General features: G+C 54.8%; 5 protein-coding genes across 6 annotated transcripts in view; 1 reads left to right on the top strand and 4 right to left on the bottom strand.

Annotated features, from left to right (window-relative positions):
- Positions 1 to 15,527, top strand: part of ONECUT3 (one cut homeobox 3) — a 23,589-nt gene extending 8,062 nt beyond the window's left edge. The window contains exon 2 of the mRNA XM_050910656.1: positions 15,235 to 15,527. Within this exon, the coding sequence (XP_050766613.1) occupies positions 15,235 to 15,527 (293 nt within the window). The remainder of the gene's footprint in view (positions 1 to 15,234) is intronic.
- Positions 15,528 to 25,360: 9,833 nt separating this feature from the next.
- On the bottom strand, positions 25,361 to 42,856 carry ATP8B3 (ATPase phospholipid transporting 8B3). The gene is made up of 26 exons (XM_050910797.1): positions 42,802 to 42,856; positions 42,092 to 42,183; positions 41,416 to 41,529; positions 40,249 to 40,347; positions 39,725 to 39,786; positions 39,032 to 39,104; positions 38,858 to 38,928; positions 38,205 to 38,287; positions 37,441 to 37,599; positions 36,822 to 36,910; positions 35,769 to 35,962; positions 34,837 to 35,065; positions 32,870 to 33,026; positions 32,247 to 32,435; positions 31,701 to 31,813; positions 31,134 to 31,298; positions 30,733 to 30,844; positions 30,331 to 30,406; positions 29,736 to 29,874; positions 29,014 to 29,278; positions 28,272 to 28,495; positions 27,579 to 27,662; positions 27,035 to 27,274; positions 26,687 to 26,825; positions 26,281 to 26,534; positions 25,361 to 25,597 (listed from the first exon to the last, which is right to left on the bottom strand). Exons 1-26 carry the CDS (start codon positions 42,854 to 42,856, stop codon positions 25,361 to 25,363), a joined length of 3,714 nt encoding a protein of 1,237 aa, XP_050766754.1.
- Positions 42,857 to 52,931: 10,075 nt separating this feature from the next.
- On the bottom strand, positions 52,932 to 95,842 carry REXO1 (RNA exonuclease 1 homolog). Of its 2 annotated transcripts, XM_050910405.1 has the most exons (16): positions 95,618 to 95,842; positions 79,983 to 81,763; positions 75,901 to 76,002; positions 73,273 to 73,474; positions 72,438 to 72,601; positions 70,442 to 70,579; positions 69,310 to 69,433; positions 68,110 to 68,223; positions 66,786 to 66,923; positions 64,735 to 64,848; positions 64,010 to 64,083; positions 60,388 to 60,498; positions 59,889 to 60,004; positions 59,574 to 59,712; positions 56,865 to 56,985; positions 52,964 to 55,976 (listed from the first exon to the last, which is right to left on the bottom strand). In XM_050910405.1, exons 1-16 carry the CDS (start codon positions 95,811 to 95,813, stop codon positions 55,888 to 55,890), a joined length of 3,723 nt encoding a protein of 1,240 aa, XP_050766362.1. In that variant the 5' UTR covers positions 95,814 to 95,842; the 3' UTR covers positions 52,964 to 55,887. The 2 variants fall into 2 exon arrangements, with proteins under 2 accessions (XP_050766363.1, XP_050766362.1); XM_050910406.1 differs by lacking the exon at positions 56,865 to 56,985 and having other exon boundaries at positions 52,932 to 52,976.
- Positions 95,843 to 104,375: 8,533 nt separating this feature from the next.
- On the bottom strand, positions 104,376 to 111,261 carry ABHD17A (abhydrolase domain containing 17A, depalmitoylase). The gene is made up of 5 exons (XM_050910407.1): positions 111,224 to 111,261; positions 108,541 to 109,057; positions 106,412 to 106,606; positions 105,543 to 105,722; positions 104,376 to 104,603 (listed from the first exon to the last, which is right to left on the bottom strand). The coding sequence occupies exons 2-5, from the start codon at positions 108,852 to 108,854 to the stop codon at positions 104,378 to 104,380; spliced, it is 915 nt and encodes a 304-aa protein (XP_050766364.1). The 5' UTR covers positions 108,855 to 109,057; positions 111,224 to 111,261; the 3' UTR covers positions 104,376 to 104,377.
- A 2,268-nt stretch (positions 111,262 to 113,529) lies between these two features.
- LOC127025433 (AN1-type zinc finger protein 5-like) lies at positions 113,530 to 122,836 on the bottom strand. The gene is made up of 7 exons (XM_050910408.1): positions 122,813 to 122,836; positions 122,030 to 122,318; positions 120,706 to 120,879; positions 119,159 to 119,252; positions 118,302 to 118,420; positions 116,505 to 116,615; positions 113,530 to 114,654 (listed from the first exon to the last, which is right to left on the bottom strand). The coding sequence occupies exons 3-7, from the start codon at positions 120,854 to 120,856 to the stop codon at positions 114,506 to 114,508; spliced, it is 624 nt and encodes a 207-aa protein (XP_050766365.1). The 5' UTR covers positions 120,857 to 120,879; positions 122,030 to 122,318; positions 122,813 to 122,836; the 3' UTR covers positions 113,530 to 114,505.
- Positions 122,837 to 137,854: the final 15,018 nt, after the last annotated feature.

Raw genomic sequence — 137,854 nt, 5'->3', positions numbered from 1 at the left:
CTCCCGTTTTGGAGCTGAGCTGAGATGCACAAATCCCATGGCTCAGCATCGAGCTGAGGCTTCAATCAACCCGGGATGTGTCCCGTCAACCCGGGATGTGTCCCATCAACCCGGGATGGATGTGTCCGATCAACCCGGGATGTGCTCTTGGCCATTGCCCTACTCCTGCACAGCACCAACGGCAGTGCAGAGGGGCTGGAGTCAGCCCCTGGCTTTGAAAACTGGCCAAAAAGGGAAGTTGGAGCCAAAAATTTTCTCCTCCAGCCCATCCGTCCTCAGCCAAAAGCGATGCTGGGTGGGTGCAACGGGAGCGGTGCAAGTACGGGCCGGGGCGGTGAGGGGCTGGGGAGCAACCGGCAGCAGGTTTTGGCAGCCGAGTGCATTTATTACCGGCTCCGTGCAGGACCGTGGCCATCGAGTGGCAAGATTTTGCTGATTAAACGGAAATTCGAAAATCTCGTTAATACCTCGAATGATATACAGCATCTCCAGCAAGATTTAAACCAAGGCGGGCTTGGACAGGCAAAACGGATGATGGATTTTTAAAACACTTGGGGTTGTTAAAAAATGGTGAAACAAAAAGGCAACCTGGATTCTCTGGTGCTGGAAGGAGGGGCCAGGACATTTAAAAAATAAAGACCCAATATTAAAATCGAGACGCACGTGCGTGGACATGGGCAGGATTTCAAGAATGACCTTAATAACTCTATCTTAACAGATATATATTCTGTTAGAGATATGCACCATCGCTTTAAGTACTGGTGGCTTCTGCAGTGCAAGGCGAGGAGATCCAGAAATTATTTAAAAGGGATTCAATGGGATTCAAGGTGTTGCACAGGTGGCGGAGTTAAGGCACGGAGAAGGTAATGCTTTGCCGGAGCAAAAGTGGGGCCGGAGGTGCCGCATGGTGAGAGGAGGTGCACCCACGTACACCCACATACACCCACATACACCCACGTACACCCACGACGGGTGGGATGCGGGCAGAGGTGGTGGGCTGAGATGGGCAGGGCTGCAGCGAGGATGCTCGTATTCCCCGGCCCCAGCCCGCTGTGGGTACCAACTTTTTGCCACCTCATTTGGGATCAGTGACGGTCCTTTCCTTCGCCTTCTCATCCCCGGGGTTTTGCCTCCAAGCTCTGCACCGCAGGACCTTGTCGCTCCGACCGAACCGTGCCCTGGTTTCCTCCGTGCAGGAGGACTCGGTGTTGCCGTGAGCTGAGTTTGGGGAGCTGGGGGGTGGAATTTGCCGCCTGGCCTTTAACCTGAGGAATGGCAGATGCCACCGCCGCTGCCCTGCGTTGGACAATGTCCCCGTCGGGAGACCCAGACCCGCCGTCCTGCCTCGGTTCTGTATCTCTGTGATTGTCCCTCTTCTTTTTCTGTTCCCAAACCCGAGGTATAGAAATCACCAAGCAGGAGTGACCCCTTTGGGGTCCGGGAAACCTCCTCACCCCTGGCAGGCTGGGGGTGGCTCGGCTTTGCCCAGCTTGGGAGAAGGAGCCAGAAAATCCCCGTGTGGGAGCCTGTCGGGGGGAAAGCAGGGGGTCGTTGTGGGAAGGCACTCGCTGGGACTGGCCATCATCTCCTCGCTTGCATAGCAGCGAGGAAAAACCCGACATCTTGACAAAAAAAATACGAAGGAAAAGCAAGTTGCAGCTTTTTCTGCTGCTGCTGGCACAGGCGGCGGTAACCGACCCAGCTCTGCTGAGCCCAGGGCTCGGCAGGAGGAGGCAGCGAGGGGAGCAGGGGGCTGCTGGTCTCCCACCCAGGTCGGAGGAGAACCGAGGTCTCCTGCTGTTGGCATGAATCCAGGGAACCCTCGATATTGGGGGCTGGCGGGCTTTGGGGCGCGCTGGGAGGGCTTGGTGTGTTGGCACGGCTCTGCAGGGCACAGCCGGGAACCCAATGCCTCAGGTTTGGCCGTCAGGGACGCTATAAAAACCCAAAGCGGCCCAAAATCAGGGGGAAAACCTTGTGCCAAAGCAGTCTTCAAGGGGTTGCAAAGGTGATGGTCTCCCCAAGGAGCCCCCGCAGCGGTGCCCGGCACGGGGAGGGCACAGTGCAGGGAAGCCAAGAGCCACGGCAAGGCTGGCTCTGGCCACTGGGAAATGTCCCAAAGCCTCGTCTCCCCTCCCCACGCCAAGTGCCACCACGCGGCTGAAGGGACACGAGCTGGGACTTGGCAGTGGGTTGACAGGTTGAGCATCCACAAATCCCTCCGTGCCTCAGTTTCCCCACACGTAAGAGTGGGGATGACAGTGCTTTTACAGAGTATATGAAGGCACCAGCACCGGGTTATTAAAGCCGAGGAACTCAGTGATGCCACGTAAAAGGCCAAACCTTTAAGCTGGAAGATGAGCTCCAGAGAGCGATGCCCCTTTGTGGGAGTCATGCTCCCCTCAGCCGATAAGGAGCAGGTAATGAGCAAACTCTCTCCATTAGGGATAAAATTGCAAATGTATTGGGAGCTGCTGACGGGCGATAGTATCAGGGGCTGACAGAGATATCAACGGCTCTGCTCTGCCGCCGGCAAAGGCTGCTCCCACTACAGAGCATCGGAGACCCTGGTGCTCGGCGCCTGTCGCAGGGCGGGGGAGCGCAGCAGCAGGCGGCAATGACACCGGTGCCTGCAAGCAGCATCCCATCCCTCGCAATTTCTCCGGAGATCTGGCCCTACTCTTTATTTTTTGCCATCTCCCGAGGTTCCCTCACTTGCCCTGAACCGGGCGTCCCCCCAGATAAATTACAACCCGGGATGGGGGATGGATCTCCGTTGGGTTTTGCTCAGTGGTTGCTCGGTGGATGGACCAGCGTCTGGCCCAGTTTGGCTCAAATGTGTCGCTCGAAAAAATGATGGGGTCGATGCCGTGGTGGTTTGCGCTTCCAAAGCCCCTCCAGGATGGGGGGGTCCCTTCCCCATCTGCCTCCCAACTTGCAGGCGGTGAGGAGGAGGAGGGAGGGTGGGATGGTGGCACCGCACTGCCGGGCTTCGGAGTCACCCAGAGGGCTTTAACAAGAGGCCTCTGAAAACGGATCTGTGGATCAACGCCCACCTTTAGTTCTCTTTTTGTGGCCAGACTTCAGGATTCTGATGACATTTCTCATGTGGAAGGCAGTGAACCCCTACCCTGATATTCCCAGGGAAGCGCCTCTATTGGGGGCTCCTGCCGGACCCCCCCCAAAGCCACTCGCCCGCCTGCCCACACACACAGGCAGCCAGAAGCGGGACCGCGCTGGATTTAGGGCATTTAATTTGCTTTCCGTCGCGTGTTTGTGGTGAGGTGGGTGTTCGCACAGGCGTCGGCGTTGCAGCTGGTTTCAGTTCGGGTGGGTCAGAAAGGAGGCGAAAGGAGGTGAGTCAAAGACACGGCGAAGGGTGCGGGTATCATCGGATGCTTTGCACGCCAAGAGAAAAAAAGAAATTGAAAAAGAAGTCATCCAAATCAGGGCATTTATTCAAAATAATGCTGATTTCAAACCAGCTTGCTTTTCCCAGAGAAAATTTGAAAGCCTCTCCTCAAAACCGAAACAGCCTTTTCCGCCCCAATTTGATGATTCCCAGCCATTCCTCTGCCTTCAACACCTCCAAGAAAAACCCCAAATTATTGATTTGCTTTGAGTTTTGGCACTGTCGCGAGGCGGTTGCCCCGCCGGTGGGTGCCCCGGGGGTGGAGGAGGATCGGCCCTGCTCTCTGCACGAGAAGATGCTGCTTAATCGATACAGGCAGAGCCGGGATCTTCAGCCCCGGGAGTGCCATTACAGCACCGTCATCTTCCCTGCAAAAGGGACCTCGGGGGGACATTTGGTGAATTGGGGGGGGGGCTCAGACGTCCCCCTCGGCCTCCTGCTCGGGAGCTTTTCTAGTGGTGTCTATGGAGGGTTTATACTTTCTCTGGATGATAATTTCATTCCAGCCGCCTCCTCTCACCCCTCGCTCTGATGCTCCTGAAGGTGCCGGAGCCCAGCCCGGGTACCCGGGGGGTGCTGGCGGTGGGAGGGGGCAGCCCCCCAGGCAGCGTCCCCGTCACCTGGCAGAGACCCCCCCCTTGGCTGTCTCCTGTTCTGCAAAACCGGGAGAAAAGAGACAGGAAGGGAAAAGGGGACGGGAATGTGGGGAAAACAAAGGGGCTGCTGGGCGTTGGGCTTGGATAGAGCTGTGACACCCGGCTGGGATCCCCTCGCTCCTCTCCTTTCCGTTCCTTTTCTCTTTCTTCTCCTTGTTTTCTTTTTCTCTTTTTCTTTTTTCTTTTTTTTTCTTTTTTCTTTTTCCTTTTTTCTCTTTTCTTTTCTTTTCTTTTCTTTTCTTTTCTTTTCTTTTCTTTTCTTTTCTTTTCTTTCTTTTCTTTTCTTTTCTTTTCTTTCTTTTTTCTCTTTTCTTTTCTCTTCTTTTCTTTTCTCTTCTTTTCTTTTCTTTTCTCTTCTCTTCTTTTCTTTTCTTTTCTCTTCTTTTCTTTTCTTTTCTTTTCTCTTTCTTTTCTTTTTCTTTTCTTTTCTTTTTTTTTTTTCTTTTTTTCTTTTCTTTTCTTTTCTTTTCTTTTTTTTTCTTTTCCCTTTCCTTTCCTTTCCTTTCCTTTCCTTTCCTTTCCTTTCCTTTCCTTTCCTTTCCTTTCCTTTCCTTTCCTTTCCTTTCCTTTCCTTTCCTTTCCTTTCCTTTCCTTTCCTTTCCTTTCCTTTCCTTTCCTTTCCTTTCCCTTCCCTTCCCTTCCCTTCCCTTCCCTTCCCTTCCCTTCCCTTCCCTTCCCTTCCCTTCCCTTCCCTTTCCCTTCTTCTTTTTCTTTCCCTTCTTCTTTTTCTCTTTTTCTTTTTCTTTTTCTTTTTATTTTTATTTTTTTCTTTTTCTTTTCCTTTCTCCTTCTCCTTCTTCTTCTTCTCCTCCTGCTCCTTTTCCTTTTCCTCTTCCTTTTCTCTTTTCTTACTTTTTTCTCCCCCCCCCTTTCCTTCTCGGCCCATTTTGCCCCCCACAGCCCCTTTCCCAGCCAGCAACGAAATCCAGCCAAGAGAAACCATTCCCCTTAACCAGCCCCCAAACACACCCCCTGCCCCCAGCCATGGCGTTACATTTCACTCCCCCACCTTCGGGGAGAAGTCCCGGGGATGGGCAGCTCCCACTCAGGGAACAACCCAGGGAATAACCCAGGGAATAACCCAGCTCCATCGGGATTAATCCCCCCCTCCCGCAGCCCCTTCCCCTTCCCCTCCCTCCCTGCAAACCTGCCTGCGAGCTCCCCGCCGGTCACGTAGCCATCAAACTGATGTGCCAGCAATATCCAACACGCAGTTAAAGCCACTCGTGGGAGTTTCAATAAAATCGACCGGGCAGGATCAATGGGCTGCGCTGGCCCCATCCCCATCCCCACACGGAGCAGGGGGGGGCAGGAAAAATACCCAGGGCTGTGAAATGGGGGCGGTGGGAGCTGGGGAGCTGATTACAAATCCATCCCATACTTGCCGTGATTAATTGCTGCTTTACCAGAAGGAACAGCTCTGCGTGGGGGTCATTTTTAAAGGTAACGTTGTGGGGGAAGTTTCTCTGCTGTGTTCGGATGGGAGGGAGCAAAAGCCCTTTTCCCCCGGGAGTTTCCCTCCCAGCAGGACAGGGTCGGAGAGGGGCAGGGAGCAGGACCCAGAGGGCAGTGACAGCGGACACAGCCTGGGCTGGTCGTTCGGCCCCCCCCAGCAGTGATTTGGGAGTTGGGAAGGGCCCTCCCCAGCCGCTCAGGAGCATCTTCAGCTGCTTTGCAGCCACAGGGGGATGCTGAACCCCAGCCAGCCGGGATCGCTGGTGTCCTGGTGATGGGAGCCTGTCATGGAGCTGGCTGAGCTCCCAGCCAAGGAATCGCTTGACGTTCGGTCACCCAGCGGGGTCCAGGTTTCTGGTTGCTCCTCACCCTAAAACCCCTCCCAAGCGCTGCTGCCTGCACCCGGGCAGCCCCTTCGTCCCATGCCAGCAGTGAGGGCGTCCAGCCGGGCTCGTGCGTCCTCTCCCAGTGCTCGGGGATTTCGGTCCCTGCCCTCTCCGGAGGTGCCTGGCTCGAATTAAAACATCATCCATCGTTAACAGCAGCAGCGCGTAATCCCTGGCAGATCAGTGCAATTACTGCGGGAAATACCTTGGGAGCTGAACTAATAACGCCGGAGCGGTGTATTAAGAGTCACTGGCTTAGCGCCGGCCGCAGCCACGCCAGCCCCACGCGTGTGGGGGGCTGGGTTGAGCCGCCCCGGGGGGCAGCGGGTTCCCGGGGGGTGGTTGTGTGGCTGCAGAGGGGGTGATGGAGAGGGGGTGATGGCCTGTGGGGCGGCCGTGGGGTTGTTTGTGGGGCGGTGATGGGGCAGCATGTGGAGTGGTGATGGGGCAGCGATGGGGCAGCAATGGGGCTGCGATGGGGCACCGTGTGAGGCAGCAATGGGGCAGTCGTCGGGCAGTGATGGGCCACTATAGGGGGTGGCAATGGGGCAGCCGTGGGGCAGTGATGGAGCAGTGATGGGGCAGCCGTGGGGCAGGCGCAGGTTCCCTGCCCCGCAGCCGGGCCGGGAGGTGCCATTCCCGCGGCTCCCTGGGCTGCCTGCCCCCCCCCCGCCAGGATGCGGGTGGACCGCTCCATCCCGGCGCGCCCCGCGTGTGCGGGGCGGCTGGAACGGCCCATCGCGCTGAGCAGGGGGGGGGTCGGGAATGGCCCATCTCCCTCGTGGCGGGGGGCGGCCGCAACGCGCCATTGGGCAGCCGGGGGGGGGGGGGAGAGGGCGGGGCGAGCTGTACCACTGCCACCGCCCCCCCGAGGGGGGGAAATGCGCCCGTCCATCCGCAGGGGGGCGCCAGCGCGGCGGGGACTGCCCATCGTGTCTGCGGGGAGGGGGGGGCGGAACAAACCATTCCCCGCCGTGCGGGGGGGCACGGGGCGGGACCAGCGCTCCAAAATGGCGGCGGGGCGGTGGAGTGGGGTGGGCCTGGCCGGCTGCCGGGGCCTTGGGGCCGGGCGTCCTCCTCACTCCACCTCGGCCCCGCCGCCCTCACGGCCCAGCCTGGAGGCAGGTGTGGCCGAGGGCCCTTTGCCCAGGCCAGGGGTGAGGGGGTGCCTGGCGTCACCCCGGCCCAAGGCAGGCCCGGTGGGGGGACGCACCCTGAGGGACCAGGCAGGGTCCCCCCATGGGGTCCGAGCGGGTGCCCTGTGTCACCCCCCCAGCCCCCGAGCAGCCCTCAGCTCCCTCGGAGCGGCAAAATGGGGCGCCGGGCTCCGCCGTTGTCCCCAGACCCTTCGTCAAGCGTGCGGTGACCAGCCTGGGCACATGCCACCCGCGCTGGCTGCTGCCTCGCGATGCGGACGGCTTTGTGCTGGGTGTGAATAGCCGGGAATTGGGTTACACTTGGAGCCGGGCTGTGGCACCCGTTGAGGTTGGGCTGGAAGCCACCTTGAGAGCACCAGGGCCTTCTGGAGCAGGGCCTGGCGGCAGGGAAGGGCTCAAATCTGGAAGCTCCCTCCTGCGATGCGCTGCTGGAGCTAAGGGATAACCTGAGAGCAACCGGTGTCCCTGCGCAGGCCCTCCCCCCTGCCTTCGGAGGGTCCCAAACCCTGGCGAAGCAAATCTCGAACGCCCCAACCCGGAGGATTACAGATTTTCCTGTTCTTCACAGCACTGCAGAGCAAGAAAGCCAGCAGCCATCCGAGAATTGACTCGGCCAAACCCTAAGGGAGCTTCCCATCTCACACCCGATAAATCCACCTGAGACCAGATTTAATCAGGAAATGCAGAAAACTGTTGTTTTTTTCCCCCCACTGCTTTTCCACTCTCTCCAGCAAACGTTCCTTGGCTGATAACGGCTCTGGGCCCTCTCTGGACACCATCTCTTCACCGAGAGCAGCTCGGGAGCAACATGCGCTCTGATGAAATTCGTTTCATTGATTGCTGAATTTGTTTATCATCCCCGCTCAGAGAGCCAGATCTGGGAGCTGCTGAAGGCAGCAGGAGTTTGGCAGGAGGAGCCCGACAGGAACGGGCTGATGAGAGTCACTTAGCAGTAGCCCGTGCTGATGCCAAAGGGAGATGCTTGCTGCTCCGTTCCTGCGCGAAGGAGCGAGGACAGAGGTGGGCTGTGCAGGACCCACAGCCGCGTGGGTCACAGGGATGTCACTTGCCCCAGATTCCCAGGGCAGGCTCCTTGTCTGGCGTTACTTGATTCTCGTTATGGCATGAATCGAACCCCAAACTCCCTTTTCCCCCCCCGGATTCTGCAGCTGGGGCTCTTGCGCCAAAGCTGAGCACGAGCAAGTGTCGCTGACTCCCAGGAAAACTTATTTCAGGGTTTGGAGGGTTTCCAGCCCCCCCCCCCCCCCCATCCCCGCATCCTCCCTCTCTCCCAGAAGGCAACGACCTTCCCCTGCTGCTGCCATCCCTCGCGGCGCTGCCGGCTTCTGCCTGCCGCGCTGCCTGACTCCAGTACTTCATTAGCACCAATTTGCTCTCGTCACGCTAAGTGGCAATGACTCGGGAGAAGAGTAAGGAGAACGGAGCAGCCGGGAGGACTCCCAGGGCACCTCTGCCTGGCCCTGCCTCACACCAGGCAGCTGGTGCGGTCCCAGGCTGTGCTGGCAGCATGAGCACTGAGCAGCTCGTGATGGCAGTGGTCTCCACTGGGACAATAAGAAGCAGCCGACCCTGGTCGAAAAAAAGGCCTGGAAAGGGAGGAAACGGGACAAATGGGGGAAGCGACTTTGCCAGTAGATGTGATGGCAGAGCCGGGGCTTGAGCCCAGTTCGCCTGGCTCCAGGGGAGAGCGGAGCGGGGCATCGGGTCTCCCTTTATGAAAGTCTCCAGAAAAGCGAGTGAAAAATCAAACCTCTGCAGAAAGGAAATGCTTTTAACAACAAACCCACATTTTTAAGTCATCTGAAACTGTTTATTGCTGTGTCCATGAGAGGGGTCTGATGCAGCCGGCTCAGCCCAGGGCTGTCTCTGGCGGGGCTGGTAGCAGCTTACCTGGAAATGACAAGAATAAAAATAGGGCAAACGTGGAGGGATGGAGCCAAGCACACCTGGAGCCGCCACAGCTTCTTTGTGTCCCTTCACCTGCCCTCAGACCAGACAAACTCATCTGCTTCAGCGCTGGAAAAGCTGAAAATGCCAAAGCTTGAGAAGTGCAGGAGAGGCAAAACGAGGCGTCCCGTGGGGCTGGTGTCGCCGCTCTGCTGCACGTTTGGGTGGCTCTGCTGGTCTCCTCCAGCCTCCGCCGCTCCCAGCTGAACCCCCCTCTCGCGAGGGACCATCGTCACCCGAGCAGAGGACCAAGGACTCGTGCTTTCATTTCCAGTCCCTTCCCTCCGCCTGCCAACCTGCGCTGCTCTGAAAGCCTCTGGGCTGTTGGGGAATGGGCCGGGGACGTCGGTACAGGCGGCTGGTGATGCCTCGCAGCCCCGTACAGGTCGATGGGAGCTGCTTGCTGGAACGAGTCACCAAAACCCTTCGGAAGGGAAGGAAAATGCACCCAGCAATGCAGAGGCGAGCGCTTTGTCTCATCTCATCTCCTCATTTGCAGCGTTCAGAGGAAGATTTAATTTGCTGCGCTTGGGGAAGCGGCTCACCCTGCAGCGCGCTGGCTGCATACCAATGACCAGGGGCTCTCCCCGGGCCTCGGGACTCATCCTCTGGCAGCTCCCAGGGACACCAGCGGGGAAACCTGTCCCCACTGAGGCAGGGCCACGTGGCACAGAGACACGCACGGGGCCGGGAGCTCTGGCCAGACTGTGTCATTCCTACCCAGCAGGACCATGAGGCTGCAGGCAAGTCGCAGCTCCTAACCACATCTCTTGGGCTCTGGATGGCCTCTGACGCATGGTTTTCCCAACCTGGAGGTTTCTAGAGCGGGGCAGTTTTTACTATGGCATGGTTGAAAGCTGTCGAATGCTGTGGGACCACAGCAGTCAAAATCCCCACAGGTTTTGGAGCCCAGAAGGTTTTTTTTTTAATCGTGTGCTGCTGAAGTCTGAGGGATCGCAGGGTTGCAGCATTGCAGGGTGGCATTTGCAGGGGTGTGCGGCATGGGGCAGGCTCTGCCCCGGCGGTTCTGTGGTTGACACTGCATCCCCTTTGCCTGTGTGTTTGTTAGTTTTTGGAATCAAATGGGGTTTCAGAAAAAAAAAAAGGCAAAAAGAAAGTTGGGGTTTGGTTTTTGAGCACGCTTTCTTCCTGCGTTGTACACTGCTGACTCTCCCATCAGCACTGAGTCTTCCCAGCTAGAGAAGACCCGAATTTCCCCTGGAGAAGCCTATTTGTGACAAAACTCTTTGGGCTCTTTTCCTACAATGTAAAGTCAAACAAACCTCTTGCAGTTACTACGTTGCCCCAGCTCTGAGCATCCCGGCCGGCCCAGCTGTGGATCAAAGGATTTCTGTTTTGCGGATGAAGCCCCCTGATCTCTGGTCCAGACTCTGCTCCAGCTTTGGGCGAGCAGATGCCATGAGGTTAATTCAACTCGGGATCAGACACTGCTCTGCTGTGGGAGGCTCTGGGCTCATCCCAGTTTGCTCAGAGCTGCAGCTCTCAAAACCTTCCAGAATATCAGGGCAGGCTCTGAACTAGTAACACCCATTGCACAACCCTGCACCTAGCACCCCCCCCCTTCTCTGTGAAAGAGGTTGAGATCCCTCTGCCCCTTCAAGGAGAGGGGGAAACTGAGGCAGCCCAGGGGCTAGACCCATCTCGAAGGCATGGAGAGAAGCCGGCTTTGCTCAGGGCCATTTCCCACCTGGTGCCCACCAGTGAAAGAGCCCACCCCACCTCTGCACTGAAGAAGCCTGTCCCGACCTGGCTGACCCCCACGTCCAGGTACCCCCTCTCCATCCCTTCCTCCACCTCCCTTTGAGCCCCTAAATGCTCCTCAGTCCCCTTGCACCACTGCGAGCCGATTTGACAGGGAGAAAAAGAGAAAAGCTGGTGGTTTGGTTTTTTTTTTTTTTCCCCCTAACCTCCCTTACAGCCAGCATGCTGGCTCTGAAAGCCCCTGGCTGTCTTTTGTGATTTCAACAAATCACCAGCACTTAAGCAAAGTGGGCAGAAAATTACAGGTTGTATTGCAAGTGAATGGAGAGGGAGAGCACGCTGGGGCTGAGAAAACAGAGGTTTGCGGGTATAATAGAGAAACCAGTGTCTGGCAGGCTGCGGAAGCCTGCAAAGCCATCAGGTATTAGTTAAATGCTTCTCGGAGTTCATGCTGCGAGGCATAATCGCAGCTTCTGAACAGCAGCCATTTGATTGTCTCTATTATGTCCCTTTAGAAATGATTTGGGAGATATTTTGCTTTGAGCTGTCAAGGTTAAGTCAAGGAAAACGCGCTCCCTCTGACATAAGTCTCCAAAGAGGCAGAAACCCTCAGCAGAAATCCTCCGGGAGAAGCGGGCGGGATGCCTCTGCTTTCAGAGGTCTTTCCTCCTGCTTTTCTCCCCGAGGTTCCTCCTTGCCTTTGCTCCCTGTGTTTTTTCCGCAGCCAGGTCAGCTACCTTAGGGATGAAATACCGTCGGGGTTGCGTGCCTGGTGTCCAGGAGGAAGGGGCTCTGGACAATCACCCCGTCCCACTGCGCCTGGCGTTCCCTCCTTGTCGCTCTTGCACTTGTTGGCCGGTTTCAGCCAAGCCTGGCTGAGCTGTGGAGGTCTCGGAGGTGCAGGCATTGTGAAATGAGCTGGGGAGAGATGGAGAGAGGAAAGAAAGACCTCCATTGTGGATAAGCTCAAGCCTTACTGGCCGTCAGAGGAGCAGGGAGCAGGACAAGCCAGGGAATAAACCCTGTGCTTTGGGCATTTGCTGGGGAGCTAACGCAGAGGCAGGGGTGGAAGCGCCCTGAAGCGTGTCCCCATCCCTACGGCCTGCGGCCAGGCCCAGAAACCTCCGAGGGATGTGACTGAAGAACAGCAGTAAGCCAAGGAGGAGTGGTTTGGAGCTTGGGACTTGGAAAAAAGGGATTTTGAAGCACAGAGAAAAACCCTCACCCTGTGCTGACGTAGGTGGGAGTCGGAGCCGTGCCCCCGGCTGCCCCAGGTCCCTGGCTCCCACTGCCTGCGGGGACACGGGGACGACCACCGCCAGCCTGCCTGGGAAAGCAACGCCCGGGGGATGTGGAATAGGAAAAAGATCCTCTGTTGGGGGGTTGATGGCCGCCGTAAATAGATCTGACCAGCGTCACTATTGATTTCTGTTGTGTGGAGCTGTAATTAGATTGAACTGGGGAAGAGGGGTATTGGGCTGCGTCAGCAGAAAAAGAAATTAATAAATAAACAAACGAGCACAGGAAATGTGGGATGCATCCACCGCCGGTGTCGCAGGCCAAAAATAAGAGGGGTACCAAGGGGTGTGGGGCAGGGTGTCACCTCTGTCTAAGCAATACTCGGCACTGGTTTAAATGCTTTTTTACCAGTTTTACCAGCAAGACCCTGATGGTTAGTGTTTGCCTCGGAGCTTTGAGTTATTAATGGGCAACTGGTTTGTAATAATTACTCCTAAAAACTGAATCGGGGGGTGGGAATGTGAGGTTGAAAAGCTGAAACGCTGGGTCTCAGGCTGGCTGTCCAGCACTGCTGGTGGGAATGGGTGCCAGCAGGCAGGAGAGCAAGAGGACAACCTGGATCCCGGTGGCTTTGCTAGGGTTACAGCTGGGTCAGCACATCACCCTGCATGTCCCGTGGGGGTATGGATGTATTTACACATACCTACACATATTTGTATGTACCTGGTAGAGAGATGTAGTATAAGTGCCATCCGCACAGAGCAAAAGCCGTGCTCACAGGGTGCGTGCGAGGTGCCCACCATCGACATGAGGTCCTGCCCGCGCCACCAGCATGGGGCCGGAGCCGAGCATGCCGGGGGGACGCCGGGAGGGTGCGCGGCGGGCGGGCGAGGGGTCCGGCAGGGCGAAGACGCCCTGCTCCAAATGTGCACGTACGGTGTGGGGGGGGACTTTTTCTGTTTTGTTGTTTGGTTTGGGGGGAGTTTGGGGGGGGGTGTCTTTTTTTTTAAATTTTTAATTCATGTCTGGAAAAAAGTCAAATTTTCTATAAAGGCTTTTTTTGTTTGTTCTTTTTGCAAGCATCTGATGGTCATAGGGTAGGTTTCCACTAAACCATTCTCTGCTGGCTGTTTGAGTAAGGTACCCCTGGGACAGGGTCCCCCGGCACCACCAGGGCTCAGACTGTCCCTTGTCCCTAAGGACGGTGGTTTGCAGCCAAACCTGCCCGGGGGGGAGAAGGGGAGGGGAAGGCTCCCCACTAACCATCTTTACCAGGGACGGCTGATTTTGACTGAGTGTGGTTGGTTGTGCCAAGCTTGGTGCCTCCTGTCCCCTGCCCCAGCAGGAGCAGAACCGATGGCTCCCACCACCCGCGTGGGGACGGGGCAAGGACCGAGCCCAGCAACTGGGGAAGCAAGGCTAAATTTGTTGGATAAATTATCTGCTTCACTGAGCTCTAGATTTCCCCAGCTTTGGGTGGAAGGGGTGGATATCATCCTTCTCTGTTAGTTCAAGGTGATGTAAAGAGGACTCATAGTGCAGGCCAGCTGAAGAAAACCAGAGGAAGACCTTGCTTGTTCTCTAGTGAGGAAGAAGTGACTTCAAACACCCTCCCGTTACTCCTAGGCTACACAGCTGCCTACCTTTTACTCAGCCTGGCCGTAGAGGTGCGTTTGTATAGCAGGCAGGTGGTTAGCCTGAGGGGAATACCTGTCCCGTGGACCCAAGATGCTGTCCCATTGCTGTGGCAGTGGCTTTCAGCCTTGGCCTCTGGCCCCTCCAAGGTCTGGGCACCAGGTTGAAGAGGCTCCTGGAAGTGCCTGAGAGAAGCAAGTTGAAATCTGTCATCCAGCAACGTTCCGACAGCGAATGTCTTGGAAGGACCTGTGCCCTCCCTGCAAAATCCTTTGGAAGATCCGAACCAAGAAACACCAAAGGCTGAAAACTGCTGCTGTTTGGGGCAAGAGTGGGACTTTCCTCAGAAAGTCTTTAGGCCATGGTTTCCTGACTCTTTTCTGAGCTTTCCAGGAGGAAACAGTGTGTCCCCAGCCTTGGAGGGCCAGATCTGTGCCCTGCCTTGCCCATGGGCATCTCGCGCTCCCGCAGTGCCCACACATATCTGGCCAAGTCCTGACCCAGCGAAGTCCCTGAGCACCCTGATCTAACCTCCACAGCTTCCAGGTTGTCCCTGCTTTGAGCAGGAACTGGACCAGCAACCTCCACCAAACTCAGTTATTCTATAATTTTCTAGAAAAATATCATAGCAAAGGGCTCCTTTTCTCACCCCTTCCACCAACAGCATGCTTAATATTCCTGCAATTAAAATTCATATATTTACCAAAAGATGCGTACTTGCCTCCCTCCCTCCCTTGCACGCAGCGTGGCGGTGTCGGGGGGGCTTTCCTGGCTCCCGGCAGCCCGTCCCTGTGTGACAGCACCTCTGTCCTGACCTACTGCTCAAGCCAAATCTGTAGGAGAGGCTTTTAATTTGGTGCTGGCTCAACCTGACACAGGTGCCAAAGGATCCGGTAGCAAAGGCATGCAGGAGAGACTGAATTTCCTGGAGCTTCAGGTGGCTCAGGCTGTTCTCCAGCCTCTGGAGGCAGGAAAACCTCTTCCCAGAGCAGGTGGAACCACAAACAGTCCTTCCAGGCTGTCTGTCGTGGGACCTGGTGGCTGCAGACTGGCCTTTTCACAACGTCCCTATCCCTGGCTCTTCCCTGTGTTTTGGAAGTGGCAGCTGAACATGACAGCCAAGAGACCCTGGTTCCCTGAGTCCTCCAGTGAGAACCACAGAGGTGATGAGGAGGCGAGGGAGACCACGCCAGAGTGCAGCAAGGGAGGGAGGCTGACGGATGACCCCCAAAATTTAGGGATGGAGCAGGTCCCAATAGCCAGGCTGTGGGAGCAGAGTCAGCCCGGGAGTTTCCTCGGTCTCTGGTCCTAGGGTCAGCTGGAGATGCTGAGACTTGGACTTTTCCTGGGCATCTGAAGAGGTGATGGGCTTCACCCAGGTTTTTCTCATACTGATGCCGTAAGAGGCTGTCGTCCCATCTCAGCAGACGCTCAGGAGGCACAGGGAGGAAGAGGAGGGAGGTAGCCTAGAGAGTGGTGGGCAACAAGCCAGCAGGTTTACTGGAGGGAAGGGCCTGGTTTTTGGGAGGCAGCCAAGCAACCTGCAAGTGGGCCAGGGTGGTGAGCACCAATTAATGGCCCTGTTCTCTCTTTTGAACATCTAGCTTGCAAACGCAAAGAGCAAGAGCAGCAGAAAGACAGGAGCCTGCAGCCCAAGAAGCAGCGGCTGGTCTTCACGGACCTCCAGCGCCGCACCCTGATCGCCATCTTCAAGGAGAACAAGCGCCCATCCAAGGAGATGCAGATGACCATCTCGCAGCAGCTGGGCTTGGAGCTCAACACCGTCAGCAACTTCTTCATGAATGCCCGCCGGCGGTGTATGAACCGCTGGCAGGAGGAGCCAGGCACCAACCCTGGAGTCCCCTCTTCTTCTACAAGCACTTTCTCCAAAGCATGATGTCTCCCAGCCCTCCCTGCCCCTTCCCAGACATCCTCCTCATGACAAAGCCAACCCCAGACTCACACTCATGCCCCAAGCCAGCTGGGGTGGGTGCTTTCGGATGCTGTGGGTCCATCAGCCTCCCAAACCCTCAGCCGGGCATCACCCCTGGATGTGGGCCTCGTGCCACATCCTGCTGCCACGTCCTCCCAGCTCGTGGAGCAGGGAAAGGGTTTGCAACCAGGTCAACCCTGTCCCCAGGAGGGCTCGGAGGAAACCCCTGTGGAGTGAGGGATGACGTGGGATAGAGAGAGAGGGTGAGGTGCTGTTTGGAAGCATCCCTGGTCCTCGGGGACCACAGAACCTTGTCTTCACGTGCCCACCAGGGTCTTTGGGGAAAGGGGCACCCCCTGACCCCCCCGCCAACCTTGATCTCTGCCACAGCCACCCTTACGGCTCCCACGGTGGAGGGGTAAAGGTGGGGGAGATACAAGAGGTGGAGTGATGGGGCCGGGCTCTGGCACAACACCACCGAACCAGGGCCAACCCCCCCGTGGTTCAACGCGGGATGAGCAGGGAAAATGCTCGCCGTGTGCCTGGAGGGTGACCGGGCTCCTGCCAGCTCTCTGGCTGCTGAAGGTTTTTCCCCCCCTGAGGTGCAGCGGGGTTCCCCAAGGCAGCCAGACCCTCTCTGCCATTGACACACGGGTGTTTCTCTCCCTTGAAGGTTTTGAAAACCTGGTCGAGGGCATTCCTGTAGCCCCTCTCTCCTCCACAGGCATCTTCCTCCGAACCCCTCCCCGGACACCCCCAAGAGCACCCACACCCCCCAGCCCCCCATGCACACATGCACCCCGACCCACGAGAGCACCCATCCCTGGATCCCTCCCAGAGAAACTCCATGGCAAAGGAGACGCCTCGCCGTGGCTGCCCGCCTCCGTGCACCCGAGCATCCCCCAGCGCCACGGCCGGAGGGGGACCGCGGCTGCACCGCGTCGCCTGGCGCCCAAGCAGGTCAAAGAAGCACATTTTAGCTACAGAAATCGGGTATTTAAAAATAATAATTGTTTGAAAGGAGACGGGAGGAGAGACTTGGAGTGAAGGATCTGATCTTTCCTGGTGACTGGCTCCACCATTCACTGCTGGATTTCTGGTTCACTTTTCAGTTGAGGAATGGACACAGACAAAGCAGATTTGTTGGCTTTGTGTCTCGCCCCATCCACCCCTCGACACACACTATTGCCCCCTCCCGTATCCCCTCTTCATCTCTGTTACCAAAGAAATTACAAAACCAAAAACCCAACAACAAAAAAATTCCCTCCTGGGAACCAACGTCGGTGTACGGTGGGAAAAAGAAAAATCCGAGGGATCTGGTGGCGAAATCCAGCCCTGGGTGTGAGAAGGGGGAAAACTCCCCGACGAGATTGAAAGGGAAAAAAACGACCCAAAAAAAGGAATAACAACAGAAACCACAACCAAACAAGCTCAACGCAAAGACCGGCAACTTACCAAAAAGACGCCAGATTTTTTTTTTTTGTGCCAATTAACAACCTGCCTTAAAACGCGAATTTCTGGAGCAATGGTACTAGCTTCAAAACGATCATTTCCTCTGAGCTCTCGATGGTGACTTGTGCCATATAAAAAAGCAATCACGAGGCCAAACCCTTACAATCAGCCCTCGTCCCAGCTGCCCCGTGGGCTCCTTGCCAGCCCGGGATGTCCTCGGGAGGAGCAGGAGGTGCCGCCGGGGACAGGGAAGGGCTGGGAGAGGCTTGGGGATGGAGGGGGAGGCAAGGTTCCCTCCTTCCCCCACCACTTGGGGAAAAAACAAAATAATCCTCCAAAACCAACCATCAACCAAAAAAAAAAAAAGGGACACTATTGAATTTATGCGGGTAAAATAGTACCATCTGTGTTCTAGCGCTATGGTTTCTTCGATTCACTTTACTTTGAGAGCGATCTGTTGTGTAACAGGAAGGCACCTTGTTGAAAAGAAGGAAAAAAGGAAAAAAAAAAAAAGTGTATGTGTTCACCAAAAAAACCCAAAAAAAGCACCCCAAAAAAAGAGGAAAGAAAGGACAAAAGAATGAAAGAGAGAAAGAAAAAAACCCCTGCACACGAAGCCCTGACTGGCCGCCGTCACCAGCGGGGTTAGAGGATGTCTTTAACCAAAGAGCTCCTGGGGTAGGTGGGCGGTGGAGGGGTTGGGGGTGTCAGACTGGACACGGTCACACCAAACTAAACCAATTTATTGCTGGAAAGAGAGGGCGGGAGATGGAGGGGATGGAGAGAGGGAAGGAGCGGGAAGGGGCAGGTGCCGCAGCGTATTTTGCCAACCACAACCCAAAAACTAACGGCAAAGCGAATCTCATCCCCCCCAGGACCCCGCTCCCCGCCACTGATTTTTTCCCCTAACGTTGTTTCTTCTTGTCTTGTCGTGACGTGGTGATGATGGTGGTGGATTCCTGAACCCCATCGAGTAGTATTCAAGGGCTGAAAAGCCAGGAAGGGGGCCTTGGTTTGGGAAGTGAAAAACACACAGGAAAAAAAAAAAAAGGGAAAAAAAGGAAAAGGAAGAAAAAGAAAAAAAAAAAAGAAAAGAAAAAAAAAAGAGTAAATGCCACAGGCCCTCAAGGATGCAAAGACATTTCTAGTGAGAACCCGAGAATAAAGGCTACCTCACTTGAGTTTTCAATTTTTGTGATTTGAAAATCACGTCTGATACCAAAGATTTTGTTGCCTTGTCTGGTCTGTGCTGGAAACGCCACTTTCCCTGCTCCCCGCGGACAGGCCGGCCGAGAGCCCCCCACCCCGGCCAAGAGCCCCTCACCGCCCCCAGACCACCCCACCCCCCCACCCCCCCCACCCCCCACCCCGTCTAGTCCCCAGAGAGCGAGGGAGAAGGCAAGCGAGCGACTCTGGGATGGCAGCGTGGTAGATGAGTGCCTTTTTCTTGTACCAAAGGTGTGTGGCCATTTCTTTGCTCCTCTGCTTTGATCCTAAAGATTCACTATTACCTCAGCTCTCCAAAGGGACGGATTCTGGCAACTCTTGTAGTCTTTGGGTGTTGGGATGAAGGAATGAAACCCAACCCTTGTCCTAATTGAAGAGAAAGCATCCCCCTTGCCGCCTGCTGCGGGAAAGGTGCTGGTTCCCTGGTGTGTCCCCCCTCTCAGATGTCCCTGTGTCCCCCAACCTGGCGTGGTCCCCAGGGTCCCTCCGTCCAGCCCCCCCTTGCCCCAGGGGCACTGACCTGGTGTCCGGGTCCCTTCTCGCGGGGCATTGCTCCCGGCGAAAGGCTTTGCTCCATGTCCTTTGCCAGCCCAGCTCAGTGCTGGGACCCTACAGAAGCCCACAAGATGAAGACGTGGGTTTCATCATGGGGCGTTTCTTCCTCGCTCAGCTCAGACCTGGGCTCCAGTTTCCCTTTTTGGTAGTGCAGGGAGGGTTCATGGCATTTCTGTCTGGAAAGACGAAGGCAGGAGCGGTGGAAAGCCTCACGCTGGGCTTTCTCCAAACCCCTCCTTTAGGGAACGGTTTGGAGCTGTGAAACCTTTCAGCAGGAACCATTTCCAGGTCCCCAAAGGGGCATTTTTGCCTCATTGGGGGAGATGGGCGCAGCCGGGTCCGCTCCACTCCACCGCTCGGCTTTAGCAAAAGGCAACGGGAGGACCCGCCGGAGAAGATGCTCTTCCACAGCAATCTCCAGAATGTCTAGTTTAGGGAAATCTTGAGTTGAATTGTACCTACTTGGTTCAGGCTCCGGCCAAGGCGGCTCCTTTTGAGTTGGACCAAACTTGCCCAAGGCCGATCCCACCGGCGACAGCGAGCCCGGCCGGGACCCGCCGCGGGGTCCTCCATCCCGCTGGGCAACCTGACAGAGCAGGTCAGAGCATCCCCGACGCCATCGCCTCCCCGTCCCCTCCTTCCCCCTCCACACTATTGCCTTGGCCAGATCTTGCCCAACCCCGTGGCCGCGCCACCCCGCTTCTACCTGATACCCACATGGCTTGTGATACCAAAGACGTTCTCTATGCAGGAGAAAGCCTTCTTTTCCACCCAGCACAGACCTTACAAGCCTTTGACAATGTTCTCTGAAATACCTCAAAATATTTAATGTATAGTTTATGTGATAAAAAAAAAAAAAATTACTTAGCTAGTTTTTGGAATTTGTGACTTGAAGCTTTATACTGTTAAATTATAATTTTGCAGAAGACGGCATGTTCTTATTTCTTTGACGCGTTCAATGGGAGACATATTGAATGTTAAGGAAATGAAAGCTGGATAGTTTCACGATTAAAAAAAAGAGAGAGAGAAAGAGAGAGAGAAAGAGAGAGAGAAAGATTAAAAAAAGGACCCTTGGAGTTTACAGATTTCATATTTAAACAAGTCCTTTTAAAAAAAAAAAAGAAAAAAAAGAAAAACTAATAATGATGATGATACCTTTGCGTTCAGATGTGTTACTTTTCTCTGAGTCATGTCGTACAAGAGTATTTATTATATGTGTTCTGTGTTCAAATGTAATTTAAAGAAGACAAAAAAAAGACAAAAAAAAAGACAAGATGAGAATTTGATTTATGCATGAAAAAAATATACTCTTTCTTGAAGTAATGTAATAATTATGCGGGGAGGGGTGGTCGGGTGGGAGCGGGAGGGGACAAACTGTGCTTTTTTTGTCCACGAGTTTTCGGCTGATGAGGACTTCTCTGCATGGATCACGTTTTTTTCCAACTCACGCAACCACAGGAGAGTCGTCGTTTATCCCCTCGGTTTCTTCCTTTACCTCTTTTCTTCCTTTCCTCACCCTGAAAATTGCCTGGCAGCGATGCGGGGAGGCAGGGGGCTGCTCGCAGGACCCCCGGGGAGGACGAGGCGCACAGTGTGGCCCTGTGCCCGGCAAACAGGGTAAGGGTATCTGGGGCACGGGACCCCGGCGTGCGCGCCCAGCCCCGTCCCACCCGCCGCCGTGAGGTCTGGCTCCTCGCCGTGCTTTGGGTTGGTTTTTTTGGTTTTTGGGGATTTTTTTTTTTGCTTTATCCAGCTCTGTGGGTCAAATCCCAAGTACAGACGAGAGAAGGAGAGACAATCAGCCGCCACGACCTGAGCCGGCAAAGCCGCGGGGCTCCTCCTGTGCTCTGAGACAAGGGAAACAGCCCCCGGCACCCCAAACCTCCCCCCGGGGCTGAGACCTTTCCAGGTGACGCTCCCAAGTCCCCGTCCCTTGGGGTGACCTCACAGACCTGCCTCTGCCCTTGCCCTGCGTGGAAAGAGGCGCTGAAGGTGGTGCTGCATCAATGTCCAACCGGACCCAGGGATGGACTGGAGCGACCCGTTTCTGAGGTTTTTCTCCCCAAGGATGTGGTTTGGGTCAGAGGCACCACCCAGCACACAGCGTCTGCCCCTGCCCGGCTTTCCTGTGCCACCCAGCCCGGCTCTCGCCCTGCACGGAGGCACCCGCTCTGGTTGAAGGGGTAAGAAGAAGAAGAGTCCAGCCAGTGGAAGAGGTCCTGGAGGACCCCAGCGCACCAGCAGGTCTCAGGGGACTTTGGAAGGTCTCCCTGCCTGCCCTAGACAGCCAGGGAGCTTTCTGCAAATGTCCGGAGAGCCCCCTCTGAACAGGGCTTCATCCCCTACTCCTTCCTCCCCCTGCTCCTCCTCCTCTCCTTGCTTAAAGATGAGAGGAGAGTAGCAGTAAGGAGTCACGTCTTTGGAGGTCAGGAAGGTGATGGGGGATCAAAGGAGGCAGTGGTACCTACTTCTTTCCGCTTCCCCACCATTACCAGAGCATTTACCTTAAAATGCTGATTCCTCAGCCCTCTCCAGCCTCTTCACCACTCCATCCTTCGCCTCCATCACTAGAGATGGCCCCAAAGCTCAGCCCACTGCGGGGAAAGAGATCTCAGCTTCTTCGGGCCCCACCAAAGTGGCCCCTAAAAGCAACGTAGGTTTCTTTTTAAATCTGCATCTCTTGTCTAACGCGGTGTCCCTGCAGCCTTCGCCTTCTTCATGGCCAGCACTGAGATGCTGAGCACCAGGTGGTGGTGGGAGACATGGGACCCACTGACCAAGGACCTGGGTTTTAGGATGAGATGATGTTTATTCCAGCAGCACCATTCATCTACTAACCAACCCTCCTGTCCTCCGGGGAGCTCTGCATCCCCCCTGTGTTTTCCTCCTACGAGACCTTTTCCAGCATGAGAAGCTTTGGTGCTTGGAGGCCAAGACCTCGTTTCCAACTGCAAGAAGGTCTCACCAGGCTTGGATGCAACCCACAGTCACAGGTCCTTGGACCTTACAGAGACCAGCTGGTTTCCATCACGGGGCATGAACCGAGTGGCTTGGGAAGCCCTGGAGAAGCCAAGAGCTGAGCGCTCTCCCCTGTCCTTTAGCCACCAGGACTCGCTGGATCAACCACAGGCAGGCTGAGCCCTGCCCCACGCCGGATCTGGCCCTGCCTGCTGCCCACATCAACCAAAATGCCTTGAGGAGCAACTTGCCACGATACCAAAGATTTTTTTTTCCCCTGCAGGTAATGACAATCCGAGCTCTGTCCTAAAGACAATTCTCTCGACCAGGGTTGCCCCTGAAGGGTGTTTTTGTGCTGTGGAGAGCAGGAGCAAAACCGGGGCCCCAGGGGCACCTCCGAGGGCGATGGAGAGCAGACGGTCAGAGGTTGAGGAAGAGGAGGGGAGCCGGGATGTCCCAGAGACCTGCTGGTTCAGCCTGCCCACCGTGTCCTACTTCAGTTGCGGAAGTTTTCAGGGATTTGGGTCATTTCATTACCTGGGACGCCCCCCAGGCATTCCTTGGGCGAAAGTTTTCCACCGATGGCTTTTGTGCTTTGAAACCCCACCGTCGGCAGCGGGGCAGTGCTGTCCCCGTCCCGCCGGGAGAGCAGGAGGAGCACGGGCTCCCAGGGATGCCCGGCTGCGTTTTAGCCATTGTCACCCCGCTATGGCACAGCCAGAGCCGAGCTTTTCCTGCTCTAACGACGGCTCCGCTGACGAGACACTGGCACAGAGTGGGCCCGGGGCTGGCATTTCTCCGTGCTGAGAAATGGCTTTGCAAAAAAAAAAATCACCAGTTGTCCCTTTTCCTGAGCATCCGAAGCCTGGGTGGGGAAGACGATCGGCTCCTCGTTACCTCTCTCCCCAACCCGCTTTGGGCACCGTGAAGATGCCGCTGGGCTGGGTTGGCTGCCGGCACCGCGCCGGCCGGCTGCCCTCATCACTGCCGTGCGTCCCCAGCATTAAATCGGCTCCTTTTCCCTTGTCTCAGAGGACACCCGCAGCTGAGGCGGCGCTGGCAGCCGGCGATGGGGCTGGACCTGCAGACGCTGCTGCGCAGAATCTGGTTCCTCTTGCGTCTTTCTTTGTTTGGGGTTTTTAAAGAGAGGAAATTAAAAATGCAAAGAACAAAATTCAGGTTTTTGTTGTTTTTTTTTTTTTTTCTTTTTCCCCTTAAATTTCTAAAGGAAAAAAAGAAGTCAGACAGAATTAATCCCGGCCAGGAAGAACCCACAGCCTCGGGTTTGCCAGTCCAGCCACCTCCAGAAAACATTGCTCATTTTCTGCATAGCAATAGGCGACGCTCGCCCTTGTCCCACACGGTCCGAGGGCCGCATCTCTGAGTTTTTAAATGACTTTTTCCTTCTAATTAAATTGAATTTTTTTTTTTTTTTTTTTTTTTTTGCTGCTGCTTCATTGTTACTCTTATGGGATAGGTTTTACTCTACAGCGAAATGCAATTGTTACTCCTCTGTGTCTTGCAACTATATTTGTTTAAGCTATTTACAAACGTTAAAAAAGAAAAAAAAATAAAAAAAGAGTCTTATGTGTCAGGCACTTTATCCAAACTGTGCTGTGTGCTCTGGAGTTTGTTCCTTGTTCTTTGCAATGACTCATGCAGGGGAAGTTACCAGGAAACTTAACTCCAGCCTGTCAACAGGTTTTAAAAGAGAAAAAAAAAAATAATTAATCTCTATTTGTTCATCCTCTACTGGTCATGACTGTGTTGTATTTCTGCAGCTTTCTGTTTCTTCAATAAATTATTTTCTAGTCATTCACCCTGACGTGTGTGTGTCCCCCGCGGTGACGCTCGTGGGCCAGTTCCCTCCTGTCGCAGCTCCGCTGCCCCACGAGCTGCTCGGGCAGGAGGGCAGCTTTGGAGGAGCAGCCCCATTTTAACCATCCCAACTCCTCTCCCTACACCCGGCCCGAGAGCATCAGATGGTGGATTTGGGGATCATGCCCAGGCAGCTGGGAAAGGTTTCCCCCCTCCCTCAGTTTTCCACCTTGTAGTTGCAGGGGTGAGAGCTTTCCCGGGGGAAGCCTCAGATGATACTTTTATTTCTTGGCACCACCCAGCACCCTTCTGGCCAGAGCCCAAAGAAAACCCTTTAATTCTCACAAACTCGGTGCAGATGAGGCCAAAGCACTTGTTAAACAAACCCATCAAGTCGTGTGTGCTGCAGGCAGGTCCAAGACCCTATGGCTGATTTAAATATTTATCTTTTTACCCGAATACCTTGTCCTACCATGCATTTTGTCATGGCACAAGTGCTGGCAGGTGGCACAGAGCTGGTGGCACACACCGAGGGACCACGGGACCGTTCTGTGCAGCTTTCTCCCTTGGTGGCGTAGCAGAGATTTACAGGAGAGGAGAGAAAAGCTAAAGTCCTTTTAATTAAAAAACAAAAACAATAAAAAGGGTGATCCGGTCACCAGTCAGTTGCTCACGCACAACTTCTCCAGCAGCCGCTGCTGATATCCCCAAAGCGCAGCTCTGCAGGACGGGTGCTCCCATGCCCGCTGGGCAGAGCTGATGCACGTCACCCCGATGCTTTGCCTTCCCCCCAAAAGTATTTTTCAGGGCTTTGCAGCAAACGGCCTGTGGCCCCAAGCTGTCCCCAAAGATGGGGCCGTCAGTCCTGGGGGAGCGGGACGTGGCTGCTGTGGAGATGGGGCACGGCACATAGCGGACACCACGGCCGTGCGCACCTCACGCAGGGATGGCAAAGACAAGGAGGTGGAGATGGTGGGGAGTGCCGAGGAGAGGCTGCAAGAAGCCGGGCTGGTTTGGCTGGAGAAGAAAAACCTGCAGGTAATCAATCATACATAGGTCCTCCTCCAGAAAATAGCGGGCATTTTAAAATTACGCCGCTCGAGTCTGGTCTGTTGGGTTGATGCATGTGAAAGCCACGGGCGCTGGGTCCAGCCCTGTGTGGGGAAGGCAGCTGGCTCTCTGCGCTCCTTGCAGCCGTGGGGAAACAAGACGAGGGTCTTCGTGCAGCCGCTGCAGCTCGGCCCCCCGGCGCGGGAGGGAGTGAGCAGGGGTGAGGGGCTGCACCCGCCACCCAGCCTCACCGCTGGTCTTGCATCAGGGCATTTTATTAATTCAGAGGTGGAATAATGAGCCTGGGACAGCAGAGTTGCTGTTTGTGGGTCCAGCCTGGAGCAGAATCAGCCTTGGGCAGGAGGAAGCCCCGGCTCCGAGGGGGCTCAGCAGAGGGAAGGGGGCTGGGGTGCCAGCCAGGGAGTCGCGGGGTGATGGGCCGAGCGTGGCGGCAGAGATTGATGGTTTTCATGGCTTTACAGGCTCCTGCAAAGCCCATGCACACACTGCATGGGGGAGATGGAGCGCTGGTGGGACATGTCCCAGGGCTCAGCACCCGGAGCAGCAGCCCCCCAGGCCGGGCCAGCCCCTCTGCAGCCACGGGGACTGCCCACGCTTCAGAACCATCCAAATAAGATTAAAAAAATGCCCATAAAAGGAGAGAGCCAGCCAGTTCTGTGCCTTGACGGCACCTCCCCTGTCCCAGTATGGTGGGAGGTTGATGGCGGCCAGGGCAGCTATGCTGAGGGGCTGGGGAAGGAGGACAAAGCCGGGGTTGTCTCTGGGTGCAGGAGACCTGGGGCGGTGTGGCGGGTGGCCCCGGCGCGCAGGCTGTCCCCGCGGGTGATGAGGCCGGCGTAGCCCTCCTGGTGGGAGAAGGCGTAGCTGGAGCGGCGGTGGAAGGAGCCGCGAGGGACGTGGGCGCGCAGCTCCACCGAGGGCTCCGGCTCCCGCTTGGCCTTCAAGCGGATCTTCTGCAAGGAGATGGGGAGATCAGGGCTGTGGCCGCCTCCCAGGCAAGCCCTCACCCCAAGGGGGGACACGCAGGGAGCGCAGGAACACCCTCCACTGAGACACGGTTTGGCTCCCAGCTCCACCATGACCTGAGTTGCCATGATGGGATGCATAACGTGGGGACGCTCCTGGGGATCGTCAAAGCTCCTGGAGCTCTGGAGCGCAATCTCAATGCCTGCTTTTATCTGGGACCTCTCTGTACCACCAGGAAGGTATAACCCACAGCCCAGATGGGGATGAGCTCTACCAAGGCTGGGGGTGGTACCAAGACCTGCACCAGACCCCAGTGCCTCCTAAGTGGCAGGTCCAGGGAGTCCTGGAGGCCAATTCCTTACTGCAGCCAAAAGCAGACCCTCTCGAAGAGCTGGAGCATGTCTCTTGCCCCAGGGCCTCCTGTTGGGCCATGAACCAATTTGGGGAGAGGGCCGTGGAGCCAGACTTGGGCACCAGCGTCATGAGAGACCACCATCAGCTGAGTGGTGCCACCAAGGAGAGGTGACGTGTCCCACCACTACAGTCCAGGCAGTGGCTTCCCTGGGGAACCTCACCCTTCCCATCACCAGCAGCACCCTGGCCAGCCCCGGACACCGATGCTGGCAGGAGGCAGGACCCCTCCCCGTGCCAGCCCCCGTGCAGCCCTCACCTGCTGGATGGTGGTTTTGCCCGCGATGGTGCGGTACAAGTGGACGGTGAGCGAGGGGATGGTGTTCACCACCAGGGACAGCAGGACCACGAGAGGACGTAGGGGTCGGTCAGGGCATTCCGGCTGGCATCTGTCAACGCAAGAAGTCGGTGGGTGATGTTTAAGCAGGGAAGGTGGAGAGGACAGAGGGAACAACTGTCGGGGGACAGCCCCCACCCATGAAGGTGTTGAGGGGTCTAAAGAGGAGATGGCGCCTAAATTGGAGTCAAAAATCAAGGCAGCAAGATCGAGAATTGGCAATGAAGAGATGATCTACAAGGTGGGAAACAGCTCATAGCACCAAGCCCAGGCTGGGCTCCCCTGGCTGGGGAAGGGAAGGACCATGGGGATCCCCGGGGCATCTCACCTGGGAAGTGGAAGACGGCAGGGGCTATCCTGAAGGCATCGATGCTTTGGGTCAGGAACGAGAAGAGGCAGAAGAGCAGCAGGCTGGCTGTGACCATCAGGAAGGACAACGCTGTCCAGAACTTGGTGTCCAGGATGATCTGCAGGGACAAGGGCAGAGCACACAGCGTCTCATGGAGGCTGCGGGGCCCCTCTTCCATTCAGCCACTTGTCCCAAATTCCTCCCCTGCCCCAAGGGAGATCATCCCCCAGCCAGGAAGCTGCTGGGGATGGTGTCAGGGAGCCCAGGGCTGCAGTCCCTAGACATCTGCCATGGGGCCAGGATGGAGAAAGGCAGATCAGCGCTCACCTCCACAAGGACTGACAGCAACCCCGACGTGGCCACCGTGACGGCAAAGGACTCGTAGTCGCCGACAGCCTTGCTGCCGACGCGGTCCTCGAAGGCCCAGAGCGCGATGTAGAAGCTGGCGAGTGAGGTGCTGACCCCGTGCAGGAGGGTGGCACCGAAAACGCGGTAGTTGAAGAGCTCGTCTTTCTGCCCGATCACGTAGAGCTCAGGGAACTCCAGGCTCTTCTTGGCACTCACGTCCTGCCGGGAGAGCACCAAGCATCACCCTCCCCACCCACAGTGGGGAGCAGGATTGGGCCACCCCACCCAGCGCACCCTTTGGGAGAGCTGTGGTGAGTCCCTCCTCCTGCTTGCTCTGGGATGATGGGGAACAGAGGCACCCCAGGACTGGTGGTGAGCTCCAAATGCCCATTGAGCTGCTTGGTACCATGTCCCAGCACAAAGAGCCATGCAGACAGGGTGCAACGACTGCTGGGCTGATTCACACCCGCCGAGGATGCAGCCTCCGGGCACAGGGGCTGGACACAGCCCGGTGAACCCATACCTGCTCCAGAATGCCCATGGACAGCACAGGGTAGGCAGTGTAGAAAATGTTGTAGAGCGCAAGGAACCAGCCCTCATACAGAGGCTAGAAGGGAGAAGAAAGGAGCTGTGAGCTCAGTGGTGCTTTGGAAAGACTCCGAAAGGATGCCAACACACCAGGGGTGAGTCCAAGAGACTCACATCCAAACTGTGGGGAAAGCCCCATGGACTTGCCCCAGGCTCTGCATCAGCCCCACGTTGTCTGCAGCGATCGGTGGGCTGTGGGCTCGTGCTGCAGATGGAGATGGGGGGCTGGAGCCACACAGTGGGTGGTCAAGTCACGCTGATGGCCCTTGAGATAAAAGCTTCCATTTTGGAGGAAACCAGCTTAATGCGCGTGGGATCTTTCCCTGCATCTGTCCGAGACTGAGCTGCAGCTCACAAGGACATCCCAAATCTCCCCAGGGTGCTTTTCACCATCCAGCCAGGTAAAAAGCAGACAACCAGTTGCATTTCAGCCAGGCAGCCCCAAAAAACTGGACAGCCCAATACCAGGGCAAGGAAGAAAGGAGACCAGGGTGGTGACGTGGACACGTGCCCAGCAGGCAGTACCAGGCACGAGACCTGCATGGGATCCTCAGCAGCGGGGCTGAAACACCGGTGTGCAGACCTCCATGGGATGGATGCGACCCCTACTAATGGCTGCATCCCTCACCTGAGCCGTGAATCCGCTGTGGAAAGCGAACCAGATCTGGGCCATGAGGCCAGCGAAGGTCTTGTAGAAGAAGTAGGAGAGGAACTTGCAGATGCGGAGATAGGCCCAGCGGCCGTGGACGAGCAGGAGGCGCTGGAGGTAGGAGAACTGTGCCAGGGCGTAGTCGCTGCACTGCACGGCTTGCATGCCCTCCAGCCCGCTGATGCCCACCCCAATGTCAGCGGCTGCAGAGGACAGGAGGGTGTGAAATGCAGGTGGGGAGGTTTTTGGGGAGCTGGGTGCTTGATTTCCCTGTGAATTGCTCCCGGGCTGATGGGCAGAGGGTGAATCCAGGAGTGATGGGCAAAGGGAAGAAGCCCCCTCTATCACATGCCATGGCTGCAGGAGTGACATGCCAGGCATGGCTGGGCGTGCGAAGAGCACAGCCTCATGTCAGGACTGCTGGAGAGGGGCAGGGACGTCTGCCAGCTGCCCAGGTTGGGGCTTGAAGTTTCATCAGGGTTCATCCCCACTGCCAAAGCAAGTGGTCCACCCTGCTCTTGTCCCAGGCTGGTCCTGGTCCTGTGCCTCTCGCTCCCCTCCCAGCACAGCAAAGTGGGGAACTGGTTTGGGGGTTTCCCCTCCCAGCTCCTCACCTCAAAGGAGAGGGTGAGGTGGTGGAGATGGCAGATGGGGCACCACCACTCCCCACCAGTGGGACGCACCAGCCGAAACCCACCCTCCCCCCTGCCCCGAACCTCACTTTTGATCATGTTGACATCGTTGGCCCCGTCCCCAATGGCCAGCGTGATGGCCTTCTTGTGCTTCTTCACCAGCTGCACGATGAGGGCTTTCTGCTTGGGGGTCACCCTGCAGCAGATCACCGCCTGGCAGCTGGTGGCCAAGTCCACGAAGGCTTTCTCCACCAGACTGCCCTGTTCCTGCGAGCCTATAGCCCTGCAGCAAGCCAGCCGCCGCCACAGCCGCCCCTTCTCCTTCAGCACCTCTCCCGTGTGGAGGATTTTGTCCTTAGGGGAGAGCACACGCGGTTGGGACCTCACCCATAGCCTTCATAGCATGAGGGCCCCCAGCTCCTCAACGATGCTCTTAAATCTTGTAGGTGCTACAAAAAAGTGACCCCAGTTTTCTCCAAGTTCATCACGCAGCAGGTACTGTGACCATGAGACCAGTTTGTCTCAGTATGACCAGAAGAGCATGTGATTACCCACCAGCCTGCATCATCCCAGAAGACCAGCTGGGCAGGTGTGGTCGAAGCCCCCCAACACCAAATGATCGGTGCAAGGTTGTCCCCCTCTTCACTCTTCATTCCCCAGCCCAAAATGGGCTTTCCCCACCCCTTGGGCAGGAGGGACATCACCTCCTCCACGTGCTGGTGCCACCCAGGACTTTGATAGCACCAGGGCAGAAACAGCAATCTGCCAGCGCAGGCAGGGAGCAGAGAAGAGCATCCAAGTGCCACCTTACCAGGAAGTCCCCGCTGATGATGAGAGCTCTCTTCTTGTGGTGCGAAGCCTCCGGGCGCTGCTGGGAGAGGTGGCCGCTGCACAGGGCTTCCCCGCTGCCGCTAAGGTTGTTGCTCACCCAGTAAGCCTTGAGGATCTCGCTGGGTGAGGAAGGGGTGGTTGGAGCTGAGCTGGGGACACTGAGCATGCTGCCCGGCTTCAACTGAGACCTAGAGTTGGCCTTTGCCGTCTCAAAGACAGTGCCAGGGAGATGGGGCTGGTACCCAGTGGTGGGAACTGGGGGGACAGAGAGGGGGCCCCAAGGGCTCACTGATATCAGAAATCAGCCTCTGTCCCTGTGGTTTAGAGGCTGGAGAGACAGCTTAAGCACGTTCTGCTCAAAGCCTGCCAAGGAAGAGAATGCTGCAGGGGCAGAAACAGATGGGAGGCCTGGAAAAGCATCAGCAGATGAGGGCCGTGGACATCCAGGCTGGGACAGGGAAGGAGAAGCATCTCTGGCAGAGTCGAGCTCTGCCCACCCCGCACAGGTTCCTATGCCCTCGGGTGTCTTCAGCGGGGACAACAATGTCCTGAACCAGGAGGTCACGGTTCCTCACCTGATCTCCTTCTCCTCCAGGATCTCCATGTCATCCGTGAGCAGCTTGCACGCGTAGCCAATGTTCATTGCAGTCTCTGCAACACACAACTGTCAACGGCTGGTGGCCACACGGTGCTGCCGTCCCCCATCCCGGGGCAGACCCCAGTCCTGGGTCCAACAGCCCTCGGTGGGCAGCAGCTGCTGGGGGCTCTGCTCCAGCTCTGTGCCATTGCACAGATGGCTTCCCCTGCCTCAGTTTCCCCATGGGTGACATGATCTGTGGGACGTACTATTACTTTATATTAAAGGGAACAGCAGAACCCGGTTATTGCCCAGTCCCAGGGTCTCATATCTCTTCTCTGGTACTGGTTAGGGGAGAAGCTGAAATATGTTGGTGGGGTCTGGGGTTGCCTCCACTGACCTTGTTTGTCTCCCGTCAGCACCCACACTTTAATGTTGCCCAGTTTCAGCAGCTGGATGGTCTCAGGGACGCCATCTTGCAACTTGTCCTCAATGGCCGTGGCCCCAAGCAGCTGGAAGGAGGGTAAGTGCGTGTCATGACATTGGGCAGGGCAAGATGTGGAGGTGGGAATTGCACCTGGATCCAACCAGGGGTCCACCCTGGTCCCATGGGTGGACACGACCTGACAGATCTCTAACCCAGTGTCTACTGTTTAGGGGGAACTCCACCTGCCCTCCCACCCAAGGGATGGGTGTTGGGTTGGACACTTCACCCCCTCATCCCAGAGAGCCAAACCCCACGCTCCTGCTCTCCATGGGACCAGCGCAGCCAGTTCCTCCTAAACCCCAGCCTCATCCCACCTGCAGGTTCTGCTCCATCTCCTCGTACAGCTTGTCCAGCTCCTGCACGCGGTCCTGCAGCAGGACGCTGGCCTCGTGGTGCCTTCTGCTCCACACGCTGTACTCGACCTCGCTCACCTCCTTGCTGGCCAGGCATAAAGTCCTCAGTGTCTCCTCTGCAAAGCGCTACAGAGATGAGACATCAGGTCTCCCTTCCCTCAGCCAGGATGACTCTCACGGTGGACCAGGGCATCATGCCAGCCAGCCATGATGCTCCCATGGGCAGAGCCAGAGACCCTCCAGGACCTGAGGGTCTCCCTCTGGGCTCTGACTCCCTCCCCCATCCTACAGCATCCCCATGAGCATCCTTGCAATGCAACTGGTCTATGCAGAACACCGAAGGTGGATTTGATGCCCTCTTAGCCCCTGTCCCATATGCAGGTGAGGCTCCTAGAGCAGAAGGAAGACAGAAGGACGAAAATCCTGAAGCCAGAAGGAGAAAGAGCAGGAGGGGACTCCAGGACACCCAGCTCAAAGCCAGCAGCAGGGAGACCAGCCCTTTCCACCCCAGGCTGGCGTGGGACTCACATCCAGCGCCATCTCGGTGAAGGTCTCATTGGGCCCTCGCCTCTGCAGTCTCTCCAGGATGACCGTGTCAGCCCCCTTGGTGTAGAGCCGGATCGTGCCCTGGGGATCTCGCACTGGGAGGGAGGGGAAGGACAGCTTAGGTACCCAGAGAGATGGCTCCCACTCATCGCTGTCCCCGTGCAATGGCCATGCTGCAGAAGGCACCTCAGGGGATGCTAGTGCTTTTCTGCTCGCGGTCATAGGAAGCACAGGAATGTCCCCAGATCTGCACCACCGTGAGGCAGGATCAGGCCTCGAGGACTGTCAGTTCCTCACACACCTCCTCTGAGCCCCTGATTTACTCGCCCTCTCTTGGCTGCTCAAACCCTTCACCAAGGTATCAGGGCGAGCAAAACCGCAGGGATGACCAGGACGATCCTTAGGAGTCCCTGTGCCAGTTGTGGTCAATCACAGCCATCCCGGTGCCATCTGTTGTAGGGCTGGGTATGGAAGGGACCCTCCGTGTTCCTGGAGGGCCCCCTCCCTGAGACACCCCGTCCCGCTCACCCAGAACAGACATCCTCTTGCGATCGCTGTTGAAGTCCAGCATGGCCAGTACTTTGTACGTCCTCTTCACCCCCAGCTCACTGATGGTGATGGTGTCTTGTGTTCGGGCCAGAAAGACGTACCCCAAGTTCCTGGCTGCCAACACCAGCGCTTCTTCGTCCGGTGAAGCTGCCTGATAAACCAGCTGGTCTGCAGAAGAGGAGTAGGGGTTAGACAAGGAGACTCCCAGCCAAGCAACTCTTGGACATCTGAAACACCCTGTTCCTGCCCAGCACCAACATTATCTATGGAGACCCTAAAGTCCCAGCCATCAGGCTAGGGAAAGGAAACTCAGTCCTATTTGTCTCATCTCTTCCGCTCATTGCCCCAGGCAGGACAAGTGCTCAGACAGGGATGGATTATCCTCCCTGTGCTTCTGTTCCAACTAATTAGCTTTCAAACAAACTCAAATGTACACAGCCGCGATGCTAGGACAGTGGCCCAAAGCATTCCCGGGCTCTCACGCCACCTGCACCCCCCCCAGCAGAGCTTTGCTGGGTGATAGGAAAAGCCATCACGGCCTCAATGCCTTGAACAGCAGCTCGACTCCGCTCCGAACACGTCAACCACTGCGGCCAACCCACCGCCCTTCTCCTCCACCATGACAGTGTGGCAGAGGGCCAGCAGCCTCAGGAACTCCCTCAGCACGGGGTCACTGTCCCGCCGGGCGGCTTCCAGCAGCGTCACATCGCAGAAGTCCAACTTTTTCTCCCCATGGTGGCTCCAGGTCAACCCCGACCCCTGCAAGAGGCACGGGCAGGCTGCAGGCACCCGAGAGAGAGACCGAGCACGGGGCTTTGCACCGGGGATGCTGCTGGATTGTAATACAGCAACCCTGTGCTGGCACGGTCTGATCCAGATCAGAGTCCGTAAGCCGAGCTCTGCATTCCCTACACCAAGGGGGTGAGTATAAAAAGGTTGGGAACAAAAAAAAAAAAAAAAAAAGCAGAACTGCATTATTTTATAAACCCAGTTCCCCTGTCCTTAACTGGCAGGTGAGAACTGGCAAACTCGCCAGCCCGAGGAAGCACATGCCTCTTTGTTACAGCATGGGACCCCACTGGAAGCAAGCTGTGCTCCAAAACAAAAGGCTGGTCCTGCTGCCGGTGTAATCAATAACTGCTACGGCTTTGGCCCCGACGAGGAGCAGCATCCAGCCCCACGCTACATGGGAGAAGGGAGTTACGCACCGATGGCTGCTTGTTCTCACGGCCTGTGCCTCTGCCTGCACCTGCCAAAACAGAAATAATTCAATTAATAGAGAGCTGGCAGGGGGCTTCACTAGCGGGGGCTTCGAGTGGTTTCTCTAGAAGGGACTGCTGGTTTTGCCGGCCAAAAGACTGGCTAAAAGGGGACAGGGTTCCAGCATCTGCTCGGTGTCGGTCATGAGCCAGGCTCTCTTAGGATGTCCAGGTTTGACTTATTTGGCTCTTGGGCTGTTCAGACTTTCTACACGTTTTTAATGTTAAAAATTCAGGTCTAGCCTTTATCCGCGTTTCCTGGGAGACTCTGCAGCTGGCCAGAGACTGGCGGGATTATGGCGATGCTGCTGTCACAGAGGTGCAACATGATATATCAGGCAGGGGAAAATTGGTTTTATTCCTGCTTAAAAACTTCACTAGATTGTTTGTTTTCCTCCTCTTCGCTTTTATCACTGTCCATTTGTCTCAAGTGCCTGATGCTTATCTCAGGAAAAAGGAGCTCCATGCTAAAGCTCTGGCCTGCCCCACTTGCTAAATTTCACTAATTAAGCACTGAGCTCCCAAAAGCCAGCCGAGAGCTCGAGTAAGTATGGCAATAAGAAAAGGAAGGGCTTGGCAATTCTCGGGTTTCTAAGGGGAAAAACAAGTAGAATCATAAAAAAAAGCAAAGAGCAATTACATGCATTCACTGTAAAGAAACAACATACGGGAAATTATAGTTTCTTTGCCTCCTCCGTAGGTCGCCTGAAAGCCTCCAAGCGCCCAGATTTGGAAACCAAGCTGGAGATTCACCAGAAAACGATGCAAAGAAGAAAAGCAAACCCTCCTTTTTCTCTCCAAGACCTTCATAAAAAATAAAAATCCATGGGCTTCACCGGCCCATCACCCCGTGGCTCCTCTGCCTGCCCTGTCCTGGACGCCTGGGTCAGCATCAGCTAGTTATTCCAGGTGGGATCCACCTCACTCAGACTACGTGTTTGCCGTGTAGCTGTGCTGAGCTCCTAACCCCAGGCTCCCTTTTGTATCAGGGGAGACCTAGCTGATCTCAGCTGAGTTTGGGGCATGATACATCTCCTGAAAGGTAGGCACCCATTTTAGGAGGGCAGAACTGTGCCCTGACTCCATGCACTGGGAGCACGAGACAAATGTGACTGCAGGCGCGGTGGCCCCTGCGAAGCACCGGTAACATGGGAGATGAGAACAAGCTGAATTCCTACAGCTTCTGCCTACACGCTGGACCACCAAGATCAATCCACATGCCCCAAGCTTCCTAGCAAGCCAGGAGGAATGGAAAGAACCAAAAAGTAGCCTAAATTCAAGGTCTACCTCACTCATGAGTCTCTACAAACTTGCGTCCACCAAAAGTTACCATAGATGGTCCCATTGATGCAGCATTTCTTGAAGCTCATAACGTTTTGTGTCAAGGTGCCAGTCTTGTCCGAGAAGATGTATTCAATCTGGCCGAGCTGATCATTGAGGCTGGTGCTTCTGGCTTTTGCTGGAATGTCCTTGACAGCGTAATACATTTCCAGATCCCAGTTGATAAAAAAGCTGTTCACCAGATAGATGAATTCAAACCTAGGGCATCAGATAGAAGAAAACTTACGCTGGGGAAGGAGATCGCATTACTCGCATCCCAGGGGCAGTTGGGGATCTGACACAGGAAGAAAGGGCAGAGCAGAACTCCCCACCTGGATCGTATTGCTCTGAGCTTGGGAGAAGCAAGAGGGTTTTCATTGTTCGTGGCCAGTTTTCCAGAAGGCTCATCACACCAGACTGAAAGCCCACTGGGTCCCAGGCAACTGGGCTCCCCTCTGGAAATCTGGCCCTTGGTGACAAAATTAATAGATCTGGAGATTCAGTGAAGGGCCAAAAAGTTTGGAAACTGCTCTTCCAGCACAAATTGTGATCATTGCCTGCTCACAATGGCTGTGCCCTTCTCTTCCCCACCCTGCTGCTGCTCAGTGGGGAAATACCACCTTCATCAGTCTCATCCTCAGCCTGCCCACAATTTCCAACATCAGTACGTGTCTTTGCATCTCTTTTCTGGCTTTCCTCTAAGAAGATCTCATAGCACATCATCAACGTTTGTAAGATACACACCCCATCCATCCTTACCCTCTTACGGCTAAGGGAACACATGGGAATGACTTCCTCAGGGTCACAGCTGGATCTTTTGTGCAGCCCCCTTTTGTGGCTGTAAACCAAGGTGCCAGATGATGGCCAAGGACGGGGAGTAGGGTACTGATCTCTGATCACTTCCAAGCTCTGTGGTTCTTACGTTATATACATGGACATGGGTATGATGACGCTCAGGAGGATGGTGAAGCCCCAGAAGTTGAAGAAGGCCTGCTGGGCAGGAGTTGTGTGCTTGTAGAGAGCAGAGAGGTAGCTGTGCTTCTCCTGGAACATCCTGGCCCAGAACCCAGAGGCAACGGCGAGGCACAGCGACGTGACCAACAGCACCAGGAAGATCTGAGATGGGAAGCCAGGATGAGAATGTCCCATCACACAGAGCCCATCAGACTCTTTTCTAGGACCAACCGTTGCCCCTTCCAGACTGTTTGTCTCATTTAGCTGTAAACCTGTGGGAAGGTGTCCTTGTGCCTGAAGCTGGTTCTCAGAGCTCATCCCGGGCCAAGATGAAGGATCGCAGCACGTATTTCAGTTTGACGTATCGGCAACACACGCAGAGCAAAACTCAACTTTCCCACCCTCCTAATTGCCTCAGACACCGTCTCCCTGGACAAGGGGTGTCCTGCAGCCTTCCTGCTGAAGTTACCAGCAAACAAAGGAATGCTAGCGGCCAATCTGAGAAGTGATGACACCCAACCACCAGGAACAGGAGTAAGAGCCGTCCAATTCCTCGTTATGACCACGCTGCTTTGCTTCACGCGGAGGAAAGGCTCCTCCTTCCCCCGTCCTCCATCTACTCTGTGCTGAGCCGCAGCCTGCAGGTCCCTCAGCACAAGCCGCCTCCTTGGAACCTGCACAGTTACGGGTTAGTAAAGCAGGTCAGGAGAGGTTGGAGATCCTGAATACTCCAGCTCCCTGGTCCAAGGGGCTGCTCTACAGCCAAGGACTCAGAGCTGCCAGGGTCAGGGTTTAAGCAACACAACCACCGTGCAGACTGCTCCAGACCCAGTAACTGCCACTTCCTGGGAACATTGCTTGGTATTTGCCCATAACATGTTAAATCCAAGATATTTTGAGGAAAATATTGCAAGCTTAAGAAAATCAGCATCACCCAAGCAAGCAGCCTCTCATGAGAAGACTTGTGAGCAACCCCAGGACGCCGGTGGACCAGGGCAGGAGGTGTTTGCACCACACTCACTATGATCACCAGCCGGTCCATCATGCGGTCCAGCTTGGTTTTCTTCCGCTTGATCTTTCCACAGTTCCTCATAATTTTGGAATCAAATCCTGGACGAGAAACATTTTAGAAGTAAAAACACAAGTTCGTAGCTCCCAGAAGGTTGACTTGCAGCTAAGTGATGCTGGTTTCCTCCATAACGTCTCCCCACCTCTGAAGACTTCAGAGGACCACATCCCTTGATCAGTGGTTAACCAAGCCGTGGCTGCACACTCAAAGTGCTGCTTACACCAGATCTTACCCCTCCCCTCTACCCACAGCTACTCATGGCCAAGCTCTCAGCTGCACTGAGCCACAAAGTGCAAGAGGCCACAAAGCGGAGTGGATCCAGGACATGATGCAGGTGAAATATAACCTGGGATGAGTAGAGGTTTGGCACCACCACATCATCTCCCCGCCAGCGAGCCCAACACAGGCAAAGCTTAGGACAAACTTCTGGGGTCTTGGTTACAGCGGCAGGTCCTCCCACTTTGTATCAGCTGAGAATGGGACCTGCTGATGCCAGAAGCGCTTGGGCAGCTTAAAATCCCCAGGGACCTGGGTGTTTTCTGCCCTTCCTGATCTGGGCCCGGGCACTCACCTGCGTAGATAACCAAGCCGTAGCAAACGTCAGTGTTGCGAAGCTTGCAGCCTCGCAGCAAGATCCTTTCGCTGTCAAGTGAGTAGGTCTCGCCCCTCCACTCCAGCGTGCCGGTGAAGCTGTGCATGCGGCTGTTGGGCTCCTCGCAGATCACTCTCCCTTGAGTAGAGGGCACGATTCAGGTGATGGCTTTGGGAGAAACAAGAGGACCTTCCTCTCCCCTCACCCCCCACGCCTGCCTCCTCCAAAGAGGGGTGCTGGGGGCTTCTCAGGGAGATTCAGGTTTTGTCAGGGCATCTCCAGATGCAGTTGGGATATGGATGGCTCAAATTAAGGCTAAGCTGGAGGGCCACCCTGCAGTGCTGGGAGGGGGCTCAGTCCAGGAACCACACTGGGCTATAAAACTGGAGAAGGTACAAACACAACCCCCTTCACCCCCAGAGCCTCTGAGAGGGGAGTCTGCATCCTGTGGAGGTCCAAAGGGGAAAAAATGCAGGGTCTGAACTCGGGTTTGGGAGCCAAGCACTTGATCCCAGTGGGAAAACCAAGATCCAGGGCAAGGGGAAGGTGCACAACCCCGATGGACCATCACAGAGCCACTCTGCTGGGGAAGGGCCTCCATGCAAGGTCTTTGTCTCCTTGCAGGCAGGAGCAAGTGCAGCCTCCTGTTGGCACTTGGTGCCTGAGGGGACAGAGACTTCCTGAGGCTGAAGCCATCCCATCCCGGCGGGATGGCCGCATCCTCGCCCATCCGGGAGACTCACCATCGAAGGCAGCCATGCTCTCCTCGCTCACCAGCTCCTGGTGGGTGACCAGAAGGGCTTGTCTGAACTTCAGGTTTGTTTCCCTGTGAACAAGAGCCAGGGAGCGAAAAATAAAACAACCCTGTGAGGTGACAGAGCTCTTAATTCTGCTGTCGGACCCATGGGACAGAGACGGCCATTAATTATTGGGTGATTAAATCAGTGATGGCAATGAAAAGCAAGATAGGGACCTATCATGCCAGACATCGAGCACTCATGCAGGGAGAGAGACCTGGCCTGGAGACCCTGCCATTAAATCATCCTGCAGATGGAGGCGGGAGGGACGGGCAGCCGCTGTCCTCCGGCTGGCTGGGAGGGAGCCAAGAGATTGAGAGAGATTCCCGAGGTCACAAGCTGCTCTGTGGAAGCCTCAAAAGTGTTTTTGGACTCCCATTTTCAAAATTTGGGGCTCAAATCCCATTTCTGGGGTGTCTGTAGGTTTAGCTTTTGGAGGATCCCCCACATCCCATGGTTTCTGCTGGACTTGCAACCCTCCCAGCGTGCCTGACCCCCCAGTGCCGGGGGTCCCCAAGACTGGAGGCTTCAGCCGTTGGCTGGGATGTCTCTGCCCCTCTTCCCCCATAGCAATAGCGGTCCCCTGCTCCTCTCCTCACCCATCGATGTCAGCAGTCTCCACGTAGCACAGGCTGCTGGGCTCCGAGCTGCACAGCAAGAGCATGTCGGCCTTGAAGAGCAAAAAGGCGGGGAGAGCACCTGGCTGAGCCCCTCCTCGCTCAAACTCCCTCCCACTGCCCCTGGTGCGCAGCCAGCTCCGGGGCACCACTCACCGGGACGAAGCTCTCCTTACGCAGGCGGACAATATCCCCGACGCAGATGTCACGCCATTTCTGCCAGCGGAAGCTGCAGGAGAATTAGGGGGGAAATTTTTATCCTTGCAGAGCAGCGGGAATGGGGGCTGTGGCTGTTTCTGTCCTCTGGACCAGCCCGTGTCTGTCCCAGCTTCTTGCATGATTGGGGTCTCCAGATTGTTGGTTCTTCTGCCACCGTGGTGGCCTCCCATCTGCATGACCGAAGGACAGCTGAGCACCGAGGACGGCACAGGACCCATTTGTCACATCCATATCCCCCGTACCTACGGGTAGCAGGGATTTTCAGCCCCCTGGCCACAGGTGGGAAATGTTGGTCCTTCCCCACACCCATGTTTAGCAGTGATATGACTCCATAGATTAGATATGAAGACCTGGAGGAACTTCTGTGGCCAAGGAAACCCTCCTCCCAGCATATCACAGCAAATGAGGGCTTTTTTAGACCTCTTGTCTGTGACTGGAATACGATCATCCCTATAGGGGAACAGCTGGACCTGCAGCAGATTTTGGGAGGTGATGGGAGTTTGCAGAGTCAGGGACAGTCCCACCAAAACCCTTCTCAGCTGCTGTCCTCAAGGATGCTTAGCACTTCAGATGATCCATTGTTCCACACAGGCCTGGAAAACATGGGTACAGCTTCCCAAAGCCCCTCACCTCTTCCCAGACAGGATTTCACATGGCCTGCTGTTGATGTTTCTGTCACTTTGGTGACGGCCCTGCACAGAGGAGAGAAAAAAAGAGGCCAAAAGAAAGGGATGGGCCATGCCAGACTTCCTTGTCCCGTGAAAACAACCCTCTTAATGCCACAATCTGCCTCCTCAGCTCCAGGGCATCTGCTTTCTGAAGCAATCGGAAGATGTATGCTGATGAATAAAGAGGCTAAATTCCCCCAGAGTATTTCTGGGGACCAACCTGGGAATATAGCCATTGGTTAAGATATTAAAGATCACAGAGATGGGTGTCTAGACCCCAAGGAAAGCAACCGCCCGGTCACATCCTTCCCAAGGGAAAATATAAAGCGTTTTGGACATGGTAGAGTTGATGGTACCTCAGGAACGATGAAGGACAGCAACTCCCAAGCTTTTCAGTTCACCCCACAGCAAAGGGGCCCTTTCTGCTGACCGTCCCCCCAGGACCTACGCCCACACTCACAGCCTTTCACTCCAACCCATACTCACAATGTCATCGATCAGGTCTCGTAGACCCCGGATGGTGAGAAGGCAGCTCAGGGGGAACAGCAGAGTGTACCAGGGCAGCGTGGAGATCTCAGGGAAGGTCTAGAGAAGGAGAATTTTACACCACTGACACAACTTTCATCCCACCTTGGGACACTTGAGGTGACTGAGTAACTCCCCCTCACTCCCAGCTCCCCTCCCCAGCCAGCGCCTGAGGACGGCAGGAACCTGTCTAAGAAAAATCAAATCAACGTCTCTGTCTACAGAGAACTGTTTTGTTGAATTTCCACCTCTTTTTAAAGTGGATGTGTGAAATGCTGTCCTGGTTTCGGCTAGGACAGAGTTAATTTTCTTCCTAGTAGCTGGTACAGTGCTGTGTTTTGGATTTAGTAGGAAAAGAATGTTGATAACACACTGATGTTTTTAGTTGTTGCTAAGTAGTGTTTATACTAAGTCAAGGATTTTTCAGCTTCTCGTGCCCAGCCAGCAAGAAGGCTGGAGGGGCACAAGAAGCTGGGAGGGGACACAGCCAGGACAGCTGACCCAAACTGGCCAAAGAGCTATTCCATACCATATGACATCATGCCCAGTATATAAACTGGGGGAGCTGGCTGGGAGGGGGGATCGCGGCTCGGGAACTAACTGGGCATTGGTCAACGAGTGGTGAGCAATTGCATTGTGCACCACTTCCTTTGTATAGTTTAATTCTTTTAGTATTACTATTGTCATATTATTATTATCATTATCATTGTTTTTCATTCCTTTCTGTCCTATTAAACTGTCTTTATCTCAACTCACGAGGTTTTTTTTTCCTGATTCTCTCCCCATCCCAGGGGTGGGGGGGGGGCAGTGAGCGAGCGGCTGCGTGGTGCTTAGCTGCCGGCTGGGGTTAAACCACGACAAATGCGTGTGGGTCCCAGAATTTGGAGGGTAGGATTTCCATTTAGGTGTGGCCTGCATGAGCTTCGCTTACATCCAAACCCAATCAGTTTAAAGTAACCAAACTTAACGTAGGTTAAACCCCTCAGAGTTAATGAAAGACAATGAACACCACTGAAAAGCAGCATCCTTGACACCATTTTAGACCAAAGTCCCCTACTCTAAACACCAGACAACCCTCCTTTGCTAGACAGTCTCACACACTTGCTCTTACCTTGGTGTCCATCTCACCTGTAAGAGGATGACAAAGACGAAGTAGACGTTGGCCATTCGGTGGAACTGCTCATAGAGGTTCAGCGGCAGGAAGGTAAAGATGTTGTACTTGGCTGTCTTAATGGCGTTGCCCTGCAGAAGAAAGGCAGGTCAAAGCCACGGTGGGAGTTCAGCCGCATGAAATCAAGGATGTGTTTTGAGAATGCCCAAAACATTCTGGTGGTTTTAGGACTTCTCAACTTTTCATGGCATAAGAGATGCCTTTAAAAATTTACCAAAGCCATAAGGAAAAAAAGGGATTTATTAGAGCAAAGGGCCATATAAAATTGAAACAAAATAATTTGTTTCTGATCATCTGAAGCATACCTAACTGATCCCCAACTAGATGGTCATTATTTAGCTGGGAAAAAAAAATCTGGTTTTGTTCCATCAAAACTTTTTCAAAAATCTTTCTTTTGATTTGACCATCAGACTAAAAAGTATCCTTCATACGGTTCTACTCCTTGTCTGACAGCTTCAGAGGGCGTCTGGGGCACCAGGCAGGGAGCAGCCCTTCCTCTTCATTGAGGATTACGTATGTGACTCTCCATCCTACACTCTGCAGCATCTCTGTCATGTCACCCCCAACCACCACCAGCTCAGGAACGAGGGGCTGGGTAAAGAAATGGCCCAGGACTGGCCCAGGCTGACTCACCGCATACTTCTTCTTGGTCAGACAGAAAGCAAATTTCTTCTTGAATTGCATGTGGTAGTTTCGGTCGTTGGCCCTCACCTCCCAGGTGAAAGCTGGAAAAGCAAGTGGCCATCCACCAGCTCTCATCAGAGCCAGGCCCTGGCCGTCAGCCTCTGGCCTCCAAGGACACAAGGACCAGTGACGGTGCCACTGGGCTCGTGGTGACCCACTGCTGGTGAGATGGGCTTTCCATAGTGCACCTACACCTTGAGAGCAGCTGGAGGTACAAGTAGGACAGAGCTGGATCTTTGGGGTCAGCTGGGTTACAGAGTGGACAGAGGGGGCAGGAGGCCAGAAGCTTCCAGAGATGTAGGACTGCTGCGCACACTTCCCCTCTGAGCCTCAGGTTAACCATTTGGGCTCAGGTTTTGGTTTAACAGTATAATCAGGCCAGGTGAAGGACGACTCCTCCAAGCACAGTCTGTTATTCTGAAGACTGGTCGTTCCTCTCCTGATTTCATTTTTGCTATCCCAGTGCAGATCCTGCCAAGCAAGGGACATCCCACCTATGTTCCCCAACTCCTGCACCCCAGCTGACAGTCCATCCTTCCAGAGACCATTTCACCCCAAAACTGCTCCTTCCTCATCTCACAACCCTGTCCCACATTCAACTTTCTCATTAACTGTCTAAAAAACCCCAAAACCCCCAAACACACTCGTTGCACACTGACCTGGCAGCTGCTTCTTTCCATGCAGGCAGCCTGAGGCTGGGTCCTGCTCAGCCATGCTGGCACCGCTCCCAAGATCTAGGAACAAGGACAACCACAGATATTTGCAACGCTGAGCAATGACAGCATGATCCCATTGGAATGCTCCAACATCCCAAAGCTGGGCCCTCCACCTCTCCAGGGCAGGACATCATGCAGAAGGGACACTCTTCGGAGCTCAGCTGGGCGTGAGTGTCTTCCCCGGAGCCGCAAACTAACTTAGACCTTTTTACTACCCCGGAGATGTAAAACCCCACATTGACACACAGTCCTCTGTAGCCATCTGAACGTCACAGATCAGTGACGTCAGGCTGAATATTTGTTATCCAAAAACATCTTTCTCACTTTAACACCTGATGTTCTTTGCCCTGCCTTTTGCAGGACCAGCCACAGCTCAGATCTGAATTGAAATCCACTTCACCCTGGCGTTTTTTTCCAACAGTCACGGATTTGCCCTTCACGGGTGCCTTATGCTTTCTCAAACCTTGTGTGGGCATTGGCACTGGGGGTTGCCTGGATAGACCCCTGCCTTCTCAGTGTCCTCAAGGATGCTCAACGGCTTTGGCGTGGGTCATCTTTCAGACCCACCTTTACCCAGTCCCAGCTGCCCACAACAACTCAAAGACATTTTTCCTCTCTGAGGAAGTTATGGGAAATCATTTGAAGTCATCAGCGAGGAACAGAAACTCTCCCCATCCTGCCATCACACCCGAGCATCCGTCATGCCTAGAGACCAGCCACCTTCATCAATGACAAGATTTCCCTTACGCTCAGTAGCTCAGTGACCTTCCCTGCAGGGATGTTAGGGAAGATTAATTAATGCTTGTGAAGCGCTTTGTGATCTTTACATGAAAGGAGTCAGTGAGGTATAAAGCATTAATTACCTTATTATTAAATAATCGCACACAGAAGTCTGTCCCTGCCATTATTTTTTATCTCACTCCTTTGATCACTTCTTTTTTCCATCTTTCACCGAAGTATCTACTTCCCTCCCTATTGCTCCTCGTGGTACAAGGCAAACTTGATCCTGGTTTGCCCCAACACATGACGCTGCCCTGAGATGCTTGCGGATGCCACCAGCTAGGCCAGAGCTGTCACCTCATCCCAGGTCAAAGAGACCCTGAACAGCAACATGGGCAGCAGCTTGGCCCCTGAGTCCAAAAGCTTGCCCAAAAAAACCCTTTGATCCACAACATCATCCTTCTTTAGCACTAAGGACTCGGCATTTGTCACTGTACTTGGATCCTAAATGACACCCGTGAACTCAGCACATTGGGGGCCCATCTTTATTTTCACAGCATGGCTGAGAAGGAAGGAAGGGTTGCAGGGAGCTGTTGTGTGTGGTGGGACACTCGTGTTACATCCCACGGCTCCAACTACCATTTGTCCCACAGATAAGAGGGAGCAGGAAAAGCAGGGATACCTGGAGGGACGAGGCGTCTTCCATACCCAGCTACACAGAAGCCCCTTGGTGCCCAGACTGGCTGCTCCCACTTTGCTTGGGCAAAATAAGGTGGCAAAGGATTTGACACAGAGAAATGCAAATCTCCCATCTTCCTCCCTGCTGTCACCCCCCTCGTGTCCTTGGCCCAGTGAAGCTGTCAGCTTGGGACATCTTTCCCTGCAGACAGCCAATTATGGGCTGCATCTGGTTGCAGAGAGACAAAGAGGGGGACACCAAACTGCCCTCCATCTCCTGCTCCTGGCAGGCACGTTTCCCTGCCTCCTCCTAACAGAGGGATGGGCTCCCCCGACCACACTCCTCCTCAGGGACCATAAACGGGCGAAGGGATACAGGCTCAATGGAGGCACCTGCACCGTAGGGAACATCCAACAGGAGACAAGATGAACCTCAGGCTATCCAGTACGGAGAAAACTGAGCCACCTGCTCACACCCCTCTAAGCGAGCCAGTGGCCCTTGGTTCGTACTGGTGGAGGTAACCATCCCTGCCCTGACCCCATCCCCAACACTGGGCCAGGGCACAGCAAGGTTCTCACCAGCCCTGGTCCATCCTGCCGTCCCCAGCCATGGGCAAGCAGGGCAGAGCCAGGGATGGCAGCCAGGGTCAACCCTGAGCCCAGATCTCCAGTCAAGCTTGTGCTGATGAAGTAGGTCCAGATTCAAGCGAGGAAGTCAACACGCAGGTTGGGATCAGGTCTGGTGACAGAGGCCAAGGCGAGATACAGCCCGGTGATTTGCTGGGCACGTCCATCGGGACAAGACAGCTCCAAGGCCAAGCCAGAAAGTCAGTCCATGGGACCATGGCCAGGCACAGGCATGTGGCCAAGCTGGAGACAGACCCACCTACAACAAAGCTTGGTCCAGGACTCAGCCCCAGGGCTGAGCTTAACTAGAGCTCATGGGCGGGTGTGGGAGAGGTCCCAAGTGAGGCTGCTCAGGGCCATTAATGCCTGTTAGTGCCCTTGGGGCCCTGACCCGTTGCTCAAAGCATCTTCTGACCTTGCTGCTTGCTCCAGGACGTCAATATTAAAGCTGAGGCTGACAGTGATGAGCGCCAAGATGTTTGCCTGGGCTCACTGCTTCCAAAGCAGCAAATGCTGTGATCGCTTTAATCACAGGGGCTAACCCTGCCCTGCCCTGAGTCTCACCGAGATGCACTGCAAGACCTCAGTTTTGTCTGTGCTCATCCTTTCAGAAGGTCCCTCTTGCGCTCAGGATCAGGCCTGAAGGGGGACTATCCATCATGTCCCCACCGCGTTTGGCATCTCTGAGCCCCATTGTACCCAGTAACGATCGCCATTACCCGCTCCGTGCACCGCTCCTCGGCTCCAAAGCTCTCCGGTTCCCCTGCGATGCCAAACGAAAGTACGGCTAATTAAGCACCTGCAGTTGGCAGATGCGGGATGCTCTGTGGAGCTGAGTGCCGCGCAAGGGCAGCCGGGAAAACAGCCTCTTGCCAGAGCCCAGGAGCAGGGGGAAAAGGGGAAAAAAAGGAAAAAAAGTAGAGTGATTCAAAGCACTGGAGAATTACTTCCAAGGAGGTATCCAAGAAACCTCGGTTCCAAGAAAACTCTCGACAAACCTCACTCATCACCTCAATAATTAGAAATAAAAATTGCACTTTGGGTAGGCGGGAACAGGCTGGAAGCGGGTGCCAGGGCGCCCTGCCAGCCCCAGCCGTGCGGGCAGACAGCCAAACCCTGCACCAGCCCCAGCCCGGAGCTTCCCGGGGCCAGAAAGGGCCAGCGATGGCCAAAGGCACAAGACATCCTCTGGCCACTGCTCCACACCTCCTCTAGACCAACGGAGATTTATTAACCCACGGCATGTTCCTCCAACTCAATGCCTGGGATGAACCGGCTGGTCCACCCGGCAGGGAACGTCCCATCCCGCTGGTCCCTGAGGTCTCCAGCTGTGAAGCAGCCACGCGGTGCTGCTGGGTGGCTTTGGGAAAGACCCAAAGCGGGGCTTTCTCACCCAAAAAGGGTAGTTTTAGGCTAGGGGAAGTTTGCGTGGCTGAATACAAATAAACCAGTTTTAAGCAGGAACGGGCACCACGCCACGAGGGTTTGGCCTGGGTTAGCGAAACACGCGGAGATTTATGTCGTTCGCTGATCCGACCCGCTGCTACAGGGTTTCTGTGACGGTTTTGTTTCTGAAATCTCCAGATAAATGCTGAGTTGTTGCTCAGTACAGGAATTAGTATGAGACGTGTTGGGTTCCCTGGGAGCACCCAGCAGACCCAGCACAGCCAGCATCCACGGCTGGGGGGTTCTGGTCGCCTTTCTGCCCCTCCTGCTCCCTCCCAGACAAAAAAAAAGGGGAGAATGGGACCAGCCTGACCCCCCTCCTCCCCTGCCCGGGGCTGGCAGGCGCTGCCATAAGCAGCCTTGTGAGTGCTGCTGTCGTTTACCTGATTGCAGCAACCCTGTGGGACCGCAGTCGGTGCCCTACCACCCCGGGGACCCCCTGCCACCAACCCCCTGTTGCCGCAGCTCCGGCATCACCCCAGGCTCGACTCCATCGTGACAGCCGTCAGTGACACCGGCCCGAGGACGGGCGATGAGCGGGTGGGTGGGTGCGTGCGGCAGCAGCCGGCTCATGCCTCCTCCTGCCCTCGTCATGCCGGAAACGCCCCCGTGCTCCGGCCGGGTGGATCATGGCTCATCAAAGCCTCTCGGGGTTTTTTTCCCCAGCTCCGAGGACATGCCTGGGCCATGAGTTTTCCTCCGCTCGCCCTATTTTTCCACCTGCTTTGATGCGACTCCAGGTGAAAAGGCAGCTCCCCCGTCCTGAAACGTTCCTCCGTGCCCAGCATCCAAGCGCAGCATTGTTAGAGGGGTGCTGCCCTGGGCTCCCCGCTTCTCCCCGGGGTCCACAGGGAGAGATGCAGCTCCCAGGAGAGCCCCAAAGGACTCGCCAGCAATGAGCCCCCCACCGCACCCACTGCCCACTCGGGTCCCAGTCAGCACCCATGGGTGCCCCGAAGCAAGCAGGAGGAGGAGGATGGCAGCTCTTGGGACCTGCTGCCCTGAAGGGGGGATGCCGCCATGCCACACTCCCCCCTGGGTCCCCGTACCTGCACCGATCCTGCCCGCAGCCCTGCCGACAGCCCTGGGCACCCGCTGAGCTCCTGCCACCACAGCGCCGAGCGGGACTGCTGCCACCCGTCCTGCCCCACGCAGGGACTGTGGGGACAGCCCATGCCACACCTCCAGCCCTGGCCTCCGCAGGGACCTGCCTGCCCTGCCCGCCTCCCATCCTGGCTGCCTGCTTCTCCCTGCCTGCTGCTAGGGCACCCTCGCTGGGCACCCCCCGGGGCTCCCCCTCCTTGCTGGCAGCCGGGCACAGCTCAAAACCTGCCCTGATTTATCGTCTCGGCGCGGCTTGGTTCGAAACAACCCGGAGCTGCTGCTGCAGGAGCTGTCCCCGTGGGATCTGCCAGGGTACGGGGACACGGTGGCATGGTCAGGGTGTCCCCGCCACCATCCCAGTGGAGAGGCAGGTGGTCCCAAACTGGGTCTGAGGGCAACGGGTGGGCACGAGCATCTCCGGGGCAGTGTTTAGGCAGAGAGCCGGCAGATTTGGGCAGCAGGGGCGTTGGGCTGCACCAGGGCTGAACTGGTTTCACTGGGGAGCGCTCAGTCCCCCCCCCAGAGCCCCCAGGGTCTGGCAGCAGCTCGGTGGGGCTCGGGCCGTGCCTTGAAGACCGAGGAAGGTGGGAGCAGGGGCCAGCTGAGGAAGAGGAGGCCGAAGGCACAAATGAACAGTGCCACCTCCGAGCAGCCCCGAGGTGACAGCAGCAGGACTGCAACCCCAGCCTGGGGACAGAGGCCGCCTCGTTAGTGACGGCAGCTAACGAGACAAGAGCAAACCCAGTGTCTCGCCGCTCTCCCATCCCGCACGCACTCATCCCGCACTCCTGCAGAGAGGCCCCACCGTAGTGGTCCTGCGTTAGCCATCATTAGATTAATTGCTCGCTGCAATTAACCACAGAAACCCGGAGGCAATTAACCAAGCGCTGGCCCGACAGTCCATAAAGCATTTACTGCGCGGTCATGAATAACTCATTCGAGGTCCATAAACAACTTAGCTGTGCCGTGTCCCCATACCCCCATGTCCCCGTGTCCCCACGTCCCCACGGGGCGCTGGGTGATGCTGGCCAGCACCCGACCTGCGGCAGTGGGGGGCAGATTTGGGTGCACCCCCATCCCGGGGCTGCTCCTCACCTCCTGAAAAGGGAGGGGAAAACCTCACCCAAACCCTTGCCCAAGGGGCTGGTGCTGTGAGATAAGCCAAATTAAGGAGTTATTGTTAATTCTCATGCAAAGTTGGTGAATGGCGGCGCGTGTCATTTTGAAATGAAACGTGGCGGCCGCGGAGAGGGGTTCAGCTCAAAGGGAGAGGTCTGGGTCACAGCGGGCAGGACGGGACGTTTTGGTTAGGCGGTCTGAGCAAATGCCAGTGGTAAGAGCAGGCAGATGCTGGAGCGGGGCCGGGGCCGGCGCTGGGGAGTCTCCATCCTCGCCCGCAGCGGGGTCTGGCTGGCCCCGCTGGGAGCGATTTTTCACATTTTCATAGCCCCGGATCATGACCATTAACATTAACCCAACCCCTCTCTCCGAATACAAGTGGAGTTTCTCCCTTCCCACTCCCCGAGCCCATCACCTGCCTTTCGCGCCTGCTCTTCCCCGGCAGCTCCTCTGCCGCTGTGGTGATCCCCGGCAGCTCCCGCGGGGCTGACGCCTGGCCCTGGAGCAGCATCCGCCAGGAAATTCGGCGTTTTTGCCCTCATCTGTCGTCTCCTGCCTGCCTCCTCATCTGCCCCCTCCCTGCCGCTCCCTCTGCACCAGCGGCACATGCAGCACCGGAGCCCCGCGAAGACCCTCGGATGAAGGTGGCACCGGCACCGCTGGGAAGGGCCAGCGGCCACTTGGGCATGGCGGGGACAGGCCCTGGCCCCAAACCTCTTGCGTCCCCCTGGCTTTTGCAGCCGTTTGCTGCTTCCAGCAGCAGCGGGCCAGATCCGGAGGAAGAAAAGGGATTTCAACATCCCACCCCGGTGTCCCCCCGGCAGGGACACATGGCGGGTGGCTTTGGGCACCCGGGAACCGATAACGTCGGCGGAGAACGGCCGAGGTCACCCTGGCAACTGCGGCCAGCGAAGATGACATTTTTACCAATCAATCACCCCCTGCAGATAGCTGAACCGCCCCCCCCCCAGCTCCGGTGCAATTAAGTGAGCGCCGGGAGGCCACGCAGAGCCCAACGCTGGGGCAGAGGATGCTCCTCTGGGCGCCGCGATGACCGTCCCAGCGCGTCCCCCTCTCCGGGCGCAGAAGACCCTGGTGGGGGGCTGCCCCACGGCAGCGACCGCCAGATCCTGTGTGCAGCCTCCTGCGCTTGCAGGGAAGAGTTAAACCTTCGAGCCTGGTTTTTTACCTTTGCTTGTGGCCCGAGTAGCTCCAGGTGCCCCGTTCCAACCGGCTGAGCAGCTACAAAGCCCTGTTTGTTCAGAGAAAATAATAATAATAATAATTTAGAAACGTTTCCCTGTGGGACAGGGGTGGTTTCTCAGCCTGGGAGCAGCCCCACGTGCAGCCCCCGGCCTCAAACCAGCACCTCCCCGGGCTCCCATTAATACCCCAAACTTTGGTCCAGGCTCGGCCCCCAGCAGACGCGACGGCGGGGGCCATCACAGCGTGATGGATGGGCAGCGCTGCCTCCGGGCATGGCTGCTGCCTCCCGTGAGCCCCCAGATCAGAGCTGCCCCACGCGGAGGCAGTGGCAGGAGTGAGCGATGCCCTCGGCACCCAGCACCCACCTCCCAACACCCAAAAACTCACCCCCTCGCCCCAAAACCTGCACAACCAGTTGGCTGCTGCCCTCCTTCCTGCTCAGTACCCACACCCTCCTCTTCCTCCTCCTCTGCTCCCAGCCACCCTGCAGCCACCTCCGGCCAGGGGACAGTGCTGGGAAGGGGACAGGGCTGGTCACTGGTGGTGATTGTTTCTCGCCCACCGCCAGCCCCTGCTCCCCAGTCTGGCCAGTTCCCCTCTCTCGCCGGTGGCTAGAGGGTGCAGGAGGACTCCGGTCCCTGCGGTGACACCGGTGTCACCCACCTCACCCTGCTGCAGGTTGAGGGCTGGGAACAGGGACCCCCATATCTGGGGAGCCCCGCAGCCCCCCCCTGCACTGCAGGGCACTTTGGGGGTCCAGGGCCATGGCAGAGGCACAGGCATCCCCCGCTGTCACCCCGGGGGAAACCGAGGCACGGAGCAGAGCGGCCGAGGTGCCCGGGCTCGGGGCACCGACCTCGGGTCTGGCCAAGCAAAAGGCTGGAGCGAGGAGTGTGGAGGGAGCGGATGTGCGGGGACTGCCACGAGGTCCCTGTCCCTGTCCCCATCGACCGTGGCAGAAAGGGCCTCGCTGCACTGATGTCACCGCATAAGGAGCTTTCCTGCCTGCACACACAAGCCGCGGGACCCCCGACGCACGATGGATACTCGTCCCCCTGCCTCGGCCCCAGCCCTCGTCCTCCTGGAGGTTCCGGACAAACTGTGGTAAAAAGCTTTTTAAAGAGAGGATTGATGACCGCGGTCACCTCTGACCCGTGCCACGTGGCTCGGTGGCAGGGGGTGACATGCAGATGCCCCGTGGATGCCCCTCGACAGCGGACGATGCTGCAGGATGAGACGGGCCCTGGTGCAAACCCTGGTAGCATCTGCAAACACAGGGTTGCATGTGATGAGCTGCCTGGTCTCAGCTGCAGAAGAGGGACACGTAATGACCCCATGTGCCCAACCAGCCCCCTGGGCTGCCCAAAACCTCTCCCCCCCCCTTGCAAGGGGGCAGGAGGCTGCTTTGATTTGGGTTTTGAAATTCTCTCCCTGCTTGGGAAAGCGCAGCCATGGGCAGGGAGGGGAGCAGGCGTGCAAAGCTGAGCTGCAACCAGCGCAGCAGAGGCAGGAGCAGGGCAGGGACCCTCCTCCCGGGGCTGAAACAAGCTCTGACAGCGCCGTCAGGGACCCAGCAGGTCACTGTATCCGTGACAGCTCCAAGGACACAGCCAGCCCAGTGACACCAATTCGCTGGTAAAGAGCTTAGACTGGGACAGGGGCCAGAGGCTGTTTCCGCAGATCGATACGGGCACAGCGTGCGGGGACAGGGGCCGGACCCCTGGCAAGGGGGACAAAGCGGGGGGGTTTGTTACACCTCGGCACCTCTGAGCTGGGGTGGAAATGGAGCCTTTTTTTCCAGCAAGCTACTTCACGTCACCTCTCCAAATGTCAGCTGGCCCTGAGGGAGCTGGCTGTGCCAGTCCGGCCTCCCCGAGGGGCTTTCGGGCGGCGAGGGAGCAGGGTTACGGCTCAGGGGGTCTCTCTGCTCGTTTGCTTCCCCGAATTCAGCTCCAGCGTCTGAAAGCCGAGCCGGTGGCAGGGGGACAGGCAGCACCAAGCCCAGGGGCTACGCTTCGAGTCAGAGGCGAAGGACCCCAAAGGGGAAAAGGTTTCAGAGAGCAAGAAAGGCCCTTGCTGCGGTTTCTGTTGGCAATGCCCCAGCTCCGGCAGCGACCACAGGAGACAAGGTTTTCCAGGGAAAAGAGGGTCTCAGACCTCCGAGACAGATATTGAACACACACCTGCAGCACTTGGTGTCTGTCTGTCCATCCGTGTGTCCATCGGCACACCCGAGGCTGGGTGAGCGATGCTCACCTGGGACCAGGGCTCTCGCAACCCTAAAACCCCTGCCTGCCTCACGGCGGGTGACCTGCAAGAGGGGGACGTTGAGGGAGGAGACAGGCCAACCAGCCCACCGGGGAGGGGATGGCACCCCGGGAGGTTAATGCCGGAGCTCAGCACACCCAGCACCTCAAAGGCCCGTAAAGGTGGCTGAGAACACAGGTCAGCCGTGACTTTTATAGCATCCTAAGTAACCGCTGCCATCGCCAAGCCATCACCAGCACGTTAAATAAAACACATTGCCAGTGAGGTCATCTAATAGCCCATTATTTTTTTATTTGAACTTTTTACCTTCACCTCTTCCTCCGTGCTGAATCAGCTCCTTCGCTTGGCACTTTAATTCCTGCCCCATTTGCGAGATTGATACGAGGTCTCCTGGGGAGCCCAGTCAGGCGGTGGGAGGATGCCAAGGCGGGCGCCGGTGCCCCTGGGCTTTCACTCCAGCTCTGGGACGGAGGCAAGAGGAGCCGGGACCTTTCCCGCTGCTGCCCAGCGGCTCGGGGCACCGCGTGGGGGGCAAGAAGGGTTTGCACAGAGCAGGGATATGGCCCACGCTGCCCCAGGCACCGCGGGCATCGCCTCGTCTCGCAGTCCCAGGGGCTTGGGCTGGACTTCTGCACCCACCGAGTGGCACCGGTTTTGTCCCCATTTCCTCCAGCTCCTCGGCTCGCCCCGGCAGGCTGATGTGCCGCGGAGAGGCACAGACCACTGAGAGCTGCGAAGCCGGTGACAAGTGCTGGGGGAAGGCTGGGCTCTGCTGCAGAGCCGCTTTGTGAGGACGCGGAGGAAACAGCAGCGGCTGCAAGTTGAAGGGATGCTCCAGGGAAGCCTGCCCAGGCCCTCCCCGCCTCCGGGATGGCTCCAGCACCCATTCTCCCCGATCTGGCCACAGGCAGAGCAGACCCAGACTCCGGAGCACGCATCTAGTCAACACTCTTTTATTAAAAACAATTACAAAAAGTTACAGGTTACAATAGTTATGTACAACCCAAAAACCTCTTACCAACCACAAACCTCTGGTTTTACAGTGTTACGGCGCCCGGGGGTGGAGGTGACGGCAGCCCGTGGGTCCGACGCTTGCTCTGACCCACAGTGACAGCACGGGTGGAAGTGGTCCGCTTTCCCCCTAACATCCCACAAGACAGGCAACCTCCCCACCCCACTCCAGAAGCCTCATTTTAGGGTGTCCTAGCTGAACCGTGGGGAAAGGAAGGGGAAATGACTGAGGTCCCCTGGCCTGGCAGGACTCGTGCCTGGAGGAACGCACCCTGCGGCAACGTTCTGCCTTCCCCAAGCCCAGGTGGTGGGATGAAGCCAAGCAACCAGCTCCCCAAGCAGGAAACCAACGCACCGGGTCCATGTTAGAAAAACGTGGACCTGTTTTCCAGGGAAGGCAGCTGCTGTGGGAGAGGGCCGGGGAGCTGGGACTGCCTGTCAAGTAACGGGGGAACCTTGAGGCAAGAGCCTCGTTGAAATCCAACGTGGCTGCACGATAGATCAGCGGGCTGCTCCAGGTACGCTCCGTCACTGCAGCCAGGGGTGAAGATAAACGGGGGGATAAACAAGGGGAAGAGGCAGAAGTGGGAACAAACCTTCCCTCCCTGGTTAGGAAGCACTGAACTTTCTCTCTGTCTCTCCCACGGCCTGGGCAGGAACAGCGTCGTTCCCTGCAGGCGATGGGAGAGGGGGACAAGACAAGGTATCCAGAGGCTGCTTCAGGTGGAAGACCCACGGCAGGGAAGGAGGCGGCTGCAATGCTTGGCAAAGGCGGGCTGCAAGGAGAGCCAGATGCGACGTGCCCTGCGGAGCGCTGGGGGAGCGGCAGGGAGCTGCACAGCCCGAAATTTGGGGTAACGAACAGGCTGGGAGCCTGTGCCACTGCCTGCCAGAGGAACCACGGAAGGGCTCAGCAATAACAGGAGCCTTTACAGTCCCCGCTTCTCCTGGTGGCTTCAGGAGAGCCTGGCAGAGGTCAGGCGCTGGAAGCCACATCCTCGTCTCCGAGGACAGCAGTGGGACAGCAAGAGCCTCCCAGGGCTTGCGCACATACCAGCACCCTCCGGCCCACACAGAGGGGCCCGAGCAGGACACCCCTGCCCGTGGCACACAGCCCAGCCCCACGCTCCTCCCCACCGCCACGCTGGGCACAGAGGTGGGACTGGTCAGGAGGACGTGCCGGGCGACAGGCAGCATGTCCCCAAACTCTGAGCCCAGCACCAGCAGCCGGGGTACAAAGGAGCGAGCCGGACCCGGCTCCGACAGGAACCGAAGCCCAGTAGCTCCCCTGCCCCACTGCCACCGGAGCAACACAGCCAGCCCGTGCCAGGGAGGCGGGGGCCAGCACCACACCAGCCACCACTGGGAAGCAATGCCAGTCCCTCCTGGGAGGGACGAGGCGATCGCTGCTCTATTAATGGGGCTAAGCTGCCGCCTGGACCTCACCTAAAAGACCTCATCTATCAGGGACCGCTTCAATCAGCTCTGTTGTTCCGCCAACGGCAACGGAGCCTGGGCGGAGAGAGACCACCAGAGCCGTCCAGTCTGCCCGTGCCCCTGCCCCAGTCGCCACAAGTGCGACAGAGACACTCTTGACGGTTGCTTTTGTCCAAGGGGCCTGGCAGACAGTAACTGGGTCTTTTGCTCTTCTTAAAACACCCAACATGTAAACTAGCTTAAAAGAATAATTTTTACCTATTGCTTTTGCTCTTGCCTGCATCAAGTCCCTGCTATCAGGGACAGACTGGTGGGGAGTGCTGCAGACTGCCAGGGGCCACCCTAGCTAGGGGTGCAATCTTAGCTGCACCTAGTTCCCCCCAAAAACCTTGATCCCTACATACAAGCTCGCTGGAGACATGCTGGAAGCTCAGGGTCAGGGGAAGGACAGCTTGTCCTAACCTGCAAAGACATGATGCCTGCTCTTACCACTGTCCTCCCCAGCACGGCTCCTCCCCGGGAAGGCTGCAAGTTGCTGCTTGGCTCTAGGAGCCACGTTTGTCCCAGCCCCGCGGTCCCTTGCCTCGCTACTACACGCACGGCTCCCTGAGGTCTGGGCAAGGTCTGACACTTGTGCTTTCCCCCTTTTCCAGCAACTGCAGAACCAGGATGCCAGCCCTCGCTGAAGAGATCACCTGGGTCGCAGCAGGCGGTAATTCCCCTGACCCCATCTCATTCCTCTCCGACCTGCTGCTCCCACCACACGCTCTCAGAGACGGCCTCCCTCTTTTGCAGCTCTGGCTTTCTCCTCCACAGTGGGACCGCACTAGGATCTCCTCCCAGATGGCTTGATCCTCGGCTCTCACCACCCCTTGCTTGCCATTCACACACCAGCTACGCAATCCACTCACTTTACAGCTTCCTGCCCAACTTTCTTCCATCTCCCCCCGTTTCCAAACACTGCAGGAATCTACCAGCTTTGGAGTACAGAGGCAGTTTAAGTTACATTTGAAAAAAAAAGAAAAAGATCTACCTTTAACTGAACCAGAAAGATCCTTCTGCACGTATCCAACCTACCTCTAAAAGCTTCTCCTAGGAACCAAGAAGTTCTCTCTGGTTGTGCTACTCAAAACCACCTTGCCATGCCTACAAGGCAATTGTTGTACCACAGAGTATCCCTCAGGTGGAGTAAAGAGGATCTGAGAGCCACTATCTGGACACAGGGACCTGCAAGCAGTGAGCTGGTGCCGTTCAGCTGCGCCAGCAGCAGTCCTTAAGTCCCATAGATACCTGCGAGTGCATGGGGAGTCTGGGGTAGCATGCTGCTGCGTACAGGTGGACAGTGTTACTCTGAGCATTTATTGCACTGCTTCAAAGAGGTGGAGGAGGAACGGGAGAGAGAGAAAGCGCAAGTCATCGTTTCACTTTAGCATCTTCTTTGATCTTCCAGACCATCAGCTCCATGCAAGCTCTGGCATCCTCGCTGGAGTCGTGCCCTTCCACTGGGGACAGAAAGAGAAGGACGGCAGTTACCTCCTCGGCCCAGGCAGCCCCTCTGCTGCACAAGGGCTGCCTGCTCACAGCACGAAGCACAGAGGAAGGCTTCCCAAGACGAGGTCCTGCCTGACGCTGCTGGCCCAGCTGCTCGCTGCCCCCTGCCCCAGCAACCACACGGGCATCTGTCATCACCGTGAACCACGGTGACGGATTCAAAGTAGAAGAATTGCCACTGAACGTGTTTTTTGCTGGACTTCAGCCTGACACTGTTCCCTTGTTTAAATTAAGGGCTGAAGTCCTGGTAGTCTGTAGGCCCTCAGGCTATGGAGTAGCTGGGCAGAGAGGCCTCGATTTCCCCAGCAGTATGTTTACAGTGTGCTCAAGGAAGACAGAAAGGAACACACCGTGCTCCAAACAGAAAGGTCGATCTCAGTTTGCCAGAGAGAGAAGGGTGGGCATGACATGAGGCCAGGCTGGATGGGGCTTTGAGCAACCTGGTCTAGTGGAAGGTGTCCCTGTCCATGGCAGGGGGGTTGGAACGAGATGATCTTTAAGGTCCCTTCCATCCCAAACCATTCTATGATTCTATGACATGGCCTTGACAGAGCTACCTCTGGCCTTCTCACACCACTTCTCTGGTCCCCCCCTTAGCACAGAGAGGGAAGAAGCAAGTGCTGCTGGCCCTCAGAACAGGGTTCAAACTGAAACTGTCTGTGGCAGAGACTTCATATGCTGGCCCATTCACAGCTACTGCCAGACACTATGCAGGAAAAAAAAAGATTAGGAGCAAGAGGATGGGGCTTGGGGAGAGCAGAGGAAGGCAGGTCCAAGGAGCCCACATCCAGGTGGGACGGGACATGAGACCCTCACTCTCAGCTCCTCCTTGGTCTCACCATTGTCCTGGATGATGCGCTTGAGGTAGTCTGCCATCAGCGTCCGGAGAGCCCGTTTGTAAGGCAAACCCAGCCGGTGGGGAAAGACAATTGCAGTATCCACCACTGTGCCATGGATAAGCTGGAGGGAGGGAGCAGGAAAGAAACATGCTTATTTTCCCTCTCCCACAGGGAAAGACACTCCTTAGGATTAACCATGCTAAAGCAATCTTCCGGTCAGCCTCTCAGGCTCTATGTAATGCCGTCACCAAGCTCCAACCCAACCAGTCTTGCAAGAGGCTCTGGCTGAATCAAAGATGACTCCCCCTTGAAGGGTGCGTGTACACAGGCTTCCCAATGCTCTGCCAGCCAACATACCTGCCCTCAAAGCCCTGCCTAACTCCACATTCAAATCAGCAGAAATTCAGGGCTGATTCAGTTCATGTAACTCAAACGACAGGACAAGTCAATCCTTAATACCCTGGCCTGGAGAAGCTGGCATACCTCAGAGTGTGTTTCACAATGAAAAACTAAGCCGAGGAACCAGTTGAGCCCACAAAGCTTGTAACAGCTTTTCAACTGCTTCTCAGGATGTGGACAGAAGTGGGAAGGACGTGCAAGTCAAAACTGTACCTAACCCATTGTACATCACACTGGTTCTACAGAAAAGGCCTAACCTTCAAGGTGCAAACCAACCTGAAAACCTCCAGTCCGTCAGCAATGAGTCAACAGGAAGTTTTTAACCAGCATCGGCTTAGCAAGAATGAAATGGGAACAAGGAGAACTTGTACTTCTGGGCATAAGGAAGTACACAGCAGATGGGGGGGAGGCCCTGGCTGGTCCCACGTCCAAGTCAAAGTGCCTGGGCACACAGGAAAGGCAAGAGGTTTGCTGTCCTCTAGGTATGAAGTGTCATCATGCTGGAGGAACTGAGGATGCTGAGCAGGTCAACATGCTAGCTACGCTGCACCAAGGGGCCCCGCTGGAGGACCAAAGGCCACATCTGAGAGAGTCCATAAACAAAGGGTAAGCTGGCTTTTTTTTAACTCCTAATTTCTTACTCTCAGGCTAAGACAAGATTAATTCTCTGTTGCCAAGAATACATGTTCAGTGAGAGCTAAAGGAACGTGGATGAAGGCAGTCCCACATCCTGAGTACAGGAGTAAAATGCAAGGTTTAAGAGATAAACCTGTATGCCTGACGAAAAGACGGCTCTGCAAGTCTTGACACAGGATGACTCAGACAGGACCCTGATAATCCAGTCTCCTCATCTGCCTCGACTCTTCCTAGGCACCAGCTAACGTTGCGCGACAACCCGTAACTTCGTCATTAATAGTTTCATAGCCCAGCTCCGTAAATGCCCGAGAACAGCTGCAGTTTAACAGAAACAACCTGCTACGCTCTTTGGAGTATAAAACTGCCAACATTATGGATCATCTCTCCTAGACTGCAGCCAAGTTTGGCACCCACCCAGGCACAATGATAATTACTTATGTAGATCAGGAAGACTGAGGAAACAGGATAATATAGCTTTAAATAAAAATTGAAATGCTATCACCATTTGGAGCTTGCCATGGCCATTAGCGAGATGTCAACTTTACTGCCACAGCCTTCAGACATTACGACTTGACATGCCACTGCCTGTCACGCTCTGCTATATTGCTCTCGGGTTCATTCTCTTGGCAGCGTCTGCGATGCTAAGAGAAAATCATGCCTCTAAGAGGCCAACGCAGTCATCTTGTGCTGATAAAACTGTAAATAATTTTTTTATGATGATGATGAACTCTCTGAGAGGCTGGGATAAAGGGTGCCATGGAGAGGTAAAGTGCTTTGCAGGCATTAAAACCTCCTGCTTCCAAACCATCGCCATGAGTTGGCAGCCACAGCTTCTTCATCAAAGAAGCTGCACGATGAAGAATGGCTGGAGGAAGTTCTGGCTTGTGAGCACAGACTAAAGACTCAGCTCCTGCCTGCCGCATCCTTTCTTGGTGACCCTGGACAAGCCCCTGGGGATCTATGTTCAGAGTGCAAGGGGAGAGGACAGCCCTCCCTTGCAGGACAGCAGAGATGGCTGAGAGACATCCAGGCTAGACTGACGAGGGCCAGGCAGGATACAAGACAGATAAAAGGTCAAAATAGATTGATCAAAGTAACACCACAAATCACAGCAAAGCAGACAGAGAACCTCAGAGAGAATAGACATTTTAACATTAGAAGAGAAGCCATGAGAATTATCTCCAGCGGCAGAGACAACGAAGAGGCTTGTCCTGTTTCTAAAATAGTTAGTGTGGGCACCCAGAGGGCACAGGGGACTCCTGAGCCTCCCCTGTTCATGCCCTGACCCTGGCTGAGCACGTCTTCAAGCCAGTCAAAGAATGCTGACACCAACAGAGGATTCTTGACTATACGGCAGGGGTAAAAGGCAAATGATTTGAGATCAGTCCTTCCAACGAGCCCTGCTCTATTCACCCTCCCCAGTCACCTCTAGAGAGGGCTGTCATCCTGGGCAGCACCAGTCACTAAAAGCTGGGGTGACACGAGTGACACACATGACCCACTCCCTTGCTCTTCCACCACAGACAGCTTCCCACTGGCTCAGAGACAAGACAGATCTACTGTGTCCTCCTGGTTCTTGGAAATCAACAGTTCCTAAATTTAAAGGAGACGTATAACACACACCAGGGTGGGAAAGAACCAGAGGGAGATGTAAACGCAAGGCATGCAAGTTACCTTTAGTGCAAATAAGTCGCTTTCCAAGCTGTGCCCTATCAATATGGTATCTGCACTGAACATGTTCAGTAGGACGGCTTGGACATCCCGCAGGGTGATACTAGTGTTCTCCAGGTCCTCTTCTGTCACACCTGAGAATCTACAGAGCAAAAGCAGAAAGGAGGGCTTCCTTCACTAAAGGAAGGCCTCAAGGCCCAAAGCGTCTCAGCCATTAGGAAGCGGTGGTCAGTGGAGTTTCAACAAGTGCTCCCAGCCATTGCCCCGAAGCTCCTGATTCTGAGTGCAGACCTCTGACCCCAGGAAGACCGTCCTTACCTGGTGTTATAGTCCACCACCTTGGTGTCTGGTTTGACGAAGGTGTCGTACACCACTTTCAGGTCAGAGTTGATCACAGTTACTCTTGTCAGCTCCAGTCCTTGCTTAGTGTAGCACTGCAAGCAACAGAGCAGACATGAAGACAAGTGCATGCCAACCACAGCATGGTATCCATGGAGCCATTCACCGAAGTACTGCACCTCCCAAAATGCAGCACATCTAGTGTAGCAAGGCCAGCCAGCAAACACTGCTCAGTATCGGCCAGCTAGCTACAGCTTTTCAAGGGTGCACGCAGTCCCCAAACGAAACACACATTGCTAAAACTAATTAATAAGAGCTAATTTAGATGTACAGGATCAATATGATTTAGAGTCCACAGCAGAAAGGAAAGAAGATGGTAAGGAAACAGAGCTTTCCTTCAGCCACTTGTATCACATCCTTGGCCTTCCCCAAAAACCTTTATTTTTCTTGCGCATTGCCCCTATCGTTAGGAACCCACCATTTCACAGTCTAACGCGTAGATGCCAGGGTAGCCATCAGTCGTAGGCAACTTCTCAAAAGTCTTCACAAAGCCATCGAGGCTCTCCTTTCGCCCATCGTGGACATGTTGCTTAAAGAAGAAAAAAAAGAAAAGGGACAATTGTTGATGGTAGGAACAAGAATCCAAAAAGTCTACTTCAACAGAACCTCCCACTTAAACAAAAAGATTTTTTTTATCATTTCTTAAGGTTAATGAGGAATAACTTTTGCCTACCAGTCAGACTGAGAAGTTCACCGCAATAGCAAACATAGCCATGTGCAACCCCGATTCCAAAGCCAGATCATCATATTGATGGCATCATACTGACAGCTCATGTAGGAGCAGGACTTCACACATCTAGGGACAAGTAGCTTTCAACTTTCAATTCGGAGTAGAATTACTCAGAAAGGGTCACACTGAGGTCTCACGCTGATCTAACTCCAGCTGCTGGTTCCTGGTTTAGCTTGTGGCTGAGACATGCCCAGGTGCAGGATCCTAATCCCAGACATCCCTGTTCGAGCATTAGCATCAGGTGTATCATAGCCCATAGACGGCACGAGAAACTGGTGTAATGAAGTACCAGAAAATGTCAATGTGTGCACACAAATAAAAGCCACTGTATTCCAAAGCCAGACAGTTCGCAGACAAACAGGAGCTACTGCCTACCAGCACTTGAGGCAATAAATAGAGAGTATTTCCAACCACTCTTCATTATGCCCAGCTAAAGCTCGAGGGTCAACAAGATCCAGCACAGAAGAGCTCCCCGAGCTAGCAGGAAAACTCAGAATGAGTTCACGAGTGGCTTAAGCCAATACGAGACTAAGCCACTGTTGCAACAGGCACTCTCACTCTCGTCTCCTCCGCAGCCACAGATCCCACCCTACTTGGTCAGCCTGAAAGCCTTCTTTGCAGGGGGAGTTTTAAACAGGATGATTGCACTGATCCAGTTACCTGCACCACTGCACCAGCGGGGAAGCAGGAACACGTAATCGAGGGCAAGGCAGAGGTTGCGACAGCCCTTTTGCCCACTGACATGGTTTTAGGTCAAATTAAACTGCTACACCACACTCAGAGGTGACGCGCTCTCTCTCCCTTATTCCCCAGTGGGGTTTTTTGTTTTGTTTAAGTTTTGTCTATCCCTACATCTCAGCGTATTTGCACACAATCACAGCAGCCTGCGTACTGCCTCCTTCATCGTGCTTCTCACAGATCTCGCCCTACAAGGAATCAAACTGTACTTGTTCGTCTCAGGATAGAAAGCCTGGAGAGATGAGGAACAGAGGCACTTGTAAAGCTGAAACCTGAAGGCAGAGGGATAACCAAAGCAAGGATTTGCCTATTTTCCTGCACAGGTTATTACTGCAGGTACAGCCAGAGTGCAGAGAACTGCATCATTTGAAGTTAACAAGGTAGCTGGGCCAACACTGAGTCCAATCTCTCCCTGTATCCAAAGCCAGCACTGCTCAAAGGCTGCATGGTTCATTGCTTCCCAGGAGCAAGAGGCCACACTTGTCCATTCTGCATCTATGCCCATGAATCTGACTGTTTTGTTAAAGAAATGGGTAGAGCAGATTACCAGGCCAATAGATAGTAAACATTTCTCTCCCGTGCAGCCTGATCCCTTCCCTCCCCCTGTAATACAATATAACTGGACAGTGCAGGAAAGGAAAAAAACAGTTAGGTGTTTTTCTACACTAGTTGATGTTCTGCAACTGTCCAATTCTTCCTTGCTGAGAGGAGGGCAGAAAAGTTGCTGCTGTTTTTCAGACCAGAGAAAGAAGCAGACTCAGTTATCACAAAGACCAGCAGCTCCAGACTCCTTCGCTCCTGGGGAGCAGTAGGTACGAGCACAGCTCCATCCTGCCATCTCCTGCCGCACTAGCTAACTGCAGCATAATCCAGACAGGCACATCTCAAATGTGTTTGGAAGGAAAAGACGCAGACATGCTTTTCTGACCAGCTACAGATCTAGTTACTTAGAACAGTGTCTTATTACAAATATTGGCTGTTTTCAATGCCCTCCTTCAAAGCTGACAGATACTGTGCTCCCCAGTAGCCCAAACATCCCCATATCTCAGTGCATACTCTCATCCTGAGCAGGCTGTGAACTCCAACCTTAAATCTACCAAAGGATGCTGTAAAACTCGCTCATTTGGATGAGAAAACCAAGAAAGCCAGAACATAGCAATCTGTAGCAGCACAACAACTAGGAGGCAGATGCGAAAGGATGCCTGAGCCCTGGAGCACTGGCGGCATGCTTCATTGAGTAAGAGACTATTAGCGAGACTGTATGTTTCTTAAAAGGCCATGAGGTTTTATGGTCTACAACAGCCATGCAAAAACATGCGGAGAAGTCGTGTTTTTATAGCCCCATCAATTTCTCCTGACTTCCCTGCTGGATGTTTTTTGGAACACTGATTAAAAAGAGATCCTAATTTCACATGAAAAAGAAACAGGAGAAGCAGCAGCCTGCCTGATCCCATCCATGCTTCAGACTGGGCAGGGCAGGCTTTTAGGGTGCCCAGACAGACAATTCTTGCTATTTTAACAACCCTTGAATTTTGCCCCAGAATTCACTTCCTAGCTCTAGCTTTTGGCCAGAACAAGAAGGGCACACACCTCTCCAGAACCTACAGCCAGCCTTGCTGGCCCTGTATCGCTCGAGGTCTTTCAAACAGTGGGACAAGAAGATGCCTTATAACAGATACGCTCTGGGAGCCCCTTCCACTGGACATGACCCTTTTAGATCCCCTCTCACTTGGTTCTGCATCATGCTCCTCTCCCCTGTGTGGCAGCTGCCAAATACAAAAATGTCACTGAAACAAGTGACGAGGAACATCCCCAGAGACCTGAGGGAGAGGCAAAAGATGGATTGCTCCCTTCAGTCAATGGTTTGAGAGGACCAGTGATGCCAGGCTGGGAAGCCAACTCTCCTTTGCCTAAGGAAGAAAAAAAAAAAAGGCACCTGCGCAAAGGTGTCCCAAACAGTGTTCAGCTCTATCAAAGCGCCAAAACTCCATTCCTGAGCAGGTTGTTCATTCTGCTTTCTAGTGCTGGGATCCCTTCCCTCTCTCCCTCCTCAAGAGAAGTAATATTTATAAGTTACAACAGGCTTCTTGGGAAGGTTGCTCCCCTTAATACAAAGGGCATGCAGTAAACAGAAAACTAAGAAAAGATTTGGCCTACAGCAGAAAGTTACCTTAGCATGGGCACCTGAGAAAGGAAAAAATGGGAAAAAGGTTTTGGCACACTGTTCTCAAGGCCCCAAGACTGCTCCTTAAAAAGAATCCCTTATTTCTCACTTCTTCAGTGTTTCCCTAACGAGGTCTGTATATGAGCTTTTGCTGGGCAGCTTAATCCACTGGCATTTGCTTAGAACAAATGAAACCACCTCACTCCAGACAGCTGAGTCTCCTCCTTCCTGCCAAGCATTGAATTTTCCTACCTTTGCATAGCAAAAGATATTTAAAAGTACTTGGTTTCCCCCCTTAAGGGAAGCCACCATTCTTCTAAAGGCTTAAGCAACAATTACACAGCCATCACCACTGTAAGCAGAGGACAAACGTCATTGAGAATAAAAAGGTGTTGCTCAAGAACTTACTTTAGCAACCTGGCAGCCTGGTGAACCCACAGCTCCCGAGCAGCAGCTGTAATGAGTTTCCCATCCACCTGGCACTGAAAGAGCAAGAGATAGGAGTCAGAGAGAAGAGACCCGTTAACAAGAGACCTAAACTTTAGCTCTTACATGCAGAGATACCCTGGATGAGCACAGCAACAATAATGTGTCAAACAAAGGGGAAAAATAAGTATGGATTCACATGCAGCAATCTAGAGTTTAAGTCTCATACTCAGCCAGACAAACTCCAGAAGCCACCTGGATGCTCTGATGGAAAACCACAGCAGAGCTCAAACTAGGTTAGCATCTTGCTGCAAATGAATTCAACCAAGACCAGTAAACTCTGCTGAGCAGTGACAGACGTCTAGTGGTCCCAAGTCAGCCTCCTAAAAAGACTGATTTTTTCAAAAGGCACAGGAAGGTTTGTTTTTTCCTTTTACTTTTTTTAAACTGAAAGATGAACAACCTCTGCTCCAGCCCCAGCGTCACATTTTCGGGACCGTACCACTACTTCCCAGCAGCTCTTTGCAAGGCTATTTCAGCAGCAGCAGGGCCACCCAGTGACAAAACTAGGAACTGTCACAACCTGTGAGCGTGACAAGCCCCAAAAGCCACAAAATGTTCCACAGCAACTCGAACCCGAGGCAGACTCTGTGTTCGGAGCTAGAGCACGGCTAGCATGTGACTAAGCCCTCTTTGAAGAGATATACCTCTCTGCTTGCGTAGCCTTCCCCAGTGATGGACACACTCCTCTTTGCGAATGCAGTTTCCAGAGGCTGAGACCATGTACTCGGTGCCACAGCGACAACAAATCCTGCAGGAGGCTTTAAGAGAAGAGAGAAGCAAGAGTCAGGTCACTAGAAATCCTTCACCTGTTAAGCTTGGCCAAAGCACAAGTAAATCGGAATCATTCAAGCCCCAAACACTGCTAAAACAACTTTTCCTGTTAAAAAGGATTCCAAATGTTGTTTCCAACTCCCATAAAAGACAGAGCAATCCCTCTGAAAATGCAGTCCTGTAGCATTTGCCCCCCAAACACTTCTCAGAGGCAAACATAAGATTCCCTGGTGGTTTTGGTGCGCAACATCAGCTTCAACGCAGTTCACATCAACATTTGCTGCATTGTTTCTCCATCCACAGCAAATTACGTTGTACTCTAACACAGTTATTTTAAGAAACAGGATAAATAAGTCATTCTTTGGACATCAGAGCTAATGAAGCCTGGTTTCCAGGGGATCTGTGCCTTATCACTTCCAAATGACATTCGAGTTCTTCCTGGGCACAGCTTTTCTGTAAGGATTCTGCAGCATCTAAAAACGGAAACGCTTACAGCACAGCCTGGCGCACTGAGAGAGCAGTTACGGACTTCTCCCTCCTGTCATCTGTGCTTGTACTGCCCACAATTCAGAGAACAGAGATGCAAAAAGCCACAGTGAAGGAGCTGGATGTCATGCTTCTGATCTCCATGCAATTCCTTGAGTTCTAGTCTGAGCATTTAAACTGCTAGCACATTCCCAGCTCTGCATAACACTAGTCTAGACCATTTTTGTCCACTGACCATGGTCGCAGCATTAACAGACCAGCAATAGCTTTAGTTAAGTTAAGAACAAATTCAAAGATCCTGCCACATCTGCAGGAAACTACAGAAACAGAACCAGGAACATGATCTCAGAATCGTATAAAGGAGCTGGCTGGTTAACTGGAGAAAAGGGCTCTAACAAATACAGTACTTGACAGTGTTAATGCAAGAGAGCTTTCGTCCAGGTTGCTTCAGCAACCACAGGACAAATGTAGACACAAGGTGTTAACATGGATGAGCACTTAACACACTTTAACAAGGTCTCTCCAAAGAGATGGTCAGAGGAGTGTGGCAAGGCACCGCAAAATATATCCTAAGTATGTGTTGTATCCCTGCTGCACCACAGCCTGCTCTAATCAGCGTCTGAGAAGCATAAATCAGATTTCAGGAAATTCAGACAGAGGAGGACCTCATCCTGTCCATCAGGAAACCTGAGGGATCATTTTGTCCAGGTGCAAAAAGGGCTTTTGGGAACTACTTGGCCCAGGGCTGTCAAGAGATCAAGCAGAAAACTGTGCAATCCAAACCAGTAAGGCACGACCCACTGCTTTGCAGCGGACCAGCCTGGCCCAATGTCAGTCCATATTCCACCGTAACAGCAGTTCATATGCACAGAGAGACAAAAAAAAAAAATCCTTCCCCTGGAAGAGGGGAGCATCATCAGATGCTGAACAGGAGCCTCTCGCCAACCATTTCCCTTGCAACAGCAGCAGGCAGCCTCCAAGTTAGTGCAACGAACTCGGAGTCAAAACCTGCACTGAGTGAGCAAGCGCAAAGCACGTGCCCTCACAGGGGGTGGCCGAAGGCAGCTCGGCCAGGGAGGCAACCTGACCAATTCATATTCTTTGGCAGCAATTAGCAACCTCACTCAGCCTCACAGCCCCACATGCCACAAACTATAAACCTTGTGTCAAAAATAACATTCTCGTGACGTGCAAGCTGAAGAAACTCGTTCTCTAGAAACGCAGCAGACTGCTGCGGCCACAGTCCTCTCCTCCGCGACCGGCTAGCCTGCAGAGACAGAGGTCACAGCCAAGGAGACCCATCACAGCAGGAGCAAATGGCTCAATGCTGAGACCAAGAACATCTTTATGCAAAAAGACCAGTTACAAGCAGGACAGGCGTCTCCAGTTGTAATGTATCTAGCAAACCTTGCAGAATGAAAGAGCCAGCAGAGCTTACAGTCAATTGTTTTCTTCTCCTCTGCAGTGAAGAGGACAGCACGGCCGGGCTTCTCTGGGTGAGGCATTGGGTAACCATTTTCTTTTAGTTGCTCCTCAGTCATGAGATATTCCTTTAGTCGCCGGTACAAGGCAGCTCCTGCACACAAAGACAATGGTGAAGCCAGATCACTTAAGTACGGGCTGTTTCTCTTAGGGTTTTTTGCTTTATCAAGCCTCCTGGCAGGGACTCCCACTATTTTGAACTTGCTTCCACTGCCTTTGTTCAGGATTGACAGGGAAATAGGTGTCGGGGCAGTATTTTTTTAAATCTGGTCATTGGTGCACAAGCTGATTTTTAACCTCTTCAACAACCAGCATTAAGTCTGGAAAACACAGCTGAAGCAGAATTCCTCCAAAGGGCCCATCTTCAGGCCTTTTTGTTACCGATGTGAGACTTCTCCCATTTTAATGTTTTAAATGCTCTAACTGATCATTTGTAACACAGCCCAAAGAACACCCCTCAAAGGCCACCCACAGCTAGCTAAAAAATTCATTATCAGAAGCTTTCTTCCTGCTGTTGATTTCAGGCTGCTCGTTTCATTTCACAGAATAATTATAACTTCTTGCACCCTGCTCAATATCTGTTCTTTCGCTGCTAGGTTAAACCCTTCCAATATTGCTGTGTACCCTTTGATGTTGCTTAGCTGAGCTATACAGGCCCTTTTAAGCCTTCTCCATGTCAATTCCTTCTGCTCTGTGGCCTCCCTGTCTCTTCTCTGATCTCCTCAACAATTTGCCTACATCTCTTGGCAACCAAAATACCCATAACCGATTTAAGCCAACATGAATAATGCTTGTGGCACAACCCTTTGGCTACGATATGACCTTACTATGACATTCATAAACGTGAAATTGAGCCCTGCAGATCAGATGGAGATATTTGTAAGTTTGCCTTTTAATCTGACAGGCACATTGTAAAGTACTGCTTCAGGGCAAGAAAGTTAAAGTAAAATCCAGACAGAAATAAAAGCCCAAAAGTCAGTAATACCCAAAACACAAGAGGCAGCTCTGAACAGTTACTGATGCTACATCAAAGCCACACGGACTACATCAGTGAACTCGCAGCCCAAAGCGGAGAAGCAAGGAAGGCGCTGATCAGAGTGGTGTACCATTCTCCGAGCGACTCTGCAGCACTGTACTGCAGTTAGGTAATAACTCATAACACTGGCCCGCAGATAAATCACAGCGCTTCACGCATCAGCCAGATCCTGCTCTCCCCAGTCACAGCATTATACCTCCAGTTAAAATTTACAGGTTACAGCCTTGCAGGAGCAGGGTCTTACCTGTTAAATCCTCTGCTCTCAAGCTCCCTGACCGGTTTAGAGTAAAGCTTGTCTTAGCAGCAAGCTTCCCTCCCAGCACAGCTTCATGGGACACCACTTTCTTGTTACTTGTCTCTGCAGCGAGAAGAAGGAAGAAGCAAAACAGCACAGAGGTCAGGTACCCAGCTGAGTAAGAGTAAGTGACTTCAGTCCTAGAGTTTGGGGCACTACGCATTGGCAAAAGGACTGCATTTATCCTCTTGAATTCTTGCTCTGCTCCAGAAATTGGCACGTGTAAGGTGGTGGCCTAGCATTTTCATTCCAGCACTATGGGGAGCTTTCTGTTTGCACTGTCAGCCCACAGCAACTTTTTTTAAGGGCAAGGACATTTTTACAGTTTCCCTGGAAACTCTCCTAGATCTACCTGCTTACTCTGCATAGCAAGCCCTCCTACTGACCAAAAGCAAGAGAGGACTAAGCACAGAAGCAACTGGACCCAGTCATGTGCTGCATGGTGGCATCACCCACCCACAGTGAGCAGCTTTGTTGTTAGGTCCCTGCAGACCAGACTCCCACGCTGAATCTTTCAACTTCTTTTAGAAAGGAGCTTCAGAGCTCTAGAATATGCTCAGCACATCAGATAATGGCAGAGAGGTGCTTTTTACTAATCATTAACTGGCAGCCCCCTCCTAAAGGCCAGCCTCCCAAGTTCAGCCGCTCTGACTAATGGCCATGAAGGTAATGAAGACAGAGGGGAGAAAAGGGAAGAGACCAGGAAAAAAAAATTCACAAGAACAGCACAAATTGATTGTTTAATGTACCCTCTCGAGAGCCAATAATGAAATGTCTTAACCCTCTTCGTTTCTCTCTTGAAGCTTAATGTGTGTAACAGATTTCTGCAGTGATGGACGAGTCTATCACTTTGAAGGCATCATGTGAAAGTTACTCCATTAGCGGGGCTTTTCATTTTAAAGAACTTGTGCTAAAAAAAAAAATCCATGTGGCATTATCTCCATTTAGGTTCAGACAGCCAACAAAGCATTGCAGAACTTGCCTCTTGAAGGCCCATTAAAGCTTGCCAGACTATAAAAAGCTAACTGGAGTTGTTTGCCTTTCAGCATAATGCTTCTGAGAAATGGGTCTGTCTTTTCAACAAGTTTCTTTCCGTGGCTTCTAATCCACGCAGGGCTCCGATTATTAAACCACAAACGTGGTACGTACTGTTCGTACTGGACGGGGAATTGGGCACTAGGCTTCGGAGCTTCTTTAAGGTGTTCACTGCCACATTCAGGTAGATGTTGCGACTGGTGCTACGTTCATAAGCCACCTTCTCTTCTGACAGAGCCTGCAAACAATGCAATTCATTACTACATACTCTCTTTTCACTACTGCTTTTGGAGAAAAGAAATGTTTGGCTCTTAAAATACAGAATCCAAGTATCAAAGCAAAAAAAATTGCCTGTCAAGGAATCAAGTAATAAAGTGGAATATGGCACAAATATATACTGGTTCTGGGGCCTGCTTAGGCAAGCAAGAGAAAAAAAAAAATTGTATTTTAAACAAAGTGCTGGAAGAAGCATTTTCATGTGAAACCTTCCCTGACAGATTAACAAAGCAGTTCTGGAACTGCCTGGGAAAGGCTGTTTTCCCCACTTTGGTGGCAGTGCAAGATCTCAACTGGCAAGAAAAGGAAGTCTGGCAAACGGTCACACCTTGGATGAAACAGGAACATTCCCCCTAGGGAGCTGTGAAGGTGAAATCCCACAAAAGAAATCCTCGTGGCATCTGCTTTGGTTACAAAACACACCACACAATGTCCCGTATTTACCCAACTAACATTAAATGCCAAAGTTTTCCAATAAAACGCATTACTTTCTCAACTCTGCTTTTGGAAATCCTACTATACTATTCCCTACTGCTAGAAGGCTCCTGAAAAGCCTCCTTAAAAGCCTTCATAGGCAGCAAGTTTTACCAATTACATCTAGCTCAAACACTTACCTCTGCTGAACACTTAGATTCCAGGAGGTGTTTGCTGCTGTACCAGAGCAAAAGGCCTTTTTGTCCAGCTTGACCATAATGCACATTCCCCTACATCCCTCTTCTGGCGTTACTAAAAAGATCACGCATGCTTTCCGAATGAAGGGAAAGATGGGATTTCCTACTGGAAAGCCCCACTGGAATTACACTTTCTGTTGTCCAGTCTCGAATTATTTAATGCCAGTCTCCTCTACAGAATTGTATGTGGATAGGAGAGTTTTCTGGGTTTGCTGCAATTTTAGAAGGTCTTAGCCAAGGCAGAGGATGTTATTCTCTGCTGCAGACTTTATTCATAAGAAGCAAGCATCAGCACAGACCTTGTCAAACGCTTCCTGGGAGGAGGAGCAGAATTTCAGGCACTCATCAATGAAGAGATTGAGATATCTTTGACGAATGTTTGTTGGGACTTTAGCACCAAATTCTGTGGGAATAACAGGCCTCTGTAAGCTGGCGCTCTAGAGATGAGACAGAGAGAGAAAGAGGCTATTCAGGGTTTTAGAAGTATGGTGCTTTGAGACTCTCACATTTCCTGCTATGTTATTAATAGTGGCATGACTTCCTTTCTGAAAATCTGCCCACAGCTAAACATAACACGCATCATTTTTGGTACTAAAAACGCCACTTGAAGCTTTTGTGCCACCTTCAGTATTTGAACTACTTCAAAAAACAACGCTGTTTCATTATGCAACTCATCCAGCAGCCAAGGACTCCCAGTAGCATTAGTCACAACACTGTATTTACACATACAAGCATTCCAGACCATGAAAATGATGACATTTACATTAAGAGATTCAAGATTAGGATGGTAGCAAGCACCATGCTTTGAATTGGAGACATGAACACATGACACCAGTTATGCGCACGACAGACACGGTTTTCTTTTGGGTACTCTGGCTGTGAAGAGAGAATGGGAGGCCCACTCCTGCCAGGCTGGCAGCCAGCTAAATCATCACACTTCCTGTGGGATTCCTGTAACTCTACTGCATTGGGTTTTTTCTTCCTTTTTTAATGCCAATCATGATGCTTCTGAAAGGATTTCCCCTTTAAACTGAATGACATGTTCTTCAGGCATAAAAACCGCATGTTAGACTGAGTTACAACCTACCACTGCAGTTTTCCATTGAACACCAGTTTATCCCCCAAATCACACAATTTGCCTCTTTTTCAGAGAAGAAACTGTACGTTCACCTCTAAAGCACCCAATTGTTTTGTCAGTCTTTCTCCACCCCACCCAAGAGATACCCATAAACCAAACCATCTGCTGCAATCTGTAATAAAAACAGCTCTACGGAAGGTATGAGCACATTCAAAGGGGAGTAACTGGTCCTATCTCAATGGGAAGAGTGCTCATTTTCCTCATGAGACTTCCACTTTGGATTTGGTCCTTTTCATTACATGTATGTATTTTCTCAACCTCTAATATGATACCCTTAAGCACCTCTGTAACACTGGTAAATATTTTATCCTTTCAGTTGTTTCTTTTATTTTTAATCAGCTTCAAGTTATATGTTACTATGGTGGCTTTTTGGGTGGGGAAGGAAGAAAATGACTTTTCACTCCTACAGAAATAATCAGAGTATGTTATGACATATCTTGACACAAGAGATCATCAATAAAGATATCTTTAATCAAGTCCTGGCACTAACCACATTGCTTGCCATCCACTCCAGCAAACAGCTTCTTATGCCATCCACACGCTGCTACATGAGGAACTCTATTCTGACTTGTCTTAGCGAGTAATATGTTCCCCAGTGCTCATGGGGAAAGGAGGGACTTCTTTGCTAAGGAACTCATTGCAACAGTACCCAAAGGCTGGGCAGGTATCCCAGGGGGCGGGGGGAAGAGAGAGTCTTTTCCCCAAATATTAACAGCAGCATGAAGTTTAAATGATCACATTTTAACTATATAGGTCACTGTGGGACATTATTCATAACCACCTTCCTCAGTATGGCCCACAAAGCTCAGGAAGGCCATTAATCCAGCCATGCCTTTTGAACACGAGAGGCTCCAAGCCCCTGACAAACAGCTACGCACCTAGCCAGAGAGCACAACAGAAGACTCAAACTGAAGATGAGTGATCAATATTCAAAGAGATCAGAGCAGCACTTAAGTATTGCTATCTTTTTAAGCTCCTACCCCTCAAGTGTTTAATTTTTTATACAATGCTATCAAGGCAAACCACAGGAAGAAACAAACCCATTTAATCAACCTAATCAAAACACCGCTCTTCAGAGTGTGCTAAGTTTGGAGCATCACGGTCAAACGTACCACTCTCAATGGGGAGTGACCAGAAAGATTTCAAATTTCTCTTACCTGTAAGGAGGGAACATGTGCTATCCTTTTCGGCACAATGGTACTGGTGGTCTTTGAAGCCATCCCAGCTAAGGTGCAAGCCTTCAGAGAAGGGGTGGGTGCTTCAGAGTCATTGGAAGGTGTGACACTCCTGCCAGCAACAGTTGTCTTACTACTCATGAGGCCTGCAAGAAACAGAAAACATATTTAGGTAGAAATCCTACCACTGGGCTTCAAGTTGCCAGAATGAACTTACTATAAAAGGCCCATGCTGCAAGCTGTGATTTTTTTCGAATGGAAGCCTCCAAAGGGATACAAATTGGGTAATTTTACCACCTTCCAGGCAAGGATGAAGGAATCTTCTGCCAGGAAACGTGCCTCATTTCTGTTTGTTTTGGGGTAACTGAGTCAGCAGAGTTTAAAGAGGTAACCCTGTCAGCTACAATGCACTAACTGCCCATCACGTCAGCTCTGAGTCCTTCCAACTACAAAGGAATACATTAATTAGTACTTCCCTCCTGTTCGTGCCACCTCTGAAGGCTTAAATGGAAGAGCAAATGGGGGCAAACATGCTCCAAGGAAGAAACAGAAAAAGAACAGGCTGAAGTGAGGGAGGCTGGGCGAGACAGACAGGGGAAGAGGGCTGTATGTCTAGTCTGTTGCTTTTCAGAACAGGATGGAATTTCTGAGGGGAAAGACCTTCCACTGGTCACTATCAGCAAAGATTCACGTCATGGCCGATGCTACACATCTCCTGATAGTTTCATATCTGCTCGGGAGAAATTTAAACAGAAGGCAGTGTCTTTTAACAGGGGGGAGGACGGGACAGCGATCACAAATAACGCTGCTGGCTTACTTTGTTTGGCTGCTGCAGAAAGGGCTACATTTGGCACGTGAGCAATCCTCTTCTTTTCTCCTGGCAAAGAAAGAGAGGCCTTTTGAACGGCCACAGCCAGCTGTGCCGCCTGCTGCTGAGCCAGCTGGATCCTCTGGTAACAGACCTCCTGAGCCGTGGGCGGACGGTACGGCCGGATTACGGGCTTGCTCGGGACCTCTGCCTGCACAGACAAAAAGGTTTTAGAGCCAGCACGCTCACCTGCTCAATCCCCCCCCTCTGGCTCCCATTCACCCAAGAAAGGTCTCTTTTCCTCAACCGCTCTCTGTTAGCAAATACAGGTTTTTGAGAGGAGAAGATCCCAACCGTCTTCCAGAACAAAATACTTGAGTCACCCACCAAAAAACATGACATTAATGATTCGCCCTCTGGCAAGGCCTCCCAGCACTCTAGCATGTTCCTAATTGGTAGGTGGTATTTGAACTGCTTGTTTAATGGCATGATGTTCCCCATCACTGTGCCTAACCCACTTCTGGACTCTGTCAATACTCTCAGCTCTACAATCTTGCACTAGAAAATGAACCTAGCCCCGTGCTGCCTACTGCATGCTTCTTTAGTTTATACTGCAATGAAAAAGTGACCAACTATTCTCCATTCCCCTTTGCTACACAATGCCGAGTTTTACAGCTCTCTGCCTCTCTGTCTTTCCCATGCTGAAGAACCAGTGTCATCTACCCTTGCATTACAGCAGCTCCCCACGTCTCAGCAGCCTTGTTTCAGGTCTCTAGTTCCTGTAACTACTTAAAAGTCTCACATATATGTATTTATGGGATGAGAGCATTACATAAACTGAGCTCTGAATTTTAAACAGGCTCTGCCCCTGCCTACTTCTGGAGGCATTTCACTGCTTCAGCCATTACTAGCACAAACAAGTTACACATGCATTTTCTTTGATGTCCAAATTTAGGTTGCAGGAAAGGTGCCAGAAATTATGTCAGCAAAGAGAGGAGTTTTCTAGCAGCAGAAGTACAAGAGAAGCAGCAGTAGTACAAACTTCTCCATACTACTTTAATAACCTTTGGCATCTGAGAAACAGGCCTTCCCTCCTGAAATTTCTTCAGAGAAGGGTGCGCTCGCACAGCCCATGTGTAACATGGCGTTTCTGAGACCGCAAATTGGGGGCAAGCTGGCACCTCCTGCATTCCTGGTCTCTGATGCTGACACCAGCTTCTGGATACCAAACTGAGTGCAGTCAGCCATTAAATTATAATTACAGACTTCCGAGCAGGACAGGACATTCATTTTCTGCCTCACCTTCCATTCCTTTGGCCCACCATGTTCCCCGGCAACTAAACTAGAACTCAGCTCCCTCCCCTTCTGCTTGCTTAGTCCTTGAGCTATAAATCACAAGCAAGACTGAGCAAATATTCAACCTGGAGGGACATGGCAAAGCACGAGCCTCAACTCTGCGTGTAAAAGCAGCAGTTCAGGTCTTACGGCACCTCCTGAACAGACTTGGCAGCAGCACCGAGCTGAGATACTCCAGGGAACGCACGTCCCGGTGCGTGCTCACGGCAGCTGCTGCTGAGCACACCAGATCGGCTCTGTTTGCCCATGCAATGGCTGTGCTGGGGCTCACATCTTTGGAAAGCATTTTGGGATCAGCTGTCACATTAAAAAAATGTATTTAAAGATTTGTACATGTCTAAAAGGCGCCTATTTACAATAAATATTTGAGTTAATGAATTTCCAACCCATTTGCTTCAGTCTCTTATCTCTTCACTTTGGAAGAAAGGGCCCTTATCAAAACACATGAACTGGCTGAAGATATGTAGTTAAATAAAACACGTTGTATTGACCTCAGGGCTTCAAATTATTAAAAGCAAAGAAACCTTTTCTAGGCAGAGAGGAAAGGAAGAATAATTCATTTGGACTACCCAGCTCAAATCAGTGCTTAAGTCTCCACTCTTATCCTGCTGGAACATAAAACTGACTAATCTGTGCTCAGCACCTGGAGGGAAACACATTAAACCCTCAGAGAAAACATGAATTAAAATGCCAGTGAGAAAGAAATAAAAAAATCAGAATGACTTCCTTGCCTTTTTTTTTATTCCTCTCCTCTGTATTTAAAGTATTTTCACAATTGTGAACGAAGTGTATCAAACAAGATACTGTTGATATCTTGGCTCATTCAGAACAGATATAAAGTAATGGTTTTAAACATCTGGCAAAATTCCTACAGCTATCTTTTAGGTCCACAAGACAAAGAAAAGTACCATCAGACACAGACTGACCTTGTGCCCAGCTAATTTTTATCTAGGTAATGGAATGAAGCTATACTGTAGAAAAATGAACATCTCAGTCTATCCCAATGAGTTACAAGGTGCAGAATCCATTTACTCTTCCACAGCTTACCCTTGGTTTTATGAAAGTTTATTAGAGTTTTGCTGCCATTTGTAACAGACGCCTGACCACGTTTTTCAGAAATCAGAAAGGGGAGGAAAGAAAACTGACATAGACAGATTCCAGTGCAAACAACTCATACGCTACTGCCTGAACCTGGGACTGCGTCATTTCCCAGTGTCATAACAGGACAGAAAATCCTCACTTTAAAGAATCTAAACTTTTGCTTCTAAAAGCTGCACTTACATTTCCTTGTTTGACAAGATGAGAGATCCTTCTTTTTTGGCCAGGAAACAAGGTAGTTAAATTATCTTCTGTCTTTTCTTCATTTCCTTCCTCTTTGGATAGCTGGAAAACAAAAGAACAAGCTTCCAAAACTGAATAGACTTGAAGATCCCTCTCAATGAGGAGATCTGAAAAGTCTCCTTTTGGGTTAACAGAAAGTCCTTGCAGGTGGCAGGTGAGAACAACATGTGGTCAGCTGCTGAACTACTAAAACAAACCTTGTTTTGAACCCAAGAGCCACCAACGAAGCCAACGAACAGCAGCATTACAGTTCCCACCCAAGCAGTCACTCCACGAGCGGTGCACTAGGCAGCACTGGCATGATTCAGGACAGCCCCTATGGGCCACGAGGGACTTGAACGCCTTTCTCCTGCCAACCACTCACACACCTCACCTTTCGTGGCATTCTTAAAATCCAAGGGGTTTGGGTTTTTTTGGTAAGAACTTGGGAGCTGACTCATTTCTGCCCTTGTATAACGTGCTGCCAGAGCAGGTCCTGAAAACCTGCTCGACACCAAACCACAGTGCTCCCACTCCACATTTAGGGAAACGTTTCTCTGCAGTTTTATCCACAGTCATATCTGCAGAAAGACTGCAGTGACAAATCCCCAGGTCACACACTTGTACGGCCAGAAACCCAGGAGGAAGTAACAGCACCCCTCCAGCTAAAGCTACTTCTGAGCTAACATCTCAGACTTGCTCCCGGGGTGGGGAGGGAAACCACTTGAAAATCTTCTTTGAATTTGACTTGGCTGTTCATTTATACAAAACACACTTCACAAGTTTATTTTTCAAAATTCTAGCTGCTCTCCACTCAATCTTGCTTTCAGTTTTCCGACACAACTGCTGGCAAAGCTCTGAGCAGAGACAAGCCTGACAATCTTAGAAATTCAGCGACAGAGCTGAAGGCTGGATTTGGGGATGAGCTCAGACTCCACTTAGGCTGAACTTGTGTTCATCACCACAAGGGCATTCTGGATGAGCACTTCACACTGAATCACTTCGCTCTCTAGGAACTCAGTAAGTCTGATAATTCAGTTACATCCCTAATGAACTCTCTCACAAAGCGATTCTTCCCAGTGGAAAAGCACTGCACTGCCCACATGTACCTTCCCTCCGGACCAGCACATTACTGAAACCAAACGACACGGTCTCAAATCTACAAAATTATTCCATAAACAAAAAAATTCCCCATGACCAATCCCACCCACCAGAAACACAGCGGGGAAGCAGGTACCTACTTACAAACACCCACCTCTCAAAGAAGGACCCCTCCGCCGCAATGCTCGTTCCTCCCTTTCCAAAACAGGGGGAAATTAAATTTCAGTCCAGGGATATAAGGTAAAGCATGTGCAAAGGAAACACACGTGGCTGCTGACAGCTGAACATTGCCACTCCATGCCAGAATTAACTGTTTGCAGCGAGTGGCAGTCCCTGGTTCAGCACTTTCTGAATTCAGCCCATTTTGAATCACCCCGTATTTGGAAAGCTCTAAATGGATTAGTATTTCCCACTATAGATTTGTGTGCCCTTAAACTATTTTCACTTAAACTGGGCAATTTGGAGAAACAAAGCCAAAAATAAAGTGCTCTTTCCTAGCTGGGAATTATACTAAACACTGAAGAAAGAACAGCTGAATTTTAAACAAGCAAAATCAAGTAATGCTTAATAGTTCAGAAGAAAATCATTACACTGAACTGCTTTATATAGTTTCTTCTACCAAGGCATTTCGTATGAGTGTAAAAAAGGTCTTTACTTGTCAGCAACACAGACTTCTCTCCGAACAGATCAGGGACATTATTGCAACAGAAAGTTCAGCAAAAAGCTTTAATAGTCCAGCTATTCTTTTCAAAAGATGAGCTCTCCTCCCCACGCTGCAGATCCTGGCTCACTTTGTCCTCCACATACAGATGGTCATGAATGGAAGAATTTTGTTCACGGCCACTTCACCCACCCAACTAACAAAGCCTGAAAACCAGCACCAATTTCTGATGCCGTTTTTAGAACAGAAGTCAACAATCCATCATACCAGGAGAAATTGCCTTTCCACCATGCAGTTGCATGGTTCCTGCTGCACTCACCCTGCCCCTCCTTCAGATCAATAATCCCAAAGGGAGTCTGCTGTGTTTGAAGGGGTCTGAACTGGAACACACTGGAAGCCCTGATGGCATCCCAGTACCTCCCATTATCTTTTGGATGCAGGATAGCTGCAGCTGAAGCCACTCAGTAATTCCTTGGATAGACACACTTGTCCTTCAGTACCCCCTCTCCCCCAGCACACAGAGGGCACCTGATTTTGTCACCGTGCCTCACTAAGCCTCCCAAATAATACAGCTGACTCGGCAACCCCAATACCTCCGCACTGCAGTCAGATGTGCCAGGTGGATAACGCTAGATACAAGTTTGGGATGTTTCCTCAACGTTGCCAAATTTGTCACCTTCTTCTTTTTAAAGCTCTTTCCAATCCAATTCCCTGAACACTTGCTCTGTATGCAAGTGTCCTGGTTTCGGCTGGGATAGAGTTAATTTTCTTCCCAGTAGCTGGTAGAGAGCTGTGGTTTGGATTTAGTCTGAAAATGATGTTGATAACACACCGATGTTTTAGTTGTTGCTAAGTAGCGCTTATCCTAAGTTAAGGATTTTTTCAGTTTCCCATGCTCTGCCAGCAAGCAGGCGTACCAGAAGCTGGAGGGAGCACGGCCAGGACAGTTGGCCCGAACTAGCCAAAGGGATATTCCATACCATAGAACATCATGCCCAGTATGTAAACTGGGGGTAGATGGCCAGGAGGCACGGATCACTGCTCGGGCATCAGTCAGCGGGTGGTGAGCAACTGCACTGTGCATCACTTGTCTTTTCTTGGGTTTTATTGCTCTTTTTGTTATATTCCTTTTCATTACAATTATTATATTTTTTATTATTATTGTTATTATTGCTTTTTAGTTTAGTTTAGTTATTAAACCATTCTTATCTCAACCCACAAGTTTTAGGGGGTTTTTTTGATTCTCCTCCCCATCCCACTGGGAGCAGGGAGGAGTGAGCGAGCGGCCGCGTGGTGTTTAGTTGCTGGCTGGGGTTAAACCACGACAGCAAGCAAAATCATCCCAATCAGAAAACCTGGGCATGCTGGGTTTGACAGCAAGTCAAACAATCCTGCCCATGCACAGGCAGCCGCTCCCGGGATCGAGGGTTTGCTCTTGCTGCGCAGACCAACTCGGGTGTCAGAAGATGAAGGATGAGTTTTGTCTGCTCCTGCTTCCCTGCCTCAGATGCTGTTAGAGGGTCACTGCCAGCAGCTGCTTTCTAGACTTTTACACTTGCTCCATTTTGTTTTAATCTTCGAAAACAAGGGTCTTGCATCCTCTCAGGACCACCTCACAGTCACTGGCAGAAGCCTTTTTACATAAATGCTGTCTTTTTACCTCCTCATTCTGAAACCCCTTGTACCTTTTGAACAAATTTTACCATCCATTTCTTATTTGTGCCACCTACAAGGTATCCAGAGATCCTCATAAAATATCTGCAGTATGCATTTAAAATAGGAAACAGTAATTTGGGGAGTCTCCGAAGTGTCCAGTGCCAACTACGTCGACTTACTTGCACCAGTACGTTGTCCTGGTTCTACCTGCCACTACGTTCCTTAAAGTATGCTGCAACAAGAAAGCATCACCCACATGAGCAAACTTGGATTAGCTTTGAAACACTCACAACATACTCTCCGAAGCCTTTCCTCCAGCCATCCAGGCCACCAGGGTTCTTAGGCCAGATGGAGACACAAGTAACCGATAACTCTGAAAGCTAAAGGCCTTCCACACAAAAGGTAATCGAATCCTTACATTTCACAGCAGCTTTCAATCCAGCAGGTAAATTTAGGTGCAAACTCTTCAAAGCACTCAGTCATGACAAGGACGAGATTCTTCCAACATATGGAGTCTCCCTCCGTAGCCCTCTTCAGCTACTTAAAATAAGCAACACCACTAAACCAAACCAGAATCCTTTCACGTTTAGAGGTGAGAGAACCAACAAACCCAAACCAGCATTACCTGTTTCCCCAGCCTTCCCTTGTCTTCAGTTTTCACATCTGTAGATTCATTAAAAATCCTGAGACACTCTTCCATTGGATCTGACTCAAAGTCCAAGTCTTTCTCAAGGATGGAATAATCAATGTCATCAGATGTTGAGGAAGACGACGATGACTTTGACAATTTAGAACGCTTCACTTTCTTTGTCCCTTCATTTTCACTCTCAGAGTCTGAACCACAGTCATCACCATCCGAGTCCGAGCTCACGTCAAGTACCGTGGATGGCAAAGGCCAGCCTTTGTCATCATCATCTCCACTCTCATCACCGAACAGGTCAACATGACTCAAACTCTGCTGCTTCCGACCCTTCTTTGGATCTCCTTTTTCTGTAGAACTGACCTTTTCTTTCTTTCGCTCCAGTGCTGGAGTCTTGGTCCCTTTCTCTTTGTTTTTACGACCAGAGGTTTCCTTACCATTTTTCACGTCAGCTGTTTTCAGCTTGGAGTCTTTCTTGCTGCTCCCCAGCTTCTCTGTGCTAGAGCCTTTGATGACACCCTCACTCTTGCTTTTCCCCGAACTACTGCTGGCAGACTTGGATTTTTCTTTCTTAAGTCCATCCACTTTTTCTGACTTTTGTTTTTCAGGTTTCTTTAAATTCCCATCCATTTTCACTTTGACGCTTTTATCTTTGCAGTTTTTCTCTTCATTCTTGGTTTTTAATTTTTCTTCTTTCTTGAGCACTTTGTCTTTTTCTGTATTTTTACTTTTCTCCTTACCAACCTCATTGAGGCCAGGTGTTTTACTAACATCTGATTTCTTCCTTTTTGTTTTGTCTTTTGAGTCTTTGTTTTTATTTTCAATTTCCTGGTCGTTCTTACCAGAACACAATTTCGCTGCTTTTGCATTCTTGTCTGGTAAGTTTTTGGCAACATTTTTCTGTGAACTTGGAAGGCCTTCCGTGCCATATTGCGCTGCCACTTCTTTGCTATCCTGGGAAGCAAAGTCATCCAGTTTGGTGCTCTGCTCTTTGTTCGATAACCTGTCGTTTGACTCACTTTCAGAACCAGCTTTTGATTGTGAACTAACAGAAGTTGGCTTATATTCCACATCAGCCTCATCTTCAGAGGAAGAGAACCTGGCATACACTTCATAGTCATCGGGTACTTCACAGAGCTTCTTTCGCGAGGGAGAGTAAGATTCCTCATAACTAGACACCCTACCCCTTTTAGACCCCTTTGGCTCCTTTGTTGTGGCTTTGCTCAAAAGCCTGGCTGAGTAATTCGAAAGTGGGTCGTATTCCAAGTCTGTAGAAGGCTTAGAGTCATCAATCACATATTTATTGTTAGTGACAGTGCTACTGTATTTTTTGTTCTGTACTACAGCCTTGGGAACATATTCCAGTGAGCTACCTTTAGATCGGGAAGTATCCAAAGTGTATTTACTTGACCGGCTAGGAGCAGCGAGAGGAGTAGGGTTGTAGTCTGAGTTATTATTAAAGTTGTAGCTACCTGGATTATACTCTAAGGAGGTAAACGAATCATTTTGTGTCCCAGCAGCTGACACGGGTGTATTCGAAATGAGCGGGGAGGCCTCCGAAGCACTGAACTCCTTTGTCGTTTCTAGCAGCTCCTCATACTTCTTCTGCTCTCTCTCAACTTCGTTTTTGACTGCCTCAATGGCCTTGTTGACCAGCTCCAGCTCCAGAATACCGGGTGTCACGTCTGTAATGTCAGCCAGAGTGCCATCCTCTCCCTCCAGCGAGGGCCTCGGAAGCTCTGGATTGTAGGGATCATAGCCTCGTTCTGCAAAAGAGAAAGAAAAAATAATTTACTGCCAGCAATTTAGGTAAAATTTTCTTCAGAGTAAAATTTAAAGAGGTCTTTTTAAGGTCTGCCCTCATCAAAACCCAATACTGAAAGACACTACAAAAAGCCATGCTCTCGTCACCACAGAATAAACGTTTGATACCAAAAGCCACCAGTCATGTTCTCTGGCCAGCGGCAGGTGTGTGGCTAGACTAGATTTTACAAACTACTCCCAGGTCTTAAGGACTAAAGATCTATTAACAAAGTGCTTTTATTACTCATGGAAAAGCTCTATAAATTAAATATTCTTTGGGGCACCAAAGAATAATCACTGTATTAGGACCAAGAGAAGCTGAGTATGCGCAGAATTATCTGCTTAACTCAATGAAGCGACCAAGGGAGGAAAGAGGATTCCAGTACGAAAACTGTGGATTAGGTTCTCACTTATCAATGCCAATGCCGAAAGCCCACTGAAAGCCTCCAATATTCCTCAAAGCTCAGTATTTCTCATGGCAGCTGCAGGAAAACCAGTCTTACTTGGACTGACAAACTGAGTGCTGCTAGTAAGAAAAAACTACAGGTACAAAGGCAACACAACTCAACCACACAGAACAACCACCAAGACAGGAACTTTAAACACGCAGAGCATTACTCTCTTCTGACATTTGTCTTTTCAGACAAGTCCCTTCGGTGGCCTCTCTTACACAGGCATTTCTAGGACTATGAACAGGGGATACACTTTGACCATGCTGCACGGCTCTTCCGACCACAGCTCTACAGGAGACCTTCTGGTGCATGATGGTCCACCCTATGGAACTATATGGAAATGCCAAAGCAACTTGTCCAAGGGACAACTTACAACTGGAGTCCGTTGTTAAAGCTCATCTTGTAACATTCATCTTGAAAAGGACATGGGAGCAGTTGTCACAAGCATAAACGCTCTCTACTTGCTGCCATGGTATCCCAAAATCTCCCACCTACCTTTCCAACTCATGGTGAAAAGGACATCATTCAGGCACGCGTGCAGAGTGACAGGCACCCTGCTTGCCAAAGAACAGGCAGGAAAATAACCTCACCTCGAAAAACGAGACTAGTAACGGAGGAACCCAGCAATAGAGATGACTGCATTTAGTAAGCTAACAGAAGCTACAGGTGAGTTAATGGCTGCTTTTTGACTTTGAACAGTTTTCAATCCTTGTTTTATCACAGTGTCTCTGGACGTTGCTATTCCACAGGAACTTTTTGTTCTTTGCTAGAAGGGTAGTAGTAAAACCAGCTTTCCAAAATGAATATGTAGAAGAACAAAACAATAAGCAGAGAGATAAAAGATAGGGAAAAAAAACCCTCTCAGGTCTAAGAGGGATGAGAGAATTTCTTGTAACAGCCAGAAATGAACAGTGTTTACAGGAGCCATTTCTACCATTCTCACAAGACTGAGTTTTTTCTTGGAAATTTTGTTTTGGGTTTGGTTTTTTTTTTGGAGAGGATCCATGAATGCAGAGCTCCCTTTGGTAATAAGAAAAGAACCTGTCTAGCAGTTGGCAGAACTAGCCTCCAAGGAAGCAGAATAATAGAGACTGGGTTAAAATAAAGGCAGTGGTTTCACAAAATACTTTTTACCCCCTTGGGTTTGCAAAGTTTTTTTCCACACCAATTAGCTCCTAATTGAGCAGGGACTCTGGGCAATCGCAGTATGATGTCACCATCTTCCAAATGATAGCCTGAGCTGTGCTCAGGACTAGAAATGTGGGGAAAAAGGAACAAGGTGATATATTTCTATAACTAGCTCCCCCTCCACCTATTGCAAAGTGCTTTACAACCAAGACACAAAGAGCATTTCCGAAACTAGTGTCTGCTCTTCCCCATTACAATGCCCAGCACAGCTTGCACCCTGGGGGAGAGAGGGAGGGAGAAAGTGGCAAACCAGAGCATCTCAGCGGATGGCGTACACCTGACAGACTGATATCCAGAGCCTACTTAGAAAAAGAAACCACGAAGAAATGCAGGTAACAAGGAAAAAAAACAGGAACAAACCTAGATGCAAACAGCATCATCATCAAGGCTAGTATATGTAAACAGATTATCAAAACAATTAGGTGTAAACATTAGCCTAACAGCTGATCCACCTCATTTCTCACCACTTTGCAAAACGTCAACTCCATAGTGGCAGAGAAGACCAGTGCAGTGAAGTCTGGAGGAATCAGCTACTACCCTCTAACTCAAGACGGAGACCTAAAATTTAGCACAAGCATTGTTAAGGGAACAGCTGAAAGCCTGGTAATTTGTGCAGAGATAAGTATTAGGTGGCCTATAAACAAACAGAGGCAAGAACACAGAGTCTGGATCTAAAGACTTACCAAAATAAAAAAAACCCACTACCACACCAAAAAACCCACCCCAAACTACACAGAAGACACCTTGTCCACACAGAAGAGCAAACTATTTTAAATATATCAGGTTGCAGAGAAAGTAGAAGACAACCTAAGCACGGACCTGGTGTCTGATTCTCTGCTGTTCATCTACAGTATAAAACTAATTTGCACATTTTCTTTCAATGGAATGACCAGATGTAAAAATACATTATCATCTCTGAGAATGCCAGCAGGCTTTGAGATATCGTCATGAAAGAGCTCTTTTGTAGGTGTGTAGGAGGCCTGATGGATTACCCAAGCACCGCTGATCAAAGGCTACCTTTTCCATGAAAGACACTTGTGTAAGTGGACTCCACGATACTAATCAGGACTGTCACCTTTGGCCATGATGCATTTGCAGATAATGTAGCAGAAAGACAAGTAGAAGGGGATTTTTTTTATTTATATATATACACACACATATATATATGGAGAGCCATATACACACAAGTCCCCGAAGTCAGAGAAATTAAATATGCTATCTGAAATCAGGCCACCTTTTCAGATGCCTAATTATACTCCTAGGAACCTAGGAGAGGAAAGGATCTCTCGGGGACTGAGCCCAGTGCCACACAGGCAGGCACCCAGCTATACCCACACATCCCTTCTTACGACCTGGATACAAGATTCAAAGGAGTCTTCTTCAGCTTTTGCATTTATTCCTCTCCATTTCAAACACTAATATGAATACCCATGGCGTAAAGAAAGATTACTACAAGATGAACTACACTGGTTTTGCTATTCTGATAGACAAGATGTCTGCAGTATTTCTGCTGAAGCAAAATGAGTAAGTGAGAGGCACCATGTAGTGAAATAACTCTTTTTGGATGGTTGTAAAATTGAGAGTCTAACTGTCCTTTGAGAATCACGAGATAATGAGACTTGAGATGACAACTCCTTATAGGATTGTGAACTAAACTGCTATCCTGACACTCTTTAAAATACAAACTATTTTAATAAATTAATGTACCTCAGACATATGAAATAGTCCTTCTGAGATACAAAAAGGTGAAGTTAACATCAACACTATACAAAACAAGTTATTAATAATTTACATAGGACCTCAGCGAACAATTTATTTATCCTAGAACTACTTTAGAATATACCAAAATGAACTGCACTTAAATCAGCCATTTCAGCAGAGAGTGTACTGAAGTGTACAACAAGATTCTTCCAAAAACCAAGGCTGATTGTTTTTTTCCTGGTTACAGTCATGTTGGTTCTGCGAAATGAGGCCTCAGTTCTGAGGTGGAGCTGTTTTATTATAGAGCTTCTATAAGCTAACAACTCCTTGCTGTACACTGGTCCTTCTAGTTTGTGCAACAGGCGAAGGCAGTAAACAAAGGCTGACATTAAATGAATAATGGGAGTACAAGGTCATCTGTTTGATGTTAAAACTTATTTTACAGTGAATCACTCTGGAGAAAAAGATGTCTTTTTTTCAAGCACCCTACCAGAACACATACTTCAGATGCTTTAAATACAGAAAAGCCCGAACATGTGACAGGTACTGATCATTGTAAACCTGCAGGTTTTGGAAGAGGACTCAGGCTCTTGCATGCATGTGGGACATGGATGACAACTACCTTCCTTCCAGATATAACAGAGTTGCTAAGCAGCAGCTGCTGCTGCTAAACAAAAGGGAGGCAAAAATTAGAAACTTTCAAATTTACGCCAATTAGGATCTCAAAACGGAAGGGTTTGCTGGCCAAACTGCAGAAGGACCAGCACAGGCCAAAAGACAGCAAACATTTTCAAGACCTGCCGCTGCTGAAGCCACCCATTTTCCTGGGTCACCTGGAGCTGGCAACAAAAGGTGCATTCATCAGGAGATGAGGAAGGTAAAAGCTGTTGGGAGACCTCTTTGGAGGAAGAAAAAAAAAAAAAAGGCATTTTTATTTTAACGTCATCAGAACAGCTTTGTTAGCTTAACAGCTTGCCTGTGTTTACAGTGCCAGTACTTAGCAAATGGACAACCTTTGCGATTACAGAAAAATTATCACCACTGGAAAATTATTTTAAGCTTTTCATTTAATGCTTCACAGAAGAGACAGCAGTTTCTCAAGAACACAATGTTTCAAAAAGGCTTTACCAGCAGGCTGAGTTTTGCTACTCTTCAGAATTAAAGAGCTGTCATGGTTTAACCCCAGCCAGCAGCCAAGCACCACGCAGCCGCTCCCTCACTCCCCCCTGCTCCCAGTGGGATGGGGAAGAGAATCAGGAAAGAAGGTAAAACTCTTGGGTTGAGATAAGAACAGTTTAACAACTAAAGTAAAATATGATACTAACAATAATAATAATGAAATATAATAATAATAGTAATGAAAAGGAATATAACAAAAAAAAAAGAAGAGGGAAAATAAAAAAAAAGAAAAAAAAACCCCAGTGATGCACAATGCAATTGCTCACCACCCGCTGACCGATGTCCCAGCAGCGATCCGCACCTCCCAGCCAACTCCCCCCCATTTATATACTGGGCATGACATTCTATGGTATGGAATACCCCTTTGGCTAGTTCGGGTCAGCTGCCCTGGCCATGCTCCCTCCCAGCTTCTTGCACACCTGCTTGCTGGCAGAGCATGGGAAATTGAAAAATCCTTGACTTAAGATAAGTGCTACTTAGCAACAACTAAAACATCAGTGTGTTATCAACATTATTCTCACACTAAATCCAAAACACAGCACTCTACCAGCTACTAGGAAGAAAATTAACTCTATCTCAGCTGAAACCAGGACAACAGCGCAAAAGAAATGGCAGGTTTTGGCACAGACCTCATTTGCAAGTACCCAAAGCAAATTTCCAACAATTAATTTAACAAGAATATCCAACCACTTGGAAATAATTAACACTATGATTTAAAATAGTACATTTCAAATAATTATCCAGAGTAAATGGGTTAGGAGGGCAGGTAAGAGGAGCTAAGAGAAATGTTTCTTCAACTTTAAATATAACCCTAGTCCTAATGATTTTTTTTGCTCCTTCTTTCTCTTTTTAAATAGTAAATTTAATTATTAAAATTAAGTTTTAAAAGCATAGATAACCTTGTGCTGGTCTAAGAACATCAGGGAAGCAAGGTTTGAGAGGTATTGCAGCCAGTCTAGTCCAAGCTGGCCTCTCCCTATACACCCCACTCCTTGCACTTGTTACTCCATGAGAGGTATTTGATGCCACAGCGTCAAAGTACATCATGAACCAACACAGTCATTTCTTTAGTGGAAAAAAGGAAGCAAATATGAGAAAAGAAAGTCTTATATTAGCAAGGCTGAAAAAAGTTTGAATAGTCATCCATCACACTGCAGTATTTTTAAACCTGCTGTGACAAAGCCTGCTTAAGGTCAGGGTATGGTTTCACCAGATGTTGTCAGCCAACGTAAGGGCTCGGTGCCACCGAAGGACTGTCTTAGTGGGCTGAACTGGTTGACCAGGGGGTTCACCGGAGGGTCTCACAACCAGCATAGGGAGGGGTGGATCACACCGAGGGACAAGAGCAGCCAGACATCATCCTCGTACAAGCTGTAAGCCATTTTCTCAGCTCAGCCGCCCAAGACTGCTGACACGCGGTGGCCGGAGGGGAGACATGGACCTGCCCGAGTGGATTCAATCCAGCCAGGGAGCAGCTCCAACGTGGGCCGTGTCACTCCCGAGCAGGGAGCGTTATCAGGAAACGACTCACTCAGGTAGGAAACTCACTTTGACCAGAGGACGTCAGGGCACACCCCTCAAAGCAGCTCAGACAGCAACATCCAGGGAAGCAGTACACACCTCCTAATTTTATTCAAGAAAATGCAACTTTGTGCATTTTCTAAAAGGTCCTCAAGTCTACTAAATATGGTAGCTTCACCCTCTTGATAGCCTCACAGACAGTCCTGGAAGACAGCTGGGACCACCACCGCTTCACACAGCAACACGAGTTAAATCCGAGGATGCAAAAGCCAGAACAAGACAGTCTGGCCCGTGCAAAAGCCATCATTTACATTCCTCTATCGCCACAGTGATTTACAGTCCCACCCGCTCTGGTGCTAAAACAACAGCGGGAGGCAAAGAGCATCAGAGGCGCGTCAAGATCTATGTAATGTTTTCCTAAGAGGAAATCACACCATTGGTACGTTTCTCCCATAACCTAGGAAAGAACCTGAGAAACATAACCGGTGTATTTGCCAGGACGGGGGCAGAAAGCAAAGGTTGGCACCCAAAATATCACCATTGCTCCCCAGGCTGCTACCCTGACCCCACAGCCTGTCATCACACAGGCTAAAAGGCATCTCACCGTTTTAAAATCGACGATACATTAATCTGGATAGTCAATGTTTGGATTCTTTGGAGATCCTTCCATTCCCTCTCTCATTTTAGCTTTAATGTTATTCCTCAATATACAAGAAAAGTTGAAATTCTGTTTGGGGAAAAAAAAAAAAAGGGAGACTTATTTTTTCTGTTTCCGAGAAAAAGACAGACCAGAAAACATTTCCACATCTCCTGTATAAGTGCTAGGTAAAACTAAGGATCTACTCCAAAACTTAATTAGTAGAGCAAGTCTTCTTTCCAAAGATGCAGAAGGAAAAAAAGAAATACTTCAAGTATTCTTGTGTCTTCTTTTCTCTCTATTCAACTCCGCCTTGAAAACTTACTTTGACGAGCATGGTCACAAGCAGTAACACTACTCCTCACCCACCAGTCCCTTAATCTTCCAGCCTTTCTCTGGCTTGCTCAAGATAAGTTATCTTCTCAACACCTGTCTTAGTTCTTTAACTATTTCAGGTGAAGAATCCCCATTTGAGGGGGGGGGGGGGGGAACCAACAGTATTTCAATACAGTCACAACTGTACACTTTGAAAAACAAAGTTAAAAACTAAAGAAAAGCACCTTTCAAGCTGTATTACACTTAAAAACTTCAGCTGTGACTTATGAAGGGCTAAAACCAAAACTTAAACTGGTTTTAAAACCTGTCCGGCTTTAGTTAACTCAAAAGCTGGAATTAATACTTTGCAGCTCCTTTACAACTCAGACACCTGCAGCTCCGCAGACTCTTTTAACCAGCTAACTCAACACACTCCCCGATTCTCAGCACAGATCCTCTCTTTAATAAAAAGACTAGATCTCACAGGGAAATGAAAATCCTTGTGCAACTAAACCCTCCAAAGCGGAGCTGAGTTTTTTTGCATAGTCCATATATTTCAGAGGCAGATGAAACCCTGAGGACCAAAGTCTCACGTTAAATGAATGGCTAACATGTGAAAGCCTCTCTGGAGAAGGCACTTCTCTCGCAGCTGCTTCTTCACATACTGCAACCCACACAAAAACACAAGTTCACTCCACAGTAAGTCAAAAACTTCAAAGAATTACCTGAGCTCCCCGCGGTTAATAAATATTGCAGATATTTGTTCATGCTGTACTTGAGGCTTTTAATACCTGCTTGGTACTGCTAAGACACTCCGGCAAAGGCTTATGGCACAATACCGCTGACCATGTGCTGACACAGCACTTTCTGGGCTGCAGAGATAATTAGGGCAGGACTTACCAACCCGAAGTCCCGCCTTCACCCTCATTTACTCCCAAGTCAGATTGGGTTTTACCCAAGCATCTGCAGGGGCTTTTTGACTGTTTTCTTCTTTCCTAGCGCTACTACTATCATCTTGGGTGATTTTTTTTCCATCTTACCTTCCCCACTCCCCAACTGTACACGTTGCTTGACTTGATTTGAGCAACACAAGTTGGCAAGCACAGCCGTTTCCCAAACGGCCATCCCCAGGGTCGTGCTAAGCGATCCCCTCATCCCGCCAGGCCCCCCCAGCAGCACGCTCCCCAGCCAGAGCCCAACGCCACCCCACTTCTCCAGCCCCACAGCCCACGCTCAGTCCCAGCGGGGAAGGAGGCTGCAGGGCAGGGAGACGACCTGGCCCTGCCTGTCGGTGCGTGCCTGCCTGCAGCCCAGCGCTGCTGCCTCTCCGGTATTATGTGAGCCGACACGCCACCCCGGCGCCTCCGACCCACCTCACCCAGCACAGGGCAGCCCGGGCAAAGTGGTTTGGGAAACCCTGGACTAGTGAATTGTGCTTTCTGCTTCTCCAATGCTAACGCAGCACCGCGGTGCTTGACTAGAGGGGAAAAAAAAAAAAATGAGAGGAAGTGTTTAAATGTCAGGTAAGATATTCCACACTGGGGAGAAAAATCTTGTAAGAGCAGACAAAGGGCTCCTGTGGTGGGCAGAGAGGAGCCCGGGCAGCTCACAAACACTGGCAAAACTCTAGTGCCTTCAACACCCAGGCAGGTCGCTGCACCTTTAGCCTTCAAAATCCTTCCAGCTTGACACAGGAGATTTGCTCCCACCTCCTGCTTTTCACATGTCTGTAACTGGAGCGAGGAAGAGCCACTTGCAAGCTCAGGGCCAAGTCTCCCCACAACCACACTCCCACTTGCAGAAAGACCAAAAATCGGAAGTGCTCTGTCAGCCCACACTGAAATCCCACCACATAAAGCAGCTGCACCTGCCCACCCACAGGAAACCTGCCATAACTGACAATTTAGTTAAATGACAAGAAATCCCTAACCACTGGAAAGCCATGACATTGATTTACGTGAAAAGACACGTCCTGACCTTACCGTCAAGTGGGTTTTCTATTCTTCATTTCAAAACTCAGTTAAAAAAACATCCAACGGCAACATTTTGGTAATTACTGTCCCAAACACAAATGTGAGGAAAAAAACCCCAGTCTTAGCAATGCCCCCCACGTGCAGTTCATGGACTAGAGCACCCAACACTGAACCACCCGATTTCCTCTCTCGGTGAAGAAATACTGAAGGCAGCTCATAAGTTTCCATTTCTGCTCATTCAATTTCCCTGTAGCAAATACAGTAATAAAAGCTCTTTCCTACAAGAAGCTGATCTCGCACAACATCAACTACAGGAAGGAAAACACGTCCGTAAAGACTTTTTCTTCATCCTTTCTACACATGGTGTGAACCTGCACTGCAATGTAAGTAATACAAAGGCAATCCCAGACAGCACAGAGAGGCTGCTCCCTGCCAACCAAACACGGCTGAGTTTAACACGCAGCCCCTCAGCAATGTGCCGTATGAGGAACCTGGCCGGTGAAGAAGACAACAGCCTTGATCCTATGGTGATGTGTGGGCTGAGGACGATTAAAGTCAGGTTTTAACATTTAAAGAGCCTTTTTAGGTTTTACCAAGTATCATTTTGCCCAGTGTTTTATATACAAGTCACAGTCATCCCAAGTGGTTGCTTTTTGGCTGAAGACTTTGAAGAAGGGAGAGGTGAAGTGCCTTGCTGCATCAAGTCACAGGATCAACAGAGTTAAAGCTGGGGAGATAAGCCCAAGGATTTCTCCACACCTGACCTGGGCCAACAGGAGCCAAACAGTGTTAAAGCAGCTTACTTGTGGGCTGGGTAATGTAAATCACACAGAGGTGAAAAACTCCGTTGCTGGGTGGTACCACACAAACCCATCCAGTCACCTTTCAAAGATGCAATCTAGATCTAATCTGCAAAGCCTTGCCCATCCAAATAGAAAATCCACACAGCAAGAAAACGGCTCTACAAGCTTTGAACCATACCAAAAAACTGCTGAGCAATTGTCAGTATGCACCACTCTAGAATAAAGTATTTCAAGGCAGGGTGCCGAAAGCCTTGCTCTTCCCATCTCATGCTAACACAAGGATCAGAGCAGACAAAGAGGAACTCAGACCTCCAAACCTGGACACAGCTTTCTGCTCTGGGTTCAAAAACCATCCACCTCCTAAGCATCTCCTGGCAGCTACTACCAAACCCAGCAAACCAAAGAGCTCATTTTCTTAAGATATTTATGAAGAGATGTATTATGCTTTTATGTCTTTCAGCATACTCAGGACCTAGACTTTAAAGAGACCTATTTTTCTCCTCTACAGCTCTTGAAGAGACGCTTTTAGGACTGAAGGCAGTTCCTCCCTCCTACTTACACAGCACGCTTTCAAAGCACTTCACACACATTCAATAATCTTTTCAACCTGCTCTGAAGCAGGTGGGTTTTAGTCATTTTGTAGATGGAAAAAGCACTTCAGCCAAATCAGGATTAGAATTTGTAGTCTCCAGGTTCCCAGTCCTGCACAGACTCACATCCCATTTCTCAGCCCACCACCACTGCCATGGAAGTACCACATCGGTGCATGCTACCACCCCAGCACCTTCCTCGGCCTTCAGCCAGCCCTGAATTTCCACAAGCCTCCACGCAGCCATACTCTTTTACCACACAGGCAGATACTTGCAGTAAAGACACTGGAATAGATTTCCCACGTGAAGTATCATATGTTTCAGAACCCAGTTCAAACATGCCCTACAGACCAGACGCATCATGCCGGTTCCCTCCTCACCCGACAAGTTTGTATTTACTGAGCTGCTTTCAGAGGGGAAGAAAAGGGAATGTCTGCCATATGCAAAGAGCAGCAGACGGGGGAAAACTCAGTCTTCCTGCTGCTGCTGATCTCCTAACAGGCACGGAGGCCTCTTCCCCACTGTCTCCCAGTGGCTGGGACCATAAGAGCACTGCATGAAAAATAAGGATCATCTATTACGAACATCTGAACACTACGCTCCTCAGGAAGTCTGGAACGGTGCGGGGGGCAAAGAAAAGGGGAACAGTACTACGTCCCACTAATTCCTCTTTTCACCTCCTCTCTGCTCTATCTAGCACGTGCTCACAGCCTCCTCCCACCAGGACCTGGCAAGACCAGCTCCACCCCTCCATTTTCAAAGACTACTTTCAAGGCTACGGAAGATCTACTAAGAGTTTTGGGGTTACTGCCAGTCCTATGGTGATCCTCAAACATCAAAGTCAACATCAGCCTCGAATCAATATGCTTAGCAGGCTGGTTCTTTAGATGTTATCCTTTTTTCTAGGCACTATCCCAGAAAACACAGATCTGCACTGTAGCTCTTGGTGTAGACACCCACCTGCTTTGGCAAAAAAGTTACGCTTTTAAAGTTTATTTATCGAGTGACGTGATTAAATAGGTCAAATATGCCCAAGTGCATTGTTACAAGGCTACTTTAAAACAAGACAGGCAGTTTCACCGACAGGGAGCAACTTATGTTGGATCAAGAACCTGCTTTCAAGAAGATGGTTGCCCGGTTGCTAGCTAAACTACTACACCCTCTAGTGTAAATCTTAAATACATCCTTCCAGGCTAGATGAGATTCAGACAGACAGAGGAAAAGACTGGAGCACTTCAACCTGAACCCTTCAGATGAAGCTAAGCCATAGCACTGCTTACAAAATAACGGCAAAAGCATCTTCTGCTCCTATAGAAACCAGGCACTTTACGCAATCCTGCTGAAGTCCTTTCTAAAAGATAGTATTTTGCAGCAGGTTCATCACTCGATTTTCCATTTCTCAATCGAAATCAACATAGAAAAAATGTCTGAAGTCCAACACTAAGCTCACAGAGAATTTACAGACCCCTGGTTATGACAGCCATGCCATGCATTAAATGGCAAGAGTTTGGGAAAGAGGGCAGGAGCACACGCTGAGCCAGCTGGGAGGAGTGGGAGGCAGCGGGCTGGAAGTTAAGCCTCGCAATCCTGCTTCTTTCACAAGTGGCAGACACTTCACCTAGGAAAACCAGACCCATGCTTACAGCTTTTGTTTTTCAAAAGCCAGAGCTTCTCTAAAAGCCGTAATACAGTAAGTAAACCACTCTCACTCCCCAAAAAACAAGCTTTTTCTCCAAGGTCACTAACACATCCAAGCCAGGCCTAACAAGACATTGGGATAATTTCTTTCTTGTCGTTCACACTCAGCTCTTACATTAACACTTTTCAGCCAGTATTAGAAGCTGCACACTTCCCAGGTGCACCAGGAGGTTTTACTAAAGACCAACCTTCGCTTCCCCATTTCGAAAATCAAAACCAGCAGCAGCTTTTATTTAGTACAGCAGCATCTGTTTCAGGTGGCAGACCAAAAAGAGCAAATCTAGTTCCAAAACTGACACTCTACAGATATTTAAAGACAAACAGGAATAGTACACTGAAAGATAATTATAATATCAAGAATCTAGAGAACCATCCTAAAGGGTTCTAGGGAGCTTTTCAAATTCAAAAGAACACTGAAAGAGGCAAAACTTTTTGTCTTTCTAATATAGTATCTGTCTGCCTGTTACAGCCCTGCGTATGCTTCCTTTATTTTAAACTAAATCACAGTCATGGTAAGTTGACCTGGTAACCAGGAGACACAAAGAACTAATCGTCCAAACTTGTGAATAACCCAAAAGTTAAGCAAGCACAGAAAAAACACAAGTTGTGCTTTATTTTGACAACTTCTGCTTCAGGATGTTAGAGACCATACGTACTAGCAAGTATACCTAACTGAAATAACAAAGCTTTAACAAAAAGAAAGCAAGCAGCATTCTTCTAGGGAGAAGAATGAAGGCTTTTCTCTCCAAATAAAATAAGCGGATCACCAAATAATGTGTGTAAGTAAAATGACAAGAGTTGCTGGAAGAACGGAGGAGAACAATAGCTCGCTAGCTTTTTTTGTAGCCAAGCTTCATTTGAGAAACCTGGCAGCACTCCATGCCTTACTCAAGCCCCTCATGGGGAGGGGGCCGGCTCACCGCACCCCCCCATGACACCCCACCAGCAGGACCTGCCTAGCAGTACTGGACTAGAGAACACGTCACCTCCGGCTCCCAAATCCCATGCACGTCCTGAAGGGTTGTGACGGCACAGCAACTCTTAGCAGAGGTTTGAAAGACTGCCCTGACACCTCATTGCCACGTGAGCCAGGGTGCCTGGAGGGACAAAGAAAGGGATCAGAACAGAGCTGCCCTTCTGCAGCCTCCATCCTGGTGACGAGAGATAGGCTGTCCTCAGGCAATCGGACATTTTGGAAAGCTGCTCCTCACCACCCCTGTGTCAGATGGCAATTGTGGGATCTGTTCGATGTCGAGGAGGAGGAGACACCCATCTCTCTCTCATCTGGTGGGGCAGAAAAGGCCCTTCAGACCCTCCTTCAGAGGCATCAGGAGGTGACAACCAAGGGCCCAGAGCACAGGCAGGGCTGCGCACAAGCAGACACAAGAGCTCAGGGGCGAGGGGGACCCACCTGCCGTGCCTGGATGATGCTGACAGACCCCCGTGGGGACATCCCACTCGAGAGGGGCTTGAGGGGGGGAATACCTGAGCCCTGGGAGCAAGTGGGATTTAGAGGACTTGGAGGCAGATTCAGGCCCTGAAGGGTGGGCAGGCATGAGAAGGAGCAAGGGCACGGGCCTGTCCTTGCCAGGGGGAGGACACGCTGTTGCTGGGGGGCAGTGCCGGGGCGGGAGACGGCAGGACCGGGGGGGGGGGGCGAGGGCGGCGCAGGGCCGGGAACAGCCACAGCCCGGGGAAGGAGAGAGACGGGGGAGGGGGAAGGAGGTACCGCGACCCGGCGGGCCGGGCCGGGGCCGTACCTGCGCCGTGGCCGAGCGCGACCCCCGCGCCGGGGCCGCCGGAGGCTCCGCACCGCGCCGCCGCCGCCGCTGCCACCGGGGGGTGCCGGAAGTGGCAGTAGGGCCGGCGGCAGGGTGGGCCTCCGCCCAGCCCCGGCCCCCCGGCGCTGAGGAAAGGGCAGTCGATGCCGCGGAAGTAGCCGGTGGATCTCAGCATCCCGCCGGCTGCGGGGCGGGGAGCGGGGCCGGGGCGCGGGGCGCCGGGAAGGGGAGAGGAGGCGCGGGCGGCGGCGACGCGCTCCCGCCTCACACCACCGGCGCCGGCCCCGCCGCCATCTTGGAACCGCCAGGCCCGGCGGCGAGGCCCCTGCGACGCCGCTGCCCGCACAGGGCTGCCCGCGGCGCGCCTGAGCGGAGCGCGGGGCGGGGCCGAGGGCGGGGCTAATGGAGAGGGCGAGGGGAGGGGAAAGGGCGGGAGTGTGAAGAAAATGGCGGCCGGGGAGGAGGTGCCCGTGCTGTGGGGCGAGCTCGGACCGCTGGCCGCCACCCTGCTCCTCTGCTCCCCTCAGCCGCCTCCCTCGGGGTGCTAGGACCTGCCTGGCTTCTGCCCGGTGGCTGCAGGCCTGAGGGCACCGGCGTGCCCGCGGGAGGAGCCCGGCCGCGGGTGTCTCCCTCAGGAAGGGGCCTAGGGCGGTCCCGGGCCCCCGCGGCCGCAGGGGAACAAACCCCCGGGGCTGGAGTTCAGTCGCCCCTCGCCCTCCTGGAGCCGCGACTGGCGTATGACCAGTTTGTAGATGCCACCGAGAATATCTCCCAGTTCAGCTGGTTTTGGGCATGCCGCTGGACCCACTCCCCCCAAAACGGCTGCAGAGCGAGGGGAAGACACTGGGGAAGGAGGGTGCAGGCCCTGGCGCGGCGGCCGCCCCGTCCTGCTGCCTCACACCGGGCTGGGCCACCTCTGCTCCACCCGAACACCGCCAGATCCCTCCTGCTGCGGCCAGAGGGACGGCCCTGGGCTCCTTGTGCTGCGGCCCACTGCCCCCAGCACGGCCTTGGCCTTCTGGAAAGCAGCAGAACATCAGCCAAGTTTTGGTAGAGGGACCCGAGGCAGAAATGACTCGCCTGAGGCCACGCAGAGGAGCGAACTCACTCTGTGCTGTCCCCCACCATGAAGACTTGGTCCTCCCTCCTTTCCCCAGGCAATTGTCACACCCGTATTTACCAGTGGGGAAACTGAGGCACGTGGTAAGCGCAATTTGTCTGTGCCGAGTTGGCGCCAGAGCAGGGACTCGGAGTTGGCCCTGAAGGGGTTCAAGCAGGTGAGGGACATCCGCAGCTCCTGGGAATCACCCGGCACTGCCCCTACCTTGAGTGTTCAGAGGAGGGAGTCTCCACCTTCAGCAGATGAGGCTGTTTTGGGACGACAGCAAGTGACCAAGCCCTTCGAGGAGAAATCCCATTCAGTGGAGCCAGAAGCCCCAGCCCAGAGAGAAGGGATGATCCAGGAAACCCTCATCGCTTGTGAAAGGAGAGATGGGAGAGAGGGTAGAAAGCACTGGGGTAGTGCAGGGAGCCAGCTAGATGATGTAGAGAAAAGTGCACAAGGAGGAGTCACCCTTGGCCCCAAGGAAGGCCAAGGGAAAGATCACAAAATTCATGTTTCATAGTAGTCTTAAAAAAACCCCCACTTTATTTTCAAATACGGCACTGCAACAAGGCCTCCTCCCTACCCATTGCTCCCCGACGGCGTCCCAGCAGAGCGAGTCCAGGAGCTGAGGACGTCGGGAGAGGAGCCCACCACCGTGCCTGGCCAATGTGCAGGGGGGAGCGAGCAGGTGACCGATGCCCCACCACTGCCGAGGTTTGGGGCTGAGCAGCCGCTGGCCCCGGGAAACCTGAATAATCGATAAAAAGCTTTGAAAAAGCAGGAGACACCAGAAGCTCAACAGCCTTCCCTCCGGCAGAAACATGCCACCGACACAAGGTGCTTTACAAGGTACCCAGGGAGGGCTCGTGCTGAGCATCCCCACCCACGCTCCTGCCAGCCAGCTCCCTGCATCCCACGAGTGCTAGAAAAGCAAGCTATTCTTTCCCCCCCCAAAAAGAAAGCACTTTTATTTTTATGATATAGATAAATCTATTTTATATAACTTCAGCTGTAATAGGGAGGACTCTGTAGAAAGACCATGCACAGACACATGCTGAATAACATTATTTCCCTTCCTTATAATTCTCGCCTCATGCTTACTCAACTCACAAGCTGGCAAAATAAAATAAAATAATATAAAATAAACCATTCATTTCTGTCCAGACCTGGAGGACCCCACATGGAAAAACTGCCTGAAATTGATTCAGGCTGATCTTGGCTACGCTTTCGCTTCCCCACGTGGGAAGGGGCAGCTTGGTTAACTGGGATGCCCACTCAGCTCCTAGTTAGCAGCACTGGAAAAGGTCCCGAGGGACCCTGCGCACACAGAGGCAGCCCCTCTGAGAACGGGGACCCCCAAATTCACCCATCTTGGGGGATCTGAGCCACCCCACCCCCTCAGCTTGGCACGCCAAACGAGTCCCTCCAACCCTGCCAAGGACCTAAACCCCCCACCGCAGCCTCTCAGATCAACTAATGGATCCGCAAGACCGACCTCATCTCCGCCCCGCAAAAGCTCCCGACCCCTCTGCAGAGAAACGAGGGGATTTCCTCAGCCGCTTGTCCCCGGGATGCCTGGCTGCTGCTTGCTCTGCCTCCCGGCACAGCTCACATCCAACAGCTAAACACCCCAATTTAAAGTAAGGAAGGGAACAACCTCGGGACAGGTTTCGGGCACGTGGCAGGGTTGTCGCAACACGTGGGACAAGGGGCAGCGTGGAGGGACGTGCGCTGGCGCATGTCCCTCCGTATTTTTGCCCCTCTCCTCCCTGGGGAGAGCCAGGCAGAGGGATGCCACCGCATCTGGGCTGAACCCATCCCCACCGCAGCCCGTTACTGCTGCTGGGTGACAGCGAGGACCTGCTCCCTGTGCCGGGGGAGATTTCACGCTGTGCTGGGTGTCCCCGACACAGCAGGGACTGAACGGAGGATGTGAGCCAGAAACGTGGCTCTAAACCTGCCGGATCCAGCCCTGGGGTGGCTGGGGTTCAGGGGTGTCCCCAAAACCTTATCCCCACCCACCAGCCCAGGCCCAGCCGCAGGCGAAGCAGCTCCTGTGGGGTGTGGGTCCCTGCCTCCCCACAGCCGATTCCCACCCCACGATAAACCCATGGCCGGGTGAATTGGGTCCAGTTTTTGGGGGGAAAAGAGCCAAAAAAAAGGAAACCAGCCGGAGATGCTCATGTGGCAGGAGCCTCCCACCTTGCAGACCTCCGATCCCTGCTTGTTATTTTGCATCACCATAAAAAAGCACCTCCCGGGGCAGGTTTCCGCTCCCCGCAGTGGGGGTTACAGATTTTCTCTGCATCCGTGTGGGAACTTTCCCGTTGTCCTGGCATGGCCCCAGCACGGCCCTGGCACGAGGCACGAGCCAGGAGTTTGCGAAGTTGGAGAAAGGAACGGTGCGGTGGGAGAACAGGGGCTTCCCCAGAGCTGCTAAAGTGTCCTCACGCAGGGTCGTCTCTTCACAGGGATGGGCTATTCGGTACGTGGGGTGATACCCATCCCGGTACTCCTGGTACCCCCGTCCTGGTAGCGCCCCACATGTATCCCGTCATGGTCCACATCTCCCATGGGAGACTCCTCCCCAGCCCCGCTGCAGCACCTTGCTCGCCCCCCAGGCCCCCATGGCCAGGGGTGCTCCGTGACACCCCAGAACCCCATCCCCATCCTGGGGCAATGGCCTGGCCGCTGCATCCCACGCTGCCCAGCCCCAACCCACTGGGTATCGGCCAGCCCGGGGAGGATGCTCCAGCTCCCGAAGAGTGCTCCCAGCCCCCCAGGGTGCTCCTGGCCCCCCAAGGGGATGCTCCAGCCCCCCAAGGGTGCTCCCAGCCCCCCCAGTACTCGGGCCCCGGTCCCGGGTGCGTGGTCCCACATGTGCTGTCCAGGCGTCGTCGCCGCAGGGCTGTGGCAGCCCGTGGGCCTCCCTTCACCGTCCCAGCCTCCAGGCATCGCTCAGGCATAGGATGACAAAGGGAAGCTCACAGGGGGCAGGGGGCCGCGGCCCCGCACTCCTCCCGCCGAGCGCTCCTGCGGACGGAGGAGAGATGTGAGGCAGGAGGGGAGGGAAGGGGGCAGGAGCCCCAGGGAGCTGGGGAATCGCCAGCCTTCCCCACATCTGCAGGAGGTGAAAACCAGCCCACGGATCTCCCTGGTGCGACCCACGGGCCCCAGCGCTGCTTTTCCCCCCTGGGGACAGTTTGGGACGTGGCGGGCGTGCAGGGTGCGAGCGGGGCCACACGCTCAGGCAGTGCTGGCTTTTGCAGGGGGGTTGTAGGTGAATGTGTGGGTTTGCGTGTGCAGACCCAAGGGGGTGAGGAGTGCGGCTCCAGAAGGGCAGCGTGGAGATGCACGGGTGTGTGTGCACATCCACGTGTGTGTGGTGTGTGTGTGTGCACGTCTGTGCCGGGGTGTGTGCACATGCGTGCACATCTGCATGTGTGCACACGCGTGGATGTGAACGCGTGTGCAAGCCTGCGCAGGTGTGTGCGTGTGCATATGCAGGTCGCTGTGTGCTCGGATGTCTGTGTGCAAGTGTGAATGCGTGTGTGTGTGTCTGCAGGCACACGCATCTGTGTGTGCACACGTGTGTGTGCATGTACACATGTGTGGGTGTGTGCACACATACGTGCACAGTGCAGAGCTGGGTGGGTCCATCCCGCGGTTGCCCACCCGCAGAGGCCAGGCCCAGGCACCCTTCCTGGGACCCAACCCAGCACAGGGGGACCTCGGGGACCACTGGGCACCCTCCTCCCCTGTCCCCCCCCCAGCCGGCAGCACAGGGTGGTGGGTGCCCCCCTGCACCCCGCGCTCCCTCCTCCCCGTGACGCGATGCCACACTCGCTGTCTCTCACCAGGGAAGTGCCGGCCGGTGTCTGGGTGCAGCCGCGGGAACGCCAGGATCCTCACAGTGTCTGTGCTGCTCGAGGAGCGGGGACAGACGGGCTCTGCTCCCCCAGAGCTGCCGCCGTCCCTGTCCCCAGCTGTCCCCCGCCGGCCCCAGGTCACTGCCTCACTCACCTGGCAGGGCAGAGGCAGGGGCTGCTGCCAGCGCATCCTCTTCTCTCTTTGTCCTTTCCTGTCCCCTTCCCTCCATCTTAGCCAGCGCCGTGCAGAGCCCCTCACCCTGGCATCCCTCCTCCGGCGCCCTCCCCTCTTCCCAGCCTGACCACAGATGGGATCCTTCCCCTCTGCCCTTTTATACCGTCTTTGTTCATATGACAAGCACGTGAAAAACCAGAGCAGAGCTCGGAAAAAAGCTCCTTAAGACGCTTTAATTCAGTTTCCGGGATCCCATGACTGAGCTCGGCCTGTGAACGGGGTCTCATGACTGTGGCACGCAGGCCCCGGCCATCAAAAGCCTCATTTATACCCCAAAAGAGACTTAAACCCTTCTTGGTCGGTCACCCGGTAAGCCCGACGTCCCCCATGCCCAGCCTCGTCTGCGGCCTCGTCCGCACCGGCTGGCATCGCGCCTCTGCCGAGGGCTCATCGCAGCGGGTATCCCGTCCTTTCCCCTGCGGGATCCCGGAGACGTCCAGTACGTCGTCCCCTTTCACAGCCATTACACGCAGGCACACGCAGGCACACGCAGGCACACGCAGGCACACGCAGACGCCCCCCAGCCCAGCCATGTGCCTGCGACTGCAGCGATGGGAGCAGGCGCTGCCTGTGCCCTGGCTATTCTGGCTGGGGACTTCAAAACGACACAGGGGGACCCCTACCCTGTCCCCTCTCTGCTGTGGCTGCGGGAGGGACTTTGGGGACACTCTGAGGACACTCTGCCTGTCCCCTCCTCCATACCCTGCTGAGACCGCAGTTTCGGCAGAGTCCCTCTCCAGGCGCCAAACCCCGTCCAGGTCCAGCCCCAACCCAGCCCCATTCCTTCTCCGTCCCCTCCTGGTGCTCCCAAAACATGGCACCAGCAGTGGGGACAGAAGTGGTGGTTCATGGCCCAGTTTGGCCCCACTGGTGGGGGACGCTGCGCCCAGGACACTCAGGGCAGGTCTGGCTCATGCCTTTTGGGGACCCTGCAGCTCACGTAGGGATTAGTGCTTCTCCTTCCCTCCTCGCTCCAGCTGCTCGTGCCTGGGTGTGGATGGAGCCTGAGCCCTCTCGGGCCAGGAGCAGTGAAGGATCCAGACCCAAGAAGCCCCGATCCCTAACAACGACAGATCACAGCCACAGCTCCCCGTCATGGAGGCGGCAGCCAGCAACGTTCGGCTCACTAGGATCCCATATACCCGAGCTAGGTCTAAATTTTGGGGATCAGGCTGAACTTTTCTGTCCTTTTGCCTTGTTTTTTTTTTAAACTGAGACACAGTAAATACAAACTTAAGCCACCCTGACATCCCCCTGAACCCAACCACCAGACGTCCCGCCAGCGATGCAGAGCTGCTCTAAAGCATCCGCAGCTCAACAGGAAACAGGCAGCAGTAAGAGGATAAAAATACCCTTGGTGCAAACAAAGCGTCTCTACGTCGGGATTAGGGTGCTGTGGGCTGCTCCAACCCCGCTAATCGGGGCCGGGGCCGGAGGGGAGCCGGGCTGGGCAACCGCAGTGGCTTTGGCTTCCAGCACACGTGTGAGCTAAAGGCTCTAAAATCACCTGGCAGCTGCATGCGGTGAGCCGGGAAAGGAGGGGAGGGCTGGGGGGCTGCTCAGGGAGAAGCCAGACATCCCGGCTCCTGGATCCCAAAACCCTCCTGGAAAAGGGGGGAGACCACCCAGAGCCCTAACATCCAAATCCTCTTCTAGCTCCAGCACCGAGGAAGGGTCCCCGCTCGTCCACTGGAGCACCCTGCCTTGGTCCCGGGGGAGGTGAAGGATGTGTGGGGAGCAGGGGGTCCCGTGCCCCCCACCTCAGCCCCCCCATGGTTCCCAGCCCCAAACAATAGGTGCATTTGAGTGCTCCGAGCGTGGGGCTGCGGCGAGGCCCCCCACAAGGCCCCTGAGCCCCTCCGAGAGCTGCCTAAGGAGATTAGCGCTCCTCACATGAGCCCGCTGGGCCCCACGGCCTCGCACCAGGGAGGAGGGGACACGAGGGTGACATGGACAGGGAGGGGGGAACCGGTGCCTGGGAGCCCCGCAGGGTCCCTGTGGGCACGGGAAGGGGCAGAGTGGTGCTTTGCTGTTTGGGTTGGGGCGAGGGGTTCCCCAGGGGCAGAAAAACACACCGTCACTTTGAACAGCTCTTCCCGGGGTGATTTCAGAACAGGCACTGACCCAAAAAGCACAAACCCGAGCGCTTGGCCTTTCTGTGGGGCAAAACACCCCGTCCGCTGGCGGGAGGGCACAGTGGGATGCCAGCACACACCAGGAATCGCAGAGGTCCCCGTGCAGCCAGGGGCACGGCTGGGCGCAGAGCAGGTAAAAAATAAGATCCGCTCCCCCCCAGGGCCACCCTGCCCGCTCGGGAGCATGCTGCGTCCCTCACAACGCTGGCCCTGGTACGCTGGCAGGCCATGGGGACATCCCCGTTCCCCTGCAGCACACCAGAGCCCCCCATGCCACAGTTCCTAGGAGGCTGAGGCCACCCTCCACCTCTGCCCCCACGATCCCATGGGATCCCCTAATGAAACGGACAGGGGCTGGCAGGGGCACAGGCCTGCGTTGTCCCCATGGCCCGATTCAAAGAGACAGACCTTTGCAGCCTGATCCCGGGGGGGGGCCAAGGGCTCCTTCCCCATCTGCTGGCACCTTGTGGCTGCCTGGTCCCCGGAGGAGGGTGACAAGTGTTGGGGATCCCGGCCAAGGGCGATTCAGCAGAGGCATCGGCCAGCGGGGAAAGCCAAGGGGCCGGACCCCACAGGGGCTGGATCAGAGGGAGGCAACCCCAGGCGTACCCAGGGAAAGGGTGCACACAGGTAAAACGTTAAACCTCTGCTCTTTATTCGGTGCTTGGTTTCCTCGCCCCATTTCCCGAGCGCACCGCATGTGAGCGGTACGGAGGAGGTTTTCCAGGGGTGACCTGAACACGGGGAGTGCTCCGAGAAGGCAGAGCAGGGCCAGACTGGAGGGGGTGTGGGGCAGGGGAGCACCTCCTCCATGCATCCCCAAACTCCCCTTGGGGACACGGCTCTGCCCCAGCCATGGGGTGAACACCAGGCACCCTGCCACCACCAGCACCGATCCCGGGAAAGCTCCGTCGAGAGCAGGAACTGCTGCCTCCTCCATTCCGCCCCGCAGCGATGCCGGGGAGGGGGCCGGGCCCCCAGCCCCTCTCCAACTCGCCTTATTGCTATAGTCAGAGCAGCAGAGCGGCCAGGAGGAGTTCAGGAGTTCGCTGTTTTAGGAGAGGGGACGAGGACATGTCCGAAGCCAAGGATACGCCATCAAGAGGGCGGGCTCTCATCTTTCTGGGGAAGGGGGAAGGAGGGAGCTGCCGTCTCTTGCCAGCCCGGCCGGTGGTGCCAGCAGTGCCGGGGCTGACACCGGGAGGGAGGAGAGTTGTGCTCGAGGAAAGGTCCAAGAGGAAATGCACCATCTGCTCCAGGGCCTCCTGCCCTCTCCCGAGCCTGGAGCTGAGGCTGTACAAATTCATTGCACCTCCAGCAGCAGGGTCTGGGAAGGGACACTGGGAGAACTGGAGAAACAGGCAGAAACCCCCTGCCCGTCCCCCCGCCCCACAGCTAGTTGCGTTGGCTGGCCAGCTCCTGGGAGATGAATTTCCGAAGGCGTTCGAGGTACTGGCTGTAGAGTTCAATGTCATTGTGCCCGGCCCCGTCCACCCACAGCGGCTCCACAGCCTTGGGGCAGCGTTCAAAGAGCGCCAGGCCATGGGAGAAGTCGATGACTTCATCCTCCGTGCCGTGGATGATGAGGACAGGAGAGGTGATTTTGGAGATCTTCTCGATGCTGCAAAGAAGGTGGGTGGGAAAGAGATGAGAGAGGGGGGTAAGTACAGGGATCAACGCACTCCCATTCCTCCTATCCCCCAAAACACATCCATCCCCTCGGGGAGAGGGACCAGGAAACGCTCTTTGATCACAGCAGAGCATGGGGACACAGAGCTTCTGCTAAGGATGAGCTCCAGGACAAGATCTCCCCTGGCGTGACAGACGAGGACCAGACAGCAGTGACAACAGCCCCGTGGGACCTAGGCAGGGCTGACGGAAACTGCTGCAGGACAGCATGAGCGCAGGCCCTCCCCGCGTCGGGATCAGCCGTGCCAGGCTGAGGAGTGGAAGCGCGGCTGTTCTCAGCTCGGCCCCAAAGGCCGTGCGAGGCCATCGGGATGCAGAGCGTGGGCTGGTGGCTCCCAGCCACGGCTTCCGGCTCGGGGACCGTCCCTCGGGCCCCGCTGGCCTGGCTGCAAGGGAGAGGCGAAGCAAGAGCTCGTCCCACCTCAGCGCTGCCTTTCTGTGCCACTGCCCCTGCCGTCTGCAGAGGGGGAAAAAAAGCCCCAGAAATCACTCGTAGGGGAGAGAGGGGTCCCAGGGACCCCTGGGGCTTGTGGTATCTGACAAGGGGCCGGTGGCACAGCCCCAAAGCCGGCGGGCAAAGACGCTGGGACAGGATGGCCAGGAGGTGATGCCACCAGGGGACATGGGGTGCACACATGGCATGGCCGTCAGGAGGGGGCACGGTGACCCCAGGGAGGGTTACGATCCCCCAGAGGGGACCAAATGCAGGGCAAGAGGATGCCGATGGGCATGTTTAAGCCTCTCATGGGAAACAGGTCCACAGTTTTCACCATAACCCCTCTTCATGGCCAGGGCTGGTGTCCAGGACAGAGCTGGTCTGGGCACTGCCCCTCCAGAGCTGACCCCTGTCCCTTCTCCTCAGGCCACTCACTTGGGGAAGGCATCGAACCAGTAGGTCTTCTTGGTCTCAGGGAAGGCGACTCTCATGCCAGAGGTGAGCGGGGAGTGGAGCACGATGGCAGCGCACTCGTAGCGGGAGGCCAGATCCACCGTGGGCACTGTGCCGATGCTTTGTCCATATAAAATAATGTTCTCCGGACTGATCCCATACCTGGGAGAGGAGAGGGCAGGTCAGCACCCAAGCACCAGAGTCACATCGCTGGAGATACAGTCCAGGGGGTCACCCTGCTCTGGCCACAGCACCCTGCACAGCTTCCTGAGGTGGGGTGGGGGGAATGGGGCTCCGTCCCCCCTGCCTTCCCCCAGCTCCTCGAGGCTGGGCCCAAAGCAGCTGCCTGCACCCCCAGCAGGACCAGGCAGCAGCCAGGGCTGAGCTGCCAGATGAGTTGGGGGGGGTGTCAAGGTTCACCCTTGCCAGGAGCAGCGTTACGGGCGGGTTTGCGGACCCCGGATCGCAGCCGCATGGGGCAGCCCCTGGTTCCTGGGGCACGCTGCGAGCCAGGCCTGGCTGCAGGCAGGGCAGAGGAGGCAGAGCCCGTCGCAGGGCTGCACTTTGAGCCTGGCTGGGGAACCAGGGCTGAGCACAGCCAGGGGAGAGCCTAGGAGCAGCAAGATGGGGAGCAAAGCTTGTGCCAGTGCCCCCAAGCAAGGTCATACCCCTGCAGCATCCCTGCCCCTCCGGGTCCCCTGGCCTGCTCCTCCTGCAGCTGCTTTCCGGCCACCCCTTCCCGTTATGAGCGGCCCAGGTTCCCTCTCTGGGACATTTCCTGTTTTCCAGACTGCTGGCCTGCAGGGTTTTCCTGGATGTCCTGCCTTCCCCCTGCCCGGCGCCCCGCTCACCGCGTCCGCAGCGCCTGCCACGCGGCATCGATGTCGGAGTAGAGGTTCCTCTCCGAGGGCTTGCCCGTGCTCACGCCGTAGCCCGAGTAGTCGTAGGAGAAGATGTTGCAGTTGATGCGGGTGCCCAGCCCGATGTAGAAGCTGCTCATCTGCCCCAGGTCCACGGCGTTGCCGTGCGAGAAGAGCACCGTGTACCTGCAGCACCAGGGAGAGACGGGCACGGCAGGTTAATTGTGGACTCTGCTGCTGCGCTGCCCGGCCCCACCAGCGGCTCGGGGATGGATGTGCCTGGGCAGCACCGGCTGCTTCGGAGGCCGAAAACCAAACCCCAGGACACGAAGGGCCAAACACCCCTCTGGCCACCAAGGAAGGTCCTCACAACACCTCCAGTCCAACCCCAGAGATACCCAGACCCTCCTCACCGCCCGGGGCCAGGGGCTCGCTCCCAGCAGAAGCAGGCAGCCTGAAGGCAGGATGATTCTTTTCAACTTTTTGAGTCTATTTTTGGTAAAAAGCTCCGGATTTGGGGCCATTTGCCCAATGGGGATTTCAAGTAAGAATTCTGACAGCTGATTTTTTTCTCTCCTGAGTCTGGCAAGACACCAGACGCTGGGAGAGAAGTGAATTGTGGGAGTGACAAGGCACAAGAAATTTCCACCATAAGGGGAAAACAATGTTAATCATAAAAATTAACACTAATAGCGCATTGATGGAAGCTTGGCTCTCTTCTGCCGGAGGGAGGGAGCAGGACCTGCTCCCTGCAGAGCCCCCACAGTTGGTCCGAGAGGTCTGCGGCCAGGTTGAGCCTCCATGTCCCAGCCTGGATGCCACAGAAAGCCCCAGCAGGAAGGCGGTGGCAGGACGAGCTGCGGGGAGGACAGACAGCAAGCGAGACCTGATGCCCCGGGGGGTTTGGGAGGGCCGGATCCCCCCCAGCCCGGGCCCTTCCCTCCAGCCCCGCAGCCTGTGCTAAATGGCCGCTCCCGCAGACCGGCTGGGAGCGGGGCCAGCGCCGAGCCTCACCGCGGCAGGGCACCGGCAGGCGGATGTGCAGGCAGAGCAATCCCACTGCCGGTTTCCTCTCCCTGGGGACCTGCGATGCACGCAGGGACAGAGCGGATGTCCCCACTGGGCAGCCCGCAGAGGCCTCCTGTAACGCAGCTCTCCAACCCCCGCGAGAGCCATCCCCCCTCGCCCCAAGCCCACCCGGTGGGTTCGAAGCCCTTGGCAAGCTGAGGGCAGATCCGGGCTGCATTCCCCCACGCAGAGGTGTCTGTGGACGCCGTTCCGGGGAGGGCACGTTGCTCCCGGGAGGATATCGGCATGTGGGGTCAGCTGGCGTGCTGCAGGCTTTGGGACCTGACCTCCCTCCGCACCTGAACCCCTATGCCATGCCACTAGCTCAGGGAGCAGCTGCCGAGTCCCCTCCTGTCCCCGCATCCCCTCGTGCCTAGCCACCGGCAGCCAGGAGGGGGGTCTCCGTCCCACACCCTGGGCTGCCCCTCTCCAGCTTCCCAGTTTACAGACCCGTGGGGGTGACCAGTAGCAGGCTGTGCCTAAATCCCTCCCGGCTTTTCGCTCCTATCGCTCTTCTTGAGGAATCAAACGCGCCCGTGAATTAGACTAAACGTGCAGACCCGCAGGCGTCTCCTGGCTGGCACAGGCTCTCGCCCATGTGGTCACCCCGGGGCTGGGGATGGAGGGCAAGCGGACGGCGCAAACCTCCCGGTGCTCACCGAGAGCCTCGCACAGACGCTCGGTTCACAACTGGAGCATTACGTCACCGGCGTGACATCAGGGGGATCTGCGGGACAGCCTAGGGAATCCCTACATCCCTCCAGCTTTGCCTCTGCTCCCTGTTTAACCCCATTCCCAGCTGCAGCCACAAGCCAGACCGGTCCTGGGAGCCGAGCTCACCCGCCCCGCAAGATGCCTCCAAACCCCCGTGGCAGGGCCAGCTCCTTCAGCAAGGCGCCGGGTCAGGCTGGGGCAAGGAGGTGGCACTCAGCTGAAGGAGAGGAGGGGGAAGGACGGCACCATGCCGCCAGCACTTCACCAGCCCAACGTTGAGCAGGCCAGGGTCAAACGCCGGCAGCAGCGCCGGACCGGCGCATCCCCGGACAACTCACCTGGCACCTGGCACGCAGCGGACATACATGCAGCCAACACGGTTCCCTCGGCTGCTTTTGGTGACAAACACCTCAATGTTGTCCAGCTCCCGCTGGGAGTACTGGAAATCCGCCCGGTCCTTCAAGTGCAGCTTCCACCGCCCTGCGGCACCGCCGCGCAGGGAGCCGGTACTGGTGCTGCCCACGGGCTCCGGCTCAGGGACCACGGCATAGGTGGGCTCCGGGGGCAGGAAGGCCAGTTTGGCGGCGATGCGGCTGGGGCAGGGAGGGCAACAGAAGAGGCAGCAGAGTTGGCTGATCGACAGCCCGTTCATGACGGCGGCCGAGGCGAAAGGCAGCCGCGCCCGGAACGAGGGAGGATCCAAATCGGAGAGAGGCCGGGAACGACAACGGCCCGGAGAGGCCCCGTCCTCAGCCGGCCCTCGGCACGGCTGCCGCCGGCAGTCCACCGTGGGCCGGGGTGCTGGTCGGGGCTGGGGCGGCCGCCATCCGTCCGTCTGCGGGCAGCAGCGGTGGCCTGTGGGCAGGTCAGGCAGCAGTGAGGGCTCTGCAACGGGCACCCCCCCAGACACGCGTGACCCACGGCTGGGGACAAACACGCACCTCCCCGGCACACCCACGTGCCGGCGAACACATGCAGCGCACCCCCCCCAAGCCGAGGGGCTCACCGTCCCCCCCTCTAACACACACACAGAGCGCACACCCACCGCTCACAGCCCCCACGCTCGCACTGAACCCACGCACCCCCCCCAAAACCAAGCCTCCTTCAACACTTCCCAGCCCACACACCCCCACACCACGCAGCGCAGCCCCCGCGCGCAGGCCCACGCTGAGGAGGCGAGGACGGCGGGCGCAGGAGCGCACACATACACACACACACACACACGCTCCACAACAGCCGCATGGTCGGTGGTACAAAGGACACAGCCCCTCCAGGACCCCCCCGGGACACCGGCACAGGCCTGGCCGCACAGGCGTGCGGCAGGAGTGCCGAACTGCTGAAGAAAAAGGGGAGGGGGGAGAAGGGGAGGGGGGGGAAAGCAACTATTTTCTGCAAGTTTGGGCACAGGCTTGCGCTGAGGAATGTCAAACCAGCCCACACCCCGAGGAATTCGCTCCATCTGCTTCGGAAGGGCTGGGAAAGGGGAGGAAAGGGTGGAGGGGGGAGGCCTCCCGCCCAGCTGGGAGGGGAAGGCACGCGGCACCGAAATATGCCGAAATATTCGGAGTGAAGGGATGCCCCGTGCCCCGGCCCCGCTGCAGGCCCTGCGCTTCAGAGGCCAGGGCTGAATTCGGGTCCCCCTCGGGCCAGTGGCCATCCACAGCGGTGCCAGGGCCGGCGTCGCACCTGGCACACGGCGGCCCCGTCCCTCCCCGGGTTTGGCACCCCACGTGCCGGCGGGACCACGCGCACCCGCGGCGGATGGGGGTGTCCGACGGCCGCACACCTGCACGGGCACGTCGGGGCGTGGGTCCACGCAGGCAGAGGCAGGCAGCTGCCAGCGGCGCACGCGCCATGTGTCACGCTCGCGCCGTGTGTCACGCTCGCGCCGTGTGTCACGCTCGCGCCGGGCCAAACCCCAGCACCCGCTGGGGACACGCACCCCTGCAGGCAGGCAGCCCCGTGGGCAGGCAGCCCTGCCCGCCCGGCTGCCTTGGCCCCACAGCCAGCACGGGGGCCGGATCCACACCACACACACACACTGACCCCCCCCAACACACACAAACATTCACCCCACAGTGATCCACACTGCACCCACTCACTGACCAGTGGGTGCCCCCCCCCACTGACCGGTGGGTGCCCCCACACACATAGTGACCTGCGTCGGCCCCCCCACTGACTACTGTGGGCCTCCCTCCCCCACTGACTGCTGTGGGATCCCCCCCCCACACACACTGACCCACGTGGGACCCCCCCCCACTGACCAGTGGGTGCCCCAGCATGGGTCCCCCCGCCACACTGACAGGCATAGGACCCCCCACCCCACACACATGGATCGGTGTGGGTGTCCCTCTCCACTGGCTGGTGGGGGGGCCCCACGCACGCTGACCAGTGGGGGCCCCCCCCACTGACTGCTGTTGGACCCACCCCCCCCACCGACTGGTGGGTGCCCCCACCCCTGCTGACCAGCGTGGGCCTCCCACCCCACTGACAGGCATGGGACCCCCACCCCACACACACACTGACCGGTGTGGGCCTCCCCCCCACCCCGACTGCTGTAGGCCTCCCACACACACATGCTGACCGCGTGGGCCCCCCCACTGACCGGTGTGGGCCTCACTCCCCCCACTGACCGGTGTGGGACTGTGGGACCCCCCCCAAACACACACTGACCGGTGGGATCCCCCACGATCACTGTGGGCCCCACACCCCCCCAACCCACCCACATACACACACTGACCTGCGTGGGCCTCCCCCCACCCACCCACTGACCGGTATGAGACACCCCCCCCCCCCCCCCCCACGACCCGTGTGCCCCCACCCCCCACGCACACTGACCCGTGTGGGTCCCCCACGACCGCTGTGGGCCCCCCAAACACAGACACTGACCGGTGTAAGACCTCCCACTGACCCGTGTACACCCCCCTCCCCCTCCCACCGCGGGACCCGTCCCCCCGCCGCCCCCGCAGACCCCCCCCCAGCACCCACTCGTGGGTACCCGTGTCCCGTTCCCCCCCGTACCTGGACATGCTCGGCCGCGGCCCGGCCCGGGCCCCCCCCCGCGCTCGGGGCTGCCGAAGGGACGGGCGGCCGCTGCGGGCCTCCGAGGCGGGGGCGGCGCTGCACAGCGACCCGCCTGGCCCCGCCCTCTCCTCTCCTGGAAGTGACGCCATCGCCCCGCCCCGCTCCGTTGCCAGGGGAACGGTGCGGCCTTCTCCCCGGGGGCTGCCCTCTCTTCATGGCTGCCGAGGTGCCAGCACCGAGGGACGGGAAAGGGAGACGAGCCCACGCAGGGAGGCCACGCGTGGCCAGGATACTTCTCCTTCCCACATCCAGATGCCAAACGCCGCCCGGCTCCCCCCAAAATGGCTACGGGGGGGGGGGGGGGGGGGGGGACCGGTGGACTTAGGTCCCCGGGTCCTGGGCCCGGGCCCAAACCCCCTTCTCGGGTCACAAACACCGTGGGGGTCCCACTCCAGCCCTGCAAACACGGGTGGAGAAAGCGGTTTCCCCACCAAGGAGGAATCCAGTCCCCCCAGGGCCAAGGTGTACTGGATACAGCACCAGGACACAGCCTGCGTACCGGGGGGGTGGGTGGGAAGAGAAACCGGGAATCCAGATGCCAGGAGTGGGGTGCTCCTAACCCTCGCCAGCACCGGGCACGGTTAGTTATTATCCATGGGGAAACAGCCCCACAGCCGCCCCAGAAGAACCCAGAGCTGAGCCGGCGCCAGCGTGTGACAGATCCGTGCCCGTAATGAACTATCCACAGCATCCAAGCAAACTAGACTGTATTAATATTTACACGTATGAAGAGGAAGGAAATAAAAGGGAAAAGGTAGGTGGCAGAGAAGCCAGCGGCTGCCCTTTTGCCGCGTGGGCTTTCCCATTGCATCCATGGGAGCTGCTTCCCCTCCCCAGGGACACACGACCTTCGTGCGAACGCAAGGCGAGGGGTGGTTGCAATTTCTCACGCCTTCCCCTCTTGCCCCCCGAGAGTGACGGCTCATTCTCAGCCAAAACTTCAACGGCGAAACCCAGCCTTGCCACGCACCGCCGGCACCGCGCTTACGGCCCGGGTGCATCCTAGCACCAAAACGTGCCGCCACTCGCGTGCTCCGGACGTGCCGCCGATATTACCCAAAAGCAAAAACCTGAAGGCTGGGAAGAGCCAGCCTCACCTCCACTCCGCGCTGGCGGGGGATTTGCATCATTTTTGGAGGTCCAAATCCTCCCGGCAATGCCATACGACAGTAGCTGCCGCAGGGCGCACACCGCTTTGGCTGAAATCAGACAGGAAAAATGAAACCTTGGGAATGATCCCCCTGCAATCACCGGGGCAGAATTGCCACAAGCCGGGGAAGAAACCGGCACTTGGAAGGAGCTGCCGTGATTTCCCCCGGCTGCCGGTTCAGCCCCTGCGGCTCTGCTCTCCGACGCCCTTGTACAAGCCGACGCCGAGGGAAACGCTTCCAAAGCGTGGGACGGCCAGAAGTGGGGCAGAGGCTGCTGCTTTTCCCCTGGGACTCATCTGGGTTTCTCTGTTTGTGAGACCCAGAGAGCCCTGCAGCCGCAGCCCCGCTCCTGGTGTTCCCAGGGAGGAGAGCCCCCCCCGGGGCGGGCGCAGACCCTGCGTGGTGCGGAGGTGGCTTTCGGTGTGCCCCAGGAGCCGCCGCCTGCCTTGCGCTGCGTACCCGAGCCCTGCGTTTTCCTTTCTAACAGCCCCAAAGTCCTCCAGGTCTTTCTTCTGGAGTGCTGCCGAGGCCGGCATTTGGCTTTCCCTGCTCCCCAGAGCCCTCCACGTGTGAGTGCGTGTGCACCCCAGAGCTTTCCAGGTGCCATTTGGGGTGCTCAAGTCCTCTGAGCATGTTCACTGTACCCCAAAGCTCTCCTTTTGCCTTGCCTTGCACCCCAGAGCTCTCCCTGAGTCTTCCAGCACCCCTGAGAACTCTACGAGTCTTTCAGTGGGCCCAGAGCCCTCCAAGTGTCTCTCCCTGCTCCCCAGGGCTCTCCATGAGCTTTTCTGAAAGCCTGCGCTTCTGGGCAGCCCACGACCCTCCTTGTGACTTTTCACGTGCACTACAGCCCTCTACGTGCCTTTCCCTGTGCCCCAGATCCCTCTGTCCGGCTTTCGGAGCATCTCCTGGGGATCTGGCCCTTCCTCTCGTCCCACTGGGACAAGCAGCGAGGTGGGAGAGCAGGGCAGTTGGGTGGGCTTCCCGAGCCAACGTGCTCACGGGGGAGAAAGGCTCTCACCGAGTATCAGCCCGGCCCAGGGGGAGGAAGGGTCCCCGCCATCCCCGCAGGGACAGGAAAGGAAGCGGAGGTTTGATGATCTGAGCTTTGTGCACAACCCCGATGAGAAAGAATCGTGTAAGGCAGAAGGCAGGGAGGAGAGGGGAGAGGAGGGGCGCAGGCACCGCTGCGTTACAACAAACCTCGCTTGGGAAGCGGCCAGCGGTTATTCAGGGTGTGCTGAAGCACGGGAGGCTGGTGCAAGGGTGGCTCGCAGCCCAGCCACGTCCCTGGATGCAGCGAGCCCGGCAGGCTGGCTCCCTCCCGGCGGCGAGAGGCACGAGGCAGCGAGCGGTACTTTCCTAAAGGTCCCGACCTGCAGCTGGAGCGCGTCTACGTCGCTTCAAGCCACAAAATAACTTTACTGTGCCGGTGCTCTGCTGCTTAACCACCTCGGTGCTTCAAAAACAGCATCTCAAAGGGAGGGGAGGGGTATTTGGGGCATTAAAACTACAGAATCATCTTTTCTGCATCTGAGACCAAACACCTCTCGGGAAGCAGAAGGCAGCCTTGCTGCCGCGATTCCCCAGCTCCCGGTTTTACATCTGCCACAAAGAGACAGTGGGGCAGAGGGAACAAAGTCCAGCGGCTGCTCAGGGGCTCCAGCCGTGAGTCCCGGGCGGTTCGCAGGACTCAGAGCTCCCGGCTGAAGGGAAAGGCTGCCCAGCAGAGCCCTGCTGCCTGCGCCACACAAACCACCCCGGTGGAAGACAAGTCCAAAGGTCTTAGCACTGGAGCGGTGGGGCAGGATGGTCTCTTTTCCTTTGGGAAGCTGGTCGAGAATGGATCAGCTGAGCTGTGGCTGTTGGACAGGCAGGAAGGGAGAGAAGGAACGCCAACTGTCTGCCAAAGAGGTGCGAGGAGTCCCCATGTCCGGGTGCTGGTTTGTGTGGTGCTGCTGGAGTCCCCATCGCACCACCGATGAGGCTGGGAGGAAGAGGAGGAAGGCTGGGAGGAAGGAGAGGAGCACCAGGCCACCTGGCTGCAGTTCGAGCGGCTCAGACCCCTTCACAACTTCTGGATCTTCTCAGCGATAACGATGGGGTTCTCCTTACGGATCTTCTCGGCAGCTTCTGCCTTGTAGTCGTAGGGGCAGGCGTGCATGTCGGAGTACCGGTGAATGGCACAGAACAGGTTCCCGCAGCGGCAGTCGAAGCCTGAAGGGAGGAAGAGCAGAGAGACAAAGCCGCGTTAGTCCCCGTGCAGCCGGACAGGAAGGCGGCAGGGCCCCTGCTCTTTCCTGCCAGGCCAGGAAACTCCACTAACGCAGACAGAGGGTCAGACGAGGGAGGGGGCCGCTGACACCGACAGGCGAAAGGGAGTCTCAGTGTGGGGGAAGACCACGGGTGGCTCTTTGCTTTCCTCTGGCTTAGCAGCTCCCGTGAGCGCACGCGTGCTCTGGGCAGCCCCAGCTGTCACGGCGATGGGAAACGCTCCCAGAGCAGCTGCTCTCCGCGCTCCCCGGGGACAAGGGACATGCCAGGGACTGCAGAGCGCCAGATTGTTAATCCAGACCAGGCTCCCCAGGCAGCGAGCAGGCAGCCTGAGCTGCAGCAGAGCCCTTCGAGCCAGCCTGGCTCCCCAGGCGTCACGCAGCAGCATCTGGGCTGACCAGCAGTAAGCCAGCAAGCAGCAAAACCTTCACCTCGTTAGGATCACTTTTGAGCTATTTAGGCTTCAAAATACATAATTTAGTCACTTCACTTGGAGACAGTGCTGTTCAGAAGTGCTACCGTGATCACAGCTCACTGGGAAACTGAGGCAGGGAGCAGCGGGGCGGTTTGCTGCAGGATAGCAGATCGGCTCCCCATCGCGCTGGCAGCGAATCACGCTCTTCCCTTTCACGTCTTTCCAGCTACAGGCTGTAAAGACCATAAACACTTTGCTACGAGGTGCCAGTTTACTCCTATTTGAGAAAACTCATTTTATCCTAAATGCCCTGAATTCACAGGAGTTCTCTGCCACTTGATTCCTAAAGGAGAGGAAACTTCTCACAGTTTGAAGCTCTTAAGGAAACACTCATCCAGGAAAGCAATCCTCCCTGCAGATCCGAAGGCTGGGCACAGAGTACCCTGCCCAGTCTCAGGCTTATAAACCCACATTTATTCTAGGACAGCACCCTCAAATCTCCAGGCAAGCTCGGGTTCCACAGTGCCAGGCGCTGGGCAAACCTCCCAGGCCGGACTCTGCCAAAGCAGCTTACATCGATGAAAACAGAAGCATGCGTGCAGTCCCTGGCTGCTGAACACACCGAGGAGGCTAAAGAGGCGAGCACTCCGCTAGAACAGCATGACCTGCACAGTTCTAGAGTTAACTTTTTCCAGGGAAACACTATAATGCCAGAGTCAATTTAGGGGAATGATGTTTTTATTAACAAACCACAGCCAAGGTAATTGCTTCACTTTCCAGGGGCAGTTTTCCCATTGATACCAGTCACCCAACACCATCTCAGCATCTCTCTCTTCAGCTTTACAGCAGGAATGCTGAGAGCGATCCTGCTCTCAGGAAGCTAACGGTGGAAGTCAAGTAGCATTAACAAATGGGATGAGTCTTGGAGTTTTTCAGTTTGGGTCTAACTCAGTTCATGCCACTATTATGAAAGCTTTACCGCTGACTTGAACAGGAGCAGAATTAGATCCACAGCGAGCACTGCCTTTGCTTCTACAAGCACCTTTTGCCAAGCAGCAGAAATAACCCGAGAGGCTCTGCTCCATCCAGTTCTGCAATCCTGCATCCAAGGGCTGGCAGGGACCCTGACAGTGAGCAGCAGATTCCCCAGGCTACTGCCTCAGCCAGCGCTGTTCCCCAGTCGGAGTTCCCCTCCCACCTCCCCTGCAGCACCACGTCTTGCGGCTGTAAAGCACTTTTTGGAGGGGTACCTCCAACCACTGACCCACGCCGACCCTCTGAACCCAGGCAGTACCACAGCACAAGCAGATCTGTTCGCAGGGCTACGAAACCAGACTACTTAGGCCACAGGCAAGTTTTCCCACAGCCAGGGTCTTACCAGTTAGCCCTATCTTCTTCCGGCAAGTGAAGCAGCGATTCTTCTTCTGTTTCGGTTTTTCTGAAGCTGTCTTGCCCTCAGCTGTGTTCTGGGATATTTCAAGCAGGGTACCTGAAACAGAGGCAAGGGTTTTGCTACCCTTCTTGATAAACCAAGCAACACATTTGTTTTATTACAGGAGCTGCTTGAGGCCCTACCGATTCTGGGTCTGTGCCAGGCACCTCTGTGCGCACGCTGCCCTGGCCGACATACCCCAAACTGTGAGATTTGCCTTGTTCCACAGAGATCTACACCTCACACAGCCTCATGTTTTCTCTCTGTTTCAAATTCCTTAAGTTCAAGGCTCAGAAACACCAAGGAGATATTACGGTTTAGCCAAGGCATACGTAAGATAACGTGATGCCGTTTAGCTCCTCCTGAGAAAAGGTAATACTAAGTAGAATTACCTGGTGCTTGCCATAGGTTAAGCATGCGTCTGGATAGTCACTACAGCTTAGCTGATGTACAGTAACTCAACTGCACAGCTGAGCCTGGAGTTAATCTTTGCAGGAGAAAAAAAAAGTTAACCCCTTATAAGTACTACTAATTATTTTTGCTGACTCTTATGTAAGTGTTCCTCATATGTAGGTCTCAGAATGCTTTACACAGATACTCATCGCTGTCTCTAATCTACCAAAAGGAAAACTGAGCTCTGAAAGCCAGATTGTTAAAGGTCACTGGTGCTTAGCAGGATTTCCTACAGAACCTAAGCAGGTTAGAGAAGTCAACAGGAGGGAGGAGCTCCAACTGCTAGCAGATACACACCTGCAGTGCAGGCCGCTCTGAAAATCAGGCTAAGATGACAAACAGTCAGAGGCAGACATAGCTTTGTGGATCTGACCCTAAAAAACTTTCTAAAAATCACACAATCAGCAGAAAGGGGCAGGCTCTTCCAAGCCTCTCTTTCACCAAATACTCTCTCACCCGCCTGTTGTAAATTGTCTCCGGGGCTTGCAGGCCAGGGATTACCAAATCCAAAATGCACAGTCATATGTGGTGACTAGAGCCTGGTTTTTTAGCACCCAACAACTCTTGGGGTTTTTTTAGCTTTCAATGCAAGCAAACTGTCAGCTGAACTAAAGGAGCGTGTCTTCAATGCAGCGTCACTTGGTTACGGCTCCGCTGCAAGACAACGGCTCACCCTGTAACTCATCAACTGGAGGACGTACCCCGCTGGGCAACGACACCCGTGCTCCTCTATCACTTCAAGGTACCCACTTTGCAAACAAAGCGACAGCGATAACACTTCCCTCTGAGGGGCAGGTATGCCTCCCATCACACACGATGACAACAACCAGGCCAGCGGCTGCCCCTGGGCACCGTCACAAACACGTCTCCTCTCTCCCAAGACTCCACTGGATCCGTCTCCTTTCCTCCCTCGAGAGATGGCAGGGAACCGCAGCCAACAACAGCCGTGCAGCAGGCTGTGGGACGCTCCGGGCTTTCTGCCATTCACTAGGATAGGCGTCATGGAAGACTATCCTCCTGCCAGCGCGAGGCGAGGGCTGGCAGCTACTCAGCCCTCAGCCCACAAAGCAATCTCTATCGGCCTGCCCTCAGGCACAGCATTTTCTCTCCTCCCTGTTTCAGAAACAGACAAAAGGTTTTCTCCTTAGCTCTCCTGCTAAGTGTACCTTTCCTGCCGGGAGGTAACAACTGTTCCCTGGAGTTCGTGGCCAGTATTGTACTTGCTGCTCAAACCGACTTGCGAGATCGGTGTCATTCAGACTTGTGCAAAGGCCAAACCAGTCAGTCTACCTGATGAGGAAGATGCTGATGAGGCTTCTTCTGTCTTGATGAATTCTTCTGTCTCACTGCTCTTTTCTTCTCTGGATATGCTCATGGCTGTCATCTGATGGGTCACAGGAGTCTGAGCACTGGGAGCATTTGCAACAAAGAAACAAATAAACCATAGAGCAAACACAAGTATTTTCTTTTGATGAACAGTTATGTGAGAGAGATCTTCAGCCCATAAAGTTAATTTTGTTATACTCAGAGGTAGCTCAGGAGTACAGCAGGCCAATTCCCTCTGAGATTTGGGATCAAAGTTCTTTATAGACACAAATGGAATGAATCTGTGATGATCTCAGTTTCCTTTTCCATGCAACTATATCTCAAAGCCAAGGCAACATCCCATCCAAACAAGTCCAGGGACAGGGAAACAGAGTTATGAGTCAGGACTGTAATGCAATGGTAGAGCTCAGTGCAGTACTATCTTCCTTCCCATCAAACATGACCGAGGTCCCTAATCCTGCTGTCGCAGCTTCCAGACTGGATCATCACCGGGTGCTTCACTTAGGACTGAGTTGAAACCGAAGAGTTTAACACAGCTAGTGACAGACAAGGTGCACTGGCTCCAAGAGAACCAGGATGCCACTTAGTTTACTACCGGTTTTAGTTTACTACCGACCCTCTGGTACCTGACTCAACTCATCGGTCATCATCATCAGGGACATCTCAATCTTCCAGATAAACCACGGTCACAATGAACAGTGTTTGACTCAGCCCGCTTTACAGATCCCCTGGGCCATCCGAAGGATGAGAGCCTACCCCGTGTCCCAGAGCTGTTTTTCAGCATGGCTGTAGATCCACCCCGCCCTAGACCATGCCCGTACCTGGCTTTCGCATCCTCAGGCACGGAGTCTCCCTCTGCACGCTGCCCTGCAATTGAATCTGAAGCCATGGGGCTGCTGTTGGGACCACTGGGTGCTACGAAACAAGATCACAGTCTTGGTAAACTCTTAAAAATGTCAACAAGTTCCTCGGGTGCTCAACAGCCAAGGAGAAAGCAGGATGAGCACTTTCAGCAGGCTTTAACCTCCTGCTCCCTACCAGGAGCTGGGAGGGCATGCCGCCGTTGGGATCACTCCCAGATCCCCTATTCTTATACTCTCCCCTCCAAATTTGTGGATAGGTCTCTGTGGGGATAACACATCAGGGCTGGGTGGAGCGCACCATGAGCCAGTGCAGCTATTCGTACATTAGATCAGGAACGAGTCCTTGTATCAGGACCATAACATCCCTCTGAAATCAGCTGCTCGTCTTCCTGAGAACTGCAGGCCTCATTTACGGAGATCTGTTCAGCTCCTCAGGATCTGTGAGCTGCCTTTTGAGGGATGAGGGTTTATTCCCAGGAATTATGTGCTGAATGCTTTCTATTACTGTGTGTTTTTTTAACATCTGGTAAAATCTGACTTCAGTCACCCGTGACACCTCCATCATTCTTTGATTCCCCTTCTCCTCCTCAGCATTGCAAAGCAAATTCATCGGCATAAATATTCTCCTGTCAGTATAAATCAAAGTGCTGCAGTCACCAACATACCTTGAACCCAACGTTACTTTGCAACTTCTCCAAGGTATAAGAACCAGATCCTCATCTGCTGAAAGGAACCAGCTTCAACAGAAACATGTTGGTTTATGTCAACTGAGGATCTAAGTCAGGGTCTTTAGAAAACCCTTTGTCAGGAAGAGCTGCGTTCCTAATACATATTTTGGGTGGGTAATTCAAGGAAAGCCATCATTACACTCAGGAACAAAACTGCGGAAGATCTCTAGAAGGCGTTTCTCACCGGTATTGCAAAGTCTGTACGTGGGGCATCTGCAGAAACTCTCAGCAAAAGAAAATCCTGCTAATGATGGAAAGAGCATCCTTTCTGTGCTCAGTGATATGTCAGCTATGTTTAGCTGCAAGAAACAAACCTTTTATGTCATTGCTTTTGATTGTCAACGCTGTTAAGATAAGAAAATTATACAAACCCCAAAGGCCAAATGCTTCCCTAATAAAATTGCATTTCAGGGATCTGCCGTGGTTCCCAGCAGTCAGCACGTAACTCAGGGAGCAGTTAATAGCTAAAAATCTGGGCCACTGTTAGTGCAAGTGAAGTTTTACAGTTTACTGGAAGGTGCTGACTGGGACGGCACTTCACAAACAGCTGGGACTGGGAAGAAAACAACTGACCCCCTTACAGGGAACAGAAGTGCTCAAAGGCTCGGGTCTTTGATGTAGAGGCTTGGGTCTACACGAAAAGGGAAAGACATGAGTTTTCTAGGAGGGAGTAAATCTGCTGGTGGCCAGTACCAGTACCACGCTCTGTCCCAGTTACTCAACATAGTTTGCATCCAGGCACCCATTTAAGAGATTTCTCAGACAAAAATCCTCTACCTGGGGGGCTTATCCGGTCACTGCTCTGCTGTCTCTGTAGAAACTCCTTATAGCAAACGGAGCACATCCCGTTGGTCCGGGGGCTGCCATAAAATCCACAGCCTGTGGTACACAACAGAGGCACCTGGGTTTGGTTTGTCTCCTGAGCCATCCTCTCTCCTCCAAGGCGCCAAGCTACAAACAGGAATAAAAATGAGACAGCTGTTAGGGCCGGAGCGCTCGTTCATTGTACACTGCAGCTGATGAGGAAGGAGCACAAAGGATCCCAAGAGAGTCCGGTTCCTGCACGTGCACAACACCACAATCCGAGTCCCTTGAGCACGGGATACCCAGGGGTCGTAAGCGGCCACAGGATCCAGATCCTGGGGCCTTGAGCCATCCAGAGCTCAGCTGCCAGGAGGCTGCCCAGAGCCAGGCTGAAAAGCCGACAGGAACCGGCTCCCGGTACCCCCTCCTCGCACCACAAGGCTCCCTAAACTCCCGGTGAAAGACAAGCACGTAAGACCTGAACGATCCGCTCTCCAACAGTAACAAGAAGTGCCATCGTAGTGCGACTAATGACTCCTGCAAACACCGAAACAAAGAATGCCACTCAAACAGCCAGCATCCAGCCTAATTAGTTACGTTTTGCACTTAGCAGCGTTTGTTTTCATTTCAAGCCCGTTGTAGTTTTTTAGTTCTCAGGAAGATGATGCAAGCGATGCAAAAAGAACCCATTGACTCTCAGTTTTGACATACTCATGTATTTCCCGACATATGCTGGCGGATGAGGGGAATGTTAGCATAGTTAGGCTGGAAATAAGGATAAGGTTTCTTTCCAGCAGTAAGATGCGATTCTGGAACACCTTCCCGGGGGAAAAAGCAGACACAGTGAAACCGACTTTTAAAATGAATCTTAATAATTTCTCTCTGGATCACACGCAGTTATCTCCAAACCCAGGAACTGGCCCCTTCCAGCCACACGTGGTGTAGCATTTACATGGCCAAATGGCACCGCACCCCTTCAAATGAGAACCTTAAGCAATTAACTCCCGGCAATAACAAACACCAATTCAGATGTGTGCGAACAATGTGGCCACGGCCGGTCCAGCTTCAGTGGACGACAAGGGGAGAGGACGTTTGCAGGACTGCGGCGGGTGCAGGTGGCTCCAGCTCGGGCACAAGGACGCGGCGTTGCTACTGGGAGTCCCCAACAGCGATCCCCTTTTTGGGATGCACAAACTATCCACCACTTCACAGCTTCACAGCTCTGCCACTTTCTTTCACACTCCTACAAAACTTGCTCCACTGAAGGAATAAAACAATGGGAACATGAAATAATTACCCTCCCAGGAGCACTCCCGTGGGATGGAAGTGGATCAGCTCTGGTTTATTCTTCCTTGTCCTCAGCTGGGTGATACGAATCTCCGCTCTGCACTTGGGGCTCCCCTCGCGGAGCTCACACCAGCGTTCCCATTACCAGACCAGGAGTCCTTCCCAGCCCAAACCGACCTGTCCTTCGGCACCAGCAGCCAAGGGAGCCTGGCAGGCTGAATCCCCACGGAGGTAACTGGATGGTAACCACTGCCACACACGGACAAATTTTCAGGAGTTGCTTCTGATTTTGAGTGTCCCTGGAGAGAGAAGGTGACAACTGCTGCGACTTTGGATGAGTTCAGCTCCCCTTAGGAAGCAGCCTTAGCCAGCAGCCCAGGGGCGACCTGCAGCAGGACCCCAGCGGCACACAGCTTTACCGCAAAACCAGCTGAAATGAACCGCGGGGGAAACCGAAACGCTCCCTCTCCCGCTACTCTGCCCCTGCGCCCCGAGCCCGGGCAGGCCGGGGCGAGCCGGGTAGCCCACCACTTGGCCAGGGAAAGCCGCAGGCCACCCGCCCACCCCGGCACCCTCTGGCCGACGTGCCCCAGCCGCTGCCCGGTTGAAGGCCGGCGTTGCCCGGGGGAGTATGTCTCCCCGTGCCCCTCCGCCCCCCGCCCCCCCCCGCGGCCGGGCCCCGCGCCCCGCTCCCCGCCCGCGGTGGAAATCGAGGCCGAGGCTTTGCGGCCTGCGCGGCGGCGGGCAGGCCCAGGCCGGGCCGGGCCGCTGGGCCGCGCCGGGCCCCACTCACCGGCGGCAGAGGCGGGCGGCCGCCGGGCCGGGCCGGGCCGGGCCGGGCCGGCCGCCGGGAGGCTCAGGCGGGCGGCGGGCAGGGCGGGCTGCCGGGAAACATGGCGGGCGCTGCCGGCGGGACCGCGGCCCCCGAGCGCCCTCCCCCGGGGAGGGCCCGGCCCGGGCGGGACGGGGGGGACGGGATGGGGCCGACGCCTGTAGCCGTGGCGGGGGAGGTCTGGCTACGGGGGCTGGGGTATAGGTGTGCCCCCGCTATAGGGGAGGGGGCTGTGACCCCCCCCCGGCTACGGGGGCTGGGGTATAGGTGTGCCCCCGCTATAGGGGAGGGGGCTGCGCCCACCCCTGCGGATAGAGAGGCTGGGGTATAGGTGTGACCTGGCTATAGCTGAGGGCACTGTGACCCCCCTGGTATAAGGGCTGGGGTATAGGTGTGCCCTGGCTATAGGGGAAGGGGCTGTGACACACCCCCTCCCAGCTACAGGAGCTGGGGTATAGGTGTGCCCCTGCTATAGGGGAGGGATTTGTGATCCCCCTGGCTATAGGGGCAGGAGCATAGGTGTGCCCCGTCTATAGCTGAGGGGGTTGAGACCCCCCTGTGGGTATAAGGGGTGGGACACAGCCAGACTCCACTATAGAGAGGGGACCTGGGAGCCCCCACTTTCGGGGCTGGGACACAGTCAGACCCAGGCTATAGGAAGGGGGGTGAGACCCCTGTCCCCCAAGCTATGGGGTCTGGGACACAGATATTCCTTGACTATAGGGGAGGGAGCTGGGCCCTTCCTCCCCAGCTATAGGGGCTGAGACATTGGCTATAGGGCAGAGGACTGAGGACTCCCCAGCTATAGGGCAGAGGACTGGGGACGTCCCCATCTATAGCTGCTGGATGAGAGGGTGGGCAACACTGTTCCCCACCCCAGCTACAGGGGCCAGGATGCAGCTGGCTCTCCCCCAGCTATAGGAGAGGGGCTGGGAATACCCACCCCCCCAGTTCTCAGGGCCAGGGCCATACCCCATCTATAGGGGGTGAGCCGGCAGGTGCTGGTGCCCCTCACGTATTTCTGCTGCGATACAGAATTAATTGACCCGAGTGCACACTCATTCTCAGCCTCACCCCAGACTGTTTCCCCGCAGCCCTAAGACCCACGGGGCGTCCCTGCCGACCCCACAGGTCAGCGTTGCCATCCCAAACGGAAAGCTAGGGTGGGACGCTCTGGGGGTCTCTGGCTGGAAGGGATTCCTGTCTGCAAACCGTTCCTGCCACTCTTCTCCAAGCTCTGGATGATAGTTTGGGTTTTTTAATCAAAGCTTTGCTTGGGTGTTGTCATGACCCAGCTCGTCACGGGGCTGATTCGCCTCCGAACCCAAGTGCCCGTGGTCCAGGCGTCCCCACTGCTCTTGCAAATCGGCGATTTAGGGTGCCCGGGGCAGATCACTGCAGGAAAAAGTGCCTGTTCCCCAGCAGTGCTGGGGCTCGGGAAACACCCGGGAGCAAAACGGCTGGGGAGCCACCACCAAGCTCTGCTTGGGTGCCTCCCCACTGTCTCCCTGGCCCGAGGGGCTACGAAAAACTTGGTGCGTTTGCCCTAAGCCCCGGGCAGGCTGTCGGTGCGGGGTTTCTGCTTGACTTTGGTTTGTGGCAGAGGCGCAGACAGGGCTCTGCTCTCGGGGCGCCTTTCGGGGCCAGCTCTGGCCGTGCAAAGGCATCTGTTGGTGCAGTTTGATTTATTTGCGATGGCCGGCATGGGAAAGAAACTCGGCTGAGGGGCTGGGCAGGTCGCTGCCCGAGCGTCCCCGGCCCCGCCGGCCGCACGGTTCCCGTGGGGCCAGCACCGGCGAGAACCGCACGCCCCGGGCCGTGGCCACCAGGTGGCACCAGGCTCCCACGGAAAGGTGGGCACACGTGTACCCACGCACCCCTCACCCATGCAGCCCCTCACCCGTGTACCCGTGCACCCCCCGCCATGTAACCTTCACCCTCCCGGGCATCCCTCGCTCACTGCCAGCCCCCTGCTCCAGCCAGCGCTGCAGAGCAGAGTGGGTCCCTCTCTGGCACTGGAGCCCCACTTGGCTAATGAGGGTCCCTTGGCTAATGAGGGTCCCTTGGCTAATAAGGGTCCCTTGGCTAATGTGGACCAGGGGCCCTGGGGCCACCAGCACCAGCCCAGAGTGCCCCTGGCCCCCGGGGGCTCTCCCTGCACCCTCCAGCGCTGCCATCCTGCTCCCCAGACCCTTTGGCTTTACAGAGCCCAGTGGGACGGGAGGGGGGTCAGGGCAGCTTTTTGGGGGGCAAAGCCCCCAGCAGCCCCAGCTGGGCAGGTGAAGCACAGGGGCTGCTCTGCAAGGGCGGTCGCAAGGAGACCAGGAGCAACCTGACTTCACAGGCTCCGAGATCCCACCTGTGGCTGGGGCAGCGCGGCAGGAGTGGGGGACACCTTGCTGGGGAGACGAGGGCATGGGGCGAGGGCGGTGGTGGGGCACAGAGAGCAGGGCAAGCCGAGCAGCGGGGCTATTAATACAGATTTTCCCGTGATGCTCTGGCAGAATTTTCAGAGCCAAAGCCGGAGGGAGCTCCTGGCCGACGCAGCCTGGGTTTGTCCCTTCCCTGCTCCGCTCTCCCCTCGTCCCCAGAACCGCTGCGGTCACCCACCGCTGTCACTCCCACAGCACCAGGACACGCTGCTGGAGCATCACCTCCATCGGCCCTTGAGCCGTGGCAGCGCAGAGGGGAGCTGCCTCCATTTCTGCCCGCTGCCTGGTTGCATCAGCCCTCTCCTAAGCATCTTCTCTGCCTGGGTTATCTAATGACTACGGCAGAGCGTTTAAATGTCACTCCACTAAAGGGAGCAAGGCGTCTGGGGAGGGGAGGGCTGGTTGAGACAGGATGGGAGAAACAGGAGCAAAACAGTATCGATTTCTAGCCAATTATCACTGTTATCAAAGCAGAGCAATTAAAGGATGAGGACACATTTCCAATACCCTGCCTGCCCCTCCGAGGCCAGACGCTGGTTCGTCAGCTCAGCCGAACACGCACATCTGCATGCACGCAAGTACTTAACGTCTGCACATGCGTGCCCGCGTATGCTTGTAGCACATGCGTGTGCATGCAAACACACACACGCAGCCGCGCAGGCGTCCTCAGCTCGCCGGCGTCTGCTGAGCTTGTTTTCCCCGCGGAGCTAATCTCCCCAGCCCGCTTCGCTGCCTCGTTTTTCTGTGCAGCCAAGATGTGCCTCCATCTGGCTCTCGCTGAGCCCAGGGAGGGTGGAGGGCTCTGGGGACGGCTGGCAAAGCACTGCCCAGCGCTCTTGCCCAAAGAGGAGCCGGAGCTGCAGGAACTTGGCCCGTTTTTCATCCTCAGGGTCCTCCGTAAAGTGTTTTTTCCCCACATGCCCATCCTTCCTTCTCCCTCCTCCTCCCCGCTGCCCCAACGTGCAGGGGCTGGGTCCAACCCTGCTGCACCCCAGGGCTCTCCCAGGCTGCCAGCTGGATGCTTGCCCTACGGGTATTTGGTTTCTTATGCTCTTGCAGGATGAGCTTTGGGGTCACACAGCTCTGAATTACATTATTTACATCCCATCGCTGGCAGGCAGCATTTGGGAGCGCTGATGCCAGCAGGGACCAGACCCCCAGCTCAAAATGTGTGCCGTGGCCCAGTGCGGTAACGTGGATTACGCATCGGCAATACCCGCAGCGTGGGCCTTGAGACGTGGCAGGAGCTTTGCATGTGGTTTCCAGCATCGGGAGGGTCAGACGCTTCCACCCTCAGAGGCAAACCCAAAGCCAGGATCAATCCCTGGTTGAGCAGACCCCGAACCACCCCCATCCCAGCCTTGTCCCCGGGAGCTGTGCTACCCGCTGTCCGGCGGCACAGCTCGAGAGCAGCATCTCCAGCAGCCACCGCAGGAGATGCTCCCAGAGCGGTGGGGAAGGAAGGAGAGCGTCTGAGCTCAGGTCGTATTGCCTGGGAAGGAGTTTAAACGGAAAACCACGGTGGCTGACAACGGCAGGAGCCCTGCGCTCCCCACCCAGCCAGCCACCCTCCTCCCGCAGCTCGGGAGCCCCGTGCCAGCTCTCACTGCTGAGCATCGCCCCTTTCCCAGGGAAGGAGCAGGACCTGAGCCCCGATCCCCTTCTCCTTCCATGGCCATCGCCACCTCTGCTCTGGTCCAACCTTGCACAGCTAACACATTAACCTAGTGCTGCGCCAGCCCCTGGCCGCAGCGCCCCACGCTCCCTGCCTGCATGACACACATCTGGGGAAGAAGAGAGGTGTAGGGGGGGGCATAAAATCCTTTTAATAGGCTCAGTGGGTTAGAAACCCCCTTGCAATTACCACCTTCTCCTTGTCCGGCACACACAAAGGACTCTCCGGGGTGCTGGGCATGTTCCTGACAAACCCAACGTGGCCACGGAAGCTGGGAGGAAAGAACGGACGCGGGAGCCCTTTCAGACACTGCTATTTGGTTGCAAACTGCTTAATTTCCTGAACAAAATGATATTTTTGTTGTTGTTGTTGTTTTGATGGAAGGACGGCACCTTTTTGGCATGGTACAATCCCAGGGCTATTCATCCGTCGCCACAGCAACGAGCTCCATCAATGGCTATCCGAGATTGCGGATGATTAGAGACAACATGTAAAAGGTGGAAGACGCTGGGCACCTCACAAACCTCATCTTCCCAAATGACTTGAATTATCCTCATTATTTGTCCCCGGCCAATTCTCTCCCCGGTCCGCGGGAGACATCGCTGTTATATAAACACGGGAAGAGCCGAGTTATGAGAGCGGGCAGAAGAGAAGGCAATGGTCCCTTCTGGTGGGGACTGACCTGGAAAGCTCATGACATGGAGGATGAAACCCTCCGAGATGCTCAGGGAGCTGCAAATGTCTTCCCGCGCCTGGGGTGGGCATCGCTCAGAGCTGCGGAGGAGTGAGGCCACGCTGGCATCGGGGCAGCAGGGAGCATGGCTGAGCTTTGGGGTGGGGTGGCCACAACTTCTGCTTGTCCCCAGTCCTGCAGGACCTTGCACCCTCCTGAGGCTCTGCCTGGAGCTGTGCCGCTCCATCCCGGGGACACGGTGGGGAGCTTCGAGTCGGTTTGCTCTTGGAGCGTTTCAGGGACCCAGCCCATCACCGCCACTTGTTTTGGGGGTAAACCAGAGGGAAATTGGTTGCCGGAGCCTGGCGAAGGTGTGACACGTCCCAGCAGAGGGGCTTCCTGTGGTAATGGTGTCCGCGGGGCTGTGCTGAAGCATGGCAGCCGTGAAAATTTAATGCCCGCCTGCAATATTCACAGTGCATTCGACAGCAAGGCGGGAATCATGCTGAACAGCCTGAATATTTCATGGGTGGCTCCGTGCCGGGATTTCGGGGAGGGTTTCCTCCGCTGCCGCCACATCCCTACCCTGCCGCGAAGTCTGAGCTGTCCGGTGTGGAAAAAGAGTGATGACACCCTGATTTGCAGCCAAAGAGTCCTACAAAAATAATCCGGTGGTGTTTCGGCCCTTGCCTGGGGCGGGAGAAACAGACGTGTCCTTCTGGGCATCTCTCTGTTCCGGGGGACAATGGGAGACCGCGGGTGCAGGGCTGGGTGTCTCCGGCGCGACCTTCCAAACTGCCTTCGGTGGATGCTCCCCACCCTGGGTCCCAAAGCACCGCATGGGTGGCCTGGAGTGCCCCCCCGGGGCTGGGCTGTCCTGGGGTCACCGCGAGGGATGGGAACAGCAGCTGTCCCCAGTCCTGTCCTCCCTGGCCATTGCAGGGCTGTCCCCCGTGGCGAGGTGGCACAGGAGGTGATGGCTGCTGGGGTGGCTGGGGTCCAGGTCAGCTCTCCGTCTGTGCATCCCCGCTGTGAGCCGGGGTGCTCGCAACCGGTGTAACGCAGGATCCTGATCCGAATTGAGTCAGCCTGGGTGGGCACGAGGTCCCCAGACCCCGCAGCCGGCCCATGACATGGCAGAGATGGGGGAGGTGATGGTGAGAACACACTGCTGTAGTGCAGCCCCCTCTCCTCCAGCCCCCTCAGCCGGAGACCTTCCCGAGCAGCTCCCTGCCTGCTTTTCTGCAGCTTTAGGGGGCTGCTGGGGGGCTGGCTGCCTCTGAAGCCCCCTTAGGTGGAGCTGCAGAGGGCAGCAGAGCCCCCAAGTCCCACGGCAGGGACAGGGACGCTGCAGCCTGATGGGGCTCAAGCACCCGCGTGGCTCGGATGATGTCCCAGAAAACCCATCTCTGCCCGGGCAGACCCCGGCATCGTGCACGTCCCCACCTTGCTCCGTGCCCGTTTCCCCTCTGTGCCCCGGGGATGAGCTGTCCCTCCGGGCATTTTGTAGGGAGTCGTGGCGCCTTCCAGGGCCACGGGCAGCAGAACGGGATATGGGTCGGATCCTGACCTCCACCAAGGGACAGACCCCAGCCCCAAGCACGCTGGCAGAAGGGGTGGCCAAGGGACACATTCGCCCATTGTTTTCTCCATCAAACGGAGAGAGGCAGGAGGAAGCCGGGTGTGGGTGCTCCCCCTTAGCTCAGCACCCCAGGGACCAGCGCCGGGCAGGATCAGCTTTGCCTCCCCTCTCTGGAAGGATGCTGGGGCCTCTCCTTGGAGCAGGGGACCAAGGACCGCTGTCACTTCCCCTGAACGGCTCCAGGGGAGCAGGGACAGGAGGGACAGCTCTGCCCCAGCACGGGAAGGTGACTGTCCTTGGGGCAGGGGGTGGTCCCAGAGGGTGGACCCTGCACTGTGTTTTGCCCCCACGCTCCTCTGCTGCTGGAGCTGGCTGCCACCGCAGAGCGCCCGTCCCCCCGCCACAGCGTCACATTGGATGTGAGATGCTGACACCTCCGAGCTGGGACGTTCGTGCCCTTGGGGGATGGCCACGTGCTGGCTCCTAGCTAGGGCTCATCCCCCTGCCATCAGTCCCCACCATGTCCCAGGTCCCCCCTTTTCGGGAGCACTCCCCCGGCCGGGATTCTCACCCTAAACCCCTGCCTGCCCCCAGCTCCCCAGGCTCCCCTTTTGGGTCGCATCCACTCGCCAGCAGCCCCAGCACCCTGTGGGGAGGACGGCGAAAACCGAGACAGGCCCTTTGCAGGGAGCTGCGGCTCTGATCAGGCTAAATTGGAGCCGATAATTAACAGCAGGAGAGGAGATCAATAAGGGAAGCGGCTGGCGCTGCAGCCGGGGCCAGGGATGGCCGGGCTGGGGCCCCTCCTGCTGCCCGGCGGGGCCATGGAGCCCCAATCTGGCACCCTCTGGCACCCCAATGCCAGGTCTCTGCTCTCGTCCCGCATCCTCAGAGGAGGAGGATGGGACATGCACGTGCAAGGGCTTAGCCAGGTCCCACAGGGAGCCCATCACCAGGCTGGGGGTGACGACAGGGGGGAACCTCCCCCATCCCGCAGACCCCAGGCCACGCGGGTGACGGAGACAGAACCGACGCTCCAGGTCAGGCAGCTCTAGGGTGGGAGAAGGAGTTAATTCCTACATCGAAAAGCTCTTTGCCGGCATCTCGTCTCTAATGGAAGAGTCATGTTGGATTAGCAGGCGGCCGCACGAGGCGCAGAGCGGGCGCCCTGCCTGCCGGTGCCCGGCCCCGGGGAGAGCCGGGGAAGCCATGCGGAATGGCAGATCTGGGCCACTGTGCCAGCACCGGCGGGGGACGCACCGCAGCGGGGACCGCGGCCGAGGGCGGGCGCGAGGAGCCCGCCGCAGCGAGCTTTCACACCAGTTTTCATCCCCATCGCGGTGTCTCGGCATCTAGCCGTGATGCACCCATGGAGCCCTGGGGATGCTTTTCCTCTATTCCCATCCAGCCTGGAGAAAATGGGGTTCAGAAGCAAGGACGCCCCAAACCATTGTGGCACAGCAGCGCTGGTGAGCAGCGAGGCGTTCGCAGCCGTGCTCCCTGCGCCTCCGCCGCTGCAATCCAATAGCCATGGGCGAGCGATGCCCGGGTGGTGGAAAGTGGGTCAGGCACATTGGACACCATGTGCTTCGCCTCCCCTTTCACACTCCTTATTGCAGCCCTGATGGTAAATAAACAAGCCCGTCTCCCCAGCAACCCAGGGCCGTGCCGGGAGCGGAGTCCAAGGTGAGCCCGCGGTGCCGGCAATGGGAGCCAGCCCGGCCAGCCGGGACCCAGAGGATAAGCAATAACCCCCAGCCCATCGGCACGGCACAGGGAGTAGGGTCTGCCCGGCAGCCAGGAAGCGCCGTCCTGGGCACCGGCACGGTGGGTGGGATAGGAAAGGTGGGGAAGACCCATTTCTTGGTGTGATGCTGCCTCTGCAAAGGGCACTTAGTTCTCTGAAGCTGCTTGCCAATTCCAGCAGAGCCCGAGATTGGAAAACTCTGGAAAATGGAAATATTTGCCACCAAAAAGCACAGTGAGGTGTTTGGGGCACCTTTAGGGTGAGTGTGTCTCTGAGCCGGGCTCCCTCGGGTCCCCGGCAGCAAGAGCAATGGCTGAAAGCATCAGAGCATCCCTGACCCACTGACCCATAAAAATGAGGCATCCCGGAGGGGCTGCACCCTGTATCATCCGGCCGAGCATCCCCCTCCGCAAGTAACCCCAGCGGCTCCCCCCGGGCAGGGCTGGGCCACCGTGACACCCCCCCCAACTGCTTAAATCAGGCAGAGCCCTTTGTTTTCTGCTTTCATATTATTTAATTCTCCTCTCCTCACTTGCACTGCAGGGGCAGCAGCTAAGCCCAGGGCTTTGCTAAGCCGGGATCGTATTAAAAGAACAGAGAGGAAGAGAGTTTCTGGTGCTAAGCTGCTTGCGGTAACAGAGATGGATTTAAGGAAACTGCTCCCATAGCGATATTATTGCCCAAAAGCACCCAGCCCGGGGGAAGGCAGCTGGGGATGCGGGGAAAGGCCCCAGGCTGGTCCCCATTGGGATGCGCCGGCACCGGCACTGCAGGGCCGGAGGGGGGGGGTCTTGCCTGAGGCCACCCGGTGAAGCCCCACGGGGCCGCAGCCAGGGCTAGGACCGGTCCGTTTGGTGCCGGGCAGGCGGCACAGGCAGCGGTGGGTGGCTCACCTGGGCTTCGGCTGTATTAAAAGCTAAGTCCTCCGGCACGGCTTTTTCCAGAGCGGCAGCCAAAAAGGTGCTTACGGGGCTGAGGCGGGAGCCTGCCAAGCCCTAATTAGAGACGCTCAGCGGTGCAGCGTGCTAATACGCAACCTTTTGCCTCTGGAGGCCGGGATTTAAACCGCAGCGAAATCGTCTCAGGGACGTGAGTGCTGGGGTTGGCTTGTTCGGGTGAGAGGGGAAAAACCTCCCTTCCCTCCCCAAACTGCGGCAGCCCGGGAGCTGCCAAGACTCCCGGGCCCGTCGGTGTTTGGCGTCCCCAAAACGGCTCCCCGGCGGGATGCCGGGTGACCTGAGCCCGGGCAGGGGAAGAAGCCAGAGCAGATCCCCGGGCGCTTTCCTCTCCCCGGCTCTTTCTCTCGCCCTCTCTCCGCATTAACGTGTTAACTTTGGCCAAGAGCTTTTCCCACTGACCTACTGATCTTTCCTATTTCGGTCCCCGGAATTAAGGGATTGCTGGGATTAACTTGCGCTAAAGCCTCCAGATCAGCTCTGGAGCGGGACGCCCAGGTACGGGCGCAGCGGGCAGCCGGGGGCACCAGCCGGCAGAGGAGGAAGCCGAGCGGCGGCCGATGGCTCGATCGCGCGTGGGTGGGTGCAGCACCCCACGCTCAAGCAATTTGGGTGCTCTCGGCTCCTGCTTCTCCCCTCCCTGGGGTTTTGGACCTGCTGCGGTCAGGGCTGAGCACCCGCTCAGGCGATGGGGAGGGTGAGGATGCCCAGAAGCCCCCCGGGGATGGCTGGGTGCTTTGAGGACCACCCTGCACCCAGCCTGTGCTGTCCTGGCAGCAGGGATGCCATCGAGCGTCTGGAGCCGGCCGGGGCTGTGCGAGGCTGCAAACGTGGCTGCGGCAGCTCCCAAGCCTCTTCCCTGGGAAGCAGCCAGTTCCTGCGGCAGAGCCCCGAGTGGGCAGCCAGGACGGGGCCCTCGGCCAGCACCATCCTGCTGCCACCAGCCCCGGCCCCGGGGTCCCGCAGCCGTCCCCAGTCGAGCCCCGGCGGGGCGATGGTCCCAGCACCCGCACAGCTGCTCTGCTTCCAGCTCAGCCCCTGCCGACCTGCCGGACAGCTGCCTGCACCCCAGTTCCTCTGCCTGTCCCCCAGGGTGATGCCCTGGTGTCACCAGTCCCCAATGCCATCACTGTCAGTGGCAAAGAGGGGTCTGGGCACCATCTCGGCTGAGCCAAGGGCTATTTTTGTGCAATATTTCCACAATATTCTAGTTTGGGGGTGAAAAAAACCCCCAAAATATCCCCTTTTCACCCCAGTTTGGAAATTCCCTCCAAAGGCAGGCTGCTTTTCCACCTGGAGGGAAACCCCCAGGGAGTCCCCATCCCTCGTCCCTGCCCCAGCCCTGGGGACCGTGTGTCCCCCGTCCCCCCCCCATGTGCCCCTGTCTGCCTCGGGTTCCCCCCCCTTGCTCGCCGCCAGGCGCAGGAGAAGCGGCATCACATGAAACTTGGCAATTTTGTGGCTGGGAAGTTCAAAAAGATTGAAGCGATGGGGGGGGGGACGGGGGGGGAGCAGGAACAACCCGGCTTTGAAGGTGCCTGGAGATTAACTCAAGGCCACGGTGGAGGCTCGGAGACTTTTACAGCAAAACCTCATTAAGGCGGGAGCAGGGGGGACGGGGGGAGCAGGGAAATCTTCTAAGCAGGAGGAAAAATGTTTGATTCAGCAGAAACAAGTGGGAAAAAAGCCCCCTCGCGTCCCCCCACTCCGCTTTTATCTGTCTCAGGGGGATCAGGGCGGAATATGAAATCTGCCCCTTTCCTCTTTCCTGTTTATCTCCTAATTATTACGCTGGAGATTCAGCAGCACCATGTGGTGCCCGGGCCAGTGCCGAGCGGAGGCAGCTCTGCCCGAGCCGGGGGCGAGTGCCAGGAGGAGCTGCCCGGGGAGCCCCTCTGCACCCCCACGCCGCGGAGCTGAGCCCCCCGGGGCAGCAGGGAGGGAGAGGGTGGCGCGGGGGCATCCAGGACCCTCCTTCAGGCGCCGCTATTCAGGCATCATCTGTGCAACGAGGTATGCCAGGGCTCTGCCGCTCAGCCCCGGGATCCGCTGCCTTTGCCCCCTCCTCGGGGACCCTGGAGCCCAGCGAGGCGAGCGGGGCGATGGGCTCAGCGGAGGGCTCGGGCGGCCGGGGGCGGAGGCCGAGCTCCCCCAGAGCGAACCCCCCCCCTGGGGCGGATGCTGTGGCCGCCCACGGTCGCCCGGCACCTCGGCACACTGACCTACTTTGAGCATCACTGCACCGCGGGCGTGCGGGGACGGGGACGGGGATGGGGACAGGGATGGGGATGGGGATGCCATGCTCCAGCCAAGCAGCGAGGCGATGCTCCATCCCACCCCACGGGCACCCACAGCCGCTGCCCGGGGCACAGCGGGGTCCAGCCTGGCCATGCCCCCACCCCCAGCCCCTAACGAAGGCTCAGCAGCCACTAATTGCTTGGGGCCCCCCTCGGGGTGCAGGGTGAGACCAAATGCCCCTTCCCCGGCCCACCAGCAGCTCTGCCGGCCACAGCTCCAATTAGCCTCGTTATCCTGCATCGCCGCTGATTAAGGGCCGGGTAATTGCTGCGGCGTTGGATGTCCCTTATAGCCGCGCGGCAGCAGCTATTGCATAAGCGCCGGGCGGGTGTTATGTGAGTGGGTCAGGCCAGCGCAGGGGCTCCGGTTACACCCGGCCCCGCGGCCCCCCGGCCCCCACGCAGCCCCCAGCCCCGGGTGGGGACAGGGACAGCCCTGCACAGGCTGCGGGACTCGGGGGTGCACCCCACTGCTGCCTCAGTTTCCCCGTTCTCCATGCTCTGCTTTTCACCTGCCACCCACCATCCTGGTGTGCCCAAGCAGCACCCACCCTGCGCCACGACCCCACACCACAGCCCCACACCACGACCCCACACCACAGCCCCACACCACGGCCCGTGCCAGCCTTTGCATAACGAGCGCCGCGAGGCGGTGACTCACACCACTTCGGCAGGGCCACGTGCCCAGCGCCATGCCAGACCCAGCCGGCTGCCGGGGGTTGGCGCAGGCGGCAAAGCCGCGTCTCCTCCCCGTGGTCTGAGGGCACCAGCCCCGTCCGGCGCAGCGGTGGGACCCTCGTCCCGCACCACCAGAGCGCTTCGGCAGCGAGGCTGGGAGGAAGGGTGACACCGACGCCATGGAGAGGACAAAGTGGTGGGCCCCTGTCCCTGAGCGGGGGGCTCTCCATGGCGTTAAGCCCCCAGCCGGGGGCCACGTTAAGGCTCGGTGGTTGCAAGCGCCACAGCTCCCCTGCAGCCACCCTGTTCCCGCTGCCCGCACCCACCCCCCAGCCTGGCACTGGGGGACAGGACCCCTGCCCAGCCCTGGGGCTGGGGGCTGCCATGGGGCACCTCCCCGCGCTGGCACCCGAGGATGAGGTTTGGGGGCACCAACGCTGCGGCCCACGTCAGCGGGTTCACCCCATGACCCGCTCCCCGCCGGGCAGGTCAGCCGTTCCTGACGGGAAACTGAGTCACGGCGAGGCGAAGCAACCTGGCAGTGCCCACGGCGGGGAGCCCACGGCAGTGTCACTGCGGGGGCCGGCTCTGCCAGCCAGCTGTGCTGGGGCTCGGCAAGCCGGCTGTGCCAGGGCTCGGTGAGCATGGGGCAGCCTGGCTCAGCCCCAACGGGTGGCTCGGCGGTCTCCGAGGCCGGGTGAAGGGCTGGGGTGCAGGACAGGGTGATGCTGGCTGGGCGGAGAGGTTCCCCTCTCGCTGGGTGGGGCACAAGAGAGAGCAAACAGTGTTTAAGGTGTGGTGGTGTCATCCCAAATTCCTGCTCGCCTCCAGGCCAGCCAGGGGCCAATTGGGCCGATCCTGGTGGCAGAGCCGTGCTGGCAGTTGCTGCTTCGACGTGGCCGTGGGCTGGCAGCGCCCCGGCATCTGTCCTGGCCCTGACCACAAAGAGTCGGCGGCGAGGAAGGAGGGGAGAGGAGAAGGGCCGGATGGTGGCGGGGTGGCAGTTTTTGCTTCTTATCCATTCCCAGTGGCCATCTCCTCCCCGCGCTGCCGATGCGCAGGGCTGCTGGTGCCACCTGCGATGGGCTGGATCCGGCCCCACTGGACACATCCCCCGGCATTGCCCAGGCGGGTGCAGCTCCCTGGTACTGAGCCCGGTTATGGCAGCACCCAGGCACCGGACGGCAGCTCTGGCCCCTCCAGCCCCGCTGCTTCCCCATCACTGGGGACGGTGCCGGTCGATGCCGCGGTCAGCGTCTCTCCACCAACCGGCTGCGAGCGGAGCAGCACTGGGCTTCGCATCACAGCACGTGGAAGGGGAGATGGTTTTTAGGGGAGGTTCAGTGACGTCTGCTGCTGCCGTATCCAAAACAGCCCCAGGCAAGGAGAGGAGAGGCCGCTCCTCTCTCGGGAGCAAATGTTACTCCAGGAGCTCGACTGTCATCAGTGGTGAACTGGCTCCACCTCGGTTCTGGCTTTGCCAGGACCAGGACCCCAATTTAAACCTGGCCAAATCCACAGGGAGAGGCCCTGGTCAAGATAAAAGGGGATCCTGCTCTGGGGTAACCTCTCCACCTCCACCCCTGTGGCCCCAAAACCACGGGGCTGAGTCCCAGACCTGCAGCACCTGGCACCCACTGCCCCATGGGCCGTTCCCGCTTGGGTGGCCCCGCAGCACCTCCTTTTCCCCCAGGACTTTCCCCAGGCCGTGCCAACGCCTGTCGGTGTTGGAGGTTGGGCGCCGCGCACAAAGGGTTAAGGAGATGGTGGCAGGGAGCGGGTGCGTGGGTCCCGTGTTGCTCACGGCAGGTGTGGTGCCGCTTATGTAACCTCATACTTTTGGGTTGCGCCGGGGCACTCGGGGAGTATTACCGCTCTCGCTCCGGCGTGATTCGGCCACGACTGTCCCAATAGTGGCAATTGGGGTCGCACCGGGCGAGCGGGCGACCGCCTTTTGGGAGGGGTGAGTTCGCCGGGGCTGGACCCTGCGTGCCCTGAAGAGTCACCGTGTTGCTCCCAGTCTCCATTTCCCCATCTGTGAAATGGGGCTAACGAGGCTGACCTCTTTCGGGCAGCACCCATGACCTCCGGGGACGGGCAGTGGTCTCACGCCGCGCACGCCGCCGGCACGGGGGCTGCCCCCAGCCAGGGCCGGTCGAGATGTGTGCTGGGGTGGGATTTCAGGGGCCGTTCGGGGCTGTGCTTGTAGAAGCTCCGCTGGAAGCAGAGCCTGTAAAGACCGAGGCGAGACGTCACCCCACGTCCCGTCTGCGTGCCCATCCATGCGGAGCGCGGCGGGGAGGAGGGAGGAAAGCCAGGAGGAAGGAGCGAATCTGACCAGCGAGAGCAGGGAACCCGTTCCCAATCGCCGTCAGCAAAATCATGTCAGACAGCAGCACTGGAGCGCGGAAAGCCGGGAGGAAAGAGCGAATCCGACCAGCGAGAGCAGGGAACCCGTTCCCAATCGCCATCAGAAAAATCATGTCAGACAGCAGCACTGGAGCGCGGCAGTCGGCTCGGCCTCCGCCGCCCCCCGCCCGGCCACCGGTGTCCCCCTCCTCAGCCGCAGCCGCTCCCACGCCGGAGCAGAGCAAGGCGGTAACTCGGCAGGCGGGTGGGAACACACAGAGTGCCACCGCGGCTCAGCCCCACCGTGTGTCTGCCACTGCTGCCCGCCCGCGCTGCTGCGGGGGGACAGTGCTGGGAGCTGGGGGGAGAGCCCCTCTGCCACCGGCCCGGCAGCGTCCCTGCACCCCCGGCTCAGCCCCGGGCTTTGGGATGGATGTGGGTTGAAATCACCCTCTTCAGTCGTGCTTAAATGGTTTTATTTAAGGGTTTGGGGGCCGTAGTGCTCCCTGCAGAGCCCAACCGTGAGGGCAGGGGTCAGTCCAGGGAGGAGGCAGCGATGCCACGTGTGTGATGGTGGTGGCGGCTGCTTCTGTGCCCGTAAGTGGATGCCACCT

Source organism: Gymnogyps californianus, chromosome 24 (genome assembly GCF_018139145.2).
Source record: "Gymnogyps californianus isolate 813 chromosome 24, ASM1813914v2, whole genome shotgun sequence".
NCBI classification, from domain to species: Eukaryota; Metazoa; Chordata; class Aves; order Accipitriformes; family Cathartidae; genus Gymnogyps; species Gymnogyps californianus.
Note: the sequence above shows the minus strand (reverse complement) of the source record. Positions and strands in the feature narration are given on the sequence as shown.

What these genes read in the sequence shown, in the direction of transcription:
- LOC127025433 (XM_050910408.1), bottom strand. Translation starts at nt 120,856, where the DNA reads ATGGCTCAGGAGACAAACCAAACCCAGGTGCCTCTGTTGTGTACCACA. An exon ending in TGACCGGATAAGCCCCCCAG is followed by an intron (nt 119,253 to 120,705) that starts GTAGAGGATTTT and finishes CTTGTTTCGTAG; the next exon opens with CACCCAGTGGTCCCAACAGC. An exon ending in CCTGAGGATGCGAAAGCCAG is followed by an intron (nt 118,421 to 119,158) that starts GTACGGGCATGG and finishes AAATGCTCCCAG; the next exon opens with TGCTCAGACTCCTGTGACCC.
- ABHD17A (XM_050910407.1), bottom strand. Translation starts at nt 108,854, where the DNA reads ATGAACGGGCTGTCGATCAGCCAACTCTGCTGCCTCTTCTGTTGCCCT. An exon ending in TGGCAGGCGCTGCGGACGCG is followed by an intron (nt 105,723 to 106,411) that starts GTGAGCGGGGCG and finishes CTCCTCTCCCAG; the next exon opens with GTATGGGATCAGTCCGGAGA. An exon ending in TGGTTCGATGCCTTCCCCAA is followed by an intron (nt 104,604 to 105,542) that starts GTGAGTGGCCTG and finishes CCTTCTTTGCAG; the next exon opens with CATCGAGAAGATCTCCAAAA.
- REXO1 (XM_050910405.1), bottom strand. Translation starts at nt 95,813, where the DNA reads ATGCTGAGATCCACCGGCTACTTCCGCGGCATCGACTGCCCTTTCCTC. An exon ending in CCCAGGAAGCGTTTGACAAG is followed by an intron (nt 69,434 to 70,441) that starts GTCTGTGCTGAT and finishes CATTGTTTGCAG; the next exon opens with GCTCTGTCAGAAGAGAAGGT. An exon ending in GGAGAAGAAAACAATTGACT is followed by an intron (nt 64,849 to 66,785) that starts GTAAGCTCTGCT and finishes CTTCTCTTAAAG; the next exon opens with CCTCCTGCAGGATTTGTTGT.
- ATP8B3 (XM_050910797.1), bottom strand. Translation starts at nt 42,856, where the DNA reads ATGGCTGAGCAGGACCCAGCCTCAGGCTGCCTGCATGGAAAGAAGCAG. An exon ending in GTAACTTTTGGTGGACGCAA is followed by an intron (nt 33,027 to 34,836) that starts GTTTGTAGAGAC and finishes TGCCTCTTGCAG; the next exon opens with GGGTCGGGGTTGACCTGGAG. An exon ending in CATGGTGGAGGAGAAGGGCG is followed by an intron (nt 32,436 to 32,869) that starts GTGGGTTGGCCG and finishes CCTCTTCTGCAG; the next exon opens with ACCAGCTGGTTTATCAGGCA.